Here is a 121896-nt window from a genome sequence, read left to right on the forward strand (position 1 = left end):
CTTTCCAAAAACCAAGAAGGCTTACGCATAAGAAATGAATTTATAACTGTGAAGTCTTTGCAGGCCCGGGGTTAGGACAGTGAGGTCATCTGAGAGAGCATCTTCCTTGTGAAACCCCTGCAATTACCTTTGGTGAGCAGTTGCCAACGGGAAAATCAGTGCTTCAGGAGGCAGCGTCCAAATGAGATTCCTGGGCTTGGTTCACTAACCACTGGACCAGTCTTCCCAGGAACTTAGTCCTGTGTACTTTAAAATTCTCTGCAGGGCCTTCCGGTCAAGATGACAGGGTAGGTAAACACGGTACATGAAACCTCCCACAACCACATCAAAATTACAACTAAACTACAGAGCAACCATCATTCAGAACCACCTGAAATCTAGCCATACAAGAAGTCTTACAACTAAGGATATAAAAAAGAAGCCACATCAAGACTGGTAGGAGGGGCAGAGACACGAAATGGGCTGGTCCCACACCCACACGTGGCAGATAAAAATCGGGAGGAATATCTTAGGTGTAGAGGTCTTCTCTGAGGAGCAAGGGTCCCAGCCCTCTACCAGCCTCAGGGATCCAGTGCCAGGAAGAGAAGTCCCCCAAACTTCTGGTTGTGAAAGCCAGTGGGGATTGTGGCTGAGGGAGACAGAGGCTGCTGGAGCCCCAGGCAGCTCCTCTTAAAGGGCCCACACATGGACATACTCAGACACTCCCCGAGCTTTAGCACTGGAGCAGTGGCTTGAAAGGAACCAGAGATATACAGGAAGGAACGGAATTGTCTGGCATCAGAAAGAGAGCTGGGGAGCCAGCTTTCTCCCAGACAGCATCAGACTGCACCAAATCACCACCCAACCCCCTCCATAATTGCCACATTCAAGCGACGGACTCAGCAGGCACCAGAGCCTAGCTGAACTGAGTCCTGCTCTGTGGGGTTGGCCCCTTCACAGCAGATCCTCTGCTGTGGTCACTGTCAGTCTGTGGGCAAATCCTTTCCATTGACAGCAATCAAGTCTCACCTACAGCAGGAGGGTGCACACAGCCCACACAGGGTACACCCTGAGTGGCCCAGCTCGGGCGACTGGGGAACTGGACACTTACTACAGAAGGCCACTCTACAAAGACCAGGAGTCATAGCAGCTCCACCTGACACATAGAAACAAACACAGGAAGGACCCCCAAACAAGGAGGCACAAAAATAGGTCCCAAATGAAACAACAGAACAGAACTCCAGAAAAAAAACTAAACAAAATGGAGATAGTAATCTACCAGATACAGAGTTCAAAACACTGGTTAGCTTGACCTGTGGTGGTGCAGTGGATACAGTATTGACATGGAATGCTGAGGTCACTGGTTCAAAACCCCAGGCTTGCCTGGTCAAGGCACATAACAGAAGCAACTATGAGTTGATGTTTTTCATTCCTCTCCCCCTTTCTCTCTCTCTCTCTCTCTCTCTCTCCCTCTCTCCCTCTCTCCCTCTCTCCCTCTCCCTCTCTCTCTTATCTCTCTGAAATCAATAAATAAAATCTTAAAAAAAAAAACCATTGGTTTTAAGGATGCTCAATGACCTCAGTAAGAACTTCAACAAAAAATATTGAGAACATAAAAATGAAGACAGAAAACATTAAAAAAAAGAAATAGAAACGAAGGATACACTAACTGAAATGGAGAATAATTTATAGGAAAAAAACAGGAGAGTAGATGAAGCAGAGGATCGAACCAGAGATCTGGAAGATAAGGAAGCAGAAAACAGCCAATTAGAAGAGTAAGAAGAAAAAAGAATCCAAGCGTCTGGGACAATTTCAAGTGTACCAACATTCACATCATGGGGAAGTCAAAAGTAGGAAAGAGAGAGCAAGGAATTGAAAACCTATTTGAAAAAATGATTGAAAACTTCCCTAACCTGGTGAAGGAAATAGACATGCAAGTCCAAGAAGCACAGAGAGTATCAAACAAGATGAACCCAAAGAGGCCCACACCAAGAAGACACGCCACAATTAAAATGCCAAAGGTTAAAGATAAAGAGAAGATCTTAAACGCAGCAAGAGAAAAAACAGTTAGTTACCTGGTCGGGAGCTCCCATAAGACTGTCAGCTTATTTCTCAACAGAAACTTTGCAGGCCAGAAGGGGTTAGCATGAAATATTCAAGTGATGAAAAGCAAGAATTTACAACTAAGATTATTCTACCCAGCAAAGCTATCATTTAGAATCAAAGGACAGATAAAGAGCCTCTCAGACCAGAAAAGGCTAAAGGAGTTCATTGCCACCAAACCAGCATTATAAGAAATGATAAAGAATCTTCTTTAAGAAGGAGAAAAATAAATTAAAAATACGAATAAGATGGCAATAAATACATGTCTATTGACAACAAAGTAGTAAATAAATAAATAAAATCCTTTGCAGGGTTTGCATGAGTCTGTTACTGTCCCCTTTGTTCCGAGCTTTGTCCCTTGGCAGTGGGCCTCCATGTCTCTCAGCTGCTGATTTGGCTGTTATCTGCAAATGTATCGGGATATCAGCTAGAAGGGATGTCGCTGGTGCAGAACTCTAAGTGCGTCTCAGCTGGGATCAGCTTCGGTCTGGCTGGGCCTTCAGGGTAATGCTGACGCCCAAACTCAGCCCCACGCTTGGAGCTTTCCCTCGGCAGGGGCACATGGTGACTGTAAGTCATGTCTCTATATCTGTGGTACCTGGGAGCGGAGTGCTGCCATAATACGGACCTAAAATGTGAGAGTGGCTTTGGAGCCAGGCCTGCGGAGTGAACAGAAGAGTGGATAGACGGTGGGATGGATGAAAATAGGTTTAGAAAAAGAACATGGTATATTCCAGGAACTGAAGTTACTTTGGAATCATTAGAGCAAAGGACTTATTCTGATGGGCATTGCAGGAACGTTCTCCATTCAAGAAGCACTTACTGGACGTTTGTTCCTGCTACTATGCTGCCAGATGAGGGGGGGGGGACGGGGGCAGAAACACAGTCCCGAAGCTGACAGGATGCTGGGCACAGAAGCTGTCTTCCTCAGAGCCCCGCCTGTCTCCTCCTCCCTCTGCCATCCTCAGTGTTTCCCAGGGTGCCCACCTCAGCTCTCGGACTCTTCCTCCATCACGGCCCTGGCACCCAGTCCAGAGTGCTGGCCACCCCCCCCCCCACCCCAAGCTTCAGGCTGTGACCTGAGTCCCACAGAGCGCAGGAGCCCACTGCTGGGTGGCTTTTGTTATGCTCACTGGGGTGTGCAGGCTGAGACAACAGCTCCATTAATGCAAGAGTGTAGAGGTCTCAGTCTGGTGGGGAAAGAGAAAAAAAGGAGGCAGGAGTGAAAAAATATTTATGTTTCCACTATCTGGTGGGCAATGTCATTTTTATTCCCTAACTCCCCTTGAAATCTTTGGCATATTACCTATTAATCTACATATAATACCTATTTATCATGAATATAATAGCTAACTCATTAATATGTCATTAATAATTAATGAATATACTATTAATAATGAATGAATGAATATATTCATTGATATTAGTGATAATATACTGCTCCCAAAAATTAGGGGATATTCCCAAATGACTAAGAAGCAATGAAATATCCCCTAACTTTTGTGAGCAGTATACATTAATAGAGTATCAAGTTATCGTCACTAAGTATTTATTGGGCACCTCCTTCGTGACTGGCACAACAGGGGCGGTGTCTGTGTCTGAGGTGTGGGAGTAGCAGGGTAATACGGAACTAAGTACAGCTCCAGGTGGGGGTGGGCACTGGTCAGGGCCTTCTACGGGGAGCCCCCCGTCATTCCACAGATACTTACTGAGCACCGCATGCGTGCTAACTGCCCTGCAGGTACCGGGACACCAAGTTGGGCAGAGTAGGCAGAGAGCCCTTCCTCCTGGAGGTGGTCTTCTCGCGGCATGTCTGTCCACTGGCCAGCTCTCGCTGTCTCTCCTCAAACGCAACTGACCCACATTGAACTCCCAGTCTTGCGTCCGCCCAACTTACTGCTTTTGCGTTCATCTGTTTGTGACACCCGTATGCCAAGTCGTAGCAGAGTGCTCTGCGCATCACTCACTGTCCTCAGTAACTCCTGAGCCCTGAGCTGCCGCTGCACTGTCTATTGGTGCCTGCTGGCTTGTGGTCTGCTCTGTGTTTTCTGTGTCACAGCACCTGCACATAGGAGCAGCCCAGTCCGTGTTTACCCAACAGAGGAGGGAAGAGATTGTAATGAAGTCAGCATTGATGAAATGGATTCCCCCAGACCGTGGGAAAGGTGCTGTTATTATCTCTCCCTCCCTCCCTCCCTCCCTCCGGCCTTTCCTAAGGTACCAGCTCTGGTCAGTTAATGACAGCTTTTGCTGTCTGTTTCAGCTGCCATTTGGTAGCATCAAAAGCACCATCACTGCCCGAAAACTGACCCATCCAGGCCTCGCAAATCCATGCTGTTTGCCCTGGCCAGTTGCACAGTGGATAAAGCATTGTCCAGGAGTGCCGAGATCTCCAGTTCAATCCCAGGGTTGCCAGCTTGAGCCCAGGGTCACCAATCCGGAGAGTGCCGGCTCATGCCCAGGGTTGCCGGTTCAAGCCCCAGTCAAGACACATATGAGAAGCAATCAATAGCACAAGTAAGTGGAACAACAAGTTAATGCTTCTCTCTCTCTCTCTCTCTCTCTCTCTCTTCTCTCTCACTCTCTCCTTCTTTCTCTCAAAAAAGAAAAAAATCCATGCTGAGTTCCTGCCCTGGCCTGGGCTCACTCTCACTCTGGGGGAGGACACACCCTGCTCAGCATAAAGGCATGTCTCAAGCAACCTCCTCCATGACTGCTCCCCCCCCCAGGAGTGCAGGGTGCTCTCACACTAGGACCACCAGCTCCTCTCAAGTTAGCAGTGGGGCAACAGCCTGCTCAGATATCATCTATTCACTCACTCATTCATTCACCCATTCACTCATTTATCCATTCATTCTACACCTTGCCCTGCTCTGGAAAGTGTTTCTACAACTTGCAAAGATGTAAGAAAATGGCAAGCATAACAGGGCTACCACATTCAGTTGTGCCAAGTGTTCAGTGCTCAAGGGCACACGACAAGGGGGCTGGGGGCTGAAATCCAGCCTGTCATCTGCTCACCAGGTCATGCAGCCCAGAGGGCTGCCCCTGCCTGGAGGGCCGCTTGTCCTAGTTTGTACAAAGTCTCCCATGGGCCAGGTGAGAACTAAAAGTAGAATAGAAGAAGGAGAGAAACAAGACTAAGGACAAAGGGCAGCCAGGTCATTAAGTTACAAAAGCCCCCTGGGTCAACTGCGTGTTCCAATTCTGCCCAAGTGTGTCCCCACAGGAAAAAGAGAGCCGCCAGGGACTTCCAACACACACCCACAAGCAGAAAACAAAGGGAAAGAGTAACCCTAGTTGCTCTACAGGGGGAAGATAAGGGTTTTCAAGAACACCTGCCATACTGCTTCGCACTCTGGCTGCCTCGGCCTCGTTTCGAGTGACCCTGGAACTGAAGAGTATAATCGGGAATGGCAAATGCTCAGGAAGGCAAAGGGGGTGCCTTCTCCTCCTCCCGTGTTGGAAAGTCAGCATCACTAGTTCCTGTGACTATATTCAATGCCTGTGCCTGGGCACTGGCCCCGTCCACCAGCACACTTGCCCAGGGGGCATGGGGCCACGGTGTGTTCTTGGCTATTTCCCTCTGCACTTTCCTCTTTCTGACTCTGCTATGGAGTCTGTGGATGGAGAGAATGGGAAACGGATCGATCCCATAATGCTACAAGACTCTCAAAGCTGGAAAATAAAGATCAGTGGCAGTCCCTAACCCTCCCAGGCCTGATCCCTACTTACTGGCTTTTCTACACTTGACAAAACAATTAAAAAGAGCTTTCACTTCAGAACCTAAGAGTCTATACTGCAGCATGCAGCTCATCCCAGCTAACCACATTTTATTGACATGATGGGAAGTCAGAGCTATTCAAGGTTCTAACTTGCCCATGCGCCTAGGAAAGGACTCTAACCTTCTAACTGGCCCAAGAGGCTCAGGTGAAGAATTTTATCAATATTTTGCTTTGTTTAGTATGTGTAATGCCTGGGGATCATTATTACAATAAATCAAATGAAAGTTTTGACTTCAGGACCACATCTTGAAAGACCTAGGGACACGAGATTATATTAACATATGTAATCAACAAAAATAACAAAGTCTCCTATTAACTCACCAGGTACTTCAGGAAGGGGATAGGCCCTTCACCTACCTCCCGACCAGGGAATGTGTCCGGCTTTGTGGGGGGCTGCCTACACCCACAGAAGCTGGGAATTAGGGTGGTTCTCACACAGGAGCCTGCCCTAAGATCTCTAACTACTGGGGGGCTGCCAGCCACCCAGCAGCTCCACCTGTGCGCTGGTCACCTGCCAGCTCTCAAAAGCCCAGGGCCGCCTCTGCTCTTACAATAGCTTTATAATTTCTTTCAGGTGTTTTCACAACATTTCTGAATCTGTTAATTTATAAAACAAGAATAATCTGTACTCCCTACCCCATACCATTCTTTTGAGGTTTTGGGGGTTTGTTTGTTTGTTTTTTGTTTGTTTGTTTAACACATGCCAAGCACTTACTTCAAGTCCCTGGCACATTAACAGGTGCTCAATAAATTATAATCATGACCAATCTTAGGAGAAACACCAGGGTAGGGTGTAAGAAGCGTTAGGAGTCTGGTTCTCCGTTTGCTGGCAGAAAGGGGCAAAGGCAGAAAGGGGACTTCTTCCTGCCGCCCGCCCTGCACTGCATGTGGGTTACGGCCGCGCGTGAACCCTTGCAGCGAACACTGCTTTGTATTCACATCACTGTGAGGCTAGAGGCTGAACGGCCCGGAGAAAGGTGTCCGGCTCTTGACCTGAATAAGCAGGTGAGTCTCCCAGAGCAGTGTATCTTCATCAATAATAAAAGGCTTTTTATACAGATAGGACATAAGACACACAGCCGTTTTCTTTTTATCCCTCAGCTCCAAAGAAAGGAAGCAATCTTTCAGAATGCCGTTTGACAGCAACACAAACAAAAACATTAAGGAAAGAATAGCAGGACCCTCTGCGAGCCCACCTGCCTCGTCCCAGGGTGGGGACAGGAGCCCAAACTGTCGGGCTTGCTTAGAGGAGAAAAAACAACTCAAGAGCTCTGTGCGAAAGGAAACGAAGGCTTCTGCGATCGAATGTTCCGGGGGTGACTCCGCACATCACCTCTGAAAACTGAGTCAGAAAAGCCTCATTAAGGCCTTGGAGTCAGAACGGCTCTCAATCTGCAAACCTAAACAGAAGTGAAAATGGGAAGAGAGGCCATTCCCCTCAAGGGATCTGGAGCTCTAGCCTCAAACCAAACCCAGCTGAGATAATCCCTGAGTTTGGTCCCCATACTCCGCCCTTCCGTAATTAGTTTTACAAGGACCAGGGCTCGGACCAGGGCTCAGGCCAGGGGGGTGCATGGTAGGCTAGCAAGAGGAAGGGCAGCCTGTCCGGAGGGGTTTTGGTACAACCCTGCTGCAAACGTCAGGCTTCTTCCCGCTGCAAGGGACAGAAACCCACGTCAGAGGCCCATGAACAGAACAGGATATTTAGGAGCTCCTGAGAGGAGACGGACTCATGCACCCAAACACTATTGTTAAGGTTCCCTGTAGCTTTCTCTCAGTTCTGTTCCTCTTTGCACACTGGCTTCATTTTCTCCAATGAGATTTTCTCTGCGCCTCTGCACACTGGAGAAGACAGCTGCATGCAGCTCCAAAATCCTCCAAGGGGCTTGTTACCCAACAGCGGGGCAGAGCTACTCTGCTCTGGCTTCCATATCAATGCCTGAAGCTGATTCTGAATGGCTGCGCTTGAGTCATGTGCCCAAGTCTGTGTCAATCACTATGTCGGGAGTGAGAGGGCTACTTCTCTCATTGGTCAGACTGAAGACAGGTACCCTCCCTCCCTGCTGGGGAGGTGAGGTCAGTCCCACCTGAATACATGGAATGCGTTGCCCAAAGGAAAGTGTGGTTTTATTTCCAAGAAAAGCGGGAGTTAAGCTGGGCAGATAACAACAGCAAATGTCCTCTACTTTTGGTCAATGGGGAAGCTCCATTTTGGAGGAGGGTAAATTAACACAATAGATCCTCTCTTTGCAAGAGCAAGTTCTAGTCAGAAAGAAGGTCAACCTGTTGGCCTTAAATTAAAATCCAGGTTTCCATGAAGAATGCAGAACCCTCTTGCCACCCCCACACCTTGTAAGTACAGGGACCTAGAGTGACTGCAATATGGAGGGACTGGGCTTCTGTGCTACTCAGGGATGGACTGTAGGAGATCTGAGCAAGTCACCTCCTAACATTCATAGAGAACCAAAACAAGCTGGCAGGCCCAGAGAGCCGGACTTCCTGACAAGGACATCCTCTGCTTTGTTTGCCTCCCCCGCCCCTCAGACTCCCCCCACCCCACCCCAAGCAAATTCACAGCCCCTGAGGCGGCCCTAAACCCTCTCCTCCTTAAGGGTCAGGCAATGCCTGTGTTTACTAAACAGTCTGTGCATTCCTTCCAGTCCCCAGCACAGCGGCAGGCACCAGGAAGGTCCCTGCATAGATGTTTGTGAGGCCCTCTCCCTGCAGGTCAAAGTAAATACTTTGGGAAGCATTCGGAGGAAAAGTGACTTGGCCTCCCTATTGGTGATTTATCCTCCAGCTGACGTGACGCTCTTCTGCATGGGGTCTTCCGAAAACCACTTCCTGTCAACAGAGATAAACACCTACAGTCATACACACCTGTTTCCCCTGAGCTGTTTAGTATTGACATTTCCTCTCCCACAAAAAAAAAAAAAAAAAAAGAAAGAAAAAAAGAAAAAAAAAAAGGGCAGCATTCCAAACCCAAAGGGAAGGGAGCTCATTTACTTGCCGAGTAAAACTGGAAAACACAAGCCTCAGGAGATTCCGGCCACACAGTAGCAGGGAAAAGGCTCAAAGTTTTGGTAGGTATCTCCTACTGTTTCTTCTCACCATGATGCTAACTTAATGGAAAACATTCAGCAAGGTACTTCCTATTGTGTCCTAAATGCCTATCACGGGCAGCCCTGAGGGATGTTATAGGCTGAATCATGTCTAAAGCCCTAACCCCCTCCCACGAGTGACTGTATTTGAAGATGGGTCTCTAAATAGGTAATTAGATAAAAATGAAGCCCTAATCCAGTGTGACTGGTGTCCTTAAAAGAAGACATTAGGCCCTGGCCGGTTGGCTCAGCGGTAGAGCGTCAGCCTAGCGTGTGGAGGACCCGGGTTCGATTCCCGGCCAGGGCACACAGGAGAAGCACCCATTTGCTTCTCCACCCCTCCGCCGAGGAATGGGGCGTGCCAGGTGGATCCCGGTCGGGCGCATGCGGGAGTCTGTCTGACTGTCTCTCCCTGTTTCCAGCTTCAGAGAAATGCAAAAAAAAAAAAAAAAAAAAAAAAAGAAGACATTAGGACACAGACAGAGGGAAGACAAGTGAAGACACAGAGAGAAGGTGGCCATCTATATAAGCCAAGGAGAGAAGAAGTTGATGCTTAATCTGACACCTTAATCTCGGACTTGTAGCCTGCATAATTATCAGAAAATAAATTTCTATTATTTAAGCCAATAGCCATGGCAGCCCTAGCAAACTAAGACGTATACTTTCCAATTCACAAAGCTGTGTTTCACACCTGGACTCGCTTACTTTTCACAAGAATCCAGCTGAGTAGAGAATGGTACCCTCATTTTAATGATGAGGAAACTAAGAAGCCACCAGCCTAAAGTCACAGTACTCCTGAGGGGCAGAGCCTGGGCTTGAATCCAGCCTCTCCGACTTCTGATCCCACCTTCATTCCAATTGGCTCGCTTCCTGTTTGCAAAGCGTTCATTGCCATTATTGTCGTGTGTTTTTCTGCCCATCAGCCACCTAGAGGCAGGTTACAGTCAGTCTCCCTAATCTGGACAGTGGCTGAGTGATTCGCTCTGGTTTACACAATGAGTTGGTGGCAGGAATGGCATTAAAGTGGCTCCTGACATTCTGGGCCATTGTTAAGTGATGATTTCTTGTATCTCCTGTTCACTCAGCCAAATCCAAAGAGTCAAGAGCTTTCGGTCAGGCGGCTTTGTTCCCTGCATGGCACAGCCACCGGCCCCGCCTCTCAAGCTGCTGTCACCTGAAGGGTCCCGTTGTTTACAGGTCTCAGTGCCGGGTGGGATTGATTTGTCCCTGAAGGAGCTGCTCTCATTGGTCACCACCTACTGGGTGGAAAATTTAACAGGAAACCCGGTTCATCCCGGGTTTGCTTTCAACTTAAAATAGTCATATCTTTTCCTGAAAATAGTATTGACGGAAAGGTTGATATCAATATGAGCAAAGGCGCCGGACTAGCAGATTCCAGCGGTTAGGGCTCTTTGTCCTTTGGGGGAACATGATGGGCACGCATGATACAGTAGTGAGCCAGGTTCTTCAGTGCAGGAATTGCAAGAAGCAGTGTCAAAATACACTTTTTAAAGGGAAAACGGTACCCATAAACCTATCACGCCATTTCCCCCCCTTTTGGCATTCCTTTCTTGCCCATATGCGCATATAATTTTTACAGGTATACTCATGGCAAAGATGAGATTTTATATTTCCATTTAACATGATAATGTAAGCATTTTTCCCAGTCACCACATAATCTTCATGAGTATATTTGCTAATGGCCACATAATAGCCCCTGGAGTGATAGTCATTTGCACCCCATTCTTTCCTTAGTCATTTGGGTTGTTTCTAATTTTTCGCTTCAAGTGATCCATCTCCTTGCAGACTGCAAGACAGCAGCAGCTTCTGGGCGTCGCTGATCTCAAGCAGTGGCTCTGTTTACAGGTGAGTACCCAGGAGTCGCCCCGCGGCCTCGGTGACTGATGGAGCCGTCAGCGTGGACGAAAGGTGAGCAGGGACGGTGCCCTGGAAACCAGCGAGCCGGACTGTGGCCATCCATCTTCTCAGCCAGTCTTTCTGCCTCGCAGGAACCTTTGGCAGCTGGTCAGCAGCGCTGAGGTGGGAAGCAGCCTATGAACACAGAGGGTGACAGAGGGTCCCAGCTGCTGCAAGAAGCAGAGGCAACAACAGGCTACCTGGGGAGGCTCTGTGCCTTCGACTCTTCCCCCACTTTGGGCATTGGGGCTCCTGAGAATAAACTCCCAGGGCACAGGGGGACCTAATGGTTAATCCCAGAAGCCCACCTAGAAGAAAAATGGTGTGTTGTGCTCAGTTCATCAAGTTCAAGTCTATCTGTCCTGATCCTGGCATGCTTTCTGCTTCCCCACAATTCTGCCCAAGGGGCAGAAGTCCCAACCCAAACACAGCCAGGCCGGGGCATAGTCCCCCAGGTCCCACTGGGGCCAGAAATTCCTTCTGGCTCTTGGGACTCCTCATCCTGAACTTCTTTGGGAAAGGCCCCTTGTAGATGAGAACTGCTGACAGCTTTGGGAAATGCAAACAAGCAGGAAGGCAGACTGTCCCCGCTACGTCTAAACCCAGTTCCATCTGGACACCATTCAAATGGCAAGTGTGCTAATGCAGTCACTGAAGGCCAAGTCAATTTATTGCCTGCTGGTTACGGCATGGGTCCTGCCCCCTTAGAATGACTTGAGTTTTGGAGTCTGGTGGCCAGGCAGAATCCTGTGGAAGCTTCTCCATCATCTTCTTCACGGTCAATGTCAAGGTCACCCAGGGTTTGCCTTGACTAGTAGTAATAGAAGAACCCAACACTGGCAGAGTGTTTATTTCTAGATACTACACTCCATGCTTTACATAAACTATCTCAAATAATACAACAACCCTATAAAGAAGGGATTATTATTAACCCTGTTTTGTAGATGAGAAAGCTCAAGTAACTGACCTCAAGTCACAGCAGGTCAGTGGCACTAGTTAATACTCAGGTAGGTCGACTTGAACACACAGGCTCCTGGCTAGGGATACCTCCTCCCCAGCCCAGACAGTCACCACTGAAGCCTTAGTAAATGCCAGGCACTTTAACTCTCGAATGAGGAAACTGAGGATCAGAGAGGTTAATTCACTTCTCCAAAGTCACATAGTAAGTATGACAGAAACTGTTTTTCTCTGGAATTCAATTTCTCCTTCTTGTAGAATATAATAGACTCCTATTCTTAGCTGAACATGAGGCCTTCTAGAATTAAGGCTACATTTTTCAGGATTTGTTGGAGCTAGGTGTATCCATACGACTAGATTGTAGGTAATAACATCTAAGCAAAAATGGTATATGCAACTTCCTCCTCTCCTTTCCTCCTTCCCGCTGGTGGGATACTGACCTGACGGCTGCAGCCGGGGCAGTGCCAGCCTGAGCCATGACACGACCAAGGTCACAGGCAGCAGAGCCACAAGGTAGAAGGACCCTAGGTTCCTGAGAACTCCGTGGAACCAAGTCAACTCAGCACTCTTAAAGTGACTGCCTATGAACTTTTACAAGAAAGAGAAATGAACATCTAGCTTTTTAAATCCACTATTGTTTGTGGTTCTCTGTCATTTAATAGCCAGTCCTAATCCTGATTAACATAGTGGTGGAGCTGGAATTTAAACCAGTTTGACTCTAAAGGCCACATTTCACCACCTTGACATGCTATCCCTTCTGTAAAAACTCTGCCCACATTGATTCATCTTCATCATTTCACTCCCTTCTTTGGGAGAGTCATTCAAAAAATACTCTTCGAGTGCCAGGCTCTGTGCTAGGAAGCAAAGCAAGGATATTAACACAAATAGTCTTGATCGGGGCCCTCAAGGGGTTGGCAGTCCATCTTGGATGACAGATGGCTATGCTAATAAATAAAACACAATGCAATGCAATGAGTCCTGTCATAGAGACAGGAGCCCAATGCTGGGAGCGCTACGAGGAGGTGACTCCCTGCCTGTGGGTCGGAGATTTCAGCCAGTGTAGCAGACGATTTGGACATGCTAAGTGGCTGCAAGAAATTGTGAAATTTGGCCCTGCCCACTGGCTCAGTGGTAGAGCGACAGCCTGGCATGTGGGAAGTCCTGGGTTCGATTCCCGGCCAGGGCACATAGGAGAAGTACCCATCTGCTTCTCCACCCTTCCCCTTCTCTTTTCTCTCAATCTCTCTCTTCCTCACCTGCAACCAAGGCTCCATTGGCCCGGGCGCTGAGAAGGGCTCCATGACCTCCACCTCAGGCACTAGAATGGCTCCGATTGCAGTGGAGCAATGCCCCAGAGGGGCCGAGCATCGCCCCCTGGTGGGCATGCCAGGTGGATCCCGGTCGGGTGCATGTGGGAGTGTCTGTCTCTCTTCCTCCCCGCTTCTCACTTCAGAAAAAAAAAAGAAATTGTGAAATTTACCTGGTTCTCATACATCAGTCCATTCAAACCACTGGGCTCCAGGGGCACCTTTTGTCTAGAAATTTAGCCTGCAATCCTAACTGGAATTTTAGCCTCAACTCTCCAGCACTGGAGACCTCCCTAGCCCCCCTGGGAGTCTAGCCGGTTTCTTCTTGCTGGGCCACAGGCCATGTGGGGCTCCTAAGACCAACCTTCCTCACAATAAGGAAGAAAACGGAAGCAGGAAACCGGAAGCCCCCTCCACCCCCGACCCCTGCGACAGGGCTGGGTAAATAAAAGCTCTCAGCATAGCTGTGAAAGCCAGGATGAGTTCTGTCCGTAATTACTCTGCGCTTGGAAATGGTGTTTCCAATGTGACCTTTTTACCTGCAATTCTAACAGCGAAGCTGCTGTCACTGTTAATAAAGCCTGGACCCCGCTCTCTCTGATTGGAGACAATTAGAATTACCCGGAGATGGCAACTGGGGCGGCCTCACTGCTAATGAGGGCAGCTGACTCGTTGGTGCTGGTTTATTCGCCCAGTGACTGAGGGATGGGAAAGCTTATCCCACCAAGTGGCCCCCTCGTCCCCCTCCCATTGCCTCCGGTAACTCTACTCAACTACTCCTTGAGCACCAGCTTTAAATCGAGGCGATGAAATCCACTAGGGGAAGGAATATGTCCCGGGTAACAAACGAGGCCAAGCTACACTGTCCCACACTCAGCATACATTTATTAAGCAACTACTATGCACCAGGAGTGGTGTCAGGAGCAGCACGCACTAATGAATGAGATGCGGAGAGAGGGAAATTTTCCATGAAATGAATGGAGCTTATGCTTTAGGGCCTCCCATTTGCACAAGCTCTGAACAGGGCCCTGGCCATATGCTTCTATGGTCACATGTTTTCATAAACATTTTTTTTGTAAAGTCTCTTTCCACTCAGACTCTGTCACACTTCCCCTAGGGTAGGGTGGCAATAAAGTGACCACAGGCATCTGTGGAATCTGTCTAAGAAGAAGTTAAGTTGAGGCTACAATAGGGTTTGAGTTTTGTGGGATATATTTAGGTGACTGGCAGTCACTTCTGTGTCTAAGTTCTTGCTAGCCATCTCAGTGTGGCGAGGACTTCCAGGAATCCTCCCACTGGACATGCTACTGACTCACTGGGCATTGTGCCAAGGAGCAAGGCCGAAGATGGTATCAGATTTGAGAAGTGTCCTGTAGAAACTGGCCCTGGCAGTGCGTGGGTAGTGGAGGAGAAACCAGGTTTGAATTGTACCGAGCCAAAAGCTAGACCAGGGGCAATTCCCCCAGCCATCAGATGTGTAAAATTCTAAGTGCAGGATTCAGTTCTCACAGACTCTGCTATATACTAAGAATATTCAATAATACAGTGATACAACTCTGTGCCATACTTTTCTTTTCTGATGGAAATTATGCCGAACATGCCATAGGATTTATCAGAGTATCTGTTTGCAGGGTACAAACAGTAGCAGAGTTAAAACAGCAAGTATGTCTGGTTGTGAAGTCGCATGTTTTATGCATTCCAACCATCAATAATAAACATAATTTTTTATTATGCTGGAAGAAAGACTTACATCTCTTTCCTTTCTCTCTATAAAAATTTTTAGAAAATCGTCATATAAAGAGGTGATAAAAAGCATAGTCAGCCAAAAACATGCAAAGGAAGAAATTGTGCTGTGCTAGGCAATGAATTAATACAAGCATTGGTCTATTATTTTTCTGTGTTTTGTGATACTTGCAGTATTTTTTTGAGCTTTACAGTTTTTTTACAGTTTATTGTCATTTCTTTTCTCAATCTACCTTTATTATTTTTTAAAAGATTTTATTTATTCAATTTTCAGAGAGGAGAGGGAGAGGGAGAGGGAGAGGGAGAGGGAGAGAGAGAGAGAGAGAGAGAAAAGGGAGGAGCAGGAAGCATCAACTCCCATATGTGCCTTGACCAGGCAAGCCCAGGGTATTGAACAGGCGACCTCAGCATTCCAGGTCAATGCTTTATCCCACTACGCCACCAAAGGTCAGGCTCTTTTCTCAATCTAAATAAAGGTCCTCCTTCAATATCTAATTTTGTTTTTGTAATTTTGTGTTTTCCTTAAGGAGGGCCCTCCAGAATGTGTAAAGCTCGGGTCCCACAAACAGAGGTTCAGCCCTGGAGCCTGCATACAGCCCTTTAGGCCTGTCATGGTTTAATGGGAGAACCCCATTGCCTCCCTCCCTTACCACATGATCAGCACCCACCGCATAGCTGGTGGATGAAGCAGATCAAGGACCTTCCCGGGGGGACACAGACATAAGAAAAAACAAATCATGCAGGATGCTGTGGGGAGGAGATAAGAAAGGGAACTTCTTATAAGAAATAATATTTTAGCTGAAACCCAAAGGATAAGAGTAAAAGGAAGAACAGGGCAAGCAGAAAGAGCAGCATGTGTGAAGGCCCTGAGGAGGTAAGGGCTTGGTGCACTGCAGGCATTCAGTAAATATCTACTGAGTTAATTACAAAGGTAAATATTAGTATTTGGGCAGGGGCAGGGTGCTATGGGAGCATATAGAAGAGGCACTGAACCCTTACCAAAGGTAGTCATTAGTGAAATAATGAGGAACAAACTAGTCAGGTTAGAATAGACTTCCTGAGTTTCAGGAGAAGAAACAGTATGTGCAAAGGCCCTGGGATCAGAGGGAGATCAGAAAACAGTTCTGTATGGCTGGAACATAGTGGGCTGAATTCAGGGAGAAACATTTGGCTGAAGAGCAGTTAAGAGTAGAAGAGGAAGAGAACTGGGGTAGAGAACTGGCAATTGAGACTGGATGTTAAAACAAGGCCAGAGCATGAAAAGCTTTATAAACCATGGTAAGATGTTTGGACCTTACGTTGGATGCTATGGTGAGGTGCATTTAGGTAAGAAAATAACATGTTCAGATCATGTTACTTTAGAAAGATCTGGTTGCAGGTCAAAAGAAGAGTGGATGTGGGGACAAAGCAGGAAGACCAGTCCAGGAGCTGTTAAGGGAAATGCAGGCAAGAGAAGGTGGTGGCCAGAGGTAGTAGCAGTGGGGATAGGAAGAGGTCGACAGATCCAGAAAGAATATTATGGCACCTGATGCAGTCAGAGGCAAGATAAAAGAATCACGTGAGCCAATCTCACGGGAGCCTGGGTTTACAATAGGGTTTCTTTCTGGTAATGGGATTGCATTTCTGCTGCTCCCCCCCTCAGACCCTGCCTCTGTCCTGACTTCTTTTTCTTCTTTTTTTTTTTTAACAGAGATAGACAGAGAGCAGAGAGAGGGATAGATAGGGACAGACAGGAACGGAGAGAGATGAGAAGCATCAATCATCAGTTTTTCTTTGCGACACCTTAGTTGTTCATTGATTGCTTTCTCATATGTGCCTTGACCGTGGACCTTCAGCAGACCAAGTACCCCCTTGCTCGAGCCAGCGACCTTGGGGCCAAGCTGGTGAGCTTTGCTCAGACCAGATGAGCCTGCGCTCAAGCTGGCGACCTCAGGGTCTCGAACCTGGGTCTTCTGCATCCCAGTCCGACGCTCTATCCACTGCGCCACCGCCTGGTCAGGCTGTCCTGACTTCTCATTGGGTTTGGCTAGTGGGGAGCCAACAGCAAACTGGAAAGCAGGAGGTAAGGTCATGGAATTTACTATTCATGGTCTCCCTGTGAGGAGGCCCGGGCTGACTGCGCCCTCAAGTTTCTCCCAAGACAAGTGTCTCATCTCAATCGGACTCTTCTCCTTCCTGGTTTCAGTATCCACTTCCCTCCCTTAGGGTATACGGCAGTTATAGCAGCAGAATCACCCCAACATCTCTGTGGTTCCCCCAGGCCTCACCCATACCAATGTAAATTCACCTCCTTGAGTTATTCTGTTTCCTGTTGGGACCTTGACTGAGTCACACACACATCCCTTTCTGACACTATCCACTTCACGGTACAATAAGGATCCTGTTCTTTTTTTTTTTTTTTCTGAAACTGGAAACGGGGAGAGACAGTCAGACAGACTCCCGCATGCGCCCGACCAGGATCCACCCGGCACGCCCACCAGGGGGCGATGCTCTGCCCACCAGGGGGTGATGCTCTGCCCCTCTGGGGCGTCGCTCTGTTGTGACCAGAGCCACTCTAGCTCCTGGGGCAGAGGCCAAGGAGCCATCCCCAGCGCCCGGGCCATCCCTGCTCCAATGGAGCCTCGGCTGCGGGAGGGGAAGATAGAGACAGAGAGGAAGGAGAGGAGGAGGGGTGAAGAAGCAGATGGGCGCCTCTCCTGTGTGCCCTGGCCGGGAATCGAACCCGGGACCTCTACACGCCAGGCCGACGCTCTACCACTGAGCCAACCGGCCAGGGCCAAGGACCCTGTTCTTTTCTATTAGACCACGCCCCCTCTAGCCCAACAGCCAATGATGCAAAGACCACGCCCTTCAGCCCTTTTCTTAGCAACCAATTAGGATCTTTCTGCACCTCTTCTCCCTGGCCAAGTTCCAAACCAGACTGGGGTTTCACTAGTGTTTTGCTCAGCACCTCCAGGGCTTCCCCAAAGCCCTGCTGATACCTGGGGAGCCAGTCGTTAAGTGACCAGTGACCAGCCTAGCCTCCTGGGAGGGCTGGACAAACTTGCCACATTGTTCTCAGACTCACCGTCCTGTAGGCTCCCTGCTGCCCTGTAATTATCTTCCTTATGTCTGAGTACACATGTGTGTGTCCTACGTTTGTAGTATTTTTGTGTGTGGCATTTTTACGTTTCGCCATCCACACCCCGAGGGCAGGGGCATTGATGTGTTCCTGCCGTATCCCAGTGTCCAGCCCAGTGCCTGGGACATAGTTACTGCATAACTATTTGTTGACCAATAGCCTGACCGACTGACCTCCCATCATCTGCTGTAGCCTTCCCAGCCATGAGATAGAGCACCATTGATTAGATTTCAGGTTTTCTAATTACAATCCTTTCCAGTCTTGCCTCCCTGACACCAGCCTCTGCCGCATCATGAATATTAATTACCAGCAACTTCTCAGTCATCCGTTTATAGTATTCTTTAGGGACACTCCCCCAGGCCCAGTCAATGTCTTTAGTGACAAGTTTGCAGGGGCTGACTTCACATGGAATTCAAAATAAACATTTATTGTTTGATCTAACAATAAATTTATGCTAAAAAAATTTTTAAAAGCCACCGTCTAGATTTTCTGCCTGCAAAATTGTGAATAGGCTCATCCCAGCTGAGCTTAGCCTTCTCTCTCGCAGTTGGCAGGTGCCCCGGGCGTGTGTTGAGTCTGTCTGTTGGGCACCAGTTACCACGACACAAGGGGAACTCCGTTCACTATGTGTGGATTTTACAGCGTGACTTGGCAAAGTCAAGCCAAGGTGGGGGCAGGGAAGTATAATCCCTGTTTCTTGTTTCCTTTTCTTAGTTGCTTGTTGGGAGGATGAAGGTGGCAAGAGGGAATCAATTCGCCATTGTCCTCGCATGTGGTTTTCAACCTTGCTGCTACTGTCTGGACAATTCTTTGCATGAGACTAACCCACTCATTGCAAGACATTTATCATTTTTTCTTTCCAGGTGCTAAATGCTAATAGCAACCCTCAGTCATTGTGACAATAAAAAATAAAAAACTAATAAAATCTTCCCAGGAGGTGATACTACCTCTGGTTAAGAAGCATTGTGAAGCCCTGGCCGGTTGGCTCAGCGGTAGAGCGTCGACCTAGCGTGCGGAGGACCCGGGTTCGATTCCCGGCCAGGGCACACAGGAGAAGCGCCCATTAGCTTCTCCACCCCTCCGCCGCGCCTTCCTCTCTGTCTCTCTCTTCCCCTCCCGCAGCCAAGGCTCCATTGGAGCAAAGATGGCCCGGGCGCTGGGGATGGCTCTGTGGCCTCTGCCTCAGGCGCTAGAGTGGCTCTGGTCGCAACATGGCGACGCCCAGGATGGGCAGAGCATCGCCCCCTGGTGGGCAGAGCGTCGCCCCTGGTGGGCGTGCCGGGTGGATCCCGGTCGGGCGCATGCGGGAGTCTGTCTGACTGTCTCTCCCTGTTTCCAGCTTCAGAAAAATGAAAAAAAAAAAAAAAAAAAAAGAAGCATTGTGACCTGTGTGGTTGAATGCAGGTTGAAAAAATTTTCGTGAGGCCCTGGCCGGTTGGCTCAGTGGTAGAGCGTCGGCCTGGCGTGCAGGAGTCCCGGGTTTGATTCCCGGCCAGGGCACACAGGAGAAGCTCCCATTTGCTTCTCCACCCCTCCCCCTCTCCTTTCTCTCTGTGTCTCTCTTCCCCTCCCGCAGCCAAAGCTCCATTGGAGCAAAGTTGGCCCGGGCGCTGAGGATGACTCCATGGCCTCTGCCTCAGGCACTAGAATGGCTCTGGTTGCAGCAGAACGGCGCCCCAGATGGGCAGAGCATCGCCCCCTGGTGGGCATGCCAGGTGGATCCCCGTCGGGTGCATGCGGGAGTCTGTCTGACTGCCTCCTCGTTTCCAACTTCAGAAAAAAATACAAAAAAAAAAAGAAAAAGAAAAAGAAAAAAATGTTCCTGAACGGTCCTGCCTTCCCGTTCTTTATGTCTGGACTAAATGCGTCTTTCTGTTCCTCCCACCTGAACTTGCTGGGCCATGTTTGACAAGACCTCCCCTGGGCAATACAGATAACAGCTTCTCCCCGCTGTGAGCAAACAAGGACCTCAGTAGTACCATTCACTTAACATTTTGCCATGTGATATGTCTTGTTATAGCATCACCTTTAATATTAATTAACTCTCAGGGCTTGTTACAGGACATTTCAAAATCTGCGTGTATGTCTCTGACAAAATTATAAGCTCCCAGAAGGCAGAACCATGTGTTAAACCTCTTGGGGGAGGACGATCAGGTGGGTTTTAGGTGTACGATAACCCAGGGAGGGGCATGTAGCCATCATCTAGGGACGTGGGCTGAGGATGAGAGGGCCTTAGGGCCAGACACAGACCGAGGGTGCAGCTGCCCGTGGGGAGAGCTGACTAGTGGTCAGCTATTGATCCAAAGACACCGCTTTGAGGAATGAACACCTTTAGGGTGTGGGAGGAAAAATAAAGGCCAATAAAGGAAAAGGTGGAGTCTGAGGGCTGTGGGAGGCGATGGCAATGAGTCACAGGAGTCCACGGGGAGGGGACTGGTCACTGGGCCAGAAGGAAGAGAGGCTGCTCCACGTGTCTGCTGAAAAGTCTGTGGCGACCTCTTGGACCCTCACAGCGTGGTGGTGAAGGTGGGCCATGCCACGGGCATCACAGAGTGGAACTAAGGCAGAGCGTTGTTCTCAAGAATTCACTCTGTAAAGTATATGATCATCTAAGCACTATGCAGTACACTGGAACCAAGGCAAAATAATGTTGAATGTAAACTGCAATTGAAAAAGAAAAAGAAAAAAATTTCAAGAACATGTAAATAATTCAGGAGGCCCCAGAGTTTGAATAGAAAATAAAATTAGCCTGACCAGGCGGTGGCGCAGTGGATAGAGCATCGGACTGGGATGGAGAGGACCCAGGTTCAAGACCCTGAGGTCACCAGCTTGAGCACTGGCTCATCTGATTTGAGCAAAAGCCCACAGCTTGAACCCAAGGTCGCTGGCTCCAGCAAGAGGTTCCTCGGTCTGCTGAAGGCCCGCGGTCAAGGCACGTATGAGAAAGCAATCAGTGAACAACTAAGGTGTTGCAACACGCAATGAAAAACTAATGATTGATGCTTCTCATCTCTCTCCGTTTCTGTCTGTCTGTCCCTGTCTATCCCTCTCTCTGACTCACTCTCTGTCTCTGTAAAAAATAAATAAAAAATAAAAAAATAAAAATTAAAAAAAATAAAATTACATCTTTATCATTAAAAAAAGAAGAAGAATTTCAGAAGGGAAGAGAAGAGAGGGCAGTCACAAGAAAGGGTGGACACATGGAAGCATCCCATAAATGTATCTATTTAGATACATGTGTAATCGAGCCACATAGTTATTTTTCTAAAAATGTCTGAATAGTATAGAAGAGAGAGAAACAGTGCTTGGGGGCAGAGCTAGATGCCAGGTCTGGTAGGAGAGCATGGGATTGGGGTGGAGACCTTGAACTTGGACATCCCTAGGGGACAGGAATGACTGGGCAGGGGGCAGGAGGAAAGAAATTCCTTTCCTGACAATTTTACCAAAAACGTGAAATAACTCTGACCCTTCCTTGTTCACTCAGAGGCATTTAGGTGGATTCCAGCACCTCTTGAGCTTCTTAAAGAATGCAGAATTGCTATCGTTGGATTAAAATGCCTTCCTTAATATGTTATAGCTCAGGGCATTTGAGGGCAGGTTCAGAAAATGGAGGCAACACTACCAAAGTGTCCAGAAAACCTGAAACCGCCTCTTTCATTCCAAGCACGGAGGTCAGTAATAAAAAAGCGTTTATCACCGATCCAGCTAAAACATGAACGCAAAGGTTAGATGGGGGGGAAAAGCCACCCTAAACTACATGACGTGCACTCTCTCTTTTTACAACCCCGGCAACAACAAGCAGGAGACAAATCCCATTTACAAGGACAGCAAAATCTCAGTTCCCTCTCTGACCCGAGTCCTCTCCATGCATCATAAATATTTCCATAGTCATAAATATCACTGATGAGGAAGCAGAAGGCTCTTAATTGGTTCTGACTCATTTCATGGTGGAGGAAGCTGGGGAAAATGTACTGAATGGGAATAAGACAGGGTGAGGGCTCTCCCAGGAGAGAATTAAAATCGAATCTTCTGTCAAAATAAGGCTCTATCTCTGTGCCAACTAACGCCAGGAAAAGGTCGGCTGGAGACCATCGTGAGCGGCAGGCAACTCCTCCCACTGGCGCGGGGCCTCTTCTAGCTCAGAGGTGCCGTTCCCTTTGAGTTTTGTGGTGGTTGATATTGTTGATAAAACACTACCATAGGAAAGAAGAGAAATAACTAGCATTTATTAAAAATTAATTGCAGCCCTGGCTGGGTAGCTCAGTTGGTTGGAACACTGTCCTCCGTGTACCAGGGTTGCAGGTTCGATCCCCAGTCAGGCCATATGCAAGAGTCAACCAATGAATGCATGGTGGAGCAACAGATTGATATTTCTCTTTCTCTCTCTCTCTCTCTCTCTCTCTCTCTCTCCCTCTTTCCTTCCCTCCCTCTTCCTTCCTCTTTAATTAATTTTGTATTGGTTTATCAGAGAGAGGGGAGAGAGAGAAAGGGGTGGGGGAGGAGCGGGAAGCATCAACTCTTAGTAGTTGCTCCTCATATGTGCCTTGACCATGGAAGCCCAGGGTTTTGAACCGGCGACCTCAGCATTTCACCTCAACACTTTATCCACTGCACCACCACAGGCCAGGCTTAATTTATTTTTTAATTAATCGCAGAAACCCACACATACTGTATTTCCTCATGTATAAGATGCACCCTGCCTGACCTGTGGTGGCGCAGTGGATAAAGCATCGACCTGGAATGCTGAGGTCACCCGTTCAAAACCCTGGGCTTGCCTGGTCAAGGCACATATGGGAGTTGATGCTTCCTGCTCTTCCCTCCCCCTTCTCTCTCTCTCTCTCTCTCTCTCTCTCTCTCTCTCTCACTCTCTCTCCTCTCTAAAAATTAATAAAAGTTAAAAAAAAAAAAAAGACGCACCCTAATTTGGGGGCCCAAAATTTGAAAAAATTGTATTACATAAAGTTATTAAACTCAAGTTTTATTCATCATAAAATTCATACAACTCCTCATCATTGTCAAAACTGCATCGATTAGCTTGTCCTCATCTGTGTCTGATCACAAATCACTGTCTTCATATATTGCCTCGTCCTCAGTTTCACCTATGGCATTTGAAATGCCACACTTTTTTAATGTAGTAAAAAAATCCCTACAACCACTGTATAAGACGCACCCAGTTTTTAGACCCCAAATTTCTTAGAAAATTGTGCGTCTTATATGTGGGGAAATACGGTATATAGTTAATTAATTTTTGGCAAAGGAGCCAGGAATATACAATGGGAAAAGGACAGTCTCTTCAAAAAATGGTGTTAAGAAAACTGGACAGCCACATGCAAAAAAATGACACTGGACCTTAATGTTACACCATACACAGAAATCAACTAAAAATGAATTAAAAACTTAAATATGCCTGACCTGTGGTGGCGCAGTGGATAAAGCGGCGACCTGGAACAGTGGGGTTGCCGGTTCAAGGCCCTGGGCTTGCCTGGTCAAGGCACATGGGAGAAACACCTACTCTCGCTTCTCTCTTCCCCTTCTCTCTCTCTCCTCTCTCTAAAAATTAATAAATAAAAACTTAAAAAAATAAGAAAATAAATAAAATAAACTTTCCTTTAAAAAAAAGAAACAACTTAAATCTAAGAACTGAAACCATAGGACTCCTAGAGGAAACTCTAAGTGGTAAGCTCTTCAACATCGGTCTTGGCAATGATTTTTGGGGTTTGACATCAAACAAGCAAAAATAAGTGGAACTTCATCAAACTAAAAATCTGTTCCAAGCCAAGAAAAGTATCAACAAAATAAAAGGCAACCTACTGAATGGGAGAAAATATTTTCAAATCATATATCTGATAAGGGGTTAATATCCAAAATACATAAAGTACCAATACAACTCAATAGCAAACAATCAAATTTTAAAATGGGCTGAAGATCTGAATGGACATTTCTCCAAAGACACACAAATGGCCGAGAGGTACATGAAAAGATGTATTCTATGTCATTAATTATCAGGGGAATGCAAATCAAAACCTCAGTGAGCTATCATCTCACACCTGTTAGAATGGCTGTCATCAAAAAGACAAGAGATAACAGGTGGAGAGGCTGCGGAGAAGAGGGAGCCCTCATGCACTGTTGAGAGGAATGCAAATTGGTGCAGCCATTATAGAAAAAGAGTATGGAGGTTGTTTCTAAGACATTAAAAATAAAACAACCATATGACCCAGCAATTCCACTTCTGGGTATTTATCCAAAGAAAATAAAAACACTATCTCGAAAAACCATATGCGTCCCCCTGTTCATTGCAGCACTATTTACATGAGCCAAGATATGGAAACAACCCAAGTGTCCATCCATGGATGAGTGGATAAGGAAATTGTGATACAAATATACAAAGGAATATTATTGAGCCATAAAAACAAATGAGATCTTGCCATTTGCAACAACACAGATAGACCTTGAAGGCATTATGCTAAGTGAAATAAATCCGACAGGGAAAGACAAATACCGTATGGTCTCCCTTATATGTGAAACCTAAAAATAACAGCAACAACAGAAAACAAGCGAGCTCATGGAGACAGAGAACAGTCTGAAAATGAACAAATGACCTCTAGATCAAAATGAGTCTGGAAGCGATGGAAAGAGTCTCCCTCTCCAGAGCTCACAGACCCCAGCAGGAAGAGGGGTCTTCTGACCTAGCAACAAGCTGCCACTGGTAGCAGCCAACGAAAAACTGCCACAGCGTGCCTATATTTACTTCTAAAGACCTAATAGAAGCTGACCTTCCCTTTGTCTCCTGGACCTGCCTATGGTGGGCTGTAGTTTGCCTGTCCTGAATGGCAATTCCTCTGCTATTCCTGAATCAACTCACTGTGGCTAGCTGAAGACTTTGTTATTTCATTTTTAAGGCCGGCAACACATTGGTGGTTGCCCGAGGCAGGGAGTGGGAGGTGGGGGCGTGGGCAAAAGGGAGTCAAAAGTTACAAACTTCCAGTTATAAAATATAGGTTATGAGGATATAACAAACAGTATGGTGACTATAGTTCATAATACCGTATTGTATATTGGAAAGTTGCTCAGAGAGTGAGTAGTACATCTTAAAGTCCTCGTTATGAGAAAAAAAAAATTCTGTAACCATGGTTGGTGATGGATGTTAAGTAGACTTACTGTGGTGATCATTTCCCAATATATACAAATATTGCATTATTATGTTATACACCTGAAACTAATATAATATTTCATGTCAATTATACTGCAATTAAAATAAACAAGTATGGCCCTGGCCAGTTGGCTCAGTGGCAGAGTGTTGGCCCGGCACGTGGAAGTCCCGGGTTCAATTCCCAGCCAGGCCACACAGAAGCACCCATCTGCCTCTCCACCCCTCCCCTCTTGCTTCTTTCTCTCTCTCTCTCTCTCTCTCTCTCTTTCTCACTCTTCTCCTCCCCTCCTGCAACCATGGGTCAATTGGAGCAAGCTGGCCCTGGGCGCTGAGGATGGTTCAATGGCCTCTGCCTCAGGCCCTAAAAAATGGCTCTGGTTGCAACGGAGCAAGGGCCCCAGATGGGCAGAGCATAACCCCCTGGTGGGATTGCTGGGTGGATCCTGGTCTGTCTCTGCCTCCCCTCCTCTCACTAAAAAAAATTAAAAAATAAAGAACAAGTATTATTGGCCCTGGCCGGTTGGCTCAGCGGTAGAGCGTCGGCCTAGCGTGCGGAGGACCCGGTTCGATCCCTGGCCAGGGCACACAGGAGAAGCGCCCATTTGCTTCTCCACCCCTCCGCCGCACCTTCCTCTCTGTCTCTCTCTTCCCCTCCCGCAGCCAAGGCTCCATTGGAGCAAAAATGGCCCGGGCGCTGGGGATGGCTCTGTGGCCTCTGCCTCAGGCGCTGGAGTGGCTCTGGTCGCAACATGGCAACGCCCAGGATGGGCAGAGCATCGCCCCCTGGTGGGCAGAGCGTCGCCCCATGGTGGGCATGCCGGGTGGATCCCGGTCGGGCGCATGCGGGAGTCTGTCTGACTGTCTCTCCCTGTTTCCAGCTTCAGAAAAATGCAAGAGAAAATGCAAAAAAAAAAGAACAAGTATTATTAAGTACTCAGTAAAACCCTTATGCATTATCTTTGTAGCATTACTGAGTACATGGTTTGGCCACATGAGAATTCCTAGTTGCAAGTACCATGTCATACAAGGACACTTCCTTCCTCCCTTGCTCGTATGGGAAGATGGGAACACAGTAATATTAAAAGTGATCCTCTGTGGGAATAAAATGAGTAGCAACATAATGGGTAAACAAACGGTGGTATAGTGATATATTGGAATACTATTCAGCAATAAAAAAGATGGACCACTGATCACATAACATCAGAGATAAGTTTCAAAAACATTCTGCTGGGTGAAAGGAACCTTACATAAAAGAGTACAGTACATAAGAGATTACAGTACATACTACATGGTTCCACTCACATGACACCTGCAATAGAGACTAGACATCATGTAAGCTAGCATGGGGGGCATCGCAACAGTGGTTGCCTCTATGGGTGGGGGAAGGGTATGAGGAAACTTTCAAAGACGATGAAAATATTCTATATATCTTGATGGGGGTGGGGTTGGATTTCATGGGTGTTTGCATTTGTCAAAACTCAGCAAATGGGCCCTGGCCGGTTGGCTCAGCGGTAGACCATCGGCCCAGCATATGAAAGTCCCGGGTTCGATTCCTGGTCAGGGCACACAGGAGAAGCGCCCATCTGCTTCTCCACTCCTCCCCCTCTCCTTTTTCTCTGTCTCTCTCTTCCCCTCCCACAGCCAAGGCTCCATTGGAACAAAGTTGGCCCCTGCTCTGAGGATGGCCGCACGGCCTCTGCCTCAGGCACTAGAATGGCTCCGGTTGCAACAGAGCAACGTCTCAGATGGGCAGAGCATTGCCCCTGGTGGGCATGCCGGGTGGATCCCAGTTGGGTGCATGTAGGAGGAGTCTGTCTCTCTGCCTCTCTGCTTCTGGCTTCAGAAAAATACAAAACAAAACAAAACAAAACAAAAAAAACAACTCAGCAAATGCACGCTTACGATGTGTGCACTTCATTGTATCTAAATTTTACATCAGATGAAAAAACTAAACAAATATTGAACTCTGGTTAATGATATGCATGCTGAAGCATTTAGGAGGAAGTGTTTTGATTGACTCTGAAATGCATCACTAAAATCAAACAGATTCGTGGAGGAATACAGTGACAGAGAGGGGTGGATAGCTGTGTGAAAAAGCAATGCTAGTAAGATGTTACCCATAAAATCTAGGTGGTAAGCAGACAGCTGTTCACTGTAAAATTCTTTCTACTTTGCTGTACACTTGAAATTTTTCACAATAAAATAGAAGAAATAAGAGTAATATGATTAAAAAAAATTATAGCAACCATTTATTGGGTGCCTAGGCATACTAAATGCTTTAAATACATTTTCCCAATGTTCATATTACCCTGATTTTGTGGACCAGGAGGTTCCCAGTCAGGGAAAGGCCGTTCCAGGGTGTGCTGCTCTACCCTCTTCCACGCATGCCCTCCAGAGACTGGACCCACCAGGGGCAGGACCCCGGCACTTGTATTTGGGTGACAAAACTTTTCTCCCAGAGCTGCTACCTTCATTGTCAGTGCTGGCTTCCCATTAACCTCAGCAGTGGAGAGGAGTCTTCAACCACCAATCAATCAACAACACCACAGACGTTAACTGAACTCCTACCATGTACAGAGAACTCAAAGAAATAGAAAACACAGTCTCTGCCTTCAAGAAGCAACCAGAGAAGCATTTCAGATCTTGCTTCCCAACAATGTTATCGGTTTGACTCAAATAAACTCATAAAAATAAAAAAATTTAAAAAGTAATCAGAGTATTCAACCCAGCCTGGGGAGCCCTGTGTGACTTTGGCACTCACCTTGGACAAGTTACTCCAATTCTCAGGCTTTGCTCTCTTCATCTGTGAAATAAGACCATCCCTCAGGGTTCCCAGCAGCCCTCAGATTGCTGTGACCTTTGACTCCCAGACACTTTTAAGGGTCAACAGCTGGTCTGGAGAGCGTATGTAAACATGATACCTCAGGCTGGCGGTGGAGGGAGTGTTGTCTCACGGAGGTGGGGTCTCAGCCGAGCCTGGTGGATTTGGGGAGGAGATTCAGACGTAGGGCCTGGAGAGGGGACACATGGAACAGTGAGGAAGAAGTGGCACTGGCTACAGGGGTTAGTGTCCAGGAACGGGGACTACACGGAGAATGAGTCTGACTTGAACTGGAAGCAGGATCCCACCGGAGGTGCTCCTCAGGAGAAGCGGGGGAGAGACGGAGTCTCGGGAAGAGTAATCTGGTTGTTAGCAGTCGTGGGAGAAAACAGCAGCACAGAGAACCGCTAATGACACATTATTATAAAACGATGTGGCAGACTCTAGAATACCCTGGGTCTGCGGTTTTGAAGCTAATACTGAGAATATTAGGGCTCCTGGGAAGGGCCTCGGGGACACTAAGGAAGCAGGGGACACTGAGGGGGTGATGGGCTTAGCACCCCTCCCCCAGTTCTGCCTTAACGGCAACAGCACTGCCTGTACTGGCTAAACGCAGAAGATTCCAGATCAAACTTATTTTGAAATGAGAATTCAACAGACCTCAACTGAACGACATCAGTTAATTACAGAAATCAGTAGCCAGGCAAACGGTGTCAGGTGGGAGTTGTTTGGGGATAAATGATTTGCTGGGCATAGGCCTCCCACAGTTGATGGAGATGACGGCACATCTTCACCTGACAGGTGCCGGCTTGGCAGAAGCCAGGTCTCGGGAAGGGGGCGCATTGGAGGACGGGCGTGCCTAAGCCCCAGGACGTGACTGACACGGTCTCAGTGCGACACGCATGGGCACCGGACTTTGACCTATGAGGCCCCAGGGGCCTGGCGCAGGCCCAGGCAGGGTCCCTGTCCAGACCCGGTTCCCGCAGCAGGTCCCAGGGCCTCACCGGCTTGCCCCCCTTCTGGGAGCTGCCTCCCAGAGTCGCTCTGGAGAGGGACAGTGTCTCTCACCCACCCTTTGGGATCTGGTACCCTACCCAGCCAAGAACTTCTCCCTCTGAAGCTAGACCAGGATCACAAACCCACAGCCTCCAGGAAGTTACGGGTGCTAGAGCCTCTTGCAGATACAGGATTTCGGTCGAATGCCCTGGGTTTTGTCTTCTTCAAGGAAGATGATGACTGATAATAATTGATAACTGATCAATTCTGCCCTCCACACTTAGTCTTAAATGGTCTCGCCCGTGGTTTCTTCCTCCAGACCTGACTCGTAGCTGCCCTGCAGCCTCTCTCAGCCCTCCCCTTGTCTCTTCCCGAGACTCTGGCTTTTGTCCCAGCAGCACTGCACCTGACCTCTGTCCCAGTGACAAGGGCCCCCTTTGAGGACTTCCTCATAGTTTTCACCCCACTGCTGCGTGACCTTATACTATGCCTTCTGGTTACCTAGCACTGCCTACCAAATCACCCAAAACCTAATGGCTTTAAAAAAAACAACCACTAACTACCTCCCACAGTTTCTATTGGTCAGGAACTTGGGAAGACCACGGCTGGGTGGTTCTGGCCCAGGGTCTCCAACGGCGTTGCAGTCAAATGTCAGCTGGAGCTAGAATCATCGGAAGGTTCGGTTGCGGCATGGGTCCATTTCCAAGGTGAACGTACGCACATGACCGGCACATCGCTGCTGACCCTGGACAGGCCACTCCGTTCCTCTCCGTGTGATCCTCTCCGCAGTGCTGCTTGGGTGTCTGCCTGAGACCACGGCAGACGCTGCAATGACTTTCAGGGTTTAGCCTTGACTGTCAGACACTAGGCCTCTTTATTTTACTAGTCACACAGGGCCGGCCAGCCTTGATTCCTGTGGAAGGGGGACTGCACAAGGAAGCAAGGATCACTGGAGGTCATCTTGGAAACTGGCACATTACAAAGAATGGAAAGCCCACTACAATATAAAGAATCAGAATACAAGGACCAGGCTTGCGCCATGACATTGTGTACAACTCAGTAGAGGGGAGGACTCTTGCACACCTGTACCTATAATCCAAAGAGGATGAATACACATGATAATAATAATAATTAAAAGACACAGTCCATGCCCTGGAATGCAAACTAGGTGTGAACAAGGTAGTTACAGGCTCTGTCCTTTTGAAGCTTGTAATCTAGTGAGAATAACAGGCTCTTATAAATAATTGCACTTGGAATAAAACCCTAACTCTTTTACTTTGCCCCCACCCATTCTTTCCTTCTCCTGTCTCACTGAGTTTCAACCACACTGGCCTTGTCGCTATCCCTCCAGCAGACTAAGCTTCTACCTTCCCCAGGGCCTTTGCACTTGCTGTTCTGTGGAATGCAAAAGCTGTACAACAGGGGTCCCCAAACTTTTTACACAGGGGGCCAGTTCACTGTCCCTCAGACCATTGGAGGGCCGGACTATAAAAAAAAAAACTATGAACAAATCCCTATGCACACTGCACATATCTTATTTTAAAGTAAAAAAACAAAACGGGAACAAATATAACATTTAAAATAAAGAACAATTTAAATCAACAAACTGACCAGTATTTCAATGGGAACTATGCTCCTCTCACTGACCACCAATGAAAGAGGTGCCCCTTCTGGAAGTGCGGTGGGGGCCAGATAAATGGCCTCAGGGGGCCGCATGTGGCCTGCGGGCCCGTAGTTTGGGGACCCCTGCTGTACAAGAACAGAAACTATTAGATCTCCTTCACTGCAGTGTCTCCTGACCTGGGTGGTCAGTAATAGGTGAGTGAGTGAATGAGGTACCCACCTTCTGACCAGGTTCTAAAAATTGTATAAAATCTTTCTTCTATAGAATATTGTACACTGAAACTCTGGCCCGGTTGCATGGCTCTCTTGCGATCCAAACCACGGTTGGCAAATTGCAGACGTAGCCTAAGATCTAACCTCTCTGACTCCTTGATTCTGAGCAAGGAGCTTATGTCTGCCACCCCAGGTGCTCCAGATTCCGTTGATCCCGCCCAGGCTGACTGTGTCACTTGTATGTGCTCCTCGGGGCCGGGTCCTTGGTTCCTGCCTGCCTTGGCTGGCTCCCCACCCCACCCCCCAACTCCGCTCGCTCCTCTAAGGGCAGGGCCATTGCAGCCTCCTGCGCTGCGCTGGCCTTCTGAGCTGTCCTGGGCTGAAATATGGAAATCAGTTGTCCATTAACATCCGGCTTCCCTTCTCTTCAGAAGAAACCACATGACAAACGGAGACCCCGTGCGTATTTATTTGGAAAATATGTGTTTTAATTTGAAAGCAAATGGGCACTGCCGGTCTGCAGGTCATTCCACCTGCTGCGGCGTGTGATTAGCGAGGCCTTTTCTCTCTGGGTGGTGGTGTCAACTAATGGACTCACGCGCCCCATGTATGTTTATCTTCAGTTAATTAAAATTTCGCCTAGTCTACTTTCGGGCCTTGCGCACAGCAAGGCGGGAGCCACGGGCTCGCGGCCCCGATCTGGGCTGGCAGGCTGGGTGGGCTCGGCCACCCGATTAAATGTTAATCTAAGAGGACGATCGGCCCGTGGGCTTCCACCCCAGAGGTTCACCCGCTGGGAAGTCACAAATCAACGCCAGAGCAACTCTCCCTGCCGGGCCTGAGTCAGCAGCAGGCACAGTTTTTTGAGAACTGTTATCTAACAATAAATCTGAGCAGAAATCTGGGTGATCGCTTTTAAAAATGGGAATGAATTCCCCTGGAAGGGGATGCTAACCATCATGTGAAATTGCATCTTATAAATGATGACGGGGCCAATTTGCCAGCCTTTATTTTGAAGTTAGGGGCCAGGTTAAGACAAGCACAGTCTCCTACACTTCAGACGTTAGTTTTTTTTTGTTTTTGTTTTGTGTTTGTTTGTTTTTTTTACAGAGACAGGGATAGACAGGGACAGACAGACAGGAACAGAGAGAGATGAGAAGCATCAATCATTAGTTTTTAGTTGTACATTGCGACACCTTAGTTGTTCATTGATTGCTTTCTCATATGTGCCTTCACCGCGGGCCTTCAGCAGACCGAGTAACCCCTTGCTCGAGCCAGTGACCTTGAGTCCAAGCTGTGAGCTCTGCTCAAACCAGATGAGCCCGCACTCAAGCTGGCGACCTCGGGGTCTCGAACCTGGGTCCTCCGCATCCCAGTCCGACGCTCTATCCACTGCGCCACTGCCTGGTAGGGCCAGACGTTAGTTTTGAGAACTGCCTCCCCCAGGGATGGGGGGGGAGATTAAGGACTGAGTGGGCACACAAGGCCTGCATACCTCCATTTTTGGAAATGCGGAAGTTGCTGCCCACAAATTGACGTTTCCACCACTCTCCTCCCTTCAGTCACTGCTAGTTGTGTTTTAGCTATTGAATCAGTTCGGCGGACTTTACTAGACAAACTTGGATGCTAGGAAGAGCCCTCCATTGTGGGTCATTGTGTACCCCTGAAAGATAAATTCAAGCCCTAAGCCCTGGGACCTGTGAATGTTTCCTTATTTGGAAAGAGGGTCTTTGCAGATGTGATCAGTTAAGATGGGGTCATGCTGGTTTGGGTGGGCCTGATCCGATGACTGATGTCTTTGTAAGAAGCAAGAACAGAGACACAAAGACACACAGGGAGATTGCCGGGTGATGTGGGAGGCAGAGACGGGAGTGAGGGTCTACCAGCCAGGGGTGGCTGGCAACACCAGAGATGGGAAGAGGCAAGGAAGGATCTTCCCCTGGAACCTCCAGAGAGAGGCCCTGCTGACACTTCCATTTTGTACTTCTAGCCTCCAGAACTGAGAAGACAAGTTCCTGCTGTCAGACACCAAGGGTGCGGTGCTTCGCTATGGCAACGAGAGGAAATGAATACACAGTCTGCTCCTGGCCCCTCAGCCGGCTGACTGAGCCAGCGTGCCTCTCTGCTGACCCCCTTCCCAGGCTCGGTCACCCTGATTTCCTTCCTCCTGGGGGAGGTCACACACAGTAAAACCCCAACTTGCTAGAAGGTTTAAAAAGTGGGAAGCCAGGCTAGGAAGCAACCCTCTTTATATCTCAAGACTTGTGCATTATTTTGAAACATCTCAGTCCCCGTTCTTGCCTAAGTGGAGGTCAGTGAACATAATCAGATGGCTCTTTTATGATGGAGGATATCACTCTGCCTCCAGGGCCATCACTCTAAATTCAAGTCTCCCTGGCCGGCATCACAGATACAGAGAGTGAGATGTTGGCCTGAATTTGTAGTGACCCCAGCACATAGCCTGGAAATCGAGTTCTTATTTTCACATTCTAACTCTTGTAAAAGTTGAATATAACACAGTTAAATTGAGGGTTCCAGCCTGACCAGGCAGTGGCGCAGTGGATAGAGCGTCGGACTAGGAAGTGGAAGACCCAGGTTCGAGACTCCAAGGTTGCCAGTTTCGGTGCCGGTTCATCTGGTTTGAGTAAAGCTCACCAGCTTGAGCCCAAGGTCGCTGGCTCGAGCAAGGGGTTACTCGCTCTGCTGAAGGTCCATGGTCAAGGCACATATGAAAAAGCAATCAATGAATAACTAAGGTGTCGCAATGCGCAATGAAAAACTAATGATTGATGCTTCTCATCTCTCTCCATTCCTGTCTGTCTGTCCCTATCTATCCCTCTCTCTGACTCTCAATCTCTCTGTCTCTGAAAAAAAAAAATTGAGGGTTCCAGCTAGGTGAGTTCCTATTTATGAAGAGTCTGTGATATTCTGTGGTCAGGAGATAGCTTTGGAAAGAGACAATGAACTCTATAAGTCAGGAGACTTGGAGCTGAATTCTTTTTTTTTTTTTTTTTTCTTTTCTTTTCTTCTGAAGCTGGAAACAGGGAGAGACAGTCAGACAGATTCCCACATGCACCCGACCGGGATCCACCCGGCATGCCCCAGGGGCGACGCTCTGCCCACCAGGGGGCGATGCTCTGCCCCTCCGGGGTGACCAGAGCCACTCTAGCGCCTGGGGCAGAGGCCAAGGAGCCATCCCCAGCGCCCGGGCCATCTTTGCTCCAATGGAGCCTTGGCTGCGGGAGGGGAAGAGAGAGACAGAGAGGAAGGAAGGGGTGGGGTGGAGAAGCAAATGGGCGCTTCTCCTATGTGCCCTGGCCGGGAATCGAACCCGGGTCCCCCGCACGCCAGGCCGACGCTCTACCGCTGAGCCAACCGGCCAGGGCCTGGAGCTGAATTCTAACTCTGCTCATCCTCACAACAGCCTTGGAAGGTACGTATAACTAACCCCCCACTTACGTATGACAGGAGAGACCGAGGCCACCCCTGCCCTACCTCTAAGACGACACACTCAGGGAACCGTAAAGGTGGCTTCCACTTGGCCTTTGTTTTGCTGAGTGGGGCCTACCAGCTGAGGGTGGAGATGGACGCCTCTGGGTAACGGGGGGGCTTTTAAGAAGTCATGGGCGTAAAAATAAGGAGCAGGCAAGCAGATGACTGGCCAGGCAGAGGCACTCGGGAGGGAGGCGGTGGAGAAGACAGGTGTCCCGTGGAGAATGTGACTTCATTTCCATTGTGTGGTGTGTGATCTCCATCTTCTTCCCCACTTCTGCATCTGAAAAATGGAGGCAAACATCCCTTCCTCCCAGGGCTGCCGGATGGATCGCAGCGGAGAATGAAGGTAAAATATCTGACACATCTGGCCTCCTCCTTCTTTCCCCGGCTGAACAAGAGCCTACAGTTTCCCCCATGCTTCTTTAAGAAGTCAGAGAAGAGGAAAAGCCAACTCCCAAATCTACACGCTGTTTAATGATCAGCTTTGACCCAATTCCGCTTCAAAGCATTTCCTCCTCTCTCCTACCTCCTGCTACCTCCCAGCCAGCTGCCAAGCACAGAGACTACATGAAAACTCAGGCCCAATGGGAACCTGGAGTGTTAAAGCCTTTGAGAAAACAGCTGTTTGTTTGTTCCTGTACCGTGGTTTTGCCCCTGTCTCGTTTGATGACAAGAACCTGTGGGGAAGAATAATAATCTTTGCACTTTTTATAATCATCTACGCAGGGCTCTCACACCCTCGTTTCACGCCACAACAACCCTGAGGAGAGCAAAACTGCATTTCAGAGATTATATGCTTTGGCTGAGAGACACACGGCAGAAATGGGGCCAGAACCCAGGTGTTCTCATCCACTTCCTTGCCTTTCGCTGTCTCTAGTGATTTTTATGTGTAACCACCACTGCCTCAGTTCGAATGCATTTGGCTGCAAGCAACAGAAAATTCAAGTCTGGGTAGCCTAGGGTAGCCGAAAATCCAGATGTTGGCTTCGGAAGCAGCGTCAATCAGGGCTCTGTGCTCTCTGTCTCTGCCCCTGGCCTGCTTTTTCCCTCCTCTGTGCATTGACTTGGTTTCCAGGCTGGCTTTGCTCATGCCACAATGATTTATTGCACTCCAAACTCCACATCGGCACATCACAACGTCCAGAGGAAAAGAGTCTCTTGCTTTGTTCTCATGAATAAGGAAGATTCTTTCTAAAAAGTCCCGACAAACAAGTCCCTTGCGCCTCACTTTCTCAAACCGAAACAAATCTTGTGGTTGGCATCTGTCATATTTGTGGTCACTTGGGCTCTTCTGAACACTCATCCTTTGTTAAGACAAGTTTGAAATTATAAGTGCCACGTCCCCAAGGTAGAAGAAAGATTTTGTCCTCCTGACACAGAAATGGGGCATTTACTCAAAGTAGGTGATGCCTCCCCCTCTGTCACACGCAGCGGAGGTCTCAGTGGTCGCAGGAAACTGGCACAGAAGCAGCTGGGACACAGACTGCAGGGCCTGCGTCCAGAGCTTGGTGGCGGTGTCAGTTTTCTTGTCACTGACCTGTGGGCCGGTTTGGGCCGGCTTGGTTGGGAACCAGCCTCCCCAGCTCTCCCCCTCTCCTTCGAATGAATGAATGTCTGGAGGGTTGAATCACCAAAGTCAGCCTCTGATTTTGCAACTCAGAACCTGCCCGATGCACACACCCACTCCTGAGTACAAGGCTGGGCCCGTTCCAGCCTTGTGCACTGACCTGTGTCCACCTGACTTCCGAGCCGGTAGGTGGCAAGAGAGCTGGGATCACACCAATCAGAGCTGCTCTGCAGCTCAGGGTGAGGTCAGCTTCCCAGGAAGCACAGGGGGACACATGGAAACCTAAATGCAACTTAGACAAGCCTGCAGGCTGCAGACAGGATTCACCAGGTGCCCAGGGGCCCGCACAGCAGGCAGGAAGAGGCTGGTAAGCCCTTCAGCTGTGTACCCACCACGGGCTGACATGAATCCTGCCTCCCCAGCCATGCAGCAGGCTGCTGCTGCCTGGGTCCATCTGTGGAGATGGTTTCGATCTATCCCGATAGGAAAGCAGAGCAGAGGAGAGCAGGGATGCATTCATTCCATCCAGCAAATAACAGCTAACAGCCTGCACCATGCAAAGCCCCGTGCCAAGCACCGTGGAGCAGACGGATATAACTCAGGCTGCTCCGAGCCCTGCACTGGGTTCCTGCGCACGCGGCTGCCAGTTCCCTGTATGGTGCTCTTTCCACAACAGCCCTGCCTTCCAAAAGCGGGGCCCTGGCTGCCAGGACTCTAGCGCTCATCCAGCAGCATGCTCCAGGCGGCTGCAACTGACGTTTCCACATGAGGGGCCTGCTAGGTGCCAGGCGTCCACAGAAACAGGATTCTGCCCGCCCCAGGGAGCTACCAGTGGCGCTGGGTCAGCATCCAGACGAGGGGATCAGAGGGACCTTTTCCCAGAGACCTAGAGCAGGCAGGATGTGGGGTTAGTGCCCGGAAAGCCGGGAGAAGGGGAGCTATGGGCAGAGGCACGGGAAATGCTGTCTGGGGCTTCAGTACCTGGGCTTTCTGGCTGGCACCTGTGGTGGGATGGGCACCCTCCCATAACAAGCACGCAAGCCCTTTCCGCAGCCCCCGCCCCTCCTTGGACCAGCAGTAATGGTGGGCATGAGGGCTTCCTGCTGCTTGTTTTCTGTCCTCAGCAATGTCTCCCCATGAGGGTTCTACTCTTCTGGCTACACGAGCATCAGGGTGTGTCCCCCGGGGATGCCTGTGCTCCCTTACTTGGAATGTGCCACTAGGGACACAATTGCCCACCCCAGTCTGAGGCATTTTCAGTTGTACAGGCAGATCTAGGATGGAGAACCAGGCTACAGAGCTTTCAGGAAGCTTAAGCAGATAATACAATGCTTGGTCTACACAGGACTTCTCAACCTTGGCACTGTTGACATTTGGGCCAGATCATCCTTTGTGGCATGGGCTGCCCTGTGCATTGTAAGATAGTTGGCAGTGTCCGTAACCCTACTCACTACATAACGAAGAGCCCAGTTGTGACAACCAAAAATATCTCCAAACAGCCTGACCAGGCGGTGGCACAGTGGATAGAGTGTCGGACTGGGATGCGGAGGACCCAGGTTCGAGACCCCAAGGTCGCCAGCTTGAGTGCGGGCTCATCTGGTTTGAGCAGAGCTCACAGCTTGGACTCAAGGTCACTGGCTCAAGCAAGGGGTTACCCGGTCTGCTGAAGGCCCGCGGTCAAGGCACATATGAATGAGAAAGCAATCAATGAACAACTAAGGTGTCGCAATGAAAAATTGATGATTGATGCTTCTCATCTCTGTTTCTGTCTGTCTGTCCCTATCTATCTCTCTCTGTGACTCTCTGTCTCTGTAAAAAAAAAAAATCTTTCTCTCCCCCTCCCCCTCTAGGCCCTGGCTGGTTGGCTCAGTGATAGAGCTTCGGCCTGGCGTGCAGGAGTCCCGGGTTCGATTCCCAGCCAGGGCACACAGGAGAGGCGTCCATCTGCTTCTCCACCCCTCCCCCTCTCCTTCCTCTCTGTCTCTCTCTTCCCCTCCTGCAGCCAGGGCTCCATTGGAGCAAAGTTGGCCCAGGCACTGAGGATGGCTCCATGGCCTCTGCCTCAGGCGCTAGAATGGCCCTGGTTGCAACAGAGCAACGCCCCAGGTGGGCAGAGCATCGCCCCTTGGTGGGCATGCCGGGTGGATCCCGGTCGGGCGCATGCGGGAGTCTGTCTGACTGCCTCCCCATTTCCAACTTCAGAAAAATACAAATAAATAAATAAATAAATAAAAGTAAATTCTCTCTCTCTCTCTCTCTCTCTCTCTCTCTCTCTCTCTTTTTCTCTCCAAACATTTCCTATGTCCCCTGGGGTATAAAACCTTCAGGGTTGAATCCTGGCTTTACCATTTGCTAGCTGTGTGAGCATAGCAAGTTATTTAACCCTCCTGTGCCTGGATTTTCTTATCTGTAAAATGGGGATGATAATACCTACCTCCTAAGAGTATTATGAAAAAATTGTTATGTATAAAGAACATTGTTGAGCCCCAGTAAGCATTCAATAAATGTGAGCTATTGTTCTGATCACAGGAACCAACTGCTGATTGAGTGGCTGGCCGGAAGGACTGCTTTGTAAATCCTCACTATAGAGCAGAGACAGGGAATCGAGTTCATTCATTCATTTTCTGCGCTGCTTACTTCTGGTAAACTATTTGAGGCAGCTTTAAATAAAAGCACACACATTACTGGGCAATTAAATTTCTTTTATGGCCTGACCAGGTGGTGGCATAGAGTGACAGGACCCAGGTTCAAAACCCCAAGGTCACAGGCTTGAGTGCGGGCTCACCAGCTTGAGTGTGGGATAATAGATATGATGCTGGCTTGAGCCCAGAGGTCACTGGCTTGAAACCCAAGGTTGCTGGCTTGGCAAGGGATCACTGGTTCAGCTGGAGTGCCCTGCCCCCCGTCAAGGCACATATTAGAAAACAATCAGTGAACAACTAAAATGCTGCAACTATGAGTTGATGCTTCTCATCTCTCTCCCTTCCTGTCTGTCTGTCTCTGTCTGTCTCTCTCACAAAAAAAGGAAAAAAACCCATTTTTTACAACTCAAGGGTAAATAATTTAAGTATTTAACCAACTCATACAGATCAATAAGTAAAGCACTGACCTCGTCTAGAGATGAATGGAATCAGGGCATGAGCACGTAAGTTTATAGGAGAAAATAACATGAAAAAATGCTCAACAGACTTAAAACTTTAAATAGCAACCAAAAGTAACCTATTGAAAATGTCACCTTAGCAGATGAGGACAATGAAACTGACAATATCATAATACAGTGTGGTTAGAATCACGACAATTTAAAATTGATTCAGAGACTCATAACCAGTAAAAATGTAGGGAAACCTGGAGAGGGAGGAGTTCATTTTAACAAGAACCAAGAATCAAATGGAGTGTTCACACGAGCAACTAACAGAATCCTGAGCTTCCCAGCAGCCATTGCAAAAATAAAAGCCCAGCTCAGAGAACTCAGCACCAGGGCCTCCAGCAGAGAGGACTTTTGTTCGCCAAGGCCAAGTGTGAGTCCTAACACAGCGCCTTGAGTGACAGAGGGAGACAATATTGAACCAGCAGTTCTGCAGGGAGGTGGCACACAGGCCTCAGCTACACTAAAAGCTTATTGTCAACACCACACACAACGTTCCACTTCTCCCCTAGCCAAGAATGTGTCCTCTCTTCCATCACCAGAGAATGATTGCCTGAAAATGCCCGCTGCACTAGCAGCAAGCTGGGCCTGGCAGAAGCAGCCTCTGTCCCCTGCCCGCCTGGCTGACCTGCAGGTCCCCTCCAGCCTGGCTGGCAGGGCCGGTCGCCAGCACAGGCTGCCAGCTGCCTGCACAACCCTGACATCTGGCTCTCCGGCTGCAGCCTCTCAGTAAAGGGAGGCTCAGAGTAGAGCTGGGCACCGGGGTGGATGCTGCAGCCAAAGTCCCCCCAGTCCCTCAGTTCTTCCTAAATGGCTCCCTCGGGGGGAGGGCAGGAGGTGGGGGCAACTCTGAGTGTGGAATAAAGTGGAGGCTCCAGTGCCCCGAGGCAAAGGGAAACACTTACCTGAAACATGACCAGGAGAGTGAAAACAGCTCCTGGCCCTCTCTACCTCACTGTGCCTCGGTTTCCTCTTCTGTAGAATGGGGATAATACACTGAGCTTTCCCTTACCATCATCCATGGGTTCTGTGACTTGAACCGAAACGAGTATAATGAAACCAATTTCTTCACAGGCTAATTGACATAAAAAAGAGTTAAGTTTCTACAGCATCCCACTGATGCTCTAAGGCAGTGGTTCTCAAACTTTTTGAAGTTGAGGCACATTAATCCTACAAATAATTGTAGGTGCACTATATACAAATTTCTGAGAAATAGGTTATAATAATTAAGTCAAATATTAAAGAAAAATATATGAAGTCCAAGCGTGCTTTTATGGTAATTAAATGAAATAAATACAACAAAATTAAATTTATTCTGACATTAGAAAACATTTTTATGTTACATTTTTTGAGTTATGCTTTTTAGAATTTATAAAAAAGAGGGGTTAAAAAAATTTAAAAACGACAAAAAAAGATATCTTTTTATATATATAGATACATTCTTAGTAAGATTTAGTAAATTCAGCAGGTCCTGGCGCGAATGTATTAAGTTTTTTCATTCTTGTGTTTATGAGAAACATGAGCCTGATGTGTCCTAGTGATTTATTCAATGTTTGGGCATATATTTGAAAGGCAAACTCTCATTTCCTCGTCAGTACAGTGGTACCTTGAGATACAAACAGACTAACATACGAATTTTTTAAGATACAAGCTGCAAGTCGGTCCGTATTTTTGTTCAAGATCTGAGTGAAATTCTGAGATACGAGTGTAATTCGGGAAATTGCCGCTAGTTGGTGCGTTGGCGCACAGGTCCAGTATCGGCAGTTTGATATACGAGTTGACTGACTTATGAGCTCGGTTACAGAACGAATAAATTTGTATTTCAAGGTACCACTGTACATTGAAGAATTCCTCTCTTTTTATTCTTAATTGTGTTGAGTGCAGAAAACCCCCACCATACATATCATCTTAACTTTACACCAAACAAAGGATAGAAGAAACTTGCCTCCAGTCTTTCCGGGGAACATGGGGGTAGTGTAAACAATCCAGCACCACAGTTTAACAGCCTTTTGCAACCTAATCAGGCAAGTGCAGTGGGGGGTTGGGCAGACTGTCAGCTGACAGCCAATTCCCCACACCTCTATCCCCCCAAAACTCTAAACTCCAAAAACCCTGTTGGTCTTGTGGTCCCCAACAGGCACATATTTCTCTGGAATACCATAGGGCGCACCTGGAAATCTTCTAGGGCGCACCAGTGCGCCCTGGCGCACACTTTGAGAACCACTGCTCTAAGGAAATGTTGAACAAAATGAAGTTATTCGGAAGTCACCTGGTGAGGTTACTGTGAGGATTCCAAGAGCTCCACGTGTCAAGTGCTTTGCCCAGTGCCTGGTGCACAGATGTCAGCAGCCATGCCTGTTGTGCTCTTTGCCCTCGGCGGTCTTCTGTGCATATCCTAGACGCAAGCTCTGCATGCAGAGAGGTTTCTCAACCTTTCCATCACTGTGTAACCCTCAGCCCAGAGTCACGCACGGGCCAAGCAGAGTTCATGAGCTATTGTAGGAGCCCTAAGCATGGGGTACTAGGCTCAGCCCTGCCACTAACTGGTGTCCTTGTGCCAAGGCCTTGGACAAATCCTTGCTCCAATCTGGGCCTCAGTTTATTCACCTCTAAAATAATGGGTCTAAATAGTTCCTAAATCTGACTATATTGTATATCAGAATCACTTCAGGATGTTAAAAAATTCAGATTCCAAGGCTTACCAATTGAATCCACGTCTCTGGAAAGGGAGACTGAGAATCTGCATTTGAATGGGCTCCTTAGGGAATCTTGACGTTCAGTAGTAGGTTTGAAAGCCACCGACTTGATAAGCTCTAAGGCCCCCTCAAATAGTCACATGGGGCAAGAATGGGCTTGGACTGGTCGTGTGCCCACAAGTTCGCTGGCCTGAGAGAGCTCTGGAAGAATGCCCGTGCCCTCTGTGCTCTGCCAGGGCTTAGCCGTCCCTAGAGGCAGGAAGTTATGCTTTCTGTCTAATCAAACCCTCCATCTCAGCAATCTACCCAGCACGGAAGGCTTTGTTCTCAGGGTTGTAGACAGGGGCTGCTCAGTGCCCTTCGGCACGGCCCTCCATGAACTTGAGTGCCGCTGGAAGTCAGCCGCTCCTGACGGTATTACCTGGGACGTGACTCTTGACTTTGGCCCTTTCCATTCTCGTTACCACAACCCCAGTTTAGGCTGTTAATACGTCTTGTTTGGACCATCTAACAACTTCCTAATTAACCTTCCACCCTCCAGACTCTCCCCTCTTCAATCTTTTCCTTGAACTGTTATGGCATCAACAGTTCCATCCTAACCCGAGCTCTGTTTTGCATTAGGTCTCCAGCCCACAAGCCTCCACACGTCTCCATCAAAACCTAACTCTTCAGCCTGATTCAAAGCCCTTCAGAGTCTAAAACCACCTACACTTTTGCTTTCTCAGCTTATTACCTTTCTCTTCCATAAGCCACTGGTAAAGAGTCACCCTGGGTTACTGTTAACTTTTCCGAATTTTTTTGACAGGGTTTTCCCGACCTTGAATACCATACTTACTCCCTTCTCCCCGGCACTACCTGTTCGTCATAGCGAAATAGCTACACCATCTCATGGATACGAAGTGACTCATGGATCTCAGTTTGGGAAACACTTGCTATGCTCTTCCGGCTACTTGCCAATGGCGTGACTCTCTAGTTTGGGATGTGTCTGTGTCTTGAGCTCCAACTCAACCATCTAAGGTTCTCATGCCAGCGCTCTCCCCTTGACTGGAGAACTCTCAAGATTATACAGGACATGGAACCAGAACCTCATTTTGTTCCTACCCTTATTCCTCTTTGCCTTCCTCCCTGAGCTGGTACATCTTCCCCGAGAGTAGACTTGCTCAAGGTCCATCTTGGTTTACTTAAACATAATTGACCATTCAACCATCTTTGTTTCCCAACTTCCAAATAAATAGCCTTCTCTTCTCATTAACAACTCAAGCTGGTTGCTAATGAGTAAATACCTACCTCTCCTGAGGCTACTTCCCTTTCCTGCACCTGCAACAGACCCTGTTGACTGATCACAGGACTTGCTCCTAAGCCCCAGATGTGATGATGTAGATTCAGAATCCTCAACACAATTCCCCGGGCAGGCATTATCCATCAATCAGAGTTGGCATGCCAGTTGAGACAGTCCTACTCACCATCAATGACCTAGTTGATTAAATAGCTAATGTGTTTACTAGAAAAGCTCTGTTGAGTTTCAATTTCCACTCCCTTATGGAACCTTAACCTAGAGTAGTCTCTAGTTACATGCTATCTACTCCAAGCCTTCCAGGGGGGAGAATCTAGGTTGTGGGTAAGGACCTATTAGAAATCTAATTTGGCATAAGAATTGGAATAAGACTGCCAAGGTCAGAAGAGCTTCTACTAAGAGTCTCCTGGAGCACCATCCACCGCCCCTCTCTTTCTCCAACCAAAACCAACAGATGGCCCTGACCGGTTGGCTCAGTGGTAGAGCATCGGCCTGGCATGCAGGAGTCCTGGGTTCGATTCCTGGCCAGGGCACACAGGAGAAGCGCCCATCTGCTTCTCCACCCCTCCCCCTCTCCTTCCTCTCTGTCTCTCTCTTCCCCTCCTGCAGCCAAGGCTCCATTGGAGCAAAGTTGGCCTGGGCGCTGAGGATGGCTCTGTGGCCTCTGCCTCAGGCACTAGAATGGCTCTGGTTATAATAGAGCGACGCCCCAGATGGGCAGAGCATCGCCCCCTGGTGGGCATGCCGGGTGGATCCCGGTCAGATGCATGCAGGAGTCTGTCTGCCTCCTCATTTACAACTTCAGGAAAAAAAAAAAAAAAAAAAAAAACAGACGTAACTGGTGAGTGGACTTGTCTTAGCCATAAAGAAGAGCACCTGAGAGGCTACCCAGGAAGTGACAGACTACCCCGAGGTGGCTGAATCTCTGGGGCAGACAGGAATTAGAGATGCCTTCCACGTCCCTGAGCAGCGGCAGGCTTTTCCACTCGGCCCGAGCCAATGGAACCATGTGCAATGGATAGACTGATATCTTCGGTCAGATAACAGGCTGCTCCAGTTTCTCCCCCCCCCCCCGCCCTTCCCCTCCAAACTGATCACATTTCCTTGGTAATTTTCATGCTTAGTCAGTAGGTCTTAGGGGACAAGTGTGAATTCCATGGGGACCTTGTCCATATGAACTGCCCTGCACTACCTTTATCCTCTGTACAGTGTCTTCCTGCCTGCCTGCCCTAAGCGTTTATTAAACACGTACTATATGCTACGTGGTGGGCGCGACTACAGAGAAGAAAACCCTCGAACTCTGGAGTCCCCAGGGAGGGCTGTATAGTAAACAAAGATAACGCCCTGCTCTGAGCAGCAGACAAATGTATTTCCAGTTACCTCTCTGCTCCGGGTCTTCAAAGCACTGTACATTGAGGCTGGCAGCTACAATGCCGGCATTCCAGGGAATTCTACAAAACCATGAAAAGCCCCCGCAGGGTGAACAAACCCCGTTCTCAATCCAGGACACTATGAAGAGGCCTCAGAACACTTCCCAGCTTTTGCTTATTGCCAAGGGCTGTTCCGTTTCATGTATATTAACTCTCTAGATCCCCACTATAACACGAGGAGGTAAATACTTTTATTATCGCCATTTAAAAGATGAGAAACAGAGGTACAAAGAGGTGGAGTGGCCTGCCCAAGGCCAGCAGCTAGGAAGTGGTGGAGGTGGGATCTGAACCCATACAATCTCCTAGCAGAGTCCTAAACTACCTGAAATATGTACAGCAAACAGTACTAATCATGGATTGGAGTGGGATGGGTAATACCTGGATGGAGTTGGGGTTTTTTGTTTGTTTGTTTTTTTTACCCCACGACTTCTGTCAGTTACAATAGAAGGGTTCCGATAGGGAGGCTCAGAGGGCCCGCTGGCTGGCCTCACACAGCCCAGACGCACCCCCGCCTGACCCGGAGTACAGTTTTCATGTTCCAGAGTGCCAGCCGTGGAGACAGATCAGCACGGGTCCCTCTGTGCACTAGTAAACTGTGTTTTTGACCGGAAAACCACAGGATGTTATTAGTACCTATTGTAGCATTGTTCACTGGTACTAGAAGCCTGAAGTCCTAACTCCCACACTGGACTCTACATTCTGTCCTTTGTTTTTTCATCTGTAAATATTTGCTCATTCAATAAACAATTCTGAGCACCTGCCTCCTCCTGGCCAAGCACCAGGTACAAGCCCTGAAACCAGTAAGTTGAATTCAACAGCTGCCCCGAGAAACTCACTGTTTGCTGGTAGAGGCTCAGGGACAGATGGAAAAAGTGGGCTTTCTGATGCCACGCCCTTAGGGGTGCTCCTGAGAAGGAGGATGTGCCCTACCCTGTCCCTTCTCCCCTCCTGACCCTTGGCCCCCTCCCCGGGAGTTGATGAGCAGCAAATGAGATCACACAGGGGAAAGTGCTTTGTAAACAGCAGAGGCTGAGAACGAGGTGTGTGGGGAGGAGGGTACAATTTCAACCCAGGACCTGTCCTCCAGGTCTCTCTCGGGGGGCCTGGTGCAGGCAGCTGGCCAAGCCGAGTGCCCGGTCTGGGGCTGCGGGCCTGGCGCGGCTCCCGGACACAGCCTGAAGCCCCGGGCTCACCCTCCCAGCCGGCCAAGCCCAACCTCGCTGCTCTGACCACGCTGCCCTGGGCTCCATCATGGCAGGAACCAAAACCTGCGTCATGTTGCTTAGGACTAAGTGCTTTTGCAGCCTCGCGCCAACCCCTGACCTCTTCAGTGTCCCAGTTTGAAGTGACAAAGGCCACCAGGTCCTCTCTCTGTTGAGAAGCCCAATTTCTGTGAATTCCCTTATATAATGATATCCCTAAGAAATGGTGGCCTGAGCTGACGCCAGCCACTGCCATTCTCTGTGCTGAGGCGCCACCTTGAGGCCAGTCTAGCTCAAACCCTCGGCAGGTAGAAACGAAAAGAAAAAGAGATGTTCCGAGGCAAGAAAATGGCAGAGAACTCTGAAGAAGACCCCATTAAGTCCGGTCAGCACCCCACCCCGTTATCTGCTGATGAGGTAGTAAGAGCTGCAATGTCTCAGGGGGCAGCATTTCCTCCGTGTCCAGGGGCAGCATGAGAATGTCACTGTTTCTCACATATTGAAAATCTAGATTCGAAGAGCATAGATGTCCAGAATACGCTCTGGTTTGCCCCGCAGCCCAGACCCCAACGCATCTGCTCCTCCCCTCTGACCCCCAAGTCCAGACTCCCAGACTGGCCCAGGAAAGCGGTTTTCAGGGCACCTGGCCTCCTTTGGGGGAGAGTTAGCTGATGCTGCTTACGTTTCTGGAACTGGCTGGCCTTCACTGAGCGCGTAAACACATTTTCATGGGCCGTTTATTTAGAAGTCGGTGGATGAGTCTACAAAAAGCATCAAAGATACGCCAATAGTTAAAAAGATACACCAATAGTTAAAAAGATATGCCAATAGCGACGAGTTCTTTTTGCCGGAAGAAAATCTGAGCCAGATGGTAGTAGAGTAGCAAGAAAAGTAAGCCAAGCTCCCAGGCTCCCAAACTGAGCAAGGAGTTGGCTTTTATTTCATCCTCTTCCTTTAGGTCTCTCTGCTCCATCCTTTGCCACACCAGCAATGTAACTTCCTACTATGAGGCTTATTGAACCTTAAGTATCATTGGGGGAAAAAAGATACATAAAATATTGAAGCTCTCACTGCCCACCCAAGCATCCTAGTTCACACTGCTTGAGGGCAGCAGCTGTGTGCGGTGTCCGGGGAGGGACCAGAGGCAATAACAGGTCAATTCCTGCAAGCAGCTGCTGGCCTCTCTTTGGGTCAAAACAATTCAAACGAGGAGCTCTCTTTAGAGTAAACCCTGAAGCCTCGGGGAAAGCAGAACGCTGTTTGGATCTATTAAAAAAGCTACAGGCCCTGGCTGGTTGGCTCAGCGGTAGAGCGTCGGCCTGGCGTGCGGGGGACTCAAGTTCGATTCCCGGCCAGGGCACATAGGAGAAGCGCCCATTTGCTTCTCCACCCCCACCCCCTCCTTCCTCTCTGTCTCTCTCTTCCCCTCCCGCAGCCAAGGCTCCATAGGAGCAAAGATGGCCCGGGCGCTGGGGATGGCTCCTTGGCCTCTGCCCCAGGCGCTAGAGTGGCTCTGGTCCCGGCAGAGCGACGCCCCGGAGGGGCAGAGCGTCGCCTCTGGTGGGCGTGCCGGGTGGATCCCGGTTGGGCGCCTGCGGAGTCTGTCTGACTGTCTCTCCCCGTTTCCAGCTTCAGAAAAATAAAAAATAAAAAAAAATTTAAAAAGCTACAGCTTCCTTATGCATAAACCGCAGTCCACTGACGAGCCAAAGCTGCCACTTCCTTTTCCCATACTCCCAAATAAGTTAGATTTACTAAAACGGAAGTGTTTTAAACTCCCCCGTAGAAACCATTCCAGTCGGTGCTCAGAGCAATCATGACAGAGATCTTGCAATGGGTATTATCATCATTGCTGTCTTGCAGGGAAGGAAATGGAGTCTAAAGAAATTGAGCAATTTTTCTGTATGCGAAGCAGCCAAGATTTGAGCGCAAGCGTTTGGGTTCCAGGTTTTCCGATGCTGCCATCTCTCCGGGCACGAAGCCAACACAGGACGTACTGAAAGAGTATTCTGAAAAGGAACTCAGTTTGCGACAGATTTTTGCAAGAATTCTTACTCAATCTCTAGGACTACACTACAAGGTGGAATTTGTGGACCAAGGACCAAGGACAACGCTCATTTAGGAATAATGCTCATTGCAAGTCAGTGCACGCAATACACTTTCTGGGAGGCGCAGAGCTTCTCAATGAAACGGAAAGATTTCTCCTGACTTTGTTTCTTACTTCATTTCTTTCATTTAAGCCAGACAAACAGGCTCTTTGTCCCCTATAGAATACCAGGTAAGCACTTAACAATTCTTCTTCTGATAAAGTGAGTTCCCTCCTGAGAGAGTTAAGAAGAACCTAAACAATGGGAAGAAACAAAGATGGATGGGGTCAATGGTGGGAGTGCTCTGTGCCTGGGAACCACCGCCCCTCAGAGCCGGGGCCTCCAGGCGCGTCCGAGGACACAGTCCACGGGCTCCCTTAGCAGATGACACCAAGACCCAGCAGTCAGGCGACTTCGCAGGATCACATGGTCAGTGAGTGGCAGAGCTGGTCAGGATCCCAGTCCAGCTGACTCTGAGGTGAAGGCACTTTTCATTTTTAAGCACAGCTGCAAGAGATTAAATCTTGTTTCTAAATAAAATCGAGCTAGGAACAAAACCCTGCAGGGCTACTCCTGAGATGACTTTGGGGAAACCGCTGACATTCCCCATGTTGACATGTCCTGGACAGGGAAGCAGAGGGCAAGGGAGAAGAGGAGAAGGCAGGGGAGGGGAGGGCTGGCGACGGGAGGGGCAGTGCTCCATTCAGAGTGCCCATTACAGTAGCTACGAGCAGCCAGAAATGTATCCAGAGCTGTGCTGGGCACTATGCTTAGTGCTTACAGGCATTAGCTGGTCTAATCCTCTCAACAATGATATAAGGTAGGCATGAACATTTCCACTTTACAGAGAAGAATGAGGCACAAAGCACCCACGGATCTGGCTTAAGCTCCCACAACTGGTAAGAGGTGGACGTAGGAGTGGAGTCCAGCTGTTTCAAAGGCCGTGCTCCGCCCCACTGACTTTGAATAACCATGTGGTACGTGGAGGGCCCAGGGAAACTCAAATTAAATTTTGGCTGAGCACGGGGAAGCCTCGTACCCCGGCCAGCTGTCCCGGCAGAAAACTGCAGCCCGGGCTGGCTGAAAGAGGGCAGTTCCTCCACGGGTGGCAGATTGGGGACTTCTGACTCTAGTCTCTTGTTTCTCCTGCCCAAGTGGGGACAGCAATAAGAAAGGGTACATTCAGGACTGGAGATTCAGTGGGGACAGAAAGAAAACAGGTTTGTTTTCTAAACCATACGTGCTCTAAAAGTCACACCCTGCCTACCAGAGCTGCAGAAAAAAATCTATCCCTCTCAAATTCTTCCACCTTCCTCAGTAACCATTTCACTAACAAGTCTTGCATCTGCTAGACGTAGGACACAAGAAATGACTTCTGGGCAAAATGAACCGGTCATCCCTGCAAACTAGGATTTCTCTTAACAAAACCTACCCCTTTTCCCAGAGTGGGGACAGTAATGTACCCAGCCAGCCCTCGGGGCCTTCTCTACATCAAGGCTGCCCACAGGAAACAACGCTCAAATTTTCAACAGGGGAAGACAGAGGGTACTTTGCAAACTTCTCGCCATCCTACGTATTAGTCTTCGGCTCTCCGGGGACCTTCAGGAACTGGCACACATGTGGCAGGTAAGACAGGTGACTAGAGAAGGTGAGAGAGAAAGCTGGTGCTTGCAGAGGAGTGGGGCCCAGGGGGCAAAACTCCTGCCAACATGATGCACTGCCCGGCCCCCAAATCTGCGCTTTATTGTGATTCTGTTCTCCACATGTCAGAAGTTCTCAGCACTGCGCACTTGAGTCTTGCTGCTCCTTTTCAGGAAGACGCATCGGGTATGGCCCCTGGAGCACGCGCAGAATAAACTATTCAAGCTGGGCTCCCTCCCTGCCCACCTTAACCAGTGCCTATTGTTCCTGAGACAAGGAATTCACATTGGCCTTGACGGAGGGTTTTAAAAGGACATGATACTAAAACTACTGGGCCCCATATAAGCCACAAACAGCCTGTTATTCCACATGTGGGATTCTACTTACTGATTTTAAAACCTGGTTTCTCCTGGGGAGAAAAAACAGGAGCTTAAAAGCTCTTCCTCGTGACTGCTCCACACACCTTGCTGCTCTGTTCCCAGACGCACCGACCCACAGTCCCTTCCTGGCAAGCGGCCCCGTGTGTGTGAACTGGGGCGGGCCAGCCCCGAGCATGCCAGCCAGCCCGCTCCCCGGTCTTGTCCCCATCTCCATCTCTACAGCGCTTTTCAGTGGACAGGGCGCCGACCAGGCCACAGGACAGTAGGACTCGGTACGAAGGGCATGACCTCTGGAGCACGTGCCCTCGGGCACACCACACGGCTGGAAGTTGTAAGAAAATTCTACCCACCTGGTGGGTTATCGGAACTGTAGCTCGGCTGCCATGACGAACGCCGCAGATGGGGCGGCGGGCGCACGGGGGCTCACTGTCCCACGTTTCGGGGAGCTAGAAGTCCCAAGATCGATGTCGGCAGGCGTCTCTCTGAGGCCTCCCTTGTTGGCCTGCAGATGGCCGCCTTCTCACTGTCGTCACATGGGCTTTCCTCGTTCTGTGCGAATGCAAGTCTGGTTCCTAAACTCCCTCTTCTCGTTTGGGGGCACACAACTCGGGCCAGAACAAAGACTAAATGACAAGGCAGGGAAAGAACTCGTGCTCTGGAATCATAAAGCAGCATTTCCACCCCTGGGTCCACTGCTTGCTAATTATGTGAACTTGGGCAAGTTGCTTCACCTGTTTCCTCTGTAAAGGGGTAAGAACGTTCCCCTCCGAGTAAGGATACAGAGCGGAGTGGGAGGTGCGTCCGGCTCCCACTCTGTCACCGTGGGACACCGAGTCCCAGAGAGACAGCGCCGGGGCGGGGCAGGGTGGGGCCGCAGGCCTCTGGACCCTGTGCTTGCTGGGGACAGGGGAGCCTAGGCCGACCGGCACCATGTCCTCACTGCTCTCTTTGTACAAACCTGCTGGGAGGAGCACAAGCAGCAGCCCCATGCCTCAGTCACCCTCTCCGAGTTTTCTCTAAGTGCTCAGAGAGCTGGAACATGTCTGCATAAGAGCAAGGAAGATGTGAAGACACAGCAAAGGCTCGTTATGAAAAAGAAATGAAAACTTGTATCCCTCTGAAAGTGGAAGCTAAGAGGAAGTTCAAGCATCTCAACGCACAAAGCGGCCTCCTTCGGCCTTCTCCTTGTTCTGTTCTGAGAAGCAACCAAAAATCAAAGCAGAGCAGCTCGGCCTGTCCCCTGGTGATGCCGCAGAGAAGCTGGGAGACTTGGGGTCACACGGCTGCGGTGACAGCAGCCTGCTAAGAAAGAGGTGGCCAAGCTGGGGGAGAAATTCAAGAATACAGCTGCCAGCCAAGCTGAAGGGAAGCCTCATGTGGCAGCAAAGGGAGTTGCCAAGGCTGAGAAGGGCACGAAAATGAAGAGGAAGATGATGATGAGTAAGTTGGTTCTAGTGCAGTTTTTTTCTTGTCTATCAAGCATTTAACCCCCCTGTACACAACTCACTCCTTTTCAAGAAATAAACTGAAATGTAAGGCTGTGTAAGGTTTGTTTTTAAACTGCACAGTGTCTGTTGTCCAGTTAACACACTACCGAATGTGTCCTCAGCTACCCGGTCGGTCCTGGTGGAATTTTCCGTAGCCGCTAGCCTTGCCTGGTGCAGTGTGGGGACCGGGAATCGGCATGGAAACGTGGAGCAGGCTCTTGCGGGTGCACAGCCCCGATTAGTTATATATGCGGGTGGCAGTTCCACCTTCAGTTGTCTCTGATGCCATGTATACAAAATAATTGTTCTGTTAACTGAATACGAGTTTGTAACTCCAAAAAAAAAAAAACACGTTGTAGCTGTTTTAGTGACATTCTGAATGCTTCTAAGTAAATATGATACAATATTTTTTTTTTTAAGAAAAAAAGTAAAAGAGTATCTCCCTCAAAGGGATTGTTGTGGAGATCAAGTGTTGAGCACGTGAAGTGCTTAACAGTCTCTGGACGGGACAGGCCGAACGTATTTGCTATAATTGCACTATTTCTTCCTCTTTTTGTCAAAATGCCTTTGCAACTAGCCTTGCCGATGGTCTGTGAACTAAATAAAGTAACAAATCTCTGTCCCAGAGATTAAGAAACGTTTCTTGATTGGCTGAAGACAGCAGTAGAGGTGGCGGGTGACACATCCCCAGGGGCGCATTACTACAGTGATACATAATCCATGTCAGACCATGTCCCTCCCGGCTGGACGACCCACGTGCTTCCCCTCCCTTAGCCTAGCCCCGGACGGCACTGCCCCTACAACAGAAGTCACAGGCAGCCCCACACCAAGCGCACTGGCCAGAAAGACGGCAGGAATGGAGGACAGGTGGCATGCGACAAAGGACTCCACCAGGCAAGTGAGTTTCAGGGCAGGGGGAGGTGGCCCAGTTACAAGGGTGTTTCATTGTTGCTTCCAGGCAGGGAAGCCTCTAGACAGAAGCCCAGTTCTGTTTCAACCATTCCAAACCAGCAAGAATAAAAAGAACCCCTGGAAACGAGGAAGACGCAACCGTGCCCGTGGTCCCAGAGGCGCTGCCGCGGGTCTGTGCGGAGGGACACTCGATCTGCTGCCAGTCCACAGGTTCTCGACAAGGCATAGACAGGAGCACGCACTCATAGCAGCAGTCCAACAATCATTTTATATGTTAATAGAACAGTAATAAAAATGTTCTTAGATTGTTTTAATTTTGTTTCTAGATACTCATTTTTGTTGTTATTTACAAAAGTACTGGTCCACGAGAACGAGTCTGCAGCACGGAGAGCTTATGCACTGGGTCATAGCTTCCGTATAGCTGCTAGCGGTGTGGAGCCATAACCCAGCAGGGTGCTACTACTCAGGTCCTAGGATATCGAACTAAAAAAAAAAAAAAACAGGCAAAGGCATGGCATTTTTCACTTGACCCTTATAATAGTCGTTTTTCTATTGGGAACATAGTAAAAACCAGCCTCTAGTAGCCATTGCAGTCCACACTTTCACCACATTGGAAGTGACCAATGCCCAGAATTCTCCTTATTCAGATGTGTGACCACCACAGGCACAACACTGTTCAGAACTGAACGGCTTCCCAGTGGAAGAAGTCCTGAGTATAAGTCAGAAAACCTGGATCAAATCCTGGCTTTACTGCCTACAAGCTTTTCGACATTGTGTAAGTGAAAACGTCACCAAGCCAGTTTCCTGATATATAAACAGTGGAGATTATGATGATCTGCCCACTTTACATCTTAAGAAGGGCGTGAGATTCAAGTAAGATAAATATCTCTGGGTCGTGACTCAGCAGCAGTTTACAACAGGGTCAGTATTGTGAGCCCAGCCTTCAAGGAGTCAAGTCTCAAGGAGTCCCAGGACGGCAGTGAGACAGCTGACCAGAAGACTGACTTCAGTCAAGTATTTCGTTAATCAAAGATTTACCAAATTAGAAAATGCTGCCTTCAAATTTTTCCCTGCACAGGAAGTACTCTTATTTCCTGAAGGACTGTTAAGTATGTTTGTGTGCATCTGGCCAGGTGTCCAGCACCATGGTGGACACCACGAGGGAGGAAGAGGACAAGGCACTGGCCCTGGGCCAGCTCACAGCTGCCGGGCACTCCACGTGCTCCCGGCAGTACGTGCCTCTTACATACAGCGGGGACTAGAAACGGGCAACTCTTTGGCCAAGCTGTACAACTATTTGGAGACGCGGGGGCGGGGAGGACGAGAGGCGGGCGGAGGGGACTTAAAAATGCATTTTGTTCCTGTACTTTAGGCAAGAGAAGACCAGAAAATCATAATGTATTTTACTTTATTGAAGACATATTACAGTAGACAAACAAGTAGACAAACACATGCTTTATAAAATATACATTCTCAGGTGTGAGAAAATATAAATAGATACTTGGGAAGGGCCACAATGAATACTTGGCTTCTGACTCTCTTCGGGGACCTCCAGTCCCAGGGCTGCTCAGACAGACATCCTCTGCGGGGGGGAGGAGTAGGCGTTGGGGGGAACACACAGGGTAAAAATAGTCTACGGATCAAGAGGCCACTTTATGTAGCCAAGAAATATTCTAAGAGCAGCTGACCACTTACTCATGATCAATTTCTCTTTCAAGACAGGTACAGCTGACAACTGTACGCCTTACACTGGAGAATAGGCTCAAATCCAGCTGTTTTTCACCTTCACTTCACCCACTGGTAAAGATTATTAGGACTGATAAACACCACACCCAACCTTGAGGGAACAGGTCCAAATAGTCCAAATATTACTCTTACACACACACACACACACACACACACACACACACACACATTAGTATCCACAAAACCTTCAGATGATTCATGGGCTTTCAGGGGTTGTTTTGTTAAGAGCAGCTTATAGTATATCTCTCAACCCAGAAGTTATTTTTTTGCAACAAACCAGGCAATGTCCAAAATAAAAACTAAAGCTAACTGACCTTTAGATTGTACTCCAAACAAAAAAGTTCAAAGGAGCAGGAAGGGGAAACATCCCCAAACAGAATTGGGGAAGAGATCATGTAATAGAAAAACGAAACATTACTTGCAGAATGCCAAAAAAACTTAGACCGACTATTCCACAACTACCTCTTCATCTGCATCAAGAGGCAAACTAAGAAATGGAGGATGTCACGTAAAATGACCGCAAATTTACCTGTCATTCCATTACCCTGTTGGCATTTCTGTGGCCACCCAAATAATTAGAAACGGCCACAACACGCTTGGGTAGAATACTGGATGTAAAACTGGACACTGTGGTTCCAAGCCCACTCAAAATGGAGCCCACAGGTAAGAAGCAGGAATAAAAATTAAAAAGGGAGGATTATGATACAGTATAGGCTTTCAAACTTTTTACTATGGTGCTGCCATTTGTGTTAATAACTACTAGTTATAAATTCCCTCAGAAGAATAAGCCTGGACTTTCCTATTTTCAGCCATTAACATAGAACTGGCCAAAACCTAAAATTCTTTGGTTAAAAAAAAAAAACTCTTATGTGCTCTATACTTGATATAAAGGATTCTGAAAGATGACATTTTTCTGGATTATTTCCAACGGTAAAATGAAAGAGACCTAAGTCACCTTCCCCATATTCCCTCTCGATGCGGAAATTCCTTCAATACGATTAATGGGTGACTTAGCTTGTGTGTGTACATTTCCCACAAAAGGCTGATTATTCCAAGTCAAGACAAATCTGTTAGCGAGCTGAAAGAGTATTATCGGCAAGTGTATTCTGCACTTCCCTGAACTCCTGCCCGCTGACACGACCCGTGTCCTCTGGAATAAAAAGTAAATCTCCTGCCCCGGCTGGGTAGCTTGGTGGGTTAGAGCCTCGTCTCAGTATGCAAAGGTTGCCGGTTTAATGCCCGGTCAGGGTACAGACAGGAACAGATCAATGTTTCTGTCTCTCCTTTCCTCTCTCTCTAAAACTAACAATTTTAATAAAGAGTGAATCTCTTCCTAATTTCATATGACAATCTTTAAAGACTTTTATCACTCTTAAGAAAATGCCTAACAGTCTAAGTTGCTTAACATCTTAATGTTTCTTCACAACCCTCCAATGAGCAATGTGAAGGCAACTGTTTTTAAACATAAAAGTTGCTCTGGCCAGGTAGCTCAGTAGATAAAAGTGTCATCCCAAGGCCCTGGCTGGTTGGCTCAGTGGTAGAGCATCAGCCTGGTGTGCAAGAGTCCCGGGTTTGATTCCCGGCCAGGGCACACAGGAGAAGCACCCATCTGCTTCTTCACCCTTCCCCCTCTCCTTCCTCTGTCTCTCTCTTCCCCTCCCGCAGCGAGGCTCCATTGGAGCAAAGTTGGCCGGGGCGCTGAGGATGGCTCTGTGGCCTCTGCCTCAGGCACTAGAATGGCTCTGGATGCAACAGAACAACGCCCAGGATGGGCGGAGCATCGCCCCCTGGTGGGCATGCCAGGTGGATCTTGGTCGGGCATACGCAGGAGTCTGTCTGACTGCCTCCCTGTTTCCAACTTCAGAAAAATACGAAAAGGGGGGGGGAGCGTCATCCCAGCACACAAGGTCACGGTTCAATCCTCAGTCAGGGCCCAGACGGGAAGCACTCAATGAATGAATGTACAACTGAGCAGAACGAGGAGCTGATGCTTGTCTCTCTTCCTCACCCTCTCAAATCAATGGGAAAAAAATTTTTAATGATTCCTTTAAAAAAAATAAACATAAAAGCTACCTTACAGGAAAATACATATTTTTAAACATTCTGAGGTGGCACAAGAAAGGAGCTGCACACTGCCTGGGCTCCTGTTCTGTTCTACACAGTAACTCGCATGCTCAGGCGAGCATTTCAGGAGCTGCTGAGGGACAGAAAGCCAGCGGCTTAGGTGCAGACCCTGTGCCAGTGAGGCCTGGACTTCAAGAGTAATGCCAGTTCTTCCAGGTCGACCTGAAGAACCAGTCTGAGGGGTGCGAACAGACGAAGAGAGCTTCTGCATGCTGCTGATGGAAAGTGGGGATGGGGGGCAGAGGGTGGGCCTCCCAGCATTTCAGGGCGCCTGGTTAAACTGGCCACAGGCAGACACCGCGCTACTGGAGAGACACTGACGGGCCGCTAGTCCTGGCTGGAGTAGAGGGTTAAATCACTGCTTAGTCGAGCAGCATTTGACATCTTGCTCCCTGTGTATGTCGTTAGTTTGACTCAAAAAAACTTACAAAAATTTTAAAAATATATATTGCTTGGTCAAAAACATGCAATAATGATAAGTTTTAGGGATGCCAACTAAGATTAGAATTTATTAAATTTATTATTTTTTAAGACCAAGGGTAGGCTATTCACATTTAAACAATTTCCTGACTAGATTTTTCAGCAAGTATCATATTTTAGTTATGCAGACAAGCTAGAAATTGGGAGGACACCACACTGCTGGCTGAGGTGACATAACAAAGAAGCTGGCCGTCAGACCGGCCTTGGACTCCCCTGGCAGAGACGCCACCGCTATGCAGGGGCAGCACCTGTCGCGACGTTCTCTAGGCACTGGTCCAGCCCGTTTCTGTCCTCTCACAGAACAGCCGATGTCACTTGCAGCCTAGCTCGAACTCTACCTTTCTAATTTAGGCAAGTCTATCGGAACGTGAGTGCGAGTACTCTCATCCCTGGGATAACCTTGTCCCCATCAGAAAGGGCAGTGAGTCACGGCCTAGTCACAGCTCACTGTGGCTCGCAGACCGCGACACTGTGCAGTGCTGTAGCGCCAGCCAGCGCTCGGCCCTGCTGCTCCGGAGAGCAGCGGTGCTCGTGCCCGGAGCCCAGCGTCCCTCTAGACTGACCCTGTTCAGAAGCAGAGCATTTCTTCTCATGAGTATGTCTTACACCGTAACTCCTGCTACAGAGGAAATATATCTGGTTCAAGTCAGAGTAAGCAGCGTCACCCTTGTTCTACTCTAACAAACGTTTTATGGAAGCAGCTTTTTATTAGAGTAGCATAATCCTCCTTGGTTCCTGGAGGGATCACAGATTCATAGAACATTACAGCTGGAAAGGGCTTTAGAGCATCTCGAAAATACCCTCATTTCATAAATGAGAAAACCGGGCTGAGACATAAGGGGACTGGCCCTTGCGTACACAGCTGGTAAGCGGCAGAGCTGGGGAATGAAATCAGGTCTCCTGCTTCTAAGTCCGTACAAATTATTACACTACAACCTCGTAAGGAAAAAGAAGGATCACAAATTGAAGGACAGGAAAATAAAGATATTTAAGAAGGTCAAAGTGAAAATGAACAGAGCTTGACAATTTAAGGAGGAAAATAAAGAAAGGCCTGGTGGTACAAAACAGCTCCCGAGGCGCGGCCGCCTATGAGAAAAAAATTAGCACTGAAAACAAAGTACGAAATGCTAGCAAAAAGCTGATGAATTTATGTGAGTTTAGAAATGCACAATGACAGGTATCTTCATTTTAAGTGACTGAGGTTATCTAGTAGGACACCACTAGTACTTGCTGGATTTAGAGGACAGACTCCGACCGCCTATGAAACCTGAAAGCACAGAGAACTCCAGTCCATTCCATTCCATTAGTGTTAAGTCCTTTGTTTACATAAAGCTTTTTGCTATAAAAAATTCAAGAAAACTTTTTGGCTTAATCACTTGCACAAAACAAGGACCACTCCAAACCTTTATAGTGTAAACATTTCTGCATGTTCTTCTACTTCCAAAAGCCCTCTCCCTTCTTAAGATACACTGTGCACCCCTGGCTGATGGTGCAGTGGATAGAGTACCATCCCAGAGTGCTGTGGCAACAGTTTGACCCGGGTTTGCACCCAAGGTCACAGGTTCGAGCCCCAGTCAGGGTATGTATGAGAAGCAATAAATGGGTACACAACTAAGGAGCTTCTCTCTTTCCTTTCCCCTTCCCTTTCTCCCTTTCCCCTCTCAAATCAGTGGGGGGGGGGGGGGGGGAGATACACACTGGCCATTGATAGAAGAGACATTATAAAAAAACAAACATAGAAAAGAAGCAATCTTTGGTTTCCTCGTCAACTAAGTACTTCATTGAAAGAAGGTATTCCCCAAACAGGTTCTCCTTTTTCTACGTGCACATGGCTATGGCAGGACTGCTAGGTTTCAAAAGAGCCTTTTTATCCTGGCACTTGTACACAGGTAGCAAATGAGGAGAAGCACGGACCTTTAGATAGGAAGTAAGTGGTAGTCACACCCAGACTGTGTTTGTGTACCCAATCACTAGGTACTCTGCCTCTGTACATATCCTTCTCAACAAACACATTTTTAAAACTTTAAACTGTCTTTAGATTCACTAAACCAAGATATACAAAATCTGTCTGTGGTCTGAGAAGCCGCTGTCAATATAATAACTGGAGAGCACATATAATTTTGGCATATCAAAAAACTATTTACATTGTAGCAAACACATATGGTCAATGAATACAAAAAGTATTTATAAATGCACATATATTTACAATGAGACCCCTGGGTGATAGGGATTCCCCCCGACCCCCCATCAAAAAAAAAAAAAAAGATTCACAAGAATACAAAACTCCTTGACCTGGTACCAGCTGTCGAGCCCGGGATTCTTGCTGAAGACCTTGAATATCAAAGCCCCACTCTCGGCCATATGCTGAGAACCACTGGTGAATTCCAGGATCCCTTCCCAGCGGGCTCCAAAGTTACTTTTGTTCTTTGGAAGGCAAAACAGAAGAGTCATGTTTTCTCAGGATCATCTGCAGGTTGAGACAATCAGCGTGGTAAGCAGCAATGAGCCTCTTCCAAACACCAGTGCACACGGGGCACAGCCCCGTGGACCCACCAGGAAGCACACGTGTCCTGGGTCTCCCTCTGCGCCCGCGGTACATTTTTATCACATGTACCCGTTTCCGCCAGCCGTCACCCTTCCTCTGTCAGGCAGGAGCCCTGGCCAACGCCGGGCCCACTTTGGTGTGGTCAGATGTAACTGCAGACAGAGTAAAGCAAATGCTGACGTGGGGTCTCTTCTGAACTCTGAGGTAGTAAATACAAAATTCATTCATTTGGGTCTTTGCCCAGACTTCATTCTGGAGTGTTTCATGTGCCCTCGCTACCATCTTGAGTGTTCCGAGTCCTACCAAACTCAAAAGCATGGCCGAGCGGCCTGCGGCAGGGCCTGGGGGAAGCCGAGCAGCCGGGCTCGCCCTCTGCCAGGCCCTCTGCCAGGCCCTCGTGCTGCCGGAGGGGCGGCGACTCCCGGGCTGGCTGCTGGGAAAAGGGAGAAGGCGGTGGGCCTGGCTCTCGGGTCGTCTTCCACAGAGGCCGTTGTGATGGTTCTGAGAATCAAAGACAAGAATCATCGGTGGTGCATACAAATTCAAAGTTAATTTTCTAAAACTTTTTTCCTTTACCCAAATCCTTAAAGATACAGATACCCACTATTCCTGAATAAGGATGCTGAGATCAAACATATACTTGCCATCTTCTTAGCAACAATTAAAAAAAAGATAAAACAAAAACTAGACCTATGGTCTTGCAAACCCCTCTACTCAAAAACCACCATTTACAGAGTCCAAACTATATGTCTTCTACTTTTGACTACGGTTAGTGGTTCTGCTGCTACAGAACTTGGAAATAAAACTCCTTAGACACTTGGCCCAGACTAAGAGACTAACAGGATTCACACTGTAATGAAAGTTGCACGATACATAGATAAAAATGGACTCAGAGCAGCTATTATATTCTTAAATAACAATTAAATGCTTATGTTTAAATAAACTATTTTAAAAATAAACAATGAAATGATAACAAAAAGCAGCAATTTAAAATCCTATTGTTATCTGTACTTTGGGATTAAAAGTGTGCATTTCTCCTTCTCCTTATTTACTGCAGGGGTGAGCTCGCTCCCCAAAGATCACTTGCTGAAAGTTCTGTTAACTTCCTGGGGATGCATTTTGGAAAAAGCTCAAACACTCTAGAAATAAATGCTCAGAAATAAAATGTTTTAAAAATCCCATGCGAGTAATAAATGACAGCAGGGCTTCTCGAGCTTTAATGCGCATACAAGTAACCTGGGGATCTTGTTTTAATAAAGACTCCGCCTCACTAGGCCTGGGTAGGACCCCTATCTGCCTTCCTAACAAGTTCGAGCTAACAGACCCATCCTGAGCAGCCAGGAGCCAGAGCAGCCTGGGTAAGCAACAAGCAATGCGCCAAGTCTGCCCACTTCCTCACTTACTAAACACCAGATTAACAATTAAGACAGCGCAGTTAGAAAAAGGAGGCACTACATATTTGGGTCTACTTAAAAGATTTTTGTGGAGAGGCGGTTGCGGCGGTTGTTGTGAGAAGAGCTAGTCGGCAAACTCAGGTCACCAAGTTCCCTGAACTTAGCGGCATTTGTTGTGGCACAGGCGCCATCATGTTTTCTTTCAACATGTTTGACCACCCGATTCCAGAACCGCTTTTCCACACAGTACCGTTGCTTCTCCGTGTCCATGCTTGCAGGGCCTAATGACAGGTCAGATGTGGAGAAAGGCGGGAAGATAATTATGCCACCGTCAGCCCTCGATCAACTCAGCCAACTCAACATTACCTACCCCTCTACATTACCTAGCTTTTCAAACTGACCAACAAGAATTCAGACCGCATGACACATTGTGGTGTGCTGGAATTTGTGGCTGATGAGGGTATCTGCTATCTGCCACACTGGATGATGCAGAATTTGCTGCTGGAAGAAGGGGGTCTGGTTCAGGTAGAGAGTGTCAACCTTCAAGAGGCCACATACTCCAAATTTCAGCCTCAGAGCCCTGACTTCTTGGATATCACCAACCCCAAAGCAGTATTAGAAAATGCATTGAGAAACTTTGCCTGTCTGACCACTGGGGATGTGATTGCCATCAACTACAATGAGAAGATCTATGAACTGCGGGTGATGGAGACCAAGCCTGACAAGGCTGTGTCCATTATTGAGTGTGACATGAATGTGGATTTTGATGCTCCGCTGGGCTACAAAGAACCCGAAAGACAAGTCCAGCATGAGGAGTCAGCTGAAGGCGAAACTGACCATAGTGGCTATGCTGGAGAGCTGGGCTTCCGTGCCTTCTCTGGCTCCGGGAATAGACTGGATGGGAAGAAGAAGGGTGTAGAGCCCAGCCCCTCACCAATCAAGCCTGGAGACATTAAAAGAGGAATTCCCAATTATGAATTTAAACTTGGTAAGATCACTTTCATCAGAAATTCACGTCCACTGGTCAAAAAGGTTGAAGAGGATGAAGCTGGAGGCAGATTCGTTGCTTTCTCTGGAGAAGGCCAGTTATTGCGTAAAAAGGGAAGAAAGCCATAAGCTGGGACTATTAGCTGAATGGAAAATAAAACAATCAATTGCAACGTAATGGCTTTTAGTTACTGGCTCTGACAGGGATGAGACTAAGGGAGAGGATGCTCTGTCACTTTAGGTTTATAGAGTTACCTAAGAATTGTTGAGTTTAACCTGGAAGTGGAACAGGACTTTGAGGTTGTGTACTTTAATTGGGGAAAGAGAAAGCTGTCTCTGAGGTCGCTGAGGCAGCCTCCTGGCTAGTTCTTACTTTGCGCCCTTGGAAGCACTACCACTGTCTCAGCAGAAGCACAGTTCCCCAGCTCCTAATAAAAACCAATGGAGGGGATTGAATTGCTCTAAAAAATAAAAAAAATAAAAAAAAAAGATTTTTGTGTATGAATTCAGCATTGGTGCATTTCTTTAACGGAAACTGAGATTAATTTAAAAGACAAGAGACTAATTTAGTAACAGTATAATTTTCTCTGACCTCTACCCTCTTTAAAATCTTTATACAGTTGGTCTCTTAATTACAAGCAAGAGAACGCATCCCAAAGGTCCCTCGTCCGCTCACTGACTCCCGCGAGCACCCCCATGCACTGTCTCCCTCCGCACACCTGCATTCTCACCCCACCCTGTGGCCAGTGCTCTTGGAGTTCAGGCTGACAGAAGGGCGACTGACAGCTGAGGAAAAGCCTGGAGGGACAGGAAGACATAGCCAGTAGTGCCCTTCAGGTCTTGAAAGTTTTGTTTTGTTTTCCTGACCAAGTTGTTAGCGAATGCTTCATCTGTACAACGTGACATGTATTCCTCTTCCTGAGCCACTGGGTCCTCCTGGGCCATGTGGCCCGAAGACGCTGTCCCAAAACTGCTTCCCCACTTACGGCCTAATCATCATACCTCACAGACAAAGGCACAACACCTGCCAAGTGACACTGACATTTACACTTACCTGACAGCACAGCAACTAAATAAAACATTTAAAAATCTTCCCAGGTAAAAACCTTCACCAAATTATCCCTTAGCATTTCAAATCTCTATCACTTAAAGAGGAAAGGAAAAATCCACACTGTAACATCTCTTAAAAGCTTTGTCTATATGGCTTCTGAATTTTTTGAGGTGTCATCTTATTATTCCCACACCTCTAAAAACCTCTTGCTCTAGTTTATACCAATTAACAGTGGCTAATTACCCCACTGTAACAATGAGATTGCTTCCTGTCATATAACAGCGCCATATGAGGGAGAAAAAAAATCAAGTGACAGTGAAAAAGAGCAACAGAAAGCCCCGCCTTTCACCACTGCTCGTCTGTGCGGACAGCCGCTTCTCACCGAGCCGCTCCTGGCCGCCGGGAAAGGCAGACAGCTCTCTCTCTGCTGACAATACCAGGCCCTCCAGCACTGGGGCATCTTGGGAAGGATGTGCCAGGTATGTCTCCTTGGGCATCTGGACCATGAGGCTGGACAGTGTCTGATCTAGAACATCCCCCTCAGCAATACAGGTGTATGGACAGTATTCTCGCGTCCTGGAGTAGATGTTGGCGTTGTCATAACAATCTGAGCAGATAACCCGGGTACCGGAGCCACCTAAGGACAACATGGGACAGAACCTGAACATCCTTCAGTTAAGGAACCAGCTTTAGCAACACCAGTTTTCTTCAACAGATGCCAGCATTATCATCATAGCTGGCATTTACTCAACACTTCCTTTGTAAACCAGGTGAAGTCTCAAGGTCTTTCTATAAATTAACTATTTAATTCTCACCACACAAACACAGAGTACCCTGCATGGTAGGTGCTGTTACTATCCCCATCTCCCAGGTGGGGTGAGTACAGCACAGAGAAGTATGGTAACCTGCCCAAACACACTGCCGGGGTGAGGGGCTGCCATCTGAACTCTTGACCGAACCGTCCTTGCCCAGCCTCGGTAAGGTCACAGTCAAATCAAGGGAGTCAAAATAAGGCTAGCACTGTGCTACAAGGCACGTTTGGCTTAAGGAAACTAAAGCAGGGAACAAGGAGTTACGATGACTTCACAAATGCCTGTATTCCTTTCGTGAGTCAGGAGGTTAAGCAACACTAGCGAGCTGCGGAAAGTTATCCCGGAGAACGCCAAGAGTCCTGCCTGACAAACACATGTTTGGCAGAAGTAAGCGTTTAATAATGAGTCCTCTGGGCTTGTATGTGCTTTGAAAACTGAATGATGAAAGAGTGAGAAATGAAGAGCGAGTTACTTATTCACAATCAAGCAACAAAGTGTTACCATTGGAAGAGATCTAAACATAATACAGTTTAACCCAGAAGGTGGTGTTATTTTACACACATTTCAAAGAGTAAAGGCTTTAAGTATTCTTTTTAAAGCTAGAAATGCCTCCTTTTCTATGGAAAGCCAAAATAATATCCAACTTGTCAATTACATAAAGAAGTTCTATCAACACCCAACAGAAAAACTCTCTCAAGGCCCTGGCCAGGTGGCAAAGCACCGTCCTGGCGATCAAGGTCACAGGTTCACCCCCAGGCAGGGCACATAGGAGAAGCAATCAATGAGTGCACAATTAAATGGAACTAAGTGGAACAATGAGTTGATGCTTCTCTTTCTCTTTCCCCCCTCCCTACATGCCTTCCCTCTCTCTTGATCAATGGAAAAAGACACACACACAAAAAACTCTAGAAATGAAGCAGACCTTTCATTTATATACAGCACTTATACTACACAGATCTGTTGAAAGAATCTGCTAGAATCTTGAGAAAAGTGCATTTATAAAATACTATTTTAAAAATGAGAAAATTAAAGCTCAGATCTTAACTTGTTCACGGCCACAGAGTTGGAAAGAGGAACTGGGAATCAAACCCAATTCTTCTACCCCTGAATTCGCCTCCCTGTGTTCCGTCACTCCCTGTGCAAGGGGAAAGTGGGAAGAGCTTTCTTGAGACTTTGGGTTCATCTAATTAGGGAACATTTTGTACCTCTCTGATATATGCTGAAACAAACCTTCCCTGGAGATGGTCTGAAGGATGCTCATGCCTGAATCAGATGAGAACAAGTTTCTAGAGCTTCTCACTCCCACACCAGCACTGGTTTGAGTCTGTGCTGTGGACTCCCTACTGCTCTAGAAGGTGCTTCTCCTGCAGGTGACTTTCTTCTCTGTTAAGACTAGAGTCAATTTCATCCTGTTTTGCATAGGGCCAAATGTTTTGAGTATCTTACTTTAAAACATTGCTTCAGGTTCAAGGGGGAAACTATACACTAAAAAATAAACTCCCCACCCTGGCCGGTTGGCTCAGTGGTAGAGCATCGGCCTGGCGTACGGGAGTCCCGGGTTCGATTCCCGGCCAGGGCACACAGGAGAAGCGCCCATCTGCTTCTCCATCCCTCCCCCTCTCCTTCCTCTCTGTCTCTCTCTTCCCCTCCCACAGCCAAGGCTCCATTGGAGCAAAGTTGGCCCGGGCACTGGGAATGGCTCCGTGGCCTTTGCCTCAGGTGCTAGAGTGGCTCTGGTGGCAACAAAGCGATGCCCTGATGGGCAGAACATTGCCCCCCGGTGGGTATGCTGGGTGGATCTCAGTTGGGCGCATGCGGGAGTCTGTCTGACTGCCTCCTTGTTTCTGGCTTCAGAAAAATAAAAAAATTAAATTAAATTAAATTAAAAAAATAAACTCCCCAGAGTAGGGCTGAAATTGTAAGCATAGCAGCGTCATTACCATCAGCGCCTCTGTGTAAGGAGCCATTGGCCGGAGGCATAAGCTGCTGGTGGCTGCCCGCCTCCGAGTTGCTGTAGCCTTCCTGTGGCTCGGACAGAGTTCCCTGGGAAGACAAGTAGCTGGGGATGTCTGCAGGCAGGTTAAGCTCCTCTGGAAAACAGAAATCGGTGTGTAACTCACAAATCAAGTTAGGCAATTTAACCCAACACTCAGAGGACTATTCAGCAAATGTGCTCCACTCTAACACTATTGGCCAGGAAATTGTTTTATGTGTACCCAAGAACTTAACAGCTCTTAGACTTTTCCCCGAAAACCATGTCTCACTAGAATTCTTCTTAAAGCTTCATTTTTAATGTATACCAAAAGAGAGAAAACCTCAAGTCTGAAATCTTATCTCGAGGCACATTTTCTTCTCTCACAGCAGGGGTAGTCAACCTTTTTATGCCTACCGCCCACTTTTGTTATCTCTGTTAGTAGTAAAATTTTCTAACCGCCCACTGGTTCTACAGTAATGGTGATTTATAAAGTAGGGAAGGAACTTTACTTTATAAAATTTATAAAGCAGAGTTACAGCAAGTTAAAGCATATAATAATAATTACTTACCAAGTACTTTATGTTGGATTTTTGCTAAATTTGGCAGAATAAATCTTTATAAAACAACTTACTCTAGTTAATTCTATCTTTTTATTTATACTTTGCTCTGCTACCGCCCACCATGAAAGCTGGAACGCCCCCTAGTGGGCGGTAGGGACCAGGTTGACTACCACTGTCTCACAGGGCCGCAGGGTGAGGGGTGGGAAAGACTGGTCTCAGGCGTATGGGCTTCACATAATTTTCCAATGGGAAATTATGAAGGCAATGAGCCACAGGCATTAAAGAAAGAAGAGCCAAGTTTTGAGGGAGTGTCCACAAATTCTTAAAATTACTCATCAGAGAGTTTCTATTAGTTCATGGAAACAGGACATTTTAACAGAAAAACCCTTCTACCCCACACGAAGATCAAAGCTCTTCAGTTTTTATATTTTACAGTAAATCCTAACCTACATTCCTGACCCAAGTACAAGCTGTGGATGCCAACAGGGTACCACTCACCTGTGTTTGTAATACTATAGTCTTCATTTTTCCGTCTCATGTGGTAGATCACAATGACCCAGATCAAAGAGGTGCCCACAACACAGCAGACCACCACAATGATGACAATGCCCACTGTGGTCCAGCCATCGTCCTCATGCCCAATGCTACTCTGGGAAGAATCACAATTGGGGGATGAGATGACATTTAGGTAAATGTGACCACGCTCTGTCCCGAGGGTGTTAGACATGATACAGGTGTATTTCCCAGCATCTTCCAGCCCAGCATCTACAATGATGAGAAGCTGGTTGGCTGCAGCAAAGAAGTGTCTCTCTGTCACCAGGAGTGGTCCATCGTCTTTGGTCCAGTTGAGGCGAGGGGCAGGACTCCCTCCGGCTATGCACTGTAACACCGCCGTTTCCCCTCGGGTCACTGTCTTGTCCTCCAGGGGTCTGATAAACGAGGGTGTCTCTAACAGAAAGATGTATAAAAAATCACAGGAAGCAAGTTTATTCCTTAAGTCCTACTGAATTAGACCAATGAGGGTAAAATAAAATAAGTACTTTCATATACTCATGGGAGAATTAAAAGTAATTATTTCAGAAAACCAAAAGCCTCAAAAAAATCTAAATCTTATCTCAGTAATTCTACCTTGGGCAAACTATCCTGAGCTAAAGAATTCAAAAATTTCTACATAAAGATGTTTATTACAGCCCTGGCAAACTGGGTCAGTGGATCGAGTGTTGGCCTGGTATGTGGACGTCCCAGGTTCAATCCCCGGTCAAAGCACACATGAGAAGCGACCATCTGCTTCTCTCTCCCTCCCTCTCCCCCTTCTCTCTCTCTTCCCCTCTCGCAGCCAGTGGCTCAACTGGTTCAAGTGTCAGCCTCCAAAACTGAGGATAACTTGGTTGGTCCGAACATTGGCCTCAATCACTGAGGATAGTTTAGTTGATTCAAGCATTGGCCCCAGATGAGGGTTGACGGGTAGATCCCGGTCAGGGCGTATGCAAGAGTCTGTTTCTCTATCTCCACTCCTCTTACTTAAAAAAAAAGAGCAAAAACAAAAACACAAGAGTAGAAAAACATGTGCATGACGTAGACACCTTACAGAGAGGGATATAACCAGATAAAGGCACTTAAATTTTCAATTCATGTGACAAAGCTCTCTAAATCTGCCCTCAGCATTTCCCCAGGTTTCAGCTATTCGATCCACTAATTTCCTAGGCTGAAATAACCCTGTATACATTGGCAAAATAAAATGATGATATAAAGATTACAACTGAAACCTCAAACAGACTTTTCTTGTCATTAGGACCAAGTGTAGGTCCCTAATAAAAAGGCGCCGACAAAAGCAGGGACCTGGCCCTGGCCGGTTGGCTCAGTGGTAGAGCGTCGGCCTGGCGTGCAGAGGTCCCAGGTTCAATTCCCGGCCAGGGCACACAGGAGAAGCGCCCATCTGCTTCTCCACCCCTCCCCCTCTCCTTCCTCCCTGTTTCTCTCTTCCCCTCCTGCAGCTGAGGCTCCATTGGAGCAAAGATGGCCCGGGCGCTGGGGATGGCTCCTTGGCCTCTGCCCCAGGTGCTAGAGTGGCTCTGGTCGAAACAGAGCAACGCCCCGGAGGGGCAGAGCATCGCCCCCTGGTGGGCAGAGCGTCGCCCCTGGTGGGCGTGCCGGGTGGATCCCGGTCGGGCGCATGCGGGAGTCTGTCTGACTGTCTCTCCCCGTTTCCAGCTTCAGAAAAATGCAAACCAAAAAAAAAAAAGCAGGGACCCACAGAGCAGTGAGCGTACCTAACACTGTGAGCGAGGCGTTTGCCGAGAGGCCCCCGGCTATATTTTGTGCCATGCAGCTGTAGATTCCCATGTCTTCTATTTTCACGTTTGCAATGAAGAAGACATCATCCTCGGGCATGACATGCATTCGTCTTTCTCGGGCCGCAGGAAAGTCAGTACCACCGTCTTTCTGCCAGGAAATCTGAGGTGCAGGGTGCCCCTCTGCAGCACATTCTAATCTGGCCATGGCACCGGTGCGAATAGTTAGATCCATTGGCATTTTCAGAAAAGATGGCATTTCTGTTCCAAGAAAGATCACCGAGGAAAGTGAGTAGGGGAACATACACCGAGGACACGTGGGAGGGAAGCTGTTAGGCCCCATGCCAACGCGGCCAGGCTGCGTTTCTCTAAGACGTGCTCTCTGGACTGGCAGGGAGATGCCACATCAGAGGCCGCCTCATCTCTCCCCCAGAGCACCTGAGGTGCAGGATGACTGACTGTTCCAGAGTGCGTGGCACACCTCCCTGAACCCCGCTGGGCACAGGCAAACAGATGGCCACATCCCTTTCTGAATTCTATATTTTAGAACCTGGTACTTACTATGACTTCCTTCCTTAAGAGACTAAAGAGTGCTTCTCAAACTAACATCTACAAAGCTGTCAAGGCAACTGGATGATAAAAAAAATTACGCCTCTGAAAGTCTCATAAAACAACACAAGCAAAACACAAGTACATCTCTGGGGTGCACAAAGCCTAAAATGTTGTAGTTATTCAATCTAACAGGCAATGAATAAATCATGCTGTGTCTTGGAGTTTGTTTATAGCCACAGTAAAGAGAGCATTAATTTCAATAATGGGTCTGTGTGACTACCTGAAGACAATGATGATGATCACTGGACCCCAGAGAATGTCCTAAACACTCTCAGTCATTAGAAGGGCCTATGAACAGTGTCAGAAATAAATTTCCTAGTTTTCAGAACAGAATTACAGTTCTGGAAGGAAAATGAAGAATTTTAAAAGACTTTTTCAAAAGCATAAATAACAGTGAAAGAAGCCTATCTCCTGGGCCATGGAAGTCACACCACTCAACTAGTGACCAGTTAGGGACAGGAAGTAGACACACTGACAATCTAATCTATACATGACCACAACCCTAAAGACAAACATAGTAAGAGTCCCCCCTCAAATATCAGGTTTAGCCTAATTTTCTTGAGTCAAGTGGTTCATAATTTAACATTAAAAATCCTTCTAACTATAAAAAAACGATTAGGGAGCATAATTCCTCACCATTCACAGTCAGTTTGGCTTTATGAGAGTAATTAGAACCGAAGTGATTAGTAACAATGCACTGGTATTTCCCTTCATCTGTGAAATTCACATGGAAAAGATGTAAGACACTGGTATACTCCAGAGCTTCTCCAGCTTGCTGCTGGTAACGAACAAAATTCTCGATGTCCACATCATACAAGATCTCACTGTCTTTGCGCCACACAGCAGACATGGGGGAGTCGCTGCTGCTCACTGCGGTGCACGTCAGTGTCACGTTCACACCTCGGAGAGCAACTGTCGTTTCAGGATGCATTCTTATCTGTGGCTTGAGTAAGTCATCTAAAGGAAAATAATGCAGCAGGAACCAAGTCAGCTGTTTATTTTTGCTTCTACAAATTCAATTTTAAAACAAATAATGTAAAATTGAGTGTTCTGTTTACAAAATGGCATATTAAGATTGAAAGAGACTCTAGAGCTAGAATCCAATTCCCTTGTGTAATGAGGCCCAGATGGGTCACATGACCTGCTCAGAGACATCTAGGTCAGCAGCAGACTCCGGCTCTCAGCCTTCAGGGCTCAGCCCTCCTCCCACATCCCTACTGTCGCATATACTTAGAATGTACTTCTTAAACATTAGCAGTTACTGAGAGAAAAGAAACACCTATATAATAATTTCAAGACAAGTTCTAATCTTATCACCCTCTTTTTTAAAAATTCTGTTAAGATGTAAGTGTGCAATATGCAAAATTTTGTTTTATTTATTTTTAATTTAGTAAGAGGAGGGGAGGGAGAGAGGCTCCTGCATGCACCCCAACTGGGATCAACCTGGCAAGCCCACTAGGGGGCAATGATCTGCCCATCTGGGGCATTGCTCTGTTACTCAGCAACCGAGCTCTTCTTAGTGCCTGAGGCAGAGGCCATGGAGTCATCCACAGCGCCCAGGAAGAACTCGCTCCAATTGAGCCATGGCTGCAGGAGATGGAGAGAAAGAGAGAGAAGCAAGAGGGGAAAGGGGGAAGAAGCAGATGGGTGCTTCTCCTGTGTGCCCTGACCAAGAATCGAAGCCGGGACATCCACATGCCGGGCTGACCCTCTACCACTGAACCAACCGGCCAGGGCCCAACATGCAAAATTTTAAAACAAAAATACAAACCACAGACAAAATCTTTCAGATCCACATTCAGAATGCTTTGCCCTGCTAGCCATTCAGGATGAGCACAACTTGCATTCACAGAATGTTGAAAGTTATTATCAACCAGCCATTGAAGTAACCACTTCAAATGGCAGTCACAGAGCAAACTGTTCGTGTTCAGAATCCTGCAGAAACAAAGAGGAAAAAAAGTACTTTTTACTTCTCATTCTGCTTCTTCAAGCATTAAAAGCTTACTAGGTACCTAGGCATTTTTCTTGCCAAAATGTTTAACCTGAATCTAACTGTGAGAAAATAAAGTCAGAGAGTTGGCCTGAATTCCTCAAATACTGTCAGTGCCATGAAGGACACTAATAAGGGGGATAGGGAATAGGGCAAGGGACCCGTTTTAGATTAGAAAAGACTAAAGAATCATTACAACCAAATAAAATATGTGACCCTTGACTGAAATAAGAAATCTATAAACATTTTTTGAGACTGGGGAAATCTGTGTTCTGAACTACATATTAGATAATATTATTTTACCAATGTTAATTTCTCTGGGCATGACAATAGTGCTGTGGTTATGTAGGAAAATATCCTTGTTCTTAGGAAATACATGCTGAGCTACTAGATGTGAACAATCGTGATGTTTCCAACCTACTTTCAACTGGTTAAGCAAAATGACAGTGTATGTGTATATATGTATTTGTGTGTGTGGAGAGAGGGAGAGAGAAAAGAGGAGGGAGAAAAGGAGGGAGGCAGAGGGAGAGAGAAACATAACAAATTTAGCAGAGTTAACAACTGATGAATCTAGGTAAAGGGTATATGAATGTTCCTCGTATCTTCCTTTAAATCTTTGAGGTTTAAAAATTTTCCCAGAAAGGTTTAGGGAAAGCATATCTTCATTGTAGAGGATATAATTTTTTCAAATTACTTCATCAAGACTGAAAACACTCCAGCCTGTGGCATGTGTACAACTTAAACTAAGAACCACTGAAAAATAATTTGTGGTCTATAATAGGCCTATCAAACACACAGGGTGAGGCAAAAATAGGTTTACAATTGTGAGTAGGCAAAACACAATTTATTCTTTTTTTTTTTTTAATTTATTTTTTTAAAGAGAGTGAGAATCAGAGAGAGGGGTAGATAGGGACAGACAGACAGGAACACAGAAAGATGAAAAGCATCAATTCTTCATTGCGGTTCTCTAGTTGCTCATTGATTGCTTTCTCATATGTGCCTTGACCATGGGCTACAGCAGACCAAGTGACTCCTTGCTCAAGCCAGATGAGCCCGCGCTCAAGCTGGCGACCTCGTGGTCTAGAAGCTAGATCCTCCACATCCCAGTCTGACACTTTATTTACTGCACCACCGCCTGGTCAGGCACAGTTTATTCTTGTATAATTATTTACTATTTATTTGTATTATAACTGTGAACCTATTTTTGCCCCTCCCTGTATTAAAAAAAAAAAGTCAGTGTTCCCCTCATCTAGTTTTAGAATCTGGTACAATGTACCAAAGATCTGATTCTGAAGATGTTTCAGTCTATAAGGGTATATCAAAAACCGTGATTTATCAAAGGTAATTTTAATTAAGCTGGCCAAACATTACCTTATGCATTTAAGAATTCTTACATACATTCATTCACCCATAGAGAAATGTAAGTTTACTATATGCCAGACATGGTTGTAGGCTGTGGGGATATAACCCTCACGGAGCTTAAGTATTTAGAACCGAGCAATAAACAAATAAATACAAGCATAATATCAGAAAAGTAAGTGCTATCAAGAAAAACAGAGCTAGGCAATGACAATGAGATAGGAGCCTGCAGTTTAGGAAAAGCGGACAGGGAAACATTCTTTGAAGGATGACATTTGGACAAAGACCTGAGAGAAGCGACAGCAAATCACAGGAAGACCTGCTCTTAAGAGCCTCGCAGACAGGGGAAACTGAGGGACAGTGACAGCAATGAGGTCAAAGAGCTGAGCAGGCAAACCAGGCCACACAGGCACTTTAGAAACTAAGAACTCGGGAGTGATGTCAGAAAAATGGCACCGTAAGGAGCGATACCGATAAATCTTCCCAAAAACTCAACAAGATCATCAACCAGAGACAGAAAAATCTATCCTTGGAACCTCCAGCAGTTCCACACTAAATGCAAAGTACTATCAACAAAACCACCCTCAGATGCCATTAAGGAAAAGGAAATCGAATATCATGGATACAAAAGACAGAGAGGTAGCACAGATAGATGAGGAAAAATCTATGGAGAAAAAATTTAATATATTGGAAACCTTGGAGCTAAATGACAGAGAATTTAAAATAGAAATCCTAAAAATAATCAGAGATCTACAAGAAAACACAGAAAGGCAATTTAGGGAGCTCAGAAAACAACGAACACAAAGAATATATTACCAAGGAAATTGAAACTATAAAAACAAATCAAACAGATGAAAAACTCAATTCACAAGCTGAAAAACGAGGTAACAAGCTTAGCTAATAGAACAGGTCAGATAGAAGAGAGGATTAGTGAAATAGAAGACAAGCAACTTGAGGCACAACAGAGAGAAGAAGAAAGAGACTCAAAAATTAAAAGAAATAAGAAAGCCCTACAGGAATTGTCTAAGAATAACATACGAATAATAGGTATATCAGAGGGAGAAGAGAGAGAAAATGGAATAGAGAACATATTCAAACAAATAATAGATGAGAACTTCCCAAGCCTGTGGAAAGAACTAAAGCCTCAAATTCAAGAAGCAAACATAACTCCGAGTTTTCTTAACCCCAACAAACCTACTCCAAGGCACATCATAATGAAATTGGCACAAACCAACGACAAAGAAAAAATTCTCAAGGCAGCCAGGGAAAAGAAGAATACAACATATAAAGGAAGGCCCATTAGATTATCATCGGATTTCTCAACAGAAACTCTACAAGCTAGAAGAGAGTGGACCCCAATATTTAAAGTCCTGAAAGAGAGGAACTTTCAGCCAAGAATACTATACCCATCAAAGCTATCCTTCAAATACGAAGGAGAAATAAAAACATTCACAGATACAGAAAAGATGAGGGAATTTATCATCAGAAAACCCCCACCCCAGGAATTACTAAAGGGGGTTTTCCAATCAGATACAAAGAACAAAACAAAACAAAACCACAAGTAAAAGCTCCACCAAGAAAACAATAAAACCAAATTTAAACTGTGACAACAAAAACAAACAAACAAAAAGGGGAGAGGACGGAAATTAACAGTAGCAAAGGACAATGGAGTGCAGAAGTACTCACAAGATAGTGCATTACAATGAACAGGGTAGGAACACTTTTCATTACTTAATGGTAACCACCCTTGAAAAATCCACCACAGAAGCACATGATTTAAAAAAGATAAAAACAGAGGAAAGAAGTATGGAATACAACCAAACAAAAACAAAGGATAGAAAAACAAAAGAGAAGAATCAAACAAGACACAAAACTGACAGAAAGCAATGTATAAAATGGCAATAGGGAACCCACAAGTGTCAATAATTACACTAAATGTAAACGGATTAAACTCACCAATAAAAAGGCACAGAGTAGCAGAATGGATTAAAAAAAGAAGATCCGCCTGACCAGGCGGTGGCACAGTGGATAGAGCATCGGACTGGGATGCCGAGGACCCAGGTTCGAGATCCCAAGGTTGCCAGCTTGAGTGTGGGCTCATCTGGTTCAAGCAAAAGCTCACCAGCTTGAACCCAAAATTGCTGACTCAAGCAAGGGGGTTACTCGGTCCGCTGAAGGCCTGCGGTCAAGGCACATATGAGAAAGCGATCAATGAACAAGTAAGGTGTTGCAATGCGCAACTAAAAACTAATGATTGATACTTCTCATCTCTCTCCGTTCCTGTCTGTCCCTGTCTATCCCTCTCTCTGACTCTCTATCTCTGTAAAAAAAAAAAAAAAAAAAAAAGATCCAACTGTATGCTGCCTACAAGAAACTCATCTAAGCAACAAGGATAAAAACAAATTCAAAGTGAAGGGCTGGAAAACAATACTCCAAGCAAATAACATCCAAAAAAAAGGCAGGCATAGCAATACTCATATCTGATAATGCTGACTACAAGACAGCAAAAGTACTCAGAGACAAAAATGGTCATTTCATAATGATTAAGGGGACGATGAATCAAGAAGACATAACAATTCTTAATATATATGCACCAAACCAAGGAGCACCAAAGCTACTATTGACCTTAAAACAAAAACTGACAAAAATAGAATCATACTTGGAGACCTCAATACACCGCTGATGGCTCTAGATCAGTCATCCAAACAGAGAATCAATAAAGATATATTGGCCTTAAACAAAACACTAGAGCACCTAGATATGATAAACATATATAGGACATTTCATCCCAAAGTGACAGAGTATATATTTTTCTCCAGTGTACATGGATCATTCTCAAGAATTGACCATATGTTGGGCCACAAAAATAACACCAGCAAATTTAGAAAAATCGAAGTTGTACCAAGCATATTTTCTGATCATAAAGCCTTGAAACTAGAATTCAACTGCAAAAAAAAAGAAAAAAAAAACCCACAAAAATGTGGAAACTAAACATACTTTTAGAAAATGAATGGGTCAAAGAAGAAATAAGCGCAGAGATCAAAAGATATATACAGACAAATGAAAATGACAATACAACATATCAGAATCTATGGGATGCAGCAAAAGCAGTGATAAGAGGGAAGTTCATATCACTTCAGGGCTTTATGAACAAACAAGAGAGAGCCCAAGTGAACCACTTAACTTCACACCTTAAGGAACTGGAAAAAGAAGAACAAAGACAACCCAAAACCAGCCAAAGAAAGGAGATAATAAAAATCAGAGCAGAAATAAATGAAATAGAGAACAGAAAAACTACAGAAAAAATTAACAGAACAAGGAGCTGGTTCTTTGAAAAGATCAACAAAATTGACAAACTCTTGCCAAGACTTACCAAGGAAAAAAGAGAAAGAACTCATATAAACAAAATCCAAAATGAAAGAGGAGAAAACACCACGGATATCATAGATATACAAAGAATTATTGTAGAATACTATGAAAAACTTTATGCCACTAAATTCAACAATCTAGAAGAAATGGATAAATTTCTAGAACAATACAACCTTCATAGACTAAGTCAAGAAGAAGCAGAAAGCCTAAACAGACCAATTAGTAGGGAAGAAATAGAAAAAAACTATTAAAAACCTCCCCAAAAATAAAAGTCCAAGCCCAGACGGTTATACTAGTGAATTCTATCAAACATTCAAAGAAGACTTGGTTCCTATTCTACTGAAAGTCTTCCAAAAAATTGAAGAAGCAGCAATACTTCCAAACACATTTTATGAAGCCAACATAACCCTCATACTGAAACTGGGCAAGGACAGCACAAAAAAAGAAAACTACACACCAATATCTCTAATGAATACAGAAGCTAAAATACTAAACAAAATACTAGCAAATCGAATACAACAACATATTAAAAAAATAATACATCATGATCAAGTGGGATTCATCCCAGAAATCTCAAGGATGGTTCAACATACATAAAACAGTTAACGTAATACACCATATCAACAAAACAAAGAACAAAAACCACATGATCTTATCAATAGATGCAGAAAAGGCATTCGATAAAATACAACACAATTTTATGTTTAAGACTCTCAACAAAATGGGTATAGAAGGAAAATATTTCAACATGATAAAGGCCATATATGATAAACCATCAGCTAACATCATATTAAATGGCACAAAACTGAAGGCTTTCCCCCTTAAATCAGGAACAAGACAGGGTTGTCCACTCTCTCCACTCTTATTCAACGTGGTGCTAGAAGTTCTGGCCAGAGCAATCAGACAAGACAAAGAAATAAAAGGCATCCATATCAGAAAAGAAGTAAAGGTATCACTTTTTGCAGATGATATGATCCCAAAAGAATCTACAAAAAGACTACTAGAAACAATAAGCCTATACAGTAAGGTCGCAGGATACAAACTTAACATACAAAAGTCCATAGCCTTTCTATATGCCAACAATGAAACATTTGAGAACGAACTCAAAAAAATAATCCCCTTCATGATTGCAACAAAAAAAATACCTAGGCCGTGGCCAGTTGGCTCAGCGGTAGAGCATCGGCCTGGCGTGCGGGGGACCCGGGTTCGATTTCCGGCCAGGGCACATAGGAGAAGCACCCATTTGCTTCTCCATCCCCCAGCCCCCTCCTTCCTCTCTGTCTCTCTCTTCCCCTCCCGCAGCCAAGGCTCCACTGGAGCAAAGATGGCCCGGGCGCTGGGGATGGCTCCTTGGCCTCTGCCCCAGGCGCTAGAGTGGCTGTGGTCACGGAAGAGCGATGCCCCGGAGGGGCAGAGCATCGCCCCCTGGTGGGCAAAGCGTCGCCCCTGGTGGGCGTGCCGGGTAGATCCCAGTCGGGCACATGCGGGAGTCTGTCTAACTGTCTCTCCCCATTTCCAGCTTCAGAAAAATACAAAAAAAAAAAACCTAGGAATATAGGAATAAACATAACAAAGAATGTAAAGGACCTATATATAATGAAAACTACAAAGCATTGTTAAGGGAAATCGAAAAAGATACAATGAGATGGAAGAATATTCCTTGTTCTTGGATAGGAAGAATAAATATAATCAAGATGGCCAGAGTACCCAAAGTAATATACAAATTTAATGCAATTCCCATCAAAATTCCAATTACATTTTTTAAAGAAAAGGAACAAAAAATCATCAGATTTATATGTAACCCCCGAATAGCCAAAGCAATCCTAAAGAAAAAGAATGAAGCTGGGGGCATTACAATACCTGACTTCAAATTATATTATAGAGCCACGACAATCAAAACAGCATGGTATTGGCAGAAAAATAGACACTCAGACCAATGGAACAGAATAGAAAGTCCAGAAATAAAACCACATATATATAGTCAAATAATTTTTGATAAAGGGGCCAACAACACACAATGGAGAAAAGAAAGCCTCTTCAAGAAATGGTGCTGGGAAAACTGAAAAGCTACATGCAAAAGAATGAAACTTGACTACAGTTTGTCCCCTTGTACTAAAATTAATTCAAAATGGATCAAAGACCTAAATATAAGACCTGAAACAATAAAGTACATAAAGAAGACATAGGTTCTAAACTCATGGACCTTGGTTTTAAAGAGCATTTTATGAATTTGACTCCAAAGGCAAGGGAAGTGAGGGCAAAAATAAATGAATGAGACTACATCAGACTAAGAAGTTTTTGCTCAGCAAGAGAAACTGACAACAAAATAAACAAACAGCCAACTAAATGGGAAATGATATTTTCAAACAACAGCTCAGATAAGGGCCTAATATCCAAAATATACAAAGAACTCATAAACCTCAACAACAAACAAACAAACAATCCAATAAAAACATGGGAAGAGGACATGAACAGACACTTCTCCCAGGAATAAATACAAATGGCCAACAGATATATGAAAAGATGCTCATCTTCATTAGTTATTAGAGAAATGCAAATCAAAACTGCAATGAGATACCACCTCACATCTGTTAGATTAGCTATTATCAACAAGACAGGTGATAGCAAATGTTGGAGAGGCTGTGGAGAAAAAGGAACCCTCATTCACTGTTGGTGGGAATGTAAAGTAGTACAACCATTATGGAAGAAAGTATGGTGGTTCCTCAAAAAACTGAAAATAGAACTACCTTATGACCCAGCAACCCCTCTACTGGGAATATACCCTAAAAACTCAGAAACATTGATACGTAAAGACACATGCAGCCCCATGTTCACTGCAGCATTGTTCACAGTGGCCAAGACATGGAAACAACCAAAAAGCCCTTCAATAGAAGACTGGATAAAGAAGATGTGGCACATATACACTATGGAATACTACTCAGCCATAAGAAATGATGACATCGGATCATTTACAACAAAATGGTGGGATCTTGATAACATTATATGGAGTGAAATAAGTATATCAGAAAAAAACAAGAACTGCATTATTCCATATGTAGGTGGGACATAAAAACGAGACTAAGAGACATTGACAAGAGTGTGGTGGTTGGGGGCGGGGGAGAGGGAGAGGGAGAGGGGGAGGGGGAGGGGAGGGGGAGGGGGAGGGGGAGGGGGAGGGGGAGGGGGAGGGGCACAAAGAAAACTAGATAGAAGGTGATGGAGGACAATCTGACTTTGGGTGATGGGTATGCAACATAATTGATCGACAAGATAACCTAGACATGTTTTCTTTGAACATATGTACCCTAATTTATGAATGTCAACCTAGTAAAATTAATAAAAAAAAAAAAGAAAGAAAGAAACTAAGAACTCGAGGCTTTTTCCTTATTAGTATCAGGAAGCCACTGACAGTTAAGAACAGAGGACTGATGTCTGACCCTAGTTTCTTAGGTATAAGCTGACCTCATGAGACCTAGACTCATATCATAATTCCACAACTCACCTTAGGCAAGATACTGAATTCTCCAAAATCTGTTTCTATTTCTGGAAAATGGAACTGAAAATGACTACCTCAAAAAGGAATTTAAGCCTGACCTTGGTGGCGAAGTAGATAAAGCCATCGACCTGGAATGCTGAGGTCACTGGTTCAAAACCCTGGACTTGCCTGGTCAAGGCACATATATGGGAGTTGATGCTTCCTGCTCCTCCCCACTTCTCCCCCCCCCATCTCTAAAAGTAAATAAATAAAATCTAAAATAAATTTAAAAAAAAAAGTATTTAGCACAGTGCCTGGCCACAGATACCACTGAATCCACATTAGTTCCCTTCAGTTCTATTCTCTGCGTCCTCTCCCCTTCACATGCTGACCGGCCTGCCCACGAGAGCCCAGGGGAGTGCCCTGCGCTTGCTCAAGTACATGGGAGATAGCAAAGTGCTTATGGCCGTCGTCATTGAGAAGGAGGAACTTGGGATCTTTCTTCCCTCTTGGTTTAACAGCACTTTATAATTTTTCTACCATAATTATATAATTTTAATGCAAAATAAATTTTAATTTATATGCAACTCTCCCACCTCCCCCCAATATTTATGCAAAGCACTGTGATCAATACCAAAAGGTATACAGATTTAGTAAGTGTTGATACAAAAAGTATGCAACCACATCTTCTCAGTCAAAAAGCTGCATTAGAGTTCCCGCATTAGCAGTTTGTTCAAACCAACTCCCCAGTTACTAAATGACTCTCTGAATAAAACTATAATATGTGCTTTCATCTATTACCTAAATTACATTTTTGAACTAACCTCATAACAATGCTAAAATTTCTTGCCGGCCTTCACATTATCACAAGCAAAGAAAGGTGATATGCAATAAGGTGGGCCCTTACAAGTTGGCCTAAGCCTAGGAGAAATAATTCAAAATATCTTCAACAAAAAAGCAAGCCACTTAAAAAACCTGGCAGAAAATAACTAATGATAGCCTGACCAGGTGGTGGTGCAGTGGATAGAGCGTCGGACTGGGATGCGGAAGGACCCAGGTTCGAGACCCCGAGGTCGCCAGCTTGAGCGCGGGCTCATCTGGCTTGAGCAAAGAGCTCACCAGCTTGGACCCAGGGTCGCTGGCTCCAGCAGGGGGTTACTCGGTCTGCTGAAGGCCCACGGTCAAGGCACATGTGAGAAAGCAATCAATGAACAACTAAGAAGTCGCAACGTGCACAACGAGAAACTGATGATTGATGCTTCTCATCTCTCTCCGTTCCTGTCTGTCTGTCCCTGTCTATCTCTGCCTCTGTAAAAAAAAAAAAAAAAAAAAAAAAATAACTAATGATAATTACCGTAACATTTTATTACTATTTATTCAACTTCTGCTATGTAACAGGCTCTGTGCTGATAAGCTTCTCAAAACTCTCCCAAGTGGGGGCCCTAACTCCTCATGACCTATAAGGCCCTAATGAGCTGGCTCCCACGGGACTCCCTGACCTCATCTCCTCCCACTCCCCATCCCCTCGTCTTCCAGCCACACTAGTGTCAAGCACAAGAAGCAAGCCCCCACCTTCAGGCCTTTTCACCTGCCCTTGCCTGGGCCCAGAACACTCTTCAGCCAGTATTTAATGGTTTACCATGTCATTCATTAAGGTCCTGGCTCAAATGCTGTTACCTTCAGAAAACCTTTCCTCACTGCTTCATCTAAAACAGCAATCCCTGTCACTCCCCTTACCTTTGACCCAGCTTCGTATTTCATCAAAATATTCATTACTTGATAAAATATATCTACTGGTTCATTACTTGTCTTTCTTATTAGAATTTATTGTATTATACTATGAGAAAGAGACTTTTGTCCTGTTCGTTGCTATGAACAATACCTTTCCAGAAGATGACAATAAATCTGTTGAATAAACAAATCAATCTCAGTATATCCTCACTAGCTATTATCATTTTCAGCAGGGAAACAGTCTTAGGCTAATCAATCTGCCCAATGCCACAGGAGCAAGAATTCAAACCCCGGCAGGCAGTCTGAACGCACACACTTCCATCCAGTGCTTCTCAAACTACCTGGTGAAGAACCGGAATTTCCCACCTCTTGGAGATCAATACGTTTCAATTCAACAGAAGTATCACAGTAATGTCAAACTGTTCTAAAAGTTTCAAAACACTTACTCTGAATTTCTATGCTTATCTCCTCATGAACCAGTTCTCCACAGACTTTCCTTTAAGCAGCTTTTAGGTAAGGCAAGATAAATTGTTACTGTCCCTGGGTTCTAACCACTGGCTGAATATTCAAACTAGCCACCCATCCCTACCCATCCCTACCCACCCCCGTGACACCTCTAAACCATTAAGTGAAATTTTTAAAAAAATCATGAATGAAAACAAAGCATATTAGATGTATTTTTCTGTTACAACTATATGCAGTTTTTGAACATTTCATTAGCTTGAGCAGATCAGAAACATCCCAAGCATCATACTGAAAGTGCTAGATCATCTCCAAAAGATTCTGTAACACCTCACTGTAACCCACCCCCAAGTGTAAGGGCTGGAAACACAGTTCCAACAGTCCAGAAAGAGACGGGGGTTGAGGGAGTGTACAGACAGTACAGACAGACGGGGGGGAGGGGGGGTGTACCAACAGTCAGGTGTACCGAGAGCACAGGAACAGTGCTGACTCGAAGCACAGGCAAACAGAAGGCGTGGTGCCTCACCACACTTTTCAACGTTGGCTTCTTTTTAAATTCTGTCCAGCCACTAAAGTAACTGCATAGTAACACTTTTTTCCTGCCTGAATCGTGTGCTTTTAAAAACATCTGGGTCACATTCATCACACTTTAAGCATAAGCATGGATAATGATCTAATTGGTGACAAAAAATAATTAAATTACGTACAGTTCTTTCAAGCGAGTCTGAGAAAAAGCATTTTCTTGGATAGACATTATAGCATTGTTGTTCAAATCTCTGAAATAAAGAGAAAGGAAACATTACCAGTTACCACTCCTACAATTAAGTTCTATAAACACTTTAAATAGCCAAGAAAATTTCTGCTAATAGAAGAGATTATTTATATACTGAGAAAGATATATGCAAAATACTTACAGATGCTCAAGGGATTCAAGACCAGTGAAGGCTCTCTTTGTAATCGACTTAATCTGATTTCCTTGTAAGATTCTGAAATACAAACAGACCTACTTATAAAGCTCTCCATTAAACAAAGTTAAATTCATTAACTCAAACATTTACCTATGAAAGGTGAAAATAAGCTCAACATGCATTTTTAGGAAAGCCGCAAGCATTTACAATAAACCATGCAAAGCTCAGAGTGAAGGCTTCCATTAAGATGTCCGAGTTCAGTGAGGTGCCCGTGAACCGGCCTGGTACACTGGCAGTTTTCATATAAGCAACTGGGTGGCATGCCCAGTTTCTCCCTTCCTAGCAAAATGTCATCAGGTCAAAGAAATTCACACAAAGTTAAAGCCTTGCAGAAATTCTGGTGGGATAAGATTAAAACCTTACTTGAGAGAATCCTCTCTTGTTAAACACTCATAAATCTCACGTGATTGAACAGGTTACTGGTTTGATTCTGGTTTCTCAGTACAAATAGAAAATCTAGTTCCATTAACAATTTCTCTCTCTTTTTCTAATTCAGTGAGTGGAGAGAAGGCAGAGACTCCCACATGTGCCCCAACCAGGATCCACTGGGAAGCCACTAGGGGACGATTCTCTGCCTATCTGGTGCATCACTCTGTTGCTCAGCAACCCAGCTCTTCTTAGTGGCTGAGGCAGAGGCCATGGAGCCATCCTCAGTGCCTGGGGCCAACACGCTCCAATTGAGCCATGGCTGGAGAGAGGGAGGGAGAAGGAAGAAGCAGGAGGGAGAGGGAGGGATAGAGACAGAGAGAGAGAAGTGAGAGGGGGAGGAATGCAGAAGCAGATGGGCGCTTCTCCTGAGTGCCCTGGCTGGGAATCAAACCCAGGACCATCCATATGTTGGGCCGATGCTCAACCACTGAGCCAACCAGCCAAGGTTCTTTCAATAGAAAAGTATGGCACCACATGCAGTGGCGTCATCCTGGAACTCCAGGGTCACCAGCTCGAGTCCCAGACACACAGGAGAAGCAATCAATGAGCACACAACTAAGTGGAGCAACGAGATGGTGATTTTCTCTCATCACTCTCACTCCCACCTTAAAAAAAAAAAAGTGCACCTCTACAGAAACAAAATTGAAAAAGAAAAAACCCACAACTTAATAATCAACAAAGCTTCTTCCTTACTGAATGAGGCAAAAGGCTCAGACTTTACAATCCCAGCAAACAACCATAATCCTAGCACATTGGTTCTTAAAAACACACCTTTATAGATATCTATACATACATATTTTAAATACATACAATTTAGTGAGACGCGTGAGTCCAGCAAAGGCTTCACTAGCATCTTCTATGGCCCATGAAATTTCATTGTTTCTTAAATTTCTACAGAAATATCAGAAAAGACAGTTTATGCTAGTCAATGTGACCATTAAACCACTGAGCACCATTCTGGCATGGCAATGCTAATTTTGATCCTAATTTTTTCAGCGAAGTTAGGATGAAGGCGACTTTTTTTTTTTTTTTTTTTTTTTTTTTTTTAATTTTTTTTTTTTATTCATTTTAGAAAGGAGAGAGAGAGAGAGAGAAGGGGGTAGGAGCAGGAAGCATCAACTCCCATATGTGCCTTGACCAGGCAAGCCCAGGGTTTCGATCTGGCGACCTCAGCATTTCCAGGTCGACGCTTTATCCACTGCACCACCACAGGTCAGGCGAAGGCGACTTTTTTTTAAATACTGCAATAAACATATAAAAACTGATTCTCACAAGCTAAGAATCAAGCTGGCCCTAATAAATAAATTAAGCAACCTGCTAAGGGTATCAATTGGCCTAGCTAATAGCCTCTAAATGTGTTAGCATATTAAAAGTTATGTGTAGGATCCTGCAAAATGTAGGATTTCAAGATGCAGGAGATCCGGCTTACAAATCTGATTTAGACTAATGGGATTTCTGGGCTATGCAAGCCTTCCCCTGGGCCCTTAACCTGAAATGGCTGACAGAGAGCAATATAGTCTCACAGCTCCACAGCAATTAAACACGCCCCCTGGGGAGTGAGGATGATACAGTACATCCAGTGCTAGAGGGAACCCAGTTTTCTTTAAAAGGAAAAGTATGGAGCTTCTGAAATGCACTGCTCAATTCTCAAAGGAAATGCAATTGCACCACATCATGTCCTGATAGAAGAAATACCAGTTAAAGATGATCGCTTTCACTCCCTTAAGTCGCCTCATGATAAAGCACAAAGCCTTCAGCTTTATAAAACACAGGTGAAGTGTTGTGTGACTAACACTGAGGAGGCAGGCCAACACTCTCCGCATTTAGTTGTATCTTCACTTGCGGTGAAAGCTAACAGAGCTTGTGTTATTTCACTAAGGAACCACGAGGCTCCCTCTTCAGGGCCTGCCCCTCCTCCACAGCACTGCAGAAATAAACGCTCACTCACCAAATGGTAAGAAGGGTAGCTACTCCGGCAAGAGCACTGGGCTCAAGTCAAAATTTCTCAGAGCTGATCTTTGTTTTGCCTTAACTATCTCTGTGGCATCAGACAATCATGTATTTCTGCAGTTTACTACACTAACCCTTTGAGTAGTACAAACGTTCATTGCAAAGAAAGCTCACTCCCCGAGGTCAGCGAGCATGAAAACAACTCACTACTCACAGGTTAATACGACAAACAACCTGTGTAGCAGTAACACTGAAGGGACCTGCCCACGGTGGCGGGTCCAGTTCCACCTCTGATGATGGAGTGAAGAGGTAGGGCGGGGGGTCATTTCTAATTTCAAGACCAAATCTGAAGGAAGACCACCTTACTAAGTTAAAAAAGAAAAAACCAAACACACACTCATGCATACAGACACACCACTTCCAGAAACCGAGCATGCTTGCTTTCTCCTTGATGGCTGGGCCCCAGAGCTGGACGCCTGCCTCTCTCCTGAGACCATTCATCAATTCGGAACCCGGTGGGCAAGAAGTCCCCACTAAGGAACCTTAAGACTACACATTCTTTCTCTTATTCTTCTGTGTCTGAGATTACTGTATTTTTTAAAAATATCTCTTCACATTCAATTATATACCATAATCATGGTAACATTCAACTTACACAACTACAGAATTTTAGAGTTGAAATTGCCTTAGCAACCACTTAATCCTGTGTCAATCTTCTTTGGATAAAGAAACAAAGAAAATAATACCCAGGAAAGGTTAGGAGACTTTGTTCATCTGGCAGTATGGTAAAAGCAGATGAGCTTTAATAGCAGAGACCTGGGTTCTAATCCAAGCTCAAACCTTCATAAACTATGTGACTTTAAACAAATTGCTTTAATGTCTCTGAGCCTCAGCCTCCAATATGGAAAAAAGCAGTAAGATCCTAGTGTTCTGAAAGCACCTGATACATCCCAGATCATAGATAAATATTAGTTTTTCTGTCCAAAGTCATTCAGGAAATTAGTAACTGTGAATGGATCCCTGACAGACACATCCTGCACCCTATGAATGAGACGTGGTGGTTCTGGGCACTAGTGGTGGCTCGAGGCCCGAGGAACAAGAACATGTGTATTCTTGGCACTAGCAACTGGGTTGCATTCCACAGGAACTGGCACAAGAGATGCTTTGTTATTTAGTTGATTAATTCAAAATTAAAATACAAGCAGAACTGGCCAGAGATAAATAAGATTAAGGTACAGGACAGAGACAGGATTGTCTTGCCCCAAGGCACAGGACAAAAGAACCACAAATGAATTAACATGCATGAATTTGCAGACTGACCAATTGTTTTATTTGCTTTACTGCTTTAAAAAAAAATTAGAAGGAAAAAAAAAGAGGTCAGATGTACTTACAGTGTCTGAAGACTGGGAAGAAACCTGAACACCCCATCAGCGATGTGAGTGACTCTGTTGTCCCCTAAATTCAACCTCTCCAGTAAGCTCAGACCCACGAAGGCTGACTCATCCAGGCGGGCCAACTGGTTACAGGACAAATCACTGAAAACAGGCAACAGGAAAGGCAGTCACTGTATTTTAGTTCAACTTTCAGATTCTTATTCTATTTACATGATAAATTTAGAGCTTTCAACAAGTTTCTAATAGAGGGATGTTAGATTTTATTACTGGCCAGGGGAATGATTTACTCCAACCTGCTCTAGCTCAGAGCCTCCACTGAAATGCCATCCAACACTCACAGCTCAGACAGTCTTTGGCAGAACTCCCATGCATCAGGGCTGATCCTTTCAACAGCATTCTGGCTCACAGAGAGCTGCTGTAACATTCGCAAGCCATACAGCCAGCCCTTGTTCACTTCTGTAAGGTTATTATGCTCCAGTTCTCTGCAGAATTAGAGAAGAAAACATGTTTCATAACAAACAGTGCAATGAGAAGATTCCAAAAACCCTCATTAAGTCTTACTCAGAGTAACATATTCCTTTGTTCAACCCAAACTAACCAACAAGTTCTATTCAATAAATATTTATCTTACTTAAGATTCAGTGCTAGAAGGTAGTAAGACTGTCAAAAATATCAAACCTATAAAATCAAGACACCAAGAGGTATAGTATACCCGTTCTGGATAAATTCTGATAATTTTCATCAACCAAAACACTAAGGGAACCTAAACTATTTAGACGAAATGTTAGCAAAATGATGACACAAATGCCAAGTAGATAACTTAATGAGCTTTGTGTACACTTATTTCACAGCAGAGAAGGAAAAAAGAAATTACGTGCCTTGGTGTAACTGTAACAACTGTCCTAGCTAACACCACAAACCCCAGTCAAACCCCTTCCTAACAATCGCCTGTGCTGGTTCACAGTACTTACAATTCTTCCATGTTATCCAAGCCAAAAAAAGCTCCATCCTTAAGTTTGGTGATTCCATTCCGCTGCATCTTCAAAGACTTCAAGGAGTCCAGCCCTTGGAATGTTAGTCCTTCTACAACTTTAATCCTGTTTCTTTTAAGTTCCCTTTAACAAAGATAGTTTTATAGTCAGGAAATGGTTTGCTGATCTGCTCTAATAATAATTAAAAAAGAAAAGCCACTGTAAGAAAAAAGAGATCATCTATTTAGTTACTCACAAGAATTGGAGGTGAGGGAGCTTGAAGATCTTGGGTGGAATCATGCTGATTCTGTTACGGTTTAATTTGACCACTAATAAGGAACTCGATAAATTATCAAAGCAACCAGCCTCCAGGATGGTTATCCTATTATTACTCAAATTCCTAAAGTGAACAAGATAACAACAAAAAATTAGCGAACAAAAATTCTACCACAGGAAAGCAGCCGAGTCTATGAGCCGCAGCTCTACCATTAGCAACTGTGCACAACTTTACAAATCATCCCACTACTTTGTTTCTTCAACTACAAAATAAGGGTTGTACAACGTACTTCATTTGGGTTGAAACAGCATGTGTTAACATGCTTGTAAAATGTAAAACACTGGCATGTGCTAATTCTCATCAGCATTATACAGGGTAAGCTGCTGTTTAACAAACCACACCTATCTACCTTCTATAAAACTGTTAGCAGTGCAGGGGGGTAAATGGTGATGGAAAGAGACTTGACTTGGGGGTGAAACATACAATAAAGAAATGATGTTTCCGTAGTGTAGTGGTTATCACGTTCGCCTCACAATAAAGAAATGATGTATAATAGAATTATACCTCTGAAACCTATATAATTTTGTTAACCGATGTCACCCCAATAAATTCGATATAAAAAGAAAACAACAGGCCCTGGCTGTGTGGCTCAGAGAGTGTCATGATGGTGCACTAAGGTTATGGGTTCAACCTGGTCAGGGCACATACAAAAAACACCAATGAGTGCACAACTAAATGGAACTAAGTGGAACAACAAGTTAATGCTTCTCTCTCTCTCTCTCTCTCCCCCTCTTCTCCTCTCTCCCTCTTCCACCCTTCCTCCCTCTCTCTCAAATCAATAGGGAAAAAATTTTTTTAAAAGAATTGAGCTGGGCCCTGGCCGGTTGGCTCAGCGGTAGAGCGTCGGCCTGGCGTGCGGGGGACCCGGGTTCGATTCCCGGCCAGGGCACATAGGAGAAGCGCCCATTTGTTTCTCCACCCCCCCCTCCTTCCTCTCTGTCTCTCTCTTCCCCTCCCGCAGCCAAGGCTCCACTGGAGCAAAGATGGCCCGGGCGCTGGGGTTGGCTCCTTGGCCTCTGCCCCAGGCGCTAGAGTGGCTCTGGTCGCAGCAGAGCGACGCCCCAGAGGGGCAGAGCATCGCACCCTGGTGGGCAGAGCGTCGCCCCTGGTGGGCATGCCGGGTGGATCCTGGTCAGGCGCATGCGGAAGTCTGTCTGACTGTCTCTCCCCGTTTCCAGCTTCAGAAAAAAAAAAAAAAAAAAATTGAGCTGGCCTGACCAGGCGGTGGCACAGTGGATAGAGCGTCGGACTGGGATGCAGAGGACTCAGGTTCGAGACCCCGAGGTCGCCAGTTTGAGCACAGGCTCATCTGGCTTAAGCAAAAGCTCACCAGCTTGAACCCAAGGTCGCTGGCTCAAGCAAGGGGTTACTCGGTCTGCTGAAGGCCCATGGTCAAGGCACATATGAGAAAGCAATCAATGAACAACTAAGGTGTCGCAACGAAAAACTAATGATTGATGCTTCTCATCTCTCTGTTCCTGTCTGTCCCTATCTATCCCTCTCTCTGACTCTCTGTCTCTGTAAAAAAAAAAAGAATAAAACTCAAAAAAACTGATTGTAGGTTTGTTTCACATAAGTATATGAGAATCACAACAACAGATATTTCTGGGAAGTATCAACAAATAATAAACATGCACTGTAAAGTAAATCTAGTTTAAACTCTATTAACTTACAGGTATTTAAGCTGCATTCGAGGAAATGAAGCAGTCTTGATTTCCGTTATCATGTTTGAGCTGAGATCTAAACTCTCGAGAGCAGGGTAAACCCGGAACGCCTCTGCATTTATTTCTGTGACTGTATTATGGACTCTACAAAACAGAGATTATACGGAAGCTATTGCCAGTGATGCACCCCAGGCCGCAGGAGTGTAAATAACTGGGATCAACAAGGGAACCTACAACAAACAAACAGTGTGCTATTCCTAATTTAAGTGAGAGGTCTGAAATCTTATTTACTTACAATGACAGTAGAGTAATATTAGAGGTTGGTTCTCCAAAATAGGGGATTTCTGTTAGCTCATTATAATTCATTTTCCTAGACACAGAGGAAATAAAGATTTCAGAGTTTAGTGAGAGAAATGTTACTTCCTGAGCTCTGGTTTACTGGCTAATACATGTTCTTTAAGTTGGGTGCCACATATGAAAAAGCCCATGACTGAGAATGAGTTACACTAAGTGTATTATACTGAGAAATTAAAGGGTTTTAATAAGAAATGTGTTTCCGTGATATAGAGCTATGACTGATCTCAATATTTAAAAGGTTATCAAATATTTTGCACATTAAATATTTTTAAATCCCATTAATGTTCTTAGAATATACTGCTCACAAAAACTGCACTTTGTGTGCACTTCATGTTATACTTATAACAGCTAATTCAAGTCCTTCTTAACAAAGAAAAAATAATACACTCATATCTTTATTTATAATGGAATTACAAATAAATTTTAAAATAGAAACACACACACATATAAGGAAAAATACATATATATTTTAAAGATATTCAAAGTGAGGGAGGATTGCTTAAGAGCACAGATGAAATTTACCAACCTAGCAATGGAGACTATGATTAAATTTTACAGATGATATGACATCATCATCTGATCCCAGCAGCTCTTTAAAAGAGATTGTCTCAAGTGTTTCTATACCAAAACTAATATAATTCCATTTCATTAACCTGGTTTTCAATCAATGAACAACCTCGACAATTTACAGGAAAAAAAAGTAAAAGACAAGGACCCCCAAAGTTATAAAGTCCATGTAAAAAAAAGCTCATGGACTTCCCGCTGAAGTGCTTTCACATCTTCCCTCAGCGCATATGCTGTCAGCTAATAAGCTTCTCGACTGAGTATTCAATTCACTACACAGCAGAGTAGAAGCGGTCGATCTGGGGCAGGGAAGGAAAGAGTACAGGAACAATGAATGCACAAGTTATCCTGTCCAAGAAATGAAAATGAAAAATGAATCTGAGGTTTCTGGGGTTGTTTAGAGTAAAGGCATAACAAGACTGAATAGTTGTGACTCTGGAAACATCCCTATGCAATCACTGATATTAATAGTACTATTAAGAAAACTTACTCCAATACATAATGATACACATATCTCAGTATTAAAGGAAAAACTTCAGTAATGAAATATACTAACTACCACATTCCAAATGATCCCCGAAATACTGTATTTCATATAAATCCACTTTAGATATGTTTCCAATGAGTCAAGACATAAAAAGTTTACACAACAGAGAGTTTCTTAACTTTGGCTTAAACTTTGGCAAAAAGTTTCAAGACTTTCAAGAGAGGGAAAAATCTTACTTTTGGCCCCAAGGAAGAATATTTCTCCAGTTTGCAACCTGAAATCACCAACTCAATGGCACAATTCTGAGTCTGGGATAGCAAAGCCAAAGATGGCAGTTTTTTAAACAATGTCTTTTAATGTAAAGTTTTTTTCTTCAATTTTTGACAGCATTTCTAAATTGAACATCCTTAAGTACATAATGCATTAAATCACCTCGAATTTAATATAATTTAAATAAGTAAAATAACTTACACTTCTTGTAATGTCTGAGATTCCAAGCTGATGTTCCAGAGAGACAACCGATTATGACTCAAATCCCTGATGGAGGACAAAAGACCATTCTTAGTTTAGTGCTGGAGAACATACGTAAAGAAAAAAAATTATTTAACTAAAAAAAGAATCTAAAAGCCCTATCAAATGTGAATTTGAGTAAAACAGACAAAAAGAATGTTTATACAGAATGAATAAAAAGTTCACCTAGATTTCAAAATAGCCATTTTATTTTTTCATTTTCACGGTTTTTCTTAACTACCTAGGAAATACAGCCACATGACTCAATAATCAAAAAATATAAAAAGATACACAGTAAAACACCTCCCACTGGTCTCCAGCCGTCTGATTTCCATCCCCCACAGCAAGCAGCAAATGAAAACACACCATCTCTTGTGTGGCCTGTCAGATATAGTATGCACGCACCAGCAAATTTCTACGAGTGGTGGAATAATTTACACAGTACTTTGCCCGTGCTTTTTCACTTAACAACTTGTAAATCATTTCATAGCATTATAAATTTCTTCATCCATTTTAGTTATATTATACTTTATTATATTATACTACATTATATACTTTTTAAACATATGCCTTTTAAAATATATACAATATAAATATGTACTTTTTACACAATATACAGTATGATAGATATTATAATATAGTATATTACACTTTAGCTGAAGATAAACTTGTAGATTTCATGAGTCAAGACAGTAAGCACCTATATTAGAAATAGGGTTGACCAGATCCTTGATAGAAATGTGGTCTTCTAAAAGAAAAAAAATGGCAATCCCGCTTCAGGAAAGGGAAATTCTTCTCAATCCAAATTACACTGATGATTATGGTGGCAGTTACCATTTAAGTGCCAGACACTCTTCCATACACTTTATACATATGGCCGGCCTACATCCACACAACAACCTGCTGAGGCAAATATTCTTACAATCCTACTTTCCTGATATAGAAATGGGCAGAGATTAATAATTTCCTGATCCAAGGTCACAGAGCTAATAAAAAGCCATACATCTGAAATTCTATCTCACTTCTAGAAAAGAGTTTATTAACAGATTTCACTATAATTACCCATTAGTCTAAATATTTAAATAGGCTTAAAAAAAAATTCGCCTTGCCTGACCGGTAGTTGTGAAGTGGATAGAGCTCTGACCTAGGACGCTGAAGTCCCAGGTTCAGAGCCCTGAAATCACTGGATTGAGTGCAGGCTCATCTGGCTTGAGTGCAGGCTAAGCAATTTGTACGCAGGGTCACCAGCTTGGGCATGGGATAATCAACATGATCCCATGGTCACTGGCTTGAGCAAGAGGGTCATTGGCTCGGCTTGAGCCCCCTGGTCAAGGCACATATGAGAAGCAATCAATGAACGACTAAAGTGCTGCCGCTATGAGTTAATGCTTCTCATCTCTCTCCCTTCCTATCTCCCTCTGTTTTTAAAAAAAAAAAAAAAAATCACCTTGATGCTTCCGGGCATCTTTACAAGACTGAGGTGGAATCCAGCCCACACAAGCTGTCTGCCCAAGAGATGTATTACACATTACAATATGGCTCGTAATAGAGACACACTACAGATCACTTTATCTCGCTGTGCCACCACAGGCAGTTGACAGATGCATGCAGGTCTGAGTGATGTCCCTATCACAGAACAATTTGTTCTCAGCTGGATTCATGTCTGTAAAACCTAGCAACATTCACTTTAAGAGCTTATCTTAAACCATTATATAAGTAAGACTAGCTCAAACCACCACTTGTCCACAACAGTTTTAATGCCTTCATTCCAAAATATCTGGCACAGGTATCAGCGCAAGAACACTGATGAATGGAGAGGTGTGCTGGTAAATTATGAGAGATAAACAAATATGAATTCGCTCCACATAAAAACCTTACATTAAGAAATTTTATTCAATTCACATCTGCTACTAAACAAACACAGAATTTCACAGAATTGAAAAGATGTTTACTTAGTGCAGTGCTTCAACTACAGGAGAAATATAGTTGTCCAATTTAAGTCAGATTTTCCATATTCTGCTCCAAGAGGGCTGGTCTGGCAAATGGGGAATGTCATCTGTATAGCAGACTAGATACTATGACTTAATTCCACATCTCATGCTTGCTGAAACATTTTTTCTTTTACAGATTAAGAGCTTTCATTTTATTTTTTATTTATTCATATTTTTAGAGAGGAGAGGTAGAGAGAGAGAGAGAGAGAGGAGAGAGAGAGAGAGAGAGAGAGAAAGAGGAGAGACAGAGAGAGAGAAGGTGGGGAGGAGCTGGAAGCATCAACTTCCATATGTGCCTTGACCAGGTAAACCCAGGGTTTGAACCGGCGACCTCAGCATTTCCAGGTCGATGCTTTATCCACTGCGCCACCACAGGTCAGGCTAAGAGCTTTCATTTTAATAACAGTGCTTCGAATGCCTTTCTAAACCCTAAGATCTCCCTGGCAGAATAACTCTTCACTATACTCATCCCCTATAGTTCTCTCATGGATGTCAATGATGACCAGATAATCAGCTTTAAAGAAAATACTTATTACAGAAACAGACAGCAATCAAATTAAACTCAACTTGGTATAAATTTAGCAAACTGAACATGGTATAAAACACTCTGAATTTACTATCAGTAAAAACTGTCCAGTGTTTCTACTGAGGGAAAGAACAAGTTTCTCAGTGTCTTTAAAATGCTCTAGAGCAGCGGTTCGCAACCTGTGGATATTTTAAACATATTTTAAAATAAATATGTATTTCCGATGGCTTTAGGCGACCCCTGTATTTGGTCGTTCGACCCCCACCGGGGTCGCGACCCACAGCCTGAGAACCGCTGCTCTAGAGCGTTTCAACGGAACCCAGATGATACCTGGAATACTGTGGAGCCTCTCTATGGGGCAATGTTGTCTTAAGAATATATACCTCAGAGGTCCAACCCCATACAATGAGGCTCTCTGGACCTTTCTGCAACAAATCCACATTAACTAAATTAAAAGACATTAACAGTGGACTGGAATACACTCTTAAAATAGTACTATCATGAAAGCAACCAGTATAAATCAGTGTAGCTGTTTAACTTATCAAAACACCAAGTGTCTAACTAGAATTAAATGGAATGATCTGAGCATCAGGGATTTGTGCAAACATTTACTGAACAATGTGTCAGGCACAGTGCTAAGTGCTAAGGTTAAAAACGTTGTCAAGGCCCTGGCCAGTTGGATCAGTGGTAGAGCGTCAGCCTGGCATGCAGGAGTCCTGGGTTCGATTCTCCGCCAGGGCACACAGGAGAAGCGCCCATCTGCTTCTCCACCCCTCCCCCTCTCCTTCCTCTCTGTCTCTCTTCCCCTCCCGCAGCCAAGGCTCCATTGGAGCAAAGTTGGCCCAGGCGATGAGGATGGCTATGTGGCCTCTGCCTCAGGTGCTAGAATGGCTCTGGTCACAACAGAACGACGCCCCAGATGGGCGGAGCATCGCCCCCTGGTGGGCATGCCGGGTGGATCCCGGTCAGGCACATGCGGGAATCTGTCTGCCTCCCCGTTTCCAACTTCAGAAAAATACAAAAAAAAAAAACAAAAAAAAAACAAGCACGTTGTCAACACTAGTTATTTTTACAACTTTTTCAAAAGCAACATTTATGGTACTGGGAAGTGGAGTCACCCCAAAACTGTACACATAAATTCAACATCAACTCCACTGTTACTTCACTGGGAATGCGTAGGTTAACTTTCTTTTATACCTCAGTTTTATTCTGGGATTTAATTACATGACATGTGTATATGGGAGTGTACATACTCCTGTTCTCCAGAGCACACCTCTCCTATTTCTTTCTCTTTATTTTCCTATTTCTTTTTTAACAACACCCCTAAAAGGCTGAAGACTATTTTGAAGACTTCAAATATCACATGTAAAACTATTAGATTAGAAATATGGGTAATTTTGCCTGGCCTGTGGTGGCACAGCAGATAGAGCCCCGACAGGGAGTGCTGAGGACACCAGTTCAAAGCCCTGGGCTTGCCCAGTCAAGGCACGTACAACAACTATATGAACTAAAGTGAAGCAACTATGAGTTGAACTTCTTGCCCCCAACCTCTCTCTGTAAAATTAAATAAAATCTTTAAAAGGGGGGATAGTTTTTAGGCGCTCTCCCTCCCGGGAGCACACCCTACGCTCCCCTTCCCCACCTCCTTCCCCAGTGCACCACCTCTGCCTCTCTCCCCCCTAAGCTCCAAGGGCCCTTCCTCGGCCTCTGGAACTTGTTCTCTGAGCCCGTTTCTTCCATGGCCCTCGGTAACTTTTTTTTTTAGGGAGCGAGAGAAACATCAATTTGTTGTTCCACTTATTTATGCATTCACTGGTTGATTTAAAAAAAAAATTATTGACTTTAGAGAGGGAGGAAGGGAGAGAGACAGAAACATCCATATGTTCCTGTATGTGCCCTTACCGGGGACTGAACTGGCGACCTTTGCATATCAGGACAGTGCTCCAACCAACTGATACCCTGTGCCAGGGCATCCACTGGTTGTTCTTGCATGTGCCTTGACTGTGGGACCAAACCCACACACTTGGGATACCTGGACGATGCTCTAACCTACCTACACAGCCAGGGCTCTGTAACTTTCTAAATAAACTTTCTCTTACACTCTTGAGTCTGGCTCGGAATTCTTTCTTAGCCAGAACTCAAGAACCAAGGTCCAACTCCACCAGTAACAACTGGTGTCATCTGCCTCCAACACAGCCGGTTCTATTTCCATGTTGCCTGACTCCCGTACTCCACCAAACCAGACTTTCTATTTAAACTTTTTAAATTTATTGAGACTTGTTTTGTGTACTAACATGATCTATCCTAGAAAATGTTCCACGTGTACTTGAAAAGAATGTATAGTCTCTTGCTTTGGGGTGAAATGCTCTGAAGATATCAATTAAATCCATCTGATTTGGTGTGTCAAAAAAAAAAAAGAATATGGGTAATTTTTTAAATTAAAGTCTCTCACTGCTCTTCCCAATGCCCAATCATTAAGTCCATTTACTTTCCATAAGCTAATGCTAGTCTGCCTGGTTTTTTTAAAGCAGGAGTCTGAAAACGGAGAACTGTCTTTCAAAGATTCTCCCCTTGACATATCCCTAAAATGCACTTAAAAACTTGAGGTAATCTAATGCTTGACAAATATCACCTAAAGAGTCTAATGCTTTGCAACAGTCAATAATCTTTCCTTTATTTTTTAACACCACACTAGAATCTATTTATGGGTATGATGTTTGGAGTAAAGGTCTCAGAGAAGGCCTTATCTCAGTGTTGTAAACTCAGCTCCCACTCACGCTAATCTACAGGGATGTATCTGTAATAAATGATGAATTATTAAAGTTCTTGATATCATGTGGAGCCAGAGGTGCCATTAATGTAGTCGTTTAGTACCATCAGGGTGTAAATAATTTATAGGATCTACAGAGCAATCTCAACAGTCTAAGCAAAAGAATCAGTTATGCAAGCTAATTGCAAGGTCCAGCAGCAATGGGGACGCAGCGGTTTTCTCCTGCCCAGACACAGAGGTCCACTTCTGAGTCCTCTGCAGCACTGAGAGGCCGAACTGCGAACTTCAACAGCGAACTTCAACAGTAACAAGACCTTTGCAAAACTTAACAGATAAGAAGATGTTATATCCAATAGTTTGGGTACGACAATGCTTCGTGTATTTATCCAGCATAATCTGTTCTTTCTTTTGTAAATGAAAATCCATCTCATTAGAGTATATCTAGCATAATTTACTTAAAAAAAATAACACTCGAGCCCTGGCCGGCTGGCTCAGTGGTAGAGCGTCGGCCTGGCGTGCAGAAATCCCGGGTTCAATTCCCGGCCAGGGCACATAGGAGAAGTGCCCATCTGCTTCTCCACCCCTCCCCCTCTCCTTCCTCTCTGTCTCTCTCTTCCCCTCACGCAGCCGAGGCTCCATTGGAGCAAAGATGGCCCGGGCGCTGGGGATGGCTCCTTGGCCTCTGCCCCAGGCACTAGAGTGGCTCTGGTCGCGACAGAGCAACGCCCCGGAGGGGCAGAGCATCACCCCCTAGTGGGCAAAGCGCTGCCCCCTGGTGGGCGTGCCAGGTGGATCCCAGTTGGGCGCATGAGGGAGTCTGTCTGACTGTCTCTCCCCGTTTCTAGCTTCAGAAAAATACAAAAAAAAAAAAAAAAAAAAAAACCACTCGGGACTATTAGTATGACCCATATAGTACTGTGATTTAATAGGCTGATGCTCATCAGTCCTCTTGGAGTATGCTAAAGACAGGGATTCCAGAACATCTCTGAAAATTGCCTGCTTTTAGGTTCCTTTTTCTTTACCACTGAAGAGCTTTACGCCAAAAATCAGCCTTCTTGTCTGTAACCATGCCACTTGAAATTTTCCGAAATTTATTGCTTCCAATCAACTTCCATAGGCTAGGAAACTGTAGTGCCTGTTAGAACTGTGTGAAATAGGAGTAAATGAAATCTCAGTCTGCGAGTTGCCTTTATGAATAAATGCTCCCTAGAAACATTTTTTGGTTTTTGGTTGAACTACAGGCAGCTGGAAATATTGTATATTAAGTAAATATCTTTAGCATAAATGAGATTTTATTATAGCACGAAGCATAACACTATTCCAAATAAAACTTTCTATCCTTCATTTGTGCTACTTATTTGTACTACACTTCCATGTATCCAGAAGGTAAGGTGGCAGGACGATGACAGCATTCACTTCAAGAGTAAGAGGCATGTTGTATTTTCTTCCATTTGCTCTCCCTGGGTTCTTACGGCTTGAAAATACTGTTTCGTATGGGGGAATACAACAACCACAAAACAGGAAATACAAGTTCTACAGTTTTATTTACGAATAGAATCTCTGCGTGCCCAGTTCTGGGACCTTGGGCAAATCACTCTAAATGTCAGTCTCCTCTACTGTTAAATGAGAACAGTGCCAGCCTCACTGGATTGCTTAGAATACGAAAAGAAATGTAAAGAAAATGCTTAGCATACAAGTCAGTGTGTAAATAGTACGTTATAGAATACTAGACTTGAAACAGGATCATGGTCCATCACTATCACCTTTTCTGAGTATTATCTATTGTACATGCAGCCATAATCCACTTCCAAAGGTAAAACCTTCACTGCCTAGGACTACAGCCCTACAAAAGATTAAAGTAGCTAACTAAATATTGCCTCTGGATTCCAATTTCATAGGCTCACATCTTCTGTTTTCCACTTCTCCAGACAGACCAGAATAAAGAAGAAATATACTATATACGTTTAAAATCATTAATGCAATGAAAGAAAAGCATACTGTACATGCTTTAAAATGACTGCTGGAAGTGAGAGTTCATTACAGTGGTATGCAAGGGTGACTGGTAGGGGAGGGGGGGAGGAGAGGAAGGGGGGTACATGGTAAGGGACAGAGACTTGACTTGGAGTGATGAACACACAATGCAGTGTACAGAGATGTGTTGCGGAACTGTGTACCTGAAACCTGTATAATTTTGTTGACCAGTATAACCCCAATAAATTCAATAAAATTTTGAAAAAGAACAGTATGCAAGCACAACAGACATTAGATTCTGAAAACACAATGGCTGTGCACACCCCTTCCCTGCAAGTGTGCTTTAGGAATTTACCAGTAGGTCTGTTTAAAATAAAGAATAAAACTGGGGCTGCCTAACCAGGCGGTGGTACGGTAGATAGAGCATCAGATTGGGACAAGGAGGACCCAGGCTCAAAACCCCAAGGACACCGGCTTGAGCACAGGGTCAATGGCTAGAGCATGGGATCATAGACATGACCCCATGGTTGCTGGCTTGAGCACAAGGCTGCTGGCTTGAGCAAGGAAGGGGTCCCTTGCTCTGCTGCAGCCCCGGGTCAAGGCAATCAGTGAACTAAGGTGCAGTGAAGAATTGATGCTTCTCATCTCTCTCCCTTCCTATCTGTCTGTCCTTACCTGTAACACCTCCCTCTGACTCTGTCAAAAAAAATAATAATAAACTGCTGTTTTTGCTAACACCTAGAAAGAGATATGAGGTGCAAGCCATCCACAATGCCTTTGAAGTATCCCAACTTTAGAAAGTGTGGCTGGTACACAGGTTAGAATAAAGCTGTAGACTCCCCAAGGTTGCCAGCTTGAGCACAAGATCACTGACACAATCCCAAGGTCGCTGGCTTGAGCCACCCTGGTCAAGGCATGTGTGAGAAGCAATCAATAAACAACTTAAATAAAGCAACTACGAGTTGACACTTCTCATCTCTTGCCTCTCTCTCTCTCTCTAAAAATAAAACTTCTCATACTACAGCTGCAAGCCACAGTGACACTGAATTCAACTGATTATTCAATATTTAGCAAATATCTAATAGATGATACAAAATACTATTATACAAGATGATCAGAATAAATGAAAGATTATTTGTGCATGCAAAAGTTTTTGTGAATTTTGGTGCATTTAGACAAAAAAAATCCCAGTTTGCATTAGAGTTAGTAACTTAATGTGCCTATATTTCAAATTTTTCTTTTTTTTAAGATGATCTTAAATACAAATAATTAGCTAAGATAATGTTCTGATTCATTCATAATGCTTACTATGGAAAATTAAGTACTTTGAAAAGAAATCATCAAGCCTGACCTGTGGTGGCACAGTGGATAAAGCATCGACCTGGAACACTGAGGTCACTGGTCCAAAACCCTGGGCTTGCCCAGTCAAGGTACATACAAGAAGCAACTACATACTTTGCATTTATGGTTCCTGCTTCTCTCCCCACTTTCTCTCTCTCTCTCTCTCCTAATCAATAAATAAAATCTAAAACTAAATAAATAAAAAAGAAATCATCTAATAAGATAACAGAGCCCTGCCTGACTAGGCGGTGGCGCAGTGGATAGAGCGTTGAACTGGGATGCAGAGGGCCCAGGTTCAAGACCCCGAGGTCGCCAGCTTGAGCTTGGGCTCATATGGTTTGAGCAAAGCTCACCAGCTTGGACCAAGGTCGCTGGCTAGAGCAAGGGGTCACTCGGTCTGTTGCAGCCCCACAGTCAATGCACATATGAGAAAGCAATCAGTGAACAACTAAGGTGTTGCAATGAAAAACTGATGATTGATGCTTCTCATCTCCTTCCATTCCTGTCTGTCCCTCACTCTGTCTCTGTAAAAAAAAAAAAAAGAAAAAGAAAAAAAAAAAGATACCAGAGCCCTGCCTGACCAGTAGTGGTGCAGTACGGAGGCCTAGAGGCCAGTGGAGAAGACTGTACCTGGGCTGCTCAGGGTACACACACTGGGCTGCTAATCCCCCGAAGGTTCAGCCCCACAGCCAATGTCGCGGCTCCATGAGAAGCATGGTGACAATAAGGACACAAATGGAGAAAACAGGAAATAAAGGTAGACAGTAATGACAGGTAAACATGAGGGGCCGGGGCCGTAAGTGAAAGGAAAACCTGATCTGTACCTGTTATACAAGGACTCATTTTCAGCTTGCTACTTTGGGGCCTGAAGCAATTAAAAGAAAAATTGCAAAGACCAAATTCTATGTAGAATGCAAGATGCTCCAACAGTGCTCTTACCACTTAAAAATGACAGTGGTTTAAAGAGCACTGAGCCAGGGACCAGTGGCAGAGACCAGCAAATATTTCTTCTATTATTCCACGGCCCACCCTCTTGGTGTCTGGCTGTACACTGCTCTGCAAAACAATACACATAAAAAATGCCCTCCAGCAAGGACCACTCAGGTTTGCAGGCTTCCAAAGCAGTAGTCTAAGCAAACACGTGGTAACACCCTTCCAGTCAACAGATATAACTGAGCGAAGAGACAATACCACCTCTTACTCTGAACCCCTCTTGAGGCATTATACTGTGTTTCCCTCATTACACAACCATCACTCATTCCTTTTCACTCAGCTACTGTTCCTTCTCTCCATTTGTATCCAAACTCTACCAACTTTGGAAGGGACATCAAGTTCAAGCCCTATGCTGGCCTCGAGCGTACCAGCAATACTACTCTTACAAGTACCGCCCCGCAGCTCACTACGCCCATTAAGGTAAGTCACAGAGGCCCAGAACTTGCGAGCTCTTTGTACCACCAGGCAGTATATAGGCATTCGCAGTTAACCTCCATTTTGCTGGGTGGGATGAAGGCACACTCTTCATCATTTGGCTCTTAAGATTGTGAGCCAAAATTTAAAAACAGGTTCTTGCTTAAGAATCATCCCTGTTACCAGCACCAGTATTTGCAGCCCAGGTCCTATGAACACTCCATCAAGTAGGAGAAAAAAAGTTGAGGTGTGTGGAGAAGAAAGTGAGTCATTAGGCCAGATACTCCTCCCTCGATAGGAACAGCATCAGCGTTCCAGCATCCTTCCCCACCCCACCCCCATATTCACCGGAAAGCGAGGACGCAATCTGGCGTGGCCACTGCTTTAGTGCCACCAGACACCGGGTGCGAGCGCACTCAGGAAGGTACGGAAGCCAGTCCTTGCTGCTTTTACCTCCCACCTTGTAAGACAACCTAAGTTTTAACTGCCCATTTCAATTCTCTACTAAACTAGTACGGCAGGTCCTCAAAAACATCATTTCCTTGTAATACCAATGAGATGCCAAAAAAATTTATTTATATCCATTAGCCCACAGTAAAATCCGTTTCATCAACGTTACTTCACCCTAGTTCCAAGAACCTATCAATGACACTAAGTGAGGACTTACCGCATTCTGAGGAGGGTAGCTCTCTGCTGGGCATTGTGGGCTATAAAGTATATTCCCTAGTCTGCTGAAATAATGGTTCAAATTGGTGTCATTACCTTCTGTTCTGGCTCTTTTATAGCACTCTGCACATTTGCATCTACCATCAGTTAAGCCCAGCCCAGTCCACAGCCAGGACCTATTCCTGTCAGGACCCATTTTGAGCGCCCTAGGGCTGTATCAGCACCGGTCTCCCTGCCAGCCATGCTCAGGGCCTTCCCACTAAGGGATCTGCCATACAGCACCTGCAGGCTGTCTCCTTTCCTGGCAGACAGAACAGAGCTTACTAGCATTTTGAGCCTCAGAAGGTACAAGAGGAACCCATCTAGATTCAGCCCAACTCTGCATTGTTGTGGTGCTCCGTGTCCACCCACTTCATGGGTCAGGTGGCCACCTCAAGCAAGCACCAGGGATATCTGCTTGTTGAGTCCAACCTCCAAATCTGGGAGGGGGTCCTCCCAACAGTAATTAACATACCCCACATTAATGCACCCTCAAAAGTCTTACTTCATTTCCACAGGCCTATCTGTTCTGCAGGAGCATCCCTTTAACAGGCCACGTTTCCACTGCCATGCGTCAGCACAAACCCCAAACTAAGGCTCTAACCACTGTCCTCCTTCCGTTACTGCTAGGAAAACAGCATGCAGCGCAGCCCACTGAGCTGATTTGTCTTGACCTTCCTAAGAGCGGTAGCCTTCCAACAGGATGTTGTGCATTCACCTTAGAACTGCCACCCACAAACCAAGCAGCTCCTGTCGGTCAGTTATTAGCTGTTCATAGGACACGGCCCACGGGACAATAGAATGTAGCAGCTCCTCACACAATTCCGAAGTCAGGCAGGGGAAAAGGGGTCTCTACTCTTGAATGTCTCCTCCTTCCATTCCCTAGGTAGCATGATCCTATATAAACCATTTCCATTTTATTACGGAATTCTTCTGAGCATTGCCTTCCCGGTTGTGTTTATCAGACATTATACAAGACATTGTGAGTACTTGGTTTCAAGATTATTTTATGACTTTTAGTCATCATGGTGGTTTCAATTAATGTCCAATAGCAAACCAATAATTGCCCTTCAAATGTAAATGCTCTAGTCCAAAGTCCTAGCAGTCGCTGCCGAGAGGAACTCACAGCTTCTGCCTGCGTCCTGGTCAACCATACACATAGGGCTACTGCAGATAGGGCCTGTCCTTACCAGCCCTCGTTTCCACTCCACCTGCGTGGGCTTGAGCAATCTTACTGGTTCCCATTTAGCACGTCCAATTAACATTGCCTGCCGGATGCATTTACATACCTTCTGTTCTACAACATTAGGTCAACATTTCCCAGTCAGATGCAATGTCCATCTCCATAATACAATCTAGGTAAAAGCCTCTTCAAACAGACCGCTCTACACACTTTTACCTTCCATTCCTGTCATCTCCATTAAGACTATTGACAGGCTCTGCTTTTACAACATCAGGTAGGGGTAGGGTTCCCCAGCCAGACCTGACATCCACTCCCATAATATATTCAAATAAAGGACACACAACTTCTCTACATAAAGCCTATTTAAACATACCAACTTTTATGATGTTCTCTCAGTGACATCATGGCTTCACCGATGGGCTTGGTACCACAGTGTACCCATCGTTCCCATATCAAGGAATCCTGACACTTCACCAACTCCTGACCATTCCCCCCCAGTCTTGTGCACAGGCTCTGGGTTCCCTACCCCTCCGCACACCCCCTGCCCAGCCCCATGTGCTGAGCCAAGGGGTCCTGGCCCTTTTGCCAATTTTTATCTAATTTAATCTGCCTGACTGATGCCTCAAGCAATTGCTGGTCAGGTTTCTCACCGTTTAACATCTGTCTTTGGATTTTTAAATTTGTCCAAACTGAAGTAAACAGATTTATGTAGGACTCTCTCATGTTGAACCAGAAGGAAAGCCTTTGGCCTGCTCAAACTTAAGCAGTCACACACTAAAACCTTTGTTTTTACCCCAACAACATCTGTTTTGTTCACCCTACTTCTTTTCCTTTGTTGTTGTTTTGTGACAGAGACAGGAAGTCAGAGAGAGGGACAGAGACAGGTAGCAGGAAGGGAGAGAGATGAGAAGCATCAATTCTTTCTTGCGGCACCTTAGTTGTTCATTGATTACTTTCTCATATGTGCCTTGGCCGGGGGGCTACAACAGACTGACCCCTTGCTTGAGCCAGCAACCTTGGGTTCAAGCTGGTTAGCTTTGCTCAAACCAGATGAGCCTGTGCTCAAGCTAGCAACCTCAGGGTCTTGAACCTGGGTCTTCGCATCCCAGTCTGATGCTCTATCCACTGTGCAACCATCTGGTCAGGCTCACCCTACTGCTTAATAACCAGCTAAAGCCTTCCACTCTGCTGGGATGAGTCCAGTAATTCTTCCCTTTTTCCTTTATTTTGCTCCTAACGTATTTGCTTTATGCACCTTGTTTCTTAATAACTATTTAAACTTCTCCACCTTGGTAAGCCCAGTCCCTTGACTCTCCTTGGCTTTTCCTCATTCTGCTGTTAATTACCCTAATGTTTTCAGTTGCATTTGGGAAACCCAGATGCAAAGCTGAGACAGCAACTATACAAGGCTTCCCCTTGTGTATTATTGCTTGGTTTCACAGCAGTAAGGTTATATATGGGGTATCCATGTAAGAGTCCCACTTAGCTAACACAGCATTTACCATGAACGCAGTAACAGGCATACTCAGCAGGTGAATCTCCTATTTATCATAAAGATAGTCTCACAAGGCTTATATAGAAAACACATCATCTACTTCATGAGGGGTGTTCCACTTGGCATTTCCGGGGGAAATGAGCAGCCAGTCCCCTTTCTCAGGGTAAACAGATCTTACAATGGCTTTCATGCAGTCCACCAGACCGGTGCTTCCCTCGGGAACGACCTGCTTTGTGTCTGGATCACATAGAGCCATCTGTGACTGCTCCATAACGAGCTAGAAACCCTGCATCGACCCCAACGTGCTCCACCCCCACTGCAGCATTCAAACCAGTTACTGCTCCTAAGTGAATCCCCCTCATTGTACACCTTAGTAAAGGTTCTTTAGGGAACTAATACTGATTCACAAAATGAAACAACTCCTTCACATTACACTCCCTGGTTTCAAATAGTTTCCTGCTTTTGCCCTTCCCTCACACCTACTACTTTCTTGATGACCAGAGGGCTAGAAGTACTCTCTCTTGTCCTTGCCGAAGTTTTCCAACCTTGTGGGTCAGCTTTGAAACCAGTGGCCAAAGCTTAGACTCACTGAAATTTGAGCTTGGTCTAGCATCAAGGTCTGACCCAGCATTCTCTTTTAATTTCATTTTAGCGATTATCTGTAATAATATTATCTGATAATAGCCAAGGGACTGCATCAATGCCCTGGGAACTGGAACCATCTCTAAACTCCACGGGTAACGTTTCTCTTTAGTAACTGAGAGGAGCACAGCTAGTGCTCCATACCACGGCGACCAGAGGACTAGTGAGGAATCAAAGGGTCCACACCCCCCACCCTTTTATCCTTTCTTTTCCCAAACTATCTGTTCCTCTGAGCCAGAGCCATTCAGGCAAATCTCACTTCTGTCTGACTTTGGGTGATGGGTATGCAACAGAATTGAATGACATGATAACGTGGACATGTTTTCTTTGAATATATATACCCTGATTTATTGATGTCACCCCATTAAATTTAATAAAAATTTATTTTAAAAAAATCTCACTTCTGTGACACCAAATGTCCAGGAAAAACTCCCTATGTTAAAAGAAGAGTCAATGACATTTATTAAAACCCAGTAAAGGAAGCTCTTATTCAGGGTGGTGCAGGTTATCCCTATATAGGTATAGAGACCACTGGATGAAATTTTCTACAGGGGAAGAGACTGAGCTCAACTCCAAATACTGCACAGGCAAGTGGGAATTTACAGCCAAGGAGCAGGGTGGTCAGTCAAGGCCAGTGGATGGAAGATCAGAGGAAACTACTGGGGTAAGGATGCTCTGGCTAACAGCACTGACTGAATTCTTACCAAAGACAGTGATCAGACATCACGTGGGGGATGGTGGAAGATAAACTTGATCAGATATCAAGAGTGATCAGATATTGAGGGTAGGGGCATCTTGCTAAACTACCTTAGCATTTACAAAGGAAGCATACATATTGGCCTAGCACAGTGGTAGTCAACCTGGTCTCTACCAGCCACTAGTGGGCGTTCCAGCTTTCGTGGTGGGCGGTAGCGGAGCAACCAAAGTATAAATAAAAAGATAGATTTAACTATAGTAAGCTGTTATAAAGATTTATTCTGCCAAACAGCGAAAATCCAACATAAAGTACTTGGTAAGTAATTATTATTACATACTTAAACTTGCTGTAACTCTGCTTTATAAATTTTATAAAGTAAAGTTACTTCCCTACTTTATAAATTACCATGACTGTGGAACCTGTGGGTGGTTAGAAATTTTTACTACTAACAGATACAAAAGTGGGCGGTAGGTGTAAAAAGGTTGACTACCTCTGGCCTAGAACAACTTTCAGAAGTCTAAAAATTGGTCAAGCACAGAATCTTTGTCAATACCCTGTCTTGTTCAAGGAAAAAAACAGACTTTTTTTTTTTCTTCTTAACAGTATCAGTCTATTTTTTTTTTTATTTATTCATTTTTAGAGAGGAGAGAGAGAGAGAGGGAGAGAGAGAAACAGAGAGAGAGAAGGGGGAAGGAGCAGGGAGCATCAACTCCCATATGTGCCTTGACCAGGCAAGCCCAGGGTTTCGAACCGGCGACCTCAGCATTTCCAGGTCGACGCTTTATCCACTGCGCCACCACAGGTCAGGCCAGTATCAGTCTATTTTTTTGTGTGTGTGACAAAGACAGAGAGAGACAGAGAGAGGGACAGATAGGGACAGATAGACAGGAAGGAAGAGAGATGAGAAGCACCAATCATTAGTTTTTTTGTTACGACACCTTAGTTGTTCACTGATTGCTTTCTCATATGTGCCTTGACTGTGGGCCTTCAGCAGACCAAGTGACCTCTTGCTCAAGCCAGCGACCTTGGGCTCAAGCTGGTGAGCCTTGCTCAAACCAGATAAGCCCACACTCAAACTGGCTACCTTGGGGTTTCGAACCTGGGTCCTCTGAGTCCCAGTCCAATGCTCTATCCACTGTGCCACCGCCTGGTAAGGCTCAGTCTATTTTCTCTTTCCTTTTTTAAATTGATTGAGTTTAAAGAGACAGAGAGATGAGAGAGGGGTAGGGGAGAGAGGGGGAGAGCAGAGAGAGGTGGGAGCAGAGAGAGTGGGAGAGGGGAAAGAGAAGGGAGAGAGGAAGGAAAGGGGAAGGAGAGGGGAGAGAGAGAGGGGAAGAAAGAGAGGGGAAAGAGGGAATAGAGGGGGAGGAGAGAGGGAGTAGAGAGGGGAGGAAAGAGATTAGGAAGGAGAGGGGTGTCTACAGCCATACCACCCTGTACGCGCCCGATCTCGTCTGATCTTGGAAGCTAAGCAGGGTTGGGCCTGGTTAGTACTTGGATGGGAGGAAGAAGAGGGGAGGGGAGAGGGGAGAGAAGGGACAGAAGGAGAAAGAAAGGAAGGAAGGGAGGGAGAGAGGAAGGAAAGAAGGAAGGAAAGGAGGAAGGGAGGGAGTGAAGGGGAGGAGAGGGGGAGGGGAGGGGAGGGGAAGGGAGGGGAGAGACAAAGGAATGGAGGGAGGGAGGGAGGGAGGGAGGGAGGGAGGGAGGGAGGGAGGGAGGGGAAAAAGAAAAAAGAAAAGCATTCATTTGTTGTTCCGCTTAGTTGTGCATTCATTGGCCACTTCCCCTATGTGCCCTGACTGGGGATCAAACTTGTGACATTGGTATTTAGGGACAATTTTCTAACCAACTGAGCTACTCAGCCAGGACTTAACATCAGTCTATTTTCTCATTTAGTAGCCTTTTCTTCACTAAGGACCAGGTGGAACTTCTGCTGTGACTTGGTGTCAGACAATATGTGGCTCAGGATGCCAGAAGTCAGGCTTTAATGAAGGGTGTTTCTATGAAATTAAAAGAAAAACAGAAACAGTCAGAAAGTCAGTCTGAGTCCAGAAGGCAGCCAGCTGAGATTTTCAGACTTAAGTCTGAGCATCTTTAACTGGTAGAGTGAGAATGACAGTGGCCACCTGAAGAATCTCCCCGTTGTAGCCTCTGGGGACGCCGTCAGGGGTTCCGGTGAGCTCTGTGAGTGGGCCTTGTGGCAGGAGGCACAAAGGTTGCCCACACACAATCTGCTGTGGTAATTATGTTAAGCTGATACAAGTTGTCCAGCTTCAGCTGGCCAGGTTTCAGGAAAAGGGCTGTTTTAGTTTTCAGTGATGTCACATCAGGAGAGCAGGAAACTGTAAACATTTGTTTGGTGAGTTATAGCCAGGTATCAGAGGAAACTAGAATTGAGAATTTGGAACAAATTGGCAAAATGTATGAGACAGAATCTATAGGGGTGCACTCTAGTTTTGCAATGAAACAACAAAAAAACATTTCTCTCTAGAGTCAACCTTTTCATTCTTGTTTACAAAATAACTGTGGTCTTATTAGAATTGTCCTGATTATTTACGTAAGTGCAGCAAGATTAGTGACTGACCATATAGGATCCTTCTGAGTTTACATTTTTTTAACTTTTCATAAGGAATCTCTGATTAGACTGTTAAAAGCCTCTCAAGGTTAGGAAGTCACTCCAGGAACTAGCCACCAGACTTCACCCCGTAACAGATTTGGGTAAAGTTCCCACATGTCCTGAGGTCCCTGGACCTATCAGGAAGTGACCTTCCTTATTCACCTATATGGCTGGGCACCCTCTAAGCCAGATACCAGATCAGTTTTTCCAAGAGTATTGGCTTCATGAGATTAAACTTAGTTCCTTAAACCAGATTCTATATACATCACTCACAAATAGACATTCCAGTCAAAGTCCTGGTAATATAACCAATGTTTCCAACTGTATCCCATTACAAGAACAAAGTCTTTTTGAACTTATGCAAATAACTATTTATAAAAATAATGAATATAGTACTCACTAAGAGTTTCTGAATTTTGAAGGGATCAGTTAGGGAGAAAAAGTAATTGTCTCATATTTGTTCATAAAGGTATAATCAACCATACAGTTTAAAAGAAAAAAGGATTTTTTAAATCCAGCAAACAAAACATTAAAGAACCAGCTATATTCCCAAGAGCCATAAAAAAATTATAATCAACTCATCAGTTCAATCAGTTCCATGTAATTAACTCTTGCTCTGCTCAATCTTGGGTTGACAGCTTTATGAATCCATCCGCTTCTTTATTAGTTCTAGAAATTCTTATTCAGTTCAGTGGCGTGGTCTTAAAGTTATTCAGCCGATGCTATCATGGAAACATTCTTGCCTATAGCTTAAAATAAATGCCATTAGAGAAGAGAGTAAAACAACTTGTCTGTTAATAAAAAAAAAATTCAATGGCTATGGTTAAAGTTCTAATGAGAGTTCATTTGATAAGATTAATTATTGCTGTGGCATAAAAGATTTTCACATAAGCATGCCTGATAGTGGTGCAGTGGATAGAGCGTCAGACTGGGATGTGGAGGAGCCAGGTTCGAGACCCCGAGGTCGCCAGCTTGAGCGCGGGCTCATCTGGTTTGAGCAAGGCTCACCAGCTTGAGCCTAAGGTCGCTGGCTGGAGCAAGGGGTCACTTGGTCTGCTGTAGCCCCCCAGGTCAAGGCACATATGAGAAATCAATCAATGAACAACTAAGGAACCGCAACGAAGAATTGATGTTTCTCATCTCCCTACCTGTCTGTCTGTCCCTATCTGTCCCCCTCTCTCTGACTCTCTCTGCCACAGGAAAAAAAAAAAAAAATTGACATGAGCAAACAACCATATTGACAAATTTCTATTAACTTCATATATTTCTGAAATACCCATGTTAGCAAAATATATCCATACATATAACCTAAGAAGGTTGTCATGGTTTATTTGCCAATGCTTCCCAGATCAGTTTTAACATACCAAACAGACCTAATTAGCTTAACGGCTCTTTTATAAGGTGAGAGAGAAATCCTCTGAGATTTCTTGGGGCTTCTAGGTTAGTTTGAAGTAAAAAAGACTCCATTTAGAATTTGATTTTGGAAAATTTTCAAAAATGTTAAAAGGTTCTGAACACTGTGAGAATAACAATACTTAGTTATTCTCATTTAAACAAACAAAAAAAAACTATTTCAAAGGCAAACCCAGAAAATACATAGTTGTAAAAAAAACCCAACTCTTAATATTGAGAAGACTCATTTACCTGATAAAGACAACATGGGGCACAGGAAACTATTTTGATGACACAAAATCTATTTCCTAGGCAGATTTTTTTTTTTGCAGGTGATGTATTACCTTTCATTAACATCCATACTCTACTAAAATAACTGTTGTCATAAAAATGACATTAAAATGCATTTTGCAATTGTAGCCAACTGATCAGAACTAGCGCACTATTTATGGGTTATTTACTGGTAATTACAATAAAAGGTATAATTGCACAAGTGCTTCATTTGTGCCAGGAACTGAATACCTTGCTATTAAATCCTGGCAACAATTCTAAGGTTCTGTCATTACAATTTTTCACAGGAAGTACCTGGGCTCGATTTCTAGAGACCATGATTATGATTCCAGAGGTAGACCCATATCACAGACTTATAGACACATAATCGCGTGTACAGCATGGTCCAAGTCTGGTGGCAATGCAGGTAGGGTTTCCCGAGAGCCAGACCCTGAGACAAGGGTTCACATGCAGGATTTTACTGGTGAGGGCTCTTGGCTTCAACATGTACAGAAGAGTGAACCAAGCCAGACAGAGCAGATGGAGACTCTGGGCTGGGCTGCAGTCACAACCAAAGTCCCCACCAACCTACAAGTCCTACACAGTTGTCCTGAATTGGGGCAAGGGCCATTGGGTCCCCAAACAGACCAGTCATTGAATGCACACTGCTGTCCTGGGGCAGGTGGTATAATTTTGAGTCCTAGGCAGATTGAAAAGTAAATCTTTTTTACAACTTAAGAAGCGCAGACCAGTATTTCAAGAAAACTCAACTTTCTAGTTTTGTATCAGTACATTTATGATCACTTAAAGTTCAATTTTTTTTTTTTTTTTTTTTTTTTTTTTTGCATTTTTCTGAAGCTGGAAACAGGGAGAGACAGTCAGACAGACTCCCGCATGCGCCCGACTGGGATCCACCCGGCACGCCCACCAGGGGCGGTGCTCTGCCCACCAGGGGGCGATGCTCTGCCCATCCTGGGCGTCGCCATGTTGCGACCAGAGCCACTCTAGCGCCTGAGGCAGAGGCCACAGAGCCATCCCCAGCGCCCGGGCCATCTTTGCTCCAATGGAGCCTTGGCTGCGGGAGGGGAAGAGAGACAGAGAGGAAGGCGCGGCGGAGGGGTGGAGAAGCAAATGGGCGCTTCTCCTGTGTGCCCTGGCCAGGAATCGAACCCGGGTCCTCCGCACGCTAGGCCGACGCTCTACCGCTGAGCCAACCGGCCAGGGCAAAGTTCAATTTTTTAAACTTATAAATTATTCCATTCAATCTTAGCAGCTTGACCACACATAAAATTCCTGTTCTACAAATCTACAACAATTTCCTAATATCCATTCAGTCTTTGTCCTATATTCTCTTCTTTCACATTCTGGAACAACCAGTCTACCTTAAAATAAAATTACCTTTTCCCCCTGAACAAAATACATACATCTTGCATACTTTGCATACAAAGCTGCTCCTCTTCATTTATACGGTTTCTAATAGTTTCATTTACACATAATGATTACAACTTTTAACTATTAATAACCTCTCTTTTGCCTGAGCTGTGGTGGAGCAACAGTGGGTAAAACATTGAATGCTGAGGTCGCTGGTTCAAAACCCTGGGCTTGCCTGGTCAAGGCACATACAACAAGCAATCAATGAACAACTAAAGTGAATCAACTATGAGTGGATACTTCTCTTTCCTCCCCCTCTTTCTCTGCTCTCTCTCTGTAAAATCAATAAATAAAATCTTTAAAAACAAATAATCAAACAAACGAGTTATTTTCTCTATTTCTGAGAGCTTCAAGAATATTTAATTTATAGGTAAGTGCCCATTTATCTCTAAGCCAATTTGAATGGAACTCCTTCAAGAGAGTTTATAAATTAATTTGGTAATACCATCCAGAGACAGAAAAATATCACACACATCTATAACATATACACACACAATACAGACAGAAGCATGGAGAGATCTTACGGTTTGTTTACATTCTAAAATTTTAGCCACGACTTAGCAAAACACAGTCATACAAACTCACTGATTTTATATAAATCACGAGCTGTCTTTTCTCGACTTGATATTTTCATGCAAACTGTGGTTCTGGCAAATGGGACAGATTTAGATGATCTGTTCACCAATTTTGTAGGGACCACCTTCACAACGTTCCCTTGCCCTGATATGTATTCTTATGAAGGCTGTGGATCAAATTTTAGGTGAGTGTCAAGGAGACATCCAGCAGTTGTTCTGGATGTCTCCAAGGCCCATCCAACTAAGGAAAATATCCAGACTATTTTCAAATAGCCTTTTTTTTCTTTTTCAGCCTCAAGCGGTAGCTTTTGGGAGCCCTAAGACCTTTGACAGTCCCCAGTGGAGGGCAGGGACCCCAAAATTCAAGTGACTACAGAGACAGGCAGGGGAAAAGGTGTGGGAGGGGTCAACAGAGGGGTGGACAAGGAAGGGGTCTGAAGGGAGACAGATCAAAGGATTCAAGGGAAACGGAGGGAAGACTGAGGTGTTAAGAGAAAGGAACAGGAGAAGCAATGGGAAGGGAGAGGTCTTAAAGGAGCCAGTTTGAGATGTCAAGTTTCCCAAAGAGGCCAATGAAGTTCCCTACTATTCTCAGCAAGAGGATGCCAACAAGAATGGAGACAGACAAAGTTGGTGGAAAGTATAGTCAATAAAGGTTCAACTGCGAAGGTTCCAAGATCCAGCAGAGAAAACTGAGAGATGTCATAGACAGACAGGAAGAAAGACAGCCAGTGCAAAGAGAAAGGGAATAATCCAAAAGGGAGCCAGGAAGAAAAGGCTCAGAGTCCAGTAGGTACCTTTCAGACAAAGAAGCCTAGCACTCTTACCCAGCTTCTCATAAACAGCTACTTGCCTGGGACTCTAAAGGACCTTCTTACAAATGGAAGCCTGGGACTCCATTCCATCTTCTGGAGTATACTCAGACTCTTAAAAATCAAAATCTAACCTTACCAGCTTCCACAGACATTTGTCCGGAGCAATGGTTCAGGAATCGGACTCACCAATGGATCCCCGATCAATCAGTCAGGAGGAAGATAAAGGCTTCAAAGGTATGCACTTAGGGTCCTGGGTGAGAGGTCTGGGGGTCCAATGATGAATCTGATCCTATTGGAGTTGTGGCACCATAACTGTTAAAAGGAAACAAATATTCAGTGATACTTGTTAAAGCATGGTAAGGAAGACTTTGGGGGATGAGGAGCTAGGCAGAGGGATCACTACAATAAGAATTTTTAATGTAGTTAAGAGACTGGGCTCAACTCTAAATACTGCCTGTGAATATTGGAATTTAAAGCTAAGGAGCAAGACAGGGTCAGTGGATGAAATATACTAAGAGAAAACAGAAGGGTTAAGTGGGTTCTGGCTAAACAGACCTAAAGGAATTCTTGCTGAAAACAGGTCAGGGTGATCAAACATCAGCTGGGACACGGTATGTGGGAGGAACCCAGTCAGATATATCAGTGTTGGGGGTTCTTCCTAAAACTACATTTTAAAAGGATGTGCACAGATGGCCTAGAGGTTTAGGAGCCTAACTAAACTTCGATTAAGCAAAAAAAATTTTGTCACCTGTTTCTTCCTATACTCACATATAATACTCTGACACCGTATGTGTGGGGTTCTGTTTCTCCCCACAACCGTTTCGCCAACACCAGCCAGGTGTCCTGCAATTCAATTCAATTCTGACACTAACTGGAGTTAGTGCAGACCTCACAGAGTAAGGACTTAGTCCCACACGACTGCACCCCCACTTCAGAAACCAATCACAAGTAGTAGGACCCCATGTTACCCACAACGTGTCCAACTTAACTAGAAATCGAGATTCCCAGGGCTCCCTCATCAGATTCAATCACCTGCTAGAACAACTCACAGAACTCAGGGAAACACGCTGACTGGTCATTATACAATACAAGATAGGAGGAGTCTGATAAAGGACAAGAGCCAGAAGAAGAGACACACAGGTGAGATCAGAAGGGTCCAGCAAAGGAGCTTCTGTCCCCATAAAGTGCCAGTACACCACCCTCTTGGCACAAAGATGGGCTCACCAACCCAGCTCTCTAAACCCGAGATTTGGGGATTTTTTTTTTTTTTACAGAGACAGAGAGAGAGTCGGAGAAAGGGATAGACAGGAACAGACAGACAGGAATGGAGAGAGATGAGAAGCATCAATCATCAGTTTTTCATTGCGACACCTTAATTGTTCATTGATTGCTTTCTCATATGTGCCTTGACCGTGGGCCTTCAGCAGACCAAGTAACCTCTTGCTCGAGCCAGTCACCTTGGGTCCAAGCTGGTGAGCTTTGCTCAAACCAGGTGAACCCACACTCAAGCTGGCGACCTCGGGGTCTTGAACCTGGGTCCTCTGCATCCCAGTCCGATGATCTATCCATTGCGCCACTGCCTGGTCAGGCAGATTTGGGGATTTTTTTTTTTAAACTGTTTAATCTTTTTTTAAATTATTTATTCATTTTAGAGAGGAGAGAGAGTTAGAATGAGAGAGAGAGAGAAAAAGGGGGGAGGAGCAGGAAGCATCATCTCCCATATATGCCTTGACCAGGCAAGCCCAGGGTTTTGAACCAGTGACCTCAGTGTTCCAGGTCAATGCTTTATCCACTGCGCCACCATAGGTCAGGCCAAGATTTGGGGATTTTTATGGTAATCATCACATAGGTGTAACCAATTATTAACTCAATCTCTAGCACCTCTCCTCTTCCAGATGAAGGGGAGTGGGGCTGACAGTCATGTTTCCGATAACAGCCTGGTCTTTCCGGCGACCAGCCCCCATCCTGAAGCTATCCAAGAGCCCATCAAGAGTTGCCTCATTAGATCAAAAGACACTCCTATCACCCAGGAAATTCCAAGAGATTTAGGAGTCCTGTGTTAGGAAACAAGGTCAAAGACCAAATATTAGAAAGATGCTCCTACGGAGGAGGGAGATATATTCGGTGGGACACTTGAATCTATGTAAGCACAATAAATTAGGATCAATAAAAAATTTTAAAAAAGAAAGAAAGATGCTCCCAGTGCTCCTGTCATTTAGGAAATTACAAGGGTTTCAGGAGCTCTGTGCCAGGAACCAGGGGCAGATATACATGTATTTCAAAACAGGGTTAATGAATTTATCTACAATCTTTTTGATGATGGCCACAAGTTGGAGTATTTGAGTTTGAATCACTAATATATTGAAGTATGGCATGTGTTTCAAAACTTCAAAATTACATTTAAAATACAAATGTACTGGTGGTTTCATAGCTGAGAGCCAACGGCCAAAGACATTCCCTTTCTCGGTGTAAAACAGCACAATCCCATCTTTAATGTGCTAAGAATTGCTAAGTCTAATGTAAGACTTCCATCCAATTACATTTCGACAACAGAAATGCTCTCCAAGGCACTTCACTTCAACTGAAAAGGTCCATTTCATTCTAGAGCGTCTAAAAATTTTGAATGTCATTTGGCTTGAGGAAATTTACCTTGATTAAACAAAAAACAAACCTAGACACAAAATGCATGTATCTAATTAAAACTATTTCTAATTTTTGTTTACCTACAATGAAGGGTCTTAAAAAGTAGGCCACATTTATCTCCATTGCAGCTAAATGAAGATGTGTTGTTTTTAAACTTGCACCTGGTTTATTCTGTTATAATCAGGTAGCTATTCCAAGAATTTCATAGAAAAAGTCACCTGCTGAATTATAAAGATGCTGTGCTAGGTTAAATTCAGACTATGTTGCACACTGATAGAGATTTTTAAATCTTATTTGCATTAGCAAAACCAGAACTAGTTACAGGTATCACGTCTTAAAACAACAGAAAGCATTTTATTATATTACAGATCTATGCTTATTATAGCACTCGGTTATTTGTTACCGTTTTTTAAAGATTTATTGATTTTAAAGAGAGAGAGGAAAAGGAACGAGATGGTAGTTGTTTCACTTTAGTTCATTGCTTGCTTTTTGCTTGTCGTATGTGCCTTGACAAGGCAAGCCCAGGGATTCGTACCAACAACCTCAGCATTCCAGGTCGATGCTTTTCCACTGTGCTACCACAGGTCAGGCTACTTAAGCTACCTTATTTTCTCAAGGAATTTACGAGATAGTTTTCTTTCCTATGTAGCCTAACCTATTTTCAAATGTATAAATAACTTCTGCAGCAGCGAGAGACATTCTAATTTTATTTTATTTTTGACAATACAAACAGATCCTTATATTTTAATTGCATCTTAAGCTAGTCTCTTTGTGACAACTCTTTTATGGAGATGACTGTACTAGAAGTCTGTCAATTAATAAATGAACTGTTCAGTGAGCGGCAGAGAAATAACTGTACTTTAGTTGTAAGGAAGCCCCATAATTGCAGCATTTAATACCTCCTGTTGCTCCTAATGCCACCAGGCTGACTCACCCCAAAGAGCTCTCCAGGTCCCACTAACAGAGGCCTGTCAAAATGAGCACTCAGCAGTGGACTCTCCAGAAGAATTCAACCTTGCCTCTCATACAGAAATAAAGAGGGCTGATTTTTAGGTTCTTCGCCACAAGAAACGCACTGAAAACAATTAAATCACATGATTTTGGAAAGAACTAAGAATGCTACTCAATCAGACTAAGAATGCTACTTACAATAGTACTGGCTCCCCTAATACATTTAGTTTTAACCTTCCTACTATCAAAAATGCATAACAAAATGAGAACCAGGGACAAAAGTTCACTTGTCACCGGCGGCGGCGGAGATTAAATCACATGCCTGGGGACCACTCAGGCCGAGGTACACACCGGATGCAGCCCAAAGTGGGCGAGGAGCCCCAACCATCCTGAGTCGATGCCGGTGTCCAGGACCATTGTCTCCTTAACAAGATCCCCGCCCCAGCTGCCCTCCAGCCCAGGATCCATAGCCTACCTGACCCCCAAAACAGTTCTTCACACAAGTCTCCAGAACCTTAAGATCCGGGCTTTCAGCACCCCCTTCCCACCAAAGGTTCACAACATCGTAATGGCAATTTTCTTCAGAACCCAGGCTCCGGACCGCGCCCTCCGACCAGGCCTGTCTCCTTCCAGGCCTCCTTGGAAGGGGAGCTCCCCTCTCCTTAGACCCCCCCACGCCCACCCCCGCCCGGCAACTCGACTCACAGGCTGGTGGCGTCGGGGGGCAGCGGGCTCGACAGCGCCCCCCAGCTCGGCGCTGGCAGTCTCCTGCGACTGCAGTCCAGCAGAGTGATGCGGCAGGAGCAGGGCGCGGGGCAGAGGCCCGCCCGGGCGGCCGGCAGCAGGAGGAGGAAGGCCTGGGCGAGGAACAGGAGCCGTGGAGGAGGATCGGACCGACACTGCAGCAGCGGCTCCTCCCGGACGCCTCGGGGCGCCGGCGCCATTTTCCTCCCCGACCTAGACCCGGCCGACAAGAGCCGCCAGCGGGAAAAAGCGACTCCGCGGAAATGTCTGGCTGCTGCACGACCCCCCGAGGCCACCGGCTGTCGCCTGTATCCTCCAAAGACAGGCGAGGGGCGGACACAGTGCGGCAGCGGGGGCGGCGACCGAGGGCACTCAGCTGAGGACCTACGGACAACGCTGCTCTGCCCCGCCCCGCGACGCAACGTCTTCACGCACAGAAGCCAACTAATCGGTGCCAGAGGACGAAACCGCGTCGGAGGCGGGACTCCGTGGACGGGGCGGGGCCGAAGACGACCAGCTCCTTAAGGAGGACTTGAAGGTGTCCAGCACTTTCTGCACTCTTTGGGGGTTCCGCTGCCGTTTCCCCGCTGGAGGGCGCAGTGGCTCCTTAAAAGGGACAGGGAGACCGGGAGCTGGCAGTGCTAATCCCAACTTTGAATGGATCTACTATAGCAGCGATTTTAAACCAAACCGGTGCGCTGCAAAAATATTTAAAACATGCAATACCTGACAGTCACGGGCACCGACCTCTTTTCCCTCAGCTTGTCAAATAATAATAGCCAACACAATTCATAGCCCCCTGGGGTAAACGCCCTGTCTTGAACCCTACATATATAGGTCATATAATAGAGTTGCATCTTATTGGTCACGTTGCATAATAAAGTTGCGTCTGATTGGTTAATTCTTGGTACCAGAAATCCTTATACACAAGTAAAAGCTCCTGATTTTTTTTTTAAGTCACTTTGGAGCAAAATGAGTAGGTAATTACTTTTTTTTTTTTTTTTGGTAAAACATTCAAAATTATACCTATTTTTTTGTCAGATGGGCAAAAATTTATCTTTTTTGGTGTGCTGCAGAATTTTAATACTTTATGTGTGCGGTGAGACAAAAAAGGTTGCAGACTGCTGTTTATAGTAATGAAAAAGGATCTTTTCTTTCCGCTGGGTTCCAAAAAAGAGGAATGGCAAAAGGGCTGTCTTCCATGTCGCAGGCACAAAAGACACAAAATGACTTCCAGAGCCCAGCTGGGACTTCCTCTGCCCACTTCTACTTGTGTGCAGTTGGTGCGGTCCTGCAAGTGCGCAACAACTCCACTTTCCTGAAGCATGTCGTCGCTATGGGAGGATGGACCCCTTAGCTCCTGAAGGCAGGGAGGCCCTGTTTATTCATTTGTGTACCTTCAGTTTCTGTTCTCGCTTAGAGTTCAATAAATGATGGGGCGGCACCTGCAAGGCACGTCTCTAAGGAAAACACTTTTCTTTCCTCAGTTTTGGAGAATGCTGTCCTACCTGCACGCTCACAGAAAAACAAGCAGAACATGTAGGTACAGAGGGTGATGAACAATCAACAAAGTGAAGGCCAGGTGTGGAGATATCTTTTATTTACCCTGAAGCAGAGGCTATGGAAAACCTACTGGGAACACTGATGTCTAGCTCCCTTATGCTCACCCAGCCATGAATTATATCCAAGATTATGAATAAGACTTTAAGAATGATAACAGTGGTTCACTTACATGGAATGCTTTTATACTTTTCAAAGACGCTTTGCATTTGTTCCCTAGTTTGTTCCCTCAGTGACTGAAATTGGCAAGACAGTTACTGCTGAGGTGGAAACACCTTCATTCTTTAACCAGAAAGGTAAACCAAGTCAGCCCGAGACAGGCAGGCTGGCATGACTATGGGTTTTCTGACTCTCCTAAGTTAAAAAAAACTGCAGGTTAAAAAGAATGGTAATGTCTAGGTCACAGGGTTGTCCTAGAAAATAACTGAAGTCAATCTTTCATGGCAAGTTTGGAGTCACAATTATACTTTTAAAAACCTTTTTCTGTTTTTTAATATTGAAATATTTCTTGGAATCAAGGATATACCCAATGCTCCAATCCAAAAACTTTAACTTTTTAAATTTTTATTTATTTTAGTGTGAGAGAGAGAGAGAGAGAGAGAGAGAGAGAGAGAGAGAGAAGGGGAAGAGGAGCAGGAAGCATCAACTCCCATAAGTGCCTTGAACAGGCAAGCCCCGAGATTCAAACCAGCGACCTCAGCCTTCCAGTTCGACGCTTTATCTACTGTGCCACCACAGGTCAGGCCACACCAAACTTAAAGCCAGGACCGCAGAGTGAAACTTACTCCTAGCCTCCCTTCCCTGGACATTGAGCATGCATAAGAAACAACCTTCACTAAGAAACTGGGCATGGGCAGAAACCCCACAAAAAATGAGGTATCTTAGTACCTCCCTGCATTAGAGTTTCAGAGTTTCTCTATGGGCCTATTAGAAATTCATGCTCTCTACCCTGTGTCCTCCCCAATATGTGGTGCAGATCACACCAGCTAGGAGTCTCCCCAGTTCTTAATTCATTGTGCACATTTTTTTAACCATTCTGATAGCATTTATATGCACCTTACATATATTTGTATTCCCCATATGGGCTAGCAGAGTAGCTAGCACATAATAGATATTTAATAAATGTTTGATAAATGAATAGATGATGAGAACATCTGACACTCTACTTGATAAAGTCACCTAAATGTTTTTTACTTTTTTATTATGAAAAATGTCAATACACATACCAATAATCAAAATCATAGAATAAGTCCTAATATATCCAACTTTATTTAGCAAATACATGTTTTCGAAAAAGAGTTTAGTGATCCATTTATCACTAACAATGGAATAAAAATTTTTATATTCATTGCTCTAGAATTGCTTAATTAATCATTGAGAGCCAAGCACCTGGGCAGTTTTTATTTATTTATTTTGTATTTTTCCAAAGTTAGAAGCAGGGAGGCAGTCAGACAAACTTCCGCATGCGCCAGACGGGGATCCACCTGGCATGCCCACCAGAGGGCGATGCTCTGTCCATCTAGGGTGTAGCTCCTTTGGGGCCAGAGCCATTCTAGTGCCTGAGGCAGAGGCCATAGAGCAGGGGTCGGGAACGTTTTTGGCTGAGAGAGCCATGAACACCACATTTGTTTTTTTACAGGGACAGAGAGAGTCAGAGAGAGGGACAGATAGGGACAGACAGACAAGAATGGAGAGAGATGAGAAGCATCAGTCATCGGTTTTTGGTTGCGACACCTTAGTTGTTCATTGATTGCTTTCTCATATGTGCCTTGACCACAGGCTTTCAACAGACCAAGTAACCCCTTGCTCGAGCCAGCGACCTTGGGTCCAAGCTGGTGAGCTTTTTCTTTTTTTGCTCAAGCCAGATGAGCCCGCACTCAAGTTGGCGACCTCGGGGTCTCGAACCTGGGTCCTCCGCATCCCAGTCCAATGCTCTATCCACTGTGCCACCGCCTGGCCAGGCAATGCCACATATTTTAAAATGTAATTCCGTGAGAGCCATACAAGGACCCATGTACATTATGCATTGTCCAATAAAATTTGGTGTTGTCCTGGAGGACAGCTGTGATTGGCTACAGCCATCCACAACTATGAACATGAACGGTAGGAAATAAATGGATTGTAATACATGAGAATGTTTTATATTTTTTACGTTATTATTTTTTTTATTAAAGCCATCAAAAGAGCCACACCTGGCTCGTGCACCATAAGTTCCTGACCCCTGCCATAGAGCCATCCTCAGCGCCCAGGCCTACTTTGCTCCAGTGGAGCCTTGGCTGTGGGAGGGGAAGAGAGAAATAGAGAGAAAAAAGACGGGGAAGGGTGGAGAAGCAGATGGGCGCTTCTCCTCTGTGCCCTGACCGGGAATCGAACTTGGGACTTTCACATGCCAGGCCAATGCTCTACCACTGAGCCAACTGGCCAGGGCCCTGGGCAGTTTTTAGAATTCAATGTAAATCATAAGCAGCGAACACCCAGATCCGGACTCAAAAGAACTGTTCACGGCTCTGACCAGTGGCTCAGTGGATAGAGCATCACCCCAGCATATGGTGTTCCAGGTTCAATTCCTAGTCAAGACACATGGAAAAAACAATCATCTGCTTTTCACTCCCTCCTTCTCCCCCTTCTCTCCCTCTTCCCCTCCTGCAGCCAGTGGCTAGATAGGTTCAAGCATGGCCTCAGGCACTGAGAATATCTCCATTGGAGCACATCAGCCTCAGGTGCTAAAAATAGCTCGGTGTTTGAGTATCAGCCCCAGATGAGGTTGCCAGTTGGATCCTGGTCCGGGTGCATGCAAGAGTCTGCCTCACTATCTCCCCTCCTCTCACCTAAAAAAAGAAAAGAAAGAAAAAGAAAACTGTTCACTTTGGATCCCTTGTTCCAGCCTTTGTATCATATAAACACCATCCCCTTAAAATTTAGCTGCCACATCTCCCATGATCTCAGAACTTTACTGTTAGCTAAGTCACAGCTAACTAATCTGGCCAATGACATTCTCCTAAACGAGAAATCTCTGGCTCACCCACACTTTCCCCTCTTTCTTTCCTCTCATATCCTGTCAGTCACTAGGCTCTGTTGAAGTCCCCTCAGGAATGGCTCAATTCTCTCCCCCTCCTCCATCCATTGCTACTTTGGTCAGATCTTCAGCTCTCCTGCGTGTTCACGCGATAACCTCTGAACCCATCCCTGTCCTCCAGGCTCTCCCCTCTCCCAGTGTCATCAGATTCATTTTTTCAAAGCATGCTTATGTAGGTATGTTGTTAGCTTCTCCCTACATAAAGAGAATTGATGTTCCCAATGGTTTTTGATTTATTCTTTGTGTTTTCCCCCGTGTTTATAATGGGTTATTGTTATTTTTGAAAACAGAAAAAAAAAAATATTTTTTTAGCTAATAACTCCCTGTTACCACTTGTTATCCATCCAAAAA

The 121896-nt window shown here is 45.5% G+C and overlaps 1 protein-coding gene, 1 long non-coding RNA gene and 1 pseudogene across 4 annotated transcripts; 2 read left to right on the top strand and 1 right to left on the bottom strand.

Annotated features, from left to right (window-relative positions):
- Positions 1–51965: 51965 nt before the first annotated feature.
- LOC136315707 (uncharacterized) lies at positions 51966–52463 on the top strand. The gene is made up of 2 exons (XR_010727548.1): positions 51966–52135; positions 52249–52463. It is a non-coding gene; the product is annotated as an uncharacterized lncRNA (long non-coding RNA).
- Positions 52464–53570: 1107 nt separating this feature from the next.
- On the bottom strand, positions 53571–117314 carry LRIG2 (leucine rich repeats and immunoglobulin like domains 2). Of its 3 annotated transcripts, XM_066247580.1 has the most exons (19): positions 116871–117010; positions 112758–112883; positions 90705–90770; positions 89121–89195; positions 88835–88969; positions 87081–87224; positions 86825–86968; positions 86192–86335; positions 85851–85994; positions 83320–83400; positions 82027–82098; positions 81820–81888; positions 70498–70661; positions 69363–69683; positions 68094–68375; positions 66322–66771; positions 65229–65378; positions 62826–63113; positions 53571–59545 (listed from the first exon to the last, which is right to left on the bottom strand). In XM_066247580.1, exons 4-19 carry the CDS (start codon positions 89189–89191, stop codon positions 59307–59309), a joined length of 2898 nt encoding a protein of 965 aa, XP_066103677.1. In that variant the 5' UTR covers positions 89192–89195; positions 90705–90770; positions 112758–112883; positions 116871–117010; the 3' UTR covers positions 53571–59306. The 3 variants fall into 3 exon arrangements, with proteins under 3 accessions (XP_066103677.1, XP_066103676.1, XP_066103675.1); XM_066247579.1 differs by lacking the exon at positions 112758–112883 and having other exon boundaries at positions 62859–63113; positions 116871–117314; XM_066247578.1 differs by lacking the exon at positions 112758–112883 and having other exon boundaries at positions 116871–117314.
- LOC136315724 (ubiquitin recognition factor in ER-associated degradation protein 1 pseudogene) lies at positions 60500–61603 on the top strand (annotated as a pseudogene).
- Positions 117315–121896: the final 4582 nt, after the last annotated feature.

Source organism: Saccopteryx bilineata, chromosome 11, assembly GCF_036850765.1.
Source record: "Saccopteryx bilineata isolate mSacBil1 chromosome 11, mSacBil1_pri_phased_curated, whole genome shotgun sequence".
NCBI lineage: Eukaryota > Metazoa > Chordata > Mammalia > Chiroptera > Emballonuridae > Saccopteryx > Saccopteryx bilineata.

Excerpts from the sequence above, each read along its gene's own strand:
- LRIG2 (XM_066247578.1), bottom strand. The coding sequence starts at position 117,109 with ATGGCGCCGGCGCCCCGAGGCGTCCGGGAGGAGCCGCTGCTGCAGTGT. Across the intron at positions 89,196-90,704 it reads TCTCAGACATTACAAGAAGT|GAAAATGAATTATAATGAGC; the intron begins GTAAGTTATTTT and ends CTCTGTGTCTAG. Across the intron at positions 81,889-82,026 it reads CTTGAATCCCTTGAGCATCT|AGATTTGAACAACAATGCTA; the intron begins GTAAGTATTTTG and ends TCTTTATTTCAG.